This window comes from Cygnus atratus, chromosome 3 (assembly GCF_013377495.2).
Source record: "Cygnus atratus isolate AKBS03 ecotype Queensland, Australia chromosome 3, CAtr_DNAZoo_HiC_assembly, whole genome shotgun sequence".
NCBI classification, from domain to species: domain Eukaryota; kingdom Metazoa; phylum Chordata; class Aves; order Anseriformes; family Anatidae; genus Cygnus; species Cygnus atratus.
Genome location: NC_066364.1, coordinates 64,596,783 through 64,723,679, shown reverse-complemented (window position 1 = coordinate 64,723,679; position 126,897 = coordinate 64,596,783). Strand labels below are relative to the sequence as shown.

The following is a 126,897-nucleotide window of genomic DNA, read 5'->3' as shown; positions in this document are numbered from 1 at the left end:
AAGGAGGTGCCGTGCTGGGAAGTGTAGCTCACAGGATGGGGCAAGCAGCGTTCCTGTTGTACTCTATGCAGTAAGGCATCACAGGGAATACCATGTCTAATTTTAGACATTGTATTTCAAGAATAATCAAGGTTGGAAAAGACCTCCAAGATCATCTAGTCCAACCATCCCCCTACCACCATTGTCACCCACTAAGCCATGTCCCTAAGCACCACATCCAACTTTTCCTTAAGCACCCTCAGGGATGGTGACTCCACCACTTCCCTGGGCAACCCCCTTTCAATGCCCGACTGCTCTTTCTGAGAGGAAATGTCTTCTAATTTCCAACCTAATTTTCCACCTAACACCATTGTGAGTTACAGTCTTGGGGCCCTAAGAGCACACAGATGGGCCCCAGCTGCACCAGTCACCCCACTGCAGCCTCTGCTCCAGGCCCATCTCTGGGGTGCACCTCAGCCCTGTATCCCCACCCCTGTGTCCAGCCCCATCTCCTGACCTGTGTCCCAGGACAGATCCTGCCTGATCACCTCACACTGGGACTGTCGATGGATCCTGCTGGCAGCTCCCACCCTGGTCAGATGCCTTGGGATGGTCCCCGGTTGCTGCGCTTCCTCTCAGCTCCCCCTTACCTCTCTCCTCAGAGCTGCTCCCGCTGGCAGAGAGCTAGCAGTATAGATAACAAACCATGTGAAGTCCTCCTCAATGGAAGTCTACAAGAGTAGATAATTATTTCTGACCTACTCTGGTAGATGTAACAATGTTGGCTCCAGGTATAAAGATGGACTGGACAACTGTGACATTCTTCCCCTAGGCCAGCTTTACAAGCCTGTCACTGAAGGTGATTAGACTCCTTGGTTTATTTGCAGTCTTTCATTTAGTTAAAGCTTAGCCTGAAATGAAGGCCCAAATCATCCATCTTTTCTTTGTTGGGTTTAGTTCTATATATACCCTACTAGCAGTTGCTCTTTCTTTAGTAATACAGTTGAAGAACATGATTAAGTTTGATGAGCACAGGTGGAAGTATTTGAATCTATGGAAAGTAATGGGTTTGTAAGATTGAAGGCTGATCAATTTTTGCTGTGTGAGTAAAATTGCAGGGCTTTATTTTATTTTAAACTAAAAGCAGCGTATCTTGTAACACTCAAAACAGTAATAAGGCTTTCTGTAGTCTATATGGAGTTTATCTGGTAGAACTAGTCTGTAGGAAAGGACCTTCCAGACAAATTTCCAGACTTTGAAATAAATGAATAAAACTTTGAAATTCATTACTCACACTTAGTTCTGTAATAGACTGAACTAGGATATCCCATCCAAATGAAATTTCAACTTTTTATGTGACATCAGGTTTACTACTGGTAGGTAGACTAATTTTCTGCTTTTCACTAGTGCATAAAAATGAATTCTTTTGAATTGTCTGCCGTCCTCTGTTTGTCTATGTTAATTGCTTTTTTATTCAGAGTTGCAAAATTTGTTTTCAAGAAAGAACCATGTGTGATACAGATGGTGTTCTCTGTGCGAGTTCTGGGGACATTGAGGTTAGTAGTATTTTCACATCTATAGTATCAGAAAAAGAAATTATGTAGAACTCAAAGCCACTTCTCTTCCTGTGTGTGGCTTGAAGACTGAGTATATTTTGCTGATATCAGTCAGCTTTTATATTCTGTTGTGCTGAGTCTCTTTTTGATGTTAGAAAAACGAATAACTTCCCATTGATTGTTAGTTGCTGTTGCTGGGAACAAAACCAGAGACTTTGCAGAAGCTGTTGTAACACCAGAGCTGCTCTTTGATTACATTTGCTTTTATCTCTTTTGGGGATGCTCTTCTGTGCATACTTCAGTCTAATTTTGGTGTCAAAGGAAGGAAAGGGGGTGGAGAACTGCCACCGGTTTTCTTTAAGGAAAGATAAACAAATAGTAAGAGTGCAACTCATCTCTTAAAAGCAGTTTACTTCCACGCATCTTTCTTTGATGGCTGCTGAAAAGGTAAGGACGTTTTTTAACTGTCCTATATGATATTACGTAGGGGAATGAATTCTTATTTACTGAAATGGCGTTGGTTAGACTGCAAATATTTTATGGAAAGACCACAACTGCTACTTAAAATAGTGTCTTTAATGCTTATAATTTTCTTAACTAAGATTAAATTTATTTGATTTTCCTCTACAAAATATAAAATAGCCATACATTCCAGTAGCATTTGTGAACATTTTTATTCTGAACCTCCTGAATCTGTGTCCTAGCTACTAATGTATTATATCTGTCTTGTGGGTTAATGGATAGAGTAATCCAATTACCTCAGGTCAGCAAAGGCTCTGTGAATCTTTAGATGATTTGTTTATTTGTACTTATTTATTGGTCATTATTTTGCTAATGCTTAAGGATCTGAAAGGAGGGAGAAAGAAGTTCAATATCACATTACGTGCAAAATTGCTTTGAAAGAAGTTTGTTAAGTCAAGCATTTGTAAGCTTAAAAACTTGTAAAATACGCTGCTTTTTGCACTTTAACTTGTCCTAGGCCTTCTGATTAACCTCCAGTTACATAATTACATACCATCTTAGTTTGATTTAAAAGAAAAGACCATAGTCTTTTCCGATTACACTGTATGCATGCACACCTCCCTCTCCTAAGAAGTGACCATGTTGGTTCTCTCATCTCCTTTACAACAGCTCAGCGTGATATTCTAAGAAAGCTACTCATCTATCTGTCTGACACTAGGGTTATTTTAAAGACATGATTTAAAGTAACGTGTGAACAAAATACTTTAGATGAGCTTTGTGATGAAGAGGAAGAAGGATCGTGGTATTTGCTAACTAGGTTGCTGTTACTTTTGGTTTTACAAAGAAGGTGCTTGGCTTTATGAGGTTAGCGGGCTGTGTAAGGTAGCTAGCTAGCTAGATTGCCTGATTCGATGGGTAAATATGAAGGGAGAACATCTGTAGATATCTTTAAGATTGTTTTTTTCTGTCAAGAAGTGTCATTACTGGAAACACCACTTCTTTAATACTACCAAAACCTAATTTAATGCAGACAACTTCAGTGTTAGAAAAGCTTTTTTTTTTTTTTTTTTTTTTTTTTTTTTTTTTTTTCAGCCATGGTTTGCTTCTCAGTTCACCTTGAATTCTTCCTTGAAATGACTAAGAACTCAAATCTGCTGTGAAGCACAAGGATTATCCTATTTTGGGGAAAGGAGTATTTTATTTGTTCTAGAAGCTACTTCATCATTAAGTTAGATTTTGAGTTATCTTCGAATGTACAAGAAAAAGTGACAGAACACAATGGTTGTGCTTAAATCTTCATAAAAATTAAAAAACTGTAGGGATGTGCAGGTGCAGTAATCATACAGCTGCTGGCTCTGTGATGGATTTTATGCTTTGTTCTGTGCAGTGCATGATGCAGTGAGACTCATGGAGCCTTTTTGTCTCTCTGCATAGTGCAGATGCTGTTGGATGCAGGGCCCCTGGCACTTCTCTCTGCAGTAAATTTGTTCTGCTGTTTGGTGTCAGAAGATGATCCTAGTCTTTCCATCCTAGTCTCTTTTGGCAGTCTACTGCTGGCATTAGATGCAGTGCTTATATGAATTATCACTGTGAATGGAATATGAGGTATTGCAATAAACCAGCTGTTTTGAATGGTGGTGTTTGCAGCATCTCCGATGGGCTGAGGTTAAAAGCCTTTTGGTGGAAAGAGAGTATAGCTGCAAGGAAGACAAAATGGAAACAAGGGAAGGCTCCAAACTGTTCTTTCCCTCACACCATTTAAATTTGTACAAGCTTGAACAGCTGAAAACATAATTTAAAAATATATTTATATATGCATTTCTAAGTAAGATTCTTTATGCCCCCAATATTTTTTTATACTCTAAGAAGTCATCTGAAATCCATTTCCCAAAATAGGCTTGAAACATGGACATGTTGGGGCTTCCCTGTGAAGAAGGAATTTGCAGGAGATAATCAAACGGCAACTATTTCTGTACTTTCTTGAAAGCAGATGTTCCTTTTTGTAGCTGTTGTAGAGGGACGGTAGCTCTATAAGATGTTTGTATGTTTTCTGAAAGATCACTAGAGCAGTTTTCTTTGATTTCCACCCCCCCCTCCCCCCCCCCAATAATGACTATCGTGAATTTGCTAGCTCATTCTGATGCTTCAGCAGGATTTTCTGATAACATTGTACATATACCAGCCCTTGGAAATTCTGGGAGTTTACAGAAAGCCTAACTTTCAAATACTGTAATGGCAGTTGTGGTATCCTGTACGGTGTAGAGGCTGTATTGACTTAAATGGAATTGAAGGCTGAGGCATGTTAATTAATTCTTGGAGATATCCTTGAGATAAAAGATTAAAGCAGGTGGAGGTGGCAGAGGTCTTTGAAAACAACACACATTGTGTTAAAAATTGCTAGGGCTTTTTAGGTTTTAACTGAGTAATATCCTGTGAAATTGCAGTTGTTAAGGAAATAAATTGTGATTATGCCTATCTCTGTGTCTTTTGTTTCCACAGGAAACCGATCTTTTTTTTACTTCTTAACACTTCTGTGAAATGCTTTGTCCTTTTGGTGTCTGTTGAAGAGTTTCATGAAAAAAATATAAAAGAATGGAATGCATACTGTTTATATCAATATCAATTATTGCCTCCTGTTTTGTTTGTTTGGTTTTAACCTTAAAACTCTCGTTAATATTTTAAAATAATGATCCATTTGGTTAGATTCTCAGCTGAGGTACATCAGTGAAATATCTGTAACTGCTTCAGTAAACTTTTATCCTTTTGTCTTAGTGGAAAGTCTAACACTATGTATTTAGTTCATATTAACTTTGAAACACCTAACCTGTTTTCATATAGGTATCTTTAATATTTGGTATAGCGTAACTGGAACACTCGTACACTTCCTGTAGTACATACTAAACCTTAGACAGTAGTAATAAAACTGGATATGGTGTCTTAACTGAATTGGATTCAACGATCACGTTCTTTCTCTACTTCACCGCATTAAAATTATTTTATGTTTTTAGTAAGAGTTTTACAAAAGTGAAGGTTATAAAATATATCCAAAGCATGGTTGTGAATCTGTTTTGATTTTTATACTTCTCCTATATTTGTACATTAATATCATCAGTTTGATACAAAAGTTGTTAGTGCGCTGAGCTAGAAATATTACCCATCTTAACTCTTTAGCGTTGGCGTGCATTAACAAAGATAATGGCATTATTGTGTGATAAATGCTTTATCTAGTCTTAACAGAAATCAGGTTATTATTAGAAACGACTCTCAAAGCGTATTTCTCTTCTTTCTCTTAGGCTTGTGGTATTTTGTCTTTTCAGTAAGATGAGATTAGAAAGGGGCATTTCTGTCTCAACCAGCATGGCTTTTCCTGTCATGGCGCCTCGAGGCCTGTGCTTGAAACTAAGATAATCTTTGTTGGTTGTTTCATGTTGACTACCTGAAAAATACGGAGATATGTGGCTGAGTGTTAAAGGACATTACAGTGAGACTCTCTAAAGAACAGCACTGTCTTGAAACCTCTCCCGTGTCTGAATTCCTGTATGAAAGGACTGAGTATAGCAAAATGTGGTCTACAGAAAGTATTACTCAAATGCTATTTGAAATGTCTTGAAGAAGTGAGGAGAAGGGACAATGATGTGTTATTTTTTTCCCTAGATCATGGAATTCCAAATCTACAAGACCAAGTAAGGCAAACCATTTCCCCAAATCCTTCATGCTGCCTCCTGGTGATAGCTAAAGCCGTACCTGGGACCTTGCTGCATGCTCGCATCCCTTTTGGAACCACTCTCAGCAAAAGAAAAAAAAAAAAAAAAAAAAGAAGAAGAACAAGAAGTTCTTTGATATGAAAAAGTCAAGTGCTGTGACCTTGTAACTGTTCATATTCCCTGGGTAGCAGAGATGCTTAAATGATCACTTGTGTGAAGACAGGCATAGTTATTTTTTCCCTCAAGTGTATGACACAGTGAAACATATCACCAATCAAGGAAGAAGACAGACTCTTGATAAACACTCAGATCTCGAGAGCCACATTATATTCTCTAAAGTAGTATCCATCATTTTGAATATAGTAGAGCAGTGTGTCAGGAGTCTGCAAAATAAGTGGAGTTTGGCAAAAATGGCCTGTGAATTTAATCTAAACTTCCTTAAAGAATTGGAGCGAGAGGCTGTTCTAGAAGTCCTGTACCGTGACCAGATGGTGAGAAAAACAGAGGAAGAAAGAGTAAGGTATCTGACACTCCCCTTTTCATGCATTTCTGATCCTTTTTTTTTTTTTTTTTCCTCAGGAGTACTTTTCTTTCGCTTTGCTGTCCTTCTGGGTGTATTCCTTCTTTTATTTGTTGTTAATACTAAGTTTTTATTCTTTGGGAAAATGAGGGGTTATCCAGAGCCTCTTGGATTTACCATGCTACTGACTACTCTGTATTAAAGATGGTCAAATACTGCTCTGTGAATAATCTACTTAATGATTTTTAGTTCTAGGATTTGTAGAAAGTTCAGTTGCTACCTGTATTTCTTCCTCAGTGAGGGCTTTATGACATCCTCATCGTGCTCCTACATATGCCTATACAGTCCTGATAATGAAGAACACTTTCAGATCTGTGGCTGGCTTATTTAACTTATGTTGTGCCAAGACTGAAGTTAAGAATTGTTGGATACCTCCTCATTGTGCTGAATTCATCTCTGTTCCTTCTCCTATTCGACAGAGAGCAAGAGTACTGTGCTTTCTCAGAGGATGTCAATAGGTGACATTGTCTAGGAAAAGGATTTTATTTAACTATTTCACACTATACAAGTGTCTCAGTAGTGAAGGATAAAGGATAATCCTTCAGCATTTTATTTGCTTTGTATTAGCTCTTGTGTAAGGGTTTCCTTGCAGTTTGAACACTGCTTTGTCACAGTGCATCCCCATACAAAACAAGGTATTTGTATTGCTAAGTTAGAAGTTTGTAGTCGTACTTAAATGTGGAAACTTAACCGTTGTTTACAGCAAATGTTTGTGTATATATAACTGGACTTATAAAATGATTGTGAAAAGTAAGTAAGGGCTTATAAACAAAATCTGAATTAGTTAGAAAGTCACTGACATCTGTTGGTGATGTAGGTAACAAAAACATAGATCTTGACTCTTGGTACTTGTCATGGAAGCAAGGTTAACGAAAGGGAAAGGTTTAGATATTTTGGTCAGATGTATTTTTTATTTGACCTTCAGGTGTTGTTTGTTGTCAAATAATCTTGATAAATATGATAATAAACATCACCAAAAGTGACCACAATTTAGTCTCAATTTTTGTATGTGAATGACATGAACACTCGCATACATAATTTTGGTGCTCTGTCCTGAGTGTACGTGACTGACGTGAACAGGACCCCACTTATGCTAGCCTATTACTCTGTATGCACAGTTGTGGTTGCATATATAGCCATAGTGCAAAAAATGCTGTGTGCAGACGCCTTCAGACAGTGCCCACAATAAGGTCAAACTTGAAGGTATAGTTCCAGCTGGTAGTGACATTGCGCAAACAGGGCATTAGCTTGTGACCTACATGGGTCTTGTTTTGTTCTGTTTTGTCTTATTTTATTTATTTTTACGTGGCTGATTAGGAAATTGAAAATGCAGCTGCAGCAGCTTCGATGGAAAGGGGCAAGAAATGTAAGCCATGAATACCAGGAGAGATCTTGTGCCCGATGTCAGAAATCCCTTGGGTTGTTGATGAACAGAGGTGCAGTATGCAACGGGTGTAGTCATCGAGTGTGCTCTGAATGCCGTGTCTGCCTGAACCCCTGCATTTGGAAATGCACTGTTTGTTATGCTCATGGGTAAGAAATGTTAATGGTTTTGATAAGTTCTTGTTTATGCTGATTTTGTTTACATTGGTTTAAATGCTGGATATGCAGTTTGTGTGTGTATCTGTTGCTTTAAACAGTTAATGAACCAAAACCTCTCGTAGAATGAAAATGTTGGATGAAGTCCTGGCAGCAAAGAAGTTGGTAGGAATTTGGCCTTGCTCTTCATGTAGTCAGGACTTCCCTTCCTGTGTTCAGCAAAATGGAACTTCAGGGTAGGCCAGAGGTGGCGTCACCTCTTTTACAAAGATGTTAATTGCAAAACACAGAACAGTCTTAATAACTGAACTCTAGATGGCACTCGTGCTCCTGAGTCAATATCTGACATGCATCAAAGCTAGTTGTTGAAGGTGCTTTTTCTACATAGTATAGCCAATTGCTTGACAATTTCCTAGTCATTATTATTATTTGCTTCATACTGCAGAGGTGAGAAACCTGGATTAATGAATAGTGTGAAGTCATATTTTGTATATATTTTTTAAAAATATGTTAATAACACTATCAGCAACTTTTAAAATATGGTCAGAACAGAGATCCAAGTTTGTTTACGCTGAATTTGTTGTGTTTTTTTTTTCCTTTACTATGTCACCTTGGTTTTGTTTTCCTGGAAACAGGAAGCAATCTTTCTTTTACTGTATTAGTACAATTTTCATATCAAAACACTCCATCATAGTCCCTTCTATTAATCAGAGTCTTGTTAAACCAAATGGTGATGATATCTTTCCACCTTTGATGAAAAATATTTATTATTCTGTATGCAAAGACAGCAAGTCTTGAAAATGAGTCAATGGTTGTGCTAGATGATATAAATCAGTGTATAAAGGGGGAGAATTTGGGTGGAATTTTACTTTATGCCAACACAAGAGTAATGCACCACTTTATTCCCTCTTAAGATGCCAAAATGACGTTTAAATAATGCCTGGGAAATTTAAGGCAAAGTAGCAGTCTTAAGCTAAATGAATTTCTACTAGTAAATTGAAGTAATTTTCTATGCTTTAGAAGAGACTGTAAACCATCACTGAAAAGAAGCTCTCTGAATCCTCAGTTTATTTTGCAGCTTACACATAAAATAGGCAAATTAGCCTCACCTATATTTAGTACAAAGCAGTTGCTAAATTTTTAATGTGTGTATCAAACTTTATACATCTGTTTATACATCATTTATTTGTCTGTTTATTTATACATCAAAAATTATACTATCTGTACCTCATGCTATAAGCACTAAAAAGAAAGGTTAAAAAGTAAACTTTCTTTCTGTCTAGATCGTTCCCTCCACTTGTTATTCTTTTAAATTAGTTTCAGATCATTTGGAAATCTCTAGAGAGCAGCTAGTTATTAAACTGCCTTGTCATAGTGCTGTGAACCCTTAATTATTTCATAAGTTTGTCCAAATATTTAATGGTGAAAACGGGAAGGTGTTATATAAATGGATTTTAAAAAACATTCTGACTTTGAGGAAGTTGTATTTTCTATCTTGCTGATGCAGAGGAATTTTTCGGTGGAATAGACATTATAGCAAAGAAATGGTACAGGATTCACATTTGATCTTGCTTAGTCCCAGTGCGAAGTCCATTAAACTCGGTCACACTTCTTCAGTTGCCTTCAGTTAGCTTTGCATGAGGGCTGCAAATCTTGGGAAATGCAGCAGTGTGGTAAATACTAGTCAGCACCTTTTGTTTACTCTGGTGAGGGAAAAATAGGGTGACTAAGAAATGTAAGAGCTGATTTTCAGGTCCTGGGCAACCATAATTTTAAGTCTTGGTTACTGCTAGAGTTGTTTATTCTGAACAAAACACTACCATCAGCAGCACTACTGAGAGTCTCTCCTACAGACAAATATTGCAGTCCCACACAGTAAATTATTTGGGGCATCTGACTTTATTTCTCACGCAATTGACACTGAGTGGTAAAAAGCAATAGAGAGGTTTCAGCAGTTTCAAAATTCATGTACCTCATGGAGCTGACAGAAAGCACCGGGTCGGGTGATGCTGACACAGGGCCGAGAGGACTGAAGCTGTGCCATGGATGGGCAGAGGCAGGTTGCCGTCTTCCTGCTCCGTGTGCCGAGAGTGCTGCCATGTCCCCAGACAGCTTGGGGCAGCAGGGAAGGGCAGGCCAGGCAGCACTGGCCTGCAAGCCCATGCCAGAGGGAAGAGGCCTTTGGAGAGGCCTCCTGGTGCCAGAACATGGCCTGTCAGAGGTTTCAGGAGTAGCTGAATATCTCATAGGAAAGCCATCATTCACCTGTCCCTGTGTACGCTTCCACCCAGTTGTTTAAACGTGTTTGTTGTGTTTACAAAATACAAAATTAAAAAAGCCTCATGTACTGACAATGCCTGTGCTTTCACCTAGAAGAGGCATAAATGTGAATGGAGCTGGTATGTCATATTTTCTAAAGGAATCCTATAGTTTGTCTGTTTTAACATAGAATAAAGCAGTGCATGGAACGGCAGGCCCAGGAATTTTGTTTCAGATCTCTGCCTAGAGCAGAATTTGTTGTTTTACATGAGCAGTCCCACACAAAAAAAAGGAGGAGCAAGGGAAAAAAATAATAATAAAAAAAAATAGAAGAGAAGAGTGGAGGGAGCCCTTTGTTTGCAAACTCACAGCAAGATCAGTCAATGTTGTGAGCAGTCACGAAATCTTCGTTTTCTGGTAGGATTAAGGACTGTTGGATGGTTAAGTGGTTACTAAACACTTCAAGAAATGCACTTTATTCATTCAAATATGTTTTGCTTGTTTTTCAGAGATGTGAAAGTAAAGGCTGGTGAATGGTTTTTTGAGGAAAGAGCAAAGAAATATCCAGATGAAGGTAATCACTGGAACAGGCCATAAACTGTTGTGCATTTTGTAGTCCTCATTTAAGTAAAATATAGAATGTAGTCTACTACTATATTTAATGTTTCATACATTTGGTGGGAGACCTCTCAGAAGTTATCTTGCCTTGTCTGCCTGTACAATAAATGAAGCGTAAATGCAAGCTAGCAGAAAGCATTTGAAAGTATAATTTATTTTGTGTGAGTAATCAGAATAAGAAAACTATTGGCCATATCGATTTGGATAAATGAACATGTAAGGCTACTAAGAAATTCAATGACACGTGAAGTAAGTATGGAAATGTCAAAATATATGTGCAGGACGGAAATGATCTTGCATTCATTGTTTGTCAAAGTTAAAACTTAGGTTGTTTTCGCTCAGAAAGTTTCAAAGCTTAAAGAAATGATGGAGTGGAATAGAGAAACATGCATAGTTGTAAATCAACAGAAAGCTAAACACCTACTGTTTCTTTACATTCAGCCAGCTGTGCATTTGCCTTCTGTTCAGTCTTTTCAGTGCAATTAAAAATACAAAGCACTAAAAGAAATTATAGAGGATGTGGATGGATTGCCCTATGGGAATGTGATTCACAAATCAAGGAGCTGTTAGTCTTCATTTTTCACCTGCAGTGACTAATGAGGTGGAGAGGATTTCCTTTATCTTTCTGTTAAAGCTCCACTTCAGATAGGCAGCTATTTCCCTTTTGTACACGACTGTACCTTAATATTACAATTTCACTTGCAATATCTGTATCTGACTTAAATTTAAGAATAGCTGGTAAAAAGGAAAGCACTGGACCTTAAATATATCTTGGGAGACTTGAATAAGAAGTTTATAAATGGAAGAATGTAATCAGGCAAATCTTGAGTAGTAGTTATTTGCCAAAGGTAGCGGCTAACATATTAAGAAACTGAATTGCAGTTTCTGCTAAACAATTCATTTAGAAATAAATAAATAAATCACTTAATTCCGTTCTAGCTAAGACAATTTCTAATTTTAATGTATTAGTTGACCAATCTTTTAAAGTGCAGTTGTATTCCATAACCATTGTTAATAATTTTTTCTCATATTCTTTTAGAGAGTCTAAAGCTGGTAATTTTAACATTCTCTAACAGTTACTAGAAAATATGTTGTTCTCAGATATTGAACCTGATATTGCAAGGCACTGAATGTCCCTCTTTCCAGTGAAAAAGTTCTCACCTTGCATTATCAAAGCTTTGTGGGTACTTTGAAGCATTTTGCTTAGTTAATCTAATAGTAAAGTTGTTGAAGTCACAAAGTTCTAAGGATATACAGAAGGTAAGCCTGTAGGGAGAAATATGTTTTGTTTGGTTCCTTTGATTAGACCAACTGATGTAGTTAAAGGAGTTAAAAAATTGAAAACTTTCAAACAGCATTCATCTTAGCTATGTATCCTTCAAGCCTGGAGAGGCAGTGCCCTCTTCTGGTGTAATAATATAACACAAGCGATGTATTCACTGCAAAATAAGTTAAACTGAAACAGTACATTTTACAGTGAAGTTTTCTCATGTTGCAGAGTCAAAAAATGTTACGTGTGTGTGCTTTTTATTAATTTTCTGTAGCTTCTATCTAAAAATTGTATTCTCATAAAAGTGGTAGATTGCCTTTACTGACTAGTAAGTTAAAAATCTAAGAAATCATTTAATGCTACAGTAGCTCAAGATATCAAATATTACATATTAATAATAGAGCATTAACTCTGGAGTTATGTTTGAAATTTGTAACATCAGTAAGTTGATTATTGTTTCTACCACCACCAGGATATGCTACTTGTATGTAAGTAATATAATTAATGATGTCTCCAGCAATGCATGGGTCTCGTGCTGCTGTCTGTATTGTTATTATTAGGAATGATTAGTGATTAAAACCAGTCCAGCTGGCTGTTTGTTGCATGCATTTGGCCCTTCTTTCTGTTTGTGATTACTCAGGAACAAGCTACATTTTCATGAGCCTTCATTGTTCGTGCCTGATGGAGCGCTTGCTCCTTGCTGTTCTTTACATCATGTGGCTGCTCACCTGAGGAATGTGACATGGTTGCTGTTTCCCTACAGGGACAGCCTTAGCAAAGGTTTTTTGCCTGTGTTTGTGAGCTAGTCCATCACCACAGCTGTTTAGTTCTCTAGTAGATAAAAATGAAAGAATTTTTCATAAGAAGCAAGAAATTACAACGTGCCTACTCTTGCACCATATTTTCAAGCTTTCCATAGTGTTTGAATTTTATGGTTTAATTGCATTTCCATGCACTACCTGCTTCCTAGCCCTCAGGAGGCCTAGGGCACTTAGCAACCTGAAGAAGTAGGCCTATTAGCATCCCTACGTGATCGTCCTCAGGGTTTGTGAAGAGCTAGGCTGAATGTGCCCCCTGAAAAAGGGGAAGGTGAAATCATGACAGAATTTGTGTTGCAGGAGAGACGTGTGTTGCCTGGCGTATATATTGATATGTGAGATGGGGATTGATTTCGCTCCTCATTTGCATGTGCATGAACTTCTGTAAATACAGGGGAGTTCCTGAAAAGGCACTGATTTTAAGAAGTGCTATGCAGGCAAGCATTGGTAACTGCTGTTGTTGCAAAGTGACCTTTTTTTCCCCCCCTCTCCTTCACAGGCAGACATGAAACAGCTGGTGCAAAGCTCTTGAAATCTTATCAGAAACTGAGGTAAGACTCATAAAAGGATAAAAGGACAAAAGGTCCTAGAACACTGAGACTTCATATAGGCAATAGGTTGTATGTTATAAACCAGCCAGGAGTTTGTATTTTTTGATTATAAAGAATACATTTCCTTACCTTTTGAGTACAGATAAAAAAGCATAGAAAAATTGACACTGTTATCTCTTGGCAACACATAGAAAGGATCTCAAGCATGGAAGAGAGTATTATTTTTAGAGTAATAGTTTCTTATTTATTTGAAATGAAGGAATGTGCAATATTTTTGTTATATCTCCTTATATTTTCTGTTTACCTATTTTCATCAGTATCATTCAAATTTACACACTACATTCAAATGATGAGAGGTGAAAATTATCAGGTATAATAATTATTAGGTATAGCAATTATTATGTATAATAGTATTTATATTTGCTCAATGGCAGATTTTGCTGATTCAGTAGTTTCAGAGTAAGTATGAGACAAGAAACTCTGTATGCAGGAAGATGCATCTGTTTACCAAAATTTAATACAAGTAAAAAATCCACTTTATACTGAATAAATATTTTGAAGGTTTGAGGCCTAAGCATAACTATGCCTAAGATATTACCAGTGATATGTAATGCAATAACAGTCTACTTAAACTATGTTGTACAAAAGAAAACCTATTCCTTTAAAAAAAAAAAAAAAGATACAAAGATGGCAACAATTTTCTGATAATTATCTGGCAAAGCATAGCTGCATAAGATAGAAACTTGTAGACAGATAGATAAGATCCTAAACTGGGCTGCATAAGGCCTTGCTTTTACCTAGATACAGTAAAAGTAAAAGCAAATCAAACTTTACTGGCTGCCTTTAGGGTCTGTGATTGTTTTGTGATAACAGACTGTAGTCAGATTTTTTTTTTTTTTTTCTTTAACAGACCAGGGCTATTTACAACAGACGAAATGGCTGGAATGCTGTAAAAGGGCTCTGACAGCCCTGGGCCCAGGCAAGGAAGGGTCTTTACAGTATTGTAAATAAAGATAGCTGTTTTCTGACAACATCTCTGAAACAGAAATGGGGCACGTTACACATGGGTTGTGTTTCAGCACTTGGGACACAAATTGTAATGCTGCCAAACAAAGTCTGTCCTGAATTAGATCTTTCTCACTGTTGTAAGTTAATAATTCTGCCTAGAGAAGATAGAAAGGCAATCTTAATTCTTACAAGCACAGGCAGTAAGCCTGTGCTGCAGCTCTTAAAGACACAAGATCTTAACCCAGATCCTCATATTTCAGGAGAGACAGATAATAAAGATACTGTGCATGTATTTGGCTCATTTATCCATTTATTAGCATAATACATTGATTTTTGCACTGTTTGTTGTCTCTTACATTTCTAGTAAAATTTCTGTTGTACCTCCAACTCCACCTCCTTTCACTGAATGCTCTGCAGGAAGTAACGCGAAGGTAAATGTACATATGTGTGAAATATAAGTACATATTCGTGCACCTCTTAGAGGGCCATCATATGAAAAGACTGTCTGCAGAAATGCAGTAAACGGCAACAGCTGCTCTAACATCATATTGCAATATAAAAACTGTCTTCTGCTTCTGTCACTTTTTTTATGCTGTATTGGTAGTAGGTTGGAGTCTCATGAGACATGTTTTCAATTAGTTCTCAGTTGTTGAGGGAAGTGATTAACCCCTTCTACTTGGCACTTGCATCTAGAGTACTGCCTCTGGTTTTGGATTCCTCACTATAGAATAGGAAAGATATTGGTGAATTGGGAGCACGTTTAGTAGAGAGGCACCAAGAAGGGTGGGGTTCAAGCACTTCTGTAAGGAAAAGCTGGTGGACTGGGGCTTCTTCAACCTGGGGCAAAGATGGCTTTAGTGGATCTGACCTCTTTAGCATTTATGGGGGGGTCAGCAAGATGACAGAGCTGGGCTCTTCCCAACAGTTCATGGCAGGAGGAGGGGACACAACAGGCACAAGTCGAAATAAGAGAGGTTCAGACCATAATCCAGGAATCCCTTCCTCGCCCTGAGGATGGTTAGGCAGCAGATCAGGTTGCCCAGAGATGCTGTGTGGTCTCTATAATCTCTGCCTGGAGAGTTTCAAGGCCCAACAGGAGAGAGCACTGAGCAACCTGGTCTGAGCTCACAGCTGAGCCTGCTGCAACTGGGAGGTTGGATTTAGACCTTTTGAGCTTCCCTCCAGCCTGGGTGATGTTGTGATCCTACGATATTCAGCAGTTATTGATAAAGCGATCATTATTGTGTGTTACTTTGATTGCTGAGAGAAAAAAAAGTGATTTTGATGGTTTGTGTTACAGCTTTTGCATAAGAGTTGCTAGTGGACAGGATAGTAGGGCACACTTACCATTTGCTTGTTATGTGACCATGGAAACTTTAAAACAGCAAATACTATGTTTTCTTACTCATGGACTCTCATCTGCAGGATCTCAGTCAGTCCAAAAGTTTTAATAAATCTGTGGAAAACTTGTTCTTGTCTCTCACAACGCGTATAAAAAGTAAGTAGATTTCACTACTTTGTCATCCTAGGATAACTTAGTCAAATGCTTCATTTTTTTGGGCCAAATTGATGTCCGTAAGATAGTTATAAACAAAGGGTATTGACTAATGGTTGAAATGACTAATGCCAAGACTGAGCCAAGCAGAAAAATAATACAGTAAGTCTAATTCTCCTTCAGTATTCTGCTGTTTATTTAATAAGCTGATGCTACCAACCAAAAATGCCTTTCTTGTAAAGATGTAAAAAGACTGCATAATGTTATTTTAAAGTTTACTGGATGTTCAGATGCAGTGTATTTAACTCAAGTTACTACAGAGTAATACCTACCTTCTCCTGTGGTGATCTTCATGTTAACTATTTAACTGAACTCAACTGATCCCGTGAGTGAACCTATCGTGTAATGGAAGTAGAGTTTAACATTTTATTGTTTAACATTTTATTTCTCTAGCATTTTTCAAGAGGTCTTCTTTCTCAGTCTGTCCAGTGGTATTTTTTTTCCTTTTTTTTTTTTTTTTTCAGTGTGCACTTTTAAGAACCTGCCAGTCCTAACTCTTTGTTCATTCTGATACTTTTGGTTCCTTCCATTCACTTTTGCTGCCTGTTGTTCTTTAGGCTGCAGGCTGTGTATGTACCTCTAAGGCTTACTACACTGGGGACAGCCTGTCTGTGTGAAGAAGAGATTGAAGGCATCAATGACCAGAGGAAAACTACCTCTGAGCTTTATGAAGATTACAGGAGCTTGCAGATTTGCATGCATTTGAACCAACCTTAGCATTTTCTTACTAGCTTCATCTTAGACAACCCCAAATATAAGACTAGACCTGAATAAATATGGCTTTAGTGTTTCCCCCTAACTCTTTTCTTAGCCCTTAATCACAGTTTCCTCTGACTTCTTCCATCAATCCTATTAACTACACAAATTTAATGTTGTGTATATATGAACAAATATTAAAGATATGCAGAGACATAATATCTGCCTCCCCTGAACAGAAGTGTGGTGCAGGGTGCCATAGGATACTTCGTTACTGGAATTGCATAGCCGAAGCAGCACAGAGTTGGATGCAAATTAATTTCCTCTGCTTTCTGTTAGTTTGCAGCCTGGTCATAACCTGCAGTTACTGGACTGCAGTCCAGACCCCATCAGGACTGCAGCAAGCGACTTTAATAGTAAAAGGAAGGTCCTACTCCCCCCGCATCTTTCCTCTGTCATGTTTCTGGTCTCATGCTGCCATTGCTTAACCTGAATTAGCACCAGTGTTTCTAGACCTCTCTGGAAGCTAATTTAGCTAATTAAAAGAGCAGACCAAACAAATGGGTAGTTTTCTGCTGCTTTATTGAGTTAAATAGGCTGAAGGTTGGAGCCTGCACAATAGTGGGTGCTGGGCCATGTGGCCAGGAGCCAGGGAGCACAAAGCAGTGGTTGCAGAGGGGTACGGCAGCAAGTTGTTAGGTCAGCTCTTCTGTATGTGAAACCCCACTCAATTGCTGTCATCCTCAGTTAGGATAAGAACCTTTTAATTTGTGAGAAAATAACAGGCTGCTACAATCACTAAAGTCAATAATTAAAAGGTATAGAAGGTCCTTTAGAGAGAAAGGCTTAGGTTCCTTGACCAAAGAAAACAGCTTTTTCAGACAATGTGGTCTCTTAATAAAACCCGGTACTGTGATGATAAATGCTTTCAGTCACAAGTGTCTAAACTTAGTGCCCTATATCTTATCTCGATAAAAATGTCCTGGTTTGCAGAGGTATGTCATACACCCAGCTCTTGGGTATTGCAGTAAATAAATGTGGAGAACCTCGTTCTGAACCTGACTCTGATTCTATCGCTGCAGCCAGTGTGTGTGCATGTCTGAGAGCAGCAGGAACAAAGGATTAGCGTGTGCAGCACAATGCCTCTGTTGTACAGTCTGTTTTTGATGGTATTACCTCCTGTTCTGGCACAGTTTGGCAGCAATGGGAGATTATAATCCAATGGTTGCTATTTGGGGGGACGTGAAATGAGTTGCTAGTTGTAGTTTTATTTGCAGTGCAAAATTGCTCTTGCAACTAGTGATAGTGCCCATTATACTATCTATCTGTGCAGAGGTGCTGAAGGAGGGAGGAATAGTTCTGAAAAATGAATATGCTTTTTTTTTTTCCCCTCACTATAATCTGTTTTGTAACTTGTTCGTTTTAAGAGAGTATGAGGGAAGCTTTTGTTAAACTACTCAAATTATGTTTACTCCATTAGATATCTCACTCCAGTCTCTTTTATGGTCTCTGACTTCACTGTGTATTTTAAAAATCTGGTTTGATTTACAGTGAGAGATGACTTAATTGAGCTTGCCTATGAATATGTCATGTGATGCCTTAATGGTGCACACAGAGTACAGTAAACATCTGACAATTGATTGCTGCTAAGAACAAAACTAACCCAAAGTGGCTTTAAAAATCACCCTTAAGAGTGCCATTGTTTTTAAGTACCAAATAATGACGTATTGTCTACTGTCTGAGGTTCCTCCACAGAGATTTATGTTATGGGAGAAATATTTATTCTGAATGAATTAAACATGTGATAGCTATTTTGTGTACCACTTAAAAATTATTAATTCTTTGTGAGAGACTGGAGGATTTACAACAAAGTGTCTGCTGCTAAGCCTACTGGTTTTTAACCCCAGAAATCATACATGAATGCTGCCCTTCCCTTTAAATGAAGTTCTGACTGTACCCTAAGGAGTAAGAAACAAAAAGTGATGCACTAAATGTCCAATTGTGCTAATATCTAGTATATTGTCAAATAAATCTATAGGAAAGTGCTAATTCAATCACATACTTAAGGGTGGACATAAGCTTATTTGTATGACTAATGTTAATTGAAGTCAATGAGGGCTACTTCTGTTCTTAAAATTATGTGTGGTTTGGGACCAGAGTACATAATATCTCTACTTTCGTCCATGTTTTGGATTAATTTCTAAATATTTTCCAATATACTCTTTCTAATTTCCACTGGCTGGTCACTATATGTTGTTATAACGATCTTGCTTTTATCCTGAACCAAACCAAACTGCTTTTCAAATCAAACTATATATAAAGACTGTAGAAGCTATTTCTGCGAGAAAACTGTATTTGATAGCATAAAATAATTCCTTACAGTAGCTATAAAGAAAAGAAGTAAAGACTATAATTTCCAGTTAGAACAACAATTTAGGTAAGCAAAATATAATTATACAAAATGGGACAAGTACTTGCCTTCCCCTCTTTCTTACTCTTAGGAGATGAGTACTGAAACTGTAGGATGAAAGTTTGAAAGATGCATTATTTGCCTATAAATCTACAGATTTGCTTGCAATGTTTGTTATAGCTACTTCTCTCTTTGTATTCTCTTCAGAAATCTCTAAGTCCCAGAATGATATGGCTGACAGAAGTCTCCTAACAACAGATTATGGGCAGAATGCGGAAAGAAGGAAGCAAAGGAGGAGCCAGTCTGACACTGCCATCAACATTACAAGCAGGGTATCCAAATCGTTATACACAGTCTCTAACTCTAAGGGCTGTTTCAGGAATGGAATATATTTATAAGAATCATGATTTACACAGTGGGATTTTACTTTTATTTATGAGCTGGGCTTAGCTGATGTTCACTAACTGTCGAGAACTCTGATTCTTGACATGGTTTTTGACTGAGTCTCCACACTTGATCTCAGCCCAGAGCTGAAATATTAGACTGAGATTTTACAAAGACCCTGACATGGGGAGGGAGGGGATGGATTGCTTTGCTCTCAGGTGCTCACAGACTGTGTGTTGGTGCTGGCTGACATCTGCTCTATGTGATCATTAGGCTGTGGGGAGGTTATCTGTCTCTTGTTCTTCTGCTCTTCTTGCTGCTGAACAGAACTAAGCTATGGCCATCCAAAACCCATCCTGACACTCACTAAGCACTTATTTTTTTTATTTTTTTTTTTGGCAAGGATTAAATAGTGACTGCTGCTTGTTGTTGGGCAACTTCCATTTTCCTTTCTGGTTACAGTCTCTAGCTTTCAGTGTCTTCACAGAATCATAGAATATCGAGAGTTGGAAGGGACCCACAAGGATCATTGAGTCCAACTCCTGGCTGCACACAGGACCACCCAAAAATCAGACCCTATGTCTCAGAATTGTCCAAACACTTCTTGAAATCCATCAGGCTCCATGCCCTGACCACTGCCCTGGGGAGCCTGTTCCAGTGCCTGACCACCCTCTTGGTGAAGAACCTTTTCCTAACACCCAGCCTGAAACTGCCCCTGTTGCAGCTCCACACTGTTCTCTGGGGTCCTGTCACTGTCTCCAGAGAGAAGAGATCATGAGGAAGCTGTAGGCCATCATGAGGCCTCCCCTCAGTCTCCTCTTCTCTAGGCCAAATGATCCAAGTGACTTTAGCGGCTTCTCATATATCTTGGTAGCCCTTCTTTTGATGTGCTCTAATAGTTTTATGTCCTTATGTTGTGGTGCCCAAACCTACACACAGTATTTGAGGTGAGGCCATACCACTGCAGAGTAGAGCGGGATAATCCCTTCCCTTGACCAGCTAGCAATGCCATGGCATTGCCATGGGCACACTGCATGGCTGCCAGGGCACACTGCTGGCTCATATTGCTGTCAACCAGAACCCCCAGCTCTCTTTCTGTGGGTATGCTCTCTAGCTTCTTGTCCCCTCGTCTCTACATATATCCAGGGTTGCGTCATCCCCTGTGCAGAATCCGGCACTTGCCCTTGTTAAACTTCACATGGTTGGTGATTGCCCAACCCTCTCGTTTGTCAAGATCGCTCTGCAAGGCCTCTCTGCCCTCGAGGGAGTCAATAGCTCCTCCTAATTTAGTATCATCTGCAAACTTACTTCATGTGCATTCAGATCCTGAGTCCAGATCATTTATAAAAGCATTGAGGAGAAATGACCCCAAAATGGAGCCCCAGGGAACTCCACTAGTAACTGGCCGCCAGCCTGATGTAACCCCATTTACTATAAGGCTTTGAGCCCAACCAACCCATCAGCCATCTGTTCACCCATTGTATGTATGTACTTGTGTAGCTGTGTGCTGGACATTTTGTCCAGAAAGATACTGTGAGAAGTTGCTTGAGAAGTTTGTGAAAAATAGTCTTTTCATAAGGTAGGCAAGGATGAGTACAATGTTATATATCTGCTTTAAAGCTACACTGAAAAATTTGTTTTGAATGCTTTCACCTCTCAAATGACTGAACTTTCTCTAGACTCAGTTTTCCACATTGTGCATACTTACTGAATTGCCTTGCTCAACTTTATGAGGTAAATGCAGTCTGCCAAGTGGCTGAATTTAAGAAGAGCATTCACTTGGGGCCAGACCTCATGGCAGATATTACTCACAGCTACCTTAGTGCACGCGTTTTACTCTCCTCCATAATGTTATGTATTGATAAATGGAAGAGACAGGATGTCAGATAGCATGAGCTAGTGATTTGGATTGGCCCAGCAATGTCTGCAAACTCTTGGAAATTAATTCTGGTAGTTATGCATGCAATTACACATAAAATTAGCAACATTAACTACCCAAGTGGTGTTTTCATTGTGGCAAACTATATACACATTACTGTTACTTTATCTACTATTCCACTGGCAGAGCACTGCTCTCTTAATGCATTGAAAAACATCAGTTTATAAAACATTATTTGTAGATAATATGGACTTTTAACTGTTTCATTGCATGATGATCAAAGGCAGCCTGTCATCTTTAAAAGATAGATGGATTTTTTGGGTTGGCAAATGTATGTAGGAGATAAAAAATTGCTTGTGTCAGATTGTAATTGCCTATTTAAAGGTTTAGGGCTCAATTTATGTCCACCCTTTGCATTATAGGTTTTGAAAGTTAGATTTCAATGTTCTTCGTGTTGTCAGAGCTCTATTTCTATGATTCGGGGACCTTTTGTTTCATTCAAACCAGTTAGACTATATCTAAACTAGAATTTTAGTTTTGCTAGAATTACTGTTGGTCTTTTTTTTTCTTGTGAATATCATCTTTGCCATTTAGGTGTTTTCATATTGAAGGAAACTTTACTTGCCTGTCCCTGCACTTACATGATGGCTTTCTGTATCTTTGCTGTGACTTTAAAAATTATTAATCCCTGTCAATAGCAATATTGCATTATTCTTCCATTTGTATTTCTTCCAGTTGCCCTTTTCATTTAACAAGGGCAGATATTTACATCGTTGCTAGAACCATGTTTACATCATGCTAGAACTAAAACTAGAGAAAAAAAATGTTTTAAATTATGAAACACCTTTGAAAATTAATTACTCAAATTTAGAACAAAATATAATGTAGAAATCTTATTGGTTGTGATTTACACCACAGATAGTACTTACTTTCATTTTCAGAGAATGAATTGAAACAATATTTTTTCCCCTAGAAAGTATGCATGTTTCTCCTAGAAATGACTGGGAAACAATAGCTGTAACTGCCATTTTGAATGTGCAGGATAAAAGACTGGGGCACCACTTCAGTCTCAAGAGCAAGATCCGTTTCTCAAGTAAGTTTTCCATATTTGTCATATGGAAAGTCTGAGCTTGATTCCTTTAGGTTAAAGTTGAAAGAGATTATGTTTAAATTCAGTAATAGTGGGGAAAAAAATTCACCAGCAAGAACTACTAACCCCTGTAAAGTCTGAATTTAGGAAGTTAATTAAGTAGTGTTTTCTAGGGTCTCTCACTATCAGACTCTTTAAGCTCATTAGAGGGACTTAAAGTAGGTGCAATTATACCTACCTCGCTGGGGGAACAAGCAGAAATGTGCTAGCTTTGGAAGCTCTTTGTGGTGTGTCAATACCTGTGGGTTACTGCTCCTGTGACAGTGGATTCATACTGTTGCAGATAATTCTAATGAATTAGGCTTGGTGGCAGTCTTGCTTATGACCTGATGCTAACTTTAGGGCTGGTATTCATGTCGCATTGTCAGTCACTTATTTTCTGTTTAACAAAATTGAGAAGTCTTTCTGAACCAAGTATAGAAGCTAAAATTCAGTGTGTAGCACTTTGTTTTGGTTAGGAAGTGAAATTGGTGGTGTTTCAGATTTTTAAAAGTGAGAAGAAAATTTCTCTACTGAGAAATATTATGTTTTGGGGTTTTCTTTTTAAGTCTATATCCTGAACACATTTTTTTTCTGTCTGTTTCCTTTTCAAAAGGGAACTTAATGAATTCTTACATCTATTTTTAAGGTAGGGCAGTTATTACACATAACAACTTCTGCGTACTATAATAACAGCACACTGCTTTCGATTTTCCACATCCTGTTTTTTTTTTTTTTTTTTTAAGTAATCTCAACATATTATCTCTTCTGCTGTCCTTATTCTTTAGTGCTTTCTGCTGATGGTGCAGAAGAGGTTCTTAGGACTGTTAAATGTTTGTTATCTATTTCTGATGCAAATAAGTTCTGTTCCCTTTGTTGATTCAGTCACACTGTAGTCTTTCTAGTCTTTTGGGTAATCCTTGTTATACAATTATTCTCTTAGATCCTCACTCTGTAAAACTTCTCACCTCACTCTTTTCCTACCCACTGAACTGTGAACATACTTTTTGTAGATTGTATCATACAGGGGTAATGGTGTGTCAGAATGACCCCAAACCCATTTTCAGCATATCTCCAGCCATGTATGTCAGTCTTTTGGCACTTCAGTAACAACAGGGTTCATAGAATGATAACAGAGGTGGCTGAAGGAAAATCTCAAGTTCTGCTACTATACAATTTTCAACAAGTTATCAAGGCTTTCGTGGGAAGATTGGGAAAGTGAATGAACTTAAAGTCAAAGCAAAGTCAAGAAAACATCAGAAGTTTGTTTGTTTGTTTATTTGTAAAATTACTGTTTTGTTAAAGATTAATAAGGCATTTTATTGGTGTATTGCTACATTTGGTGTATTGTTAGTAGACTGTTGTTAGCACTTACTGTGGTAGTAGTGATCCATAGCTTAGGTGGTCGAGTGTTGGTTTTAGAAAGTTATCAATATAATGAATGTACTACTAGCTGGCATGAGAATGTTGTAAATCAAAGTTTAAATTAAGTTACTACACTTTCTTTGAAAGTGTGCCACCTGCATGACATTGATCAGAGTGAGTTGTAGCTATTTACTGAACTTTCTTGTGATAGCATTGCTGAAGGAATAGGAGCTTTTTTCTTAAACAAAACAAAATTAATTGCTGAATTTCTTACAGATGAAAAGTACACCCAGTCTTCAACAGCTCATCACTGGGGCCCAAAATGATAATGAAATCCTTACCAAAAGGAGTTGCAAGCAAGAAGACGACATAACAACCAGTCCCACAAGTGATGCAGTTTTCTGTGATGGCAGGAAGCATGTAAGTTGAAGTGCAAAGCACAACAGAATAGGTACCAAATGAGGACAAATATAAAAGCTAGTATTTTGGATTGTATTACAAAATGAAATAGGGATTTTACTTGAGTTTCTCTCTGATAAAAGGCTGACTGCCTTTGGCATAATCCTTGTGGAAGCAATGTGAGCTTTTTACAGCATAAGCCAAATCAAATTAATAATAGATAATTGATAGATGGATGTATCCATTAATAATGAATAACTGATGTGTCTGGTTCTTCTGAATTTTGCTAATTCAACTAACAGTCTTTCGGTTTTGTATTACTGTTGGGATCCTGAATGTGTTTCTTTCTAGATTAGTAGCTGGCTTTTTTTCTTAAAACATTATTTAACAGAGGGATTTTGTTATTCTGCAAGGGCTGTGGTAATGCAAATGTCAGTGGAAATTCAAATGTCAGCATGTCAGTGAATGAAGAGGAAGCAAAGAGTTACAGAAGTCAGGGGAGCAGTTCATAGGCTCAGAGGATGTCACTGAAACCTCCCCTCATGGATGACATTTTGAATACTGCAAATGACAGAGAGGGAAGCCAGCTGTAAATGAATTCAGTACACGCTTTAAAGTCTTGATGATTAACTGTGGAAGATAATTTTTACATATTAGTGATGAGGTTAAGCAGGGTGAAGTGGCCAAGGAGAATCCACGACTGATATTGTAAAGAAAGGAAATAAAATGGCTTTTAGGGAATCAAAATTAACCAGACTGCTCGCTTTGCAGAGGAGTGAAAACACACACAAGGCCTTTGGCGCTCTCACAGTTTACTGTGCTGTGGAGTCTGAGATGTTGCACAGACAAATGAATAACTATTTTGGATGACATTTGTGATTCTACTGGCAACAATTTGAACTTTACTGTAGACAATCCAGTCTTAAAAGTGAAATATTTTCTACTGTCTTATAGAGGCGGAAAGGTCAAGTTCCATTAAACTTCTCTTTATGGGTGTTTGATATTGATGACCACTTCATGAAAATATGTCTTCCAAAGCATAAGATGCCATTGCTTCCAGTCATGCCAGCAGAAGTACAATACATAAAGTCATTGCTAAATCCCTGTTCACTGAAGCAAGAGTGATTCCTACATTGAACATATTTAATTTCTGATCAGGTGGGAGATGTATGTAGTGTTTTCAGTCCTAACATCATTAATCAGAATAACTCTCCAGTTTCTATGAATAAATAAGAGGTTCTGTGCAAAAAAATTTGGAGCACTTCTGCAGAACTTCTGTTAAGACATATGAGATAACAAAAAGGTCTATTTGCATTCCTTTGTCATGAAGGATTTTTGAAGAAAATAAACTTTTTTTTTTTGTCAGATGAATAAAAATATTCTTTGTCAGGGAGTGAAAGAGCAGAACTGAACAAAGGGAGATCTCCCTGCAAGGGAGATAGATTGCACTGATACACACATCTTGAAGAGGGAGCAAGATTACACGCAACAAGCAGCAGGTCAAAACAGCCCTAACACTACTTGTGACTTCCTTAATAAGCACTCTGACCCTTCTTTCATCAGGTTTCTATGTTGCTTAGAGCTTATAAGATAGCCTAGATAGCTTCTTTAATTTAAGTAAACTGTTCATGTGAATTGTAATGTATTTGGCAAGCTGCACATCTGCAGCATTGGCAAGAGCATCTGCATGGAAGATAGATATGATCTTATAAACACTTCTCTGCACTTTTAGCTGCTGGGTTGTGCAAGCAGAACTCCTTGGTTAAACCAGTCCTGTGTGGGCTGGTATTTTTTTTTTTCAGACAGAGGAGTGATCTAACGCAGATATCTTAACAATCTAGGATGATATTGTTGTGAGATTAATCCCAACAGCAACTGTGTCTTCATGACATATGATATGTAAAAAAATCCTAGAGCCTACCTTAAAGAGTACCATTATAAATGAATGGAGACCAAGCTATTTTGATTGAGTTGATAATTTGTTACAGTGAAGATGGCTAGATAGCACCAGCAAGTTACATGCCTGTGCTGGGCCACAGAAAAGACCATAGTCTCTTCATTCATTTCAGTTTCATGGCTTCTGTAAATGCTAGAAACAAATACTGTTTATATATAACCAGATGGAGAGCATCTAAACCTTTGCCCTGTAGGTGAAAGTAAGTAGATGAAAAGAGGAAAAAAGTGGCTGAGGTGAGCCAGGAAACACCTTCTTAATGCACTAACTTATGACAGCTGGATATCTTTGTATGTTAATTTTTCCTGAACAGTATGGAGTCTGTCATTTTACATGGAATTGGGTGATCTCGTAGCGTATTTGCTGGATGTGCAATGCTGCTTTTGTTACCATTAATACCTAATAGAACCTGGCATCTCAGCAGTGGTGCTATGAGCATCACTATTAACAGCAGTCTAGTTCTGTAGTTCATACATTCCTAGATTTCAGAGCCTTTTCTGAAACCATCACTGGGAGACAGTACTTTCTTCCTGTCAGACACTTTACCCATTTTTCTGATGGGAAGCCACAAAGCAATTTTATTGGGAGACAATTTTTAGATCTAGAAGTTATCTAAGAAAGCACTTTGTTAGCTCAGAGAGTTTGCTGAAAAGGTAAAGCAGTAGAAATGCAATTAGTTATAATTTTCAGGGTTGTTACAGAAGCAATAGAATGATTTTATACAGTTAACATAAAAACCTCATGATTTACAACTGCTCTGCAGTCATGGCACTAAAGATACTGGCATTTGAAGGAAATAAATGTTTTGTCCTATTAGATCTGAAGCTACTTTTCTCAAACATTTGTTTTTTCTTAGGGGAGTTTGTATAGTCTTAACAGCACTTGCACTGAATCTGGCAACTTTGGCAAAGCTGACATCACAGGAGAAATAGAGTTTGCCATAAGATACATCTTCAAGGCTCGCATCTTAGAAATTTGCATCAAGGGGTGCAAGAATCTGGCTTATGGAGAAGAGAAGAAGAAAAAATGTAATCCGTAAGTATTTTGTAGAGAAAGAAAAAGAAATAATAAGCAAAATATTTTGGTTTTAAGATACATAAATATAGAAATGGATTGATATATGATGGTATGCCATGTTAGCACTCTCAGAACGTCCAGTGTATATATCTGCACTTTTTACAGCTACACACTGCAAGGCAAACAGGTTTCATACCAGCACTTTTTGATTTCTGTTCTGACCATTTTCTGCTATTACTTGTCTGTTCCCCTGCCTGTGAGCAGGCAGTTGGTTATCTGTGTTGCTGATGAGCAACTTTGGATCTTGAGAGCAACTGTTTAGATTCTAGCTCGTAAGTTGTGCCTGCAAGATTAATATACACGTGACTAAACCATGAGATGGAAAATTGAAATGTGAGTCATGTTGCTAATTCATCCACTGACTCATTGTGGGTTACTGGGTGATTGCCATACTACTTCTGTGCTTCCATCTGTAATAAGAATGGAAATTTCAGATACTGCAACACATTTTAAAATCTAAAGTTGGTTAATAATTACATATCACAAGAGGAAGAAGTACCTACTCCTGTGGATAAAATAGGTCACAGGAATGATTAGTTGGACAGTTAAGCCTTGGTGGTTTGTTTGTTTGTTTATTACTAATTGATCCTCTCTGACCGTGCAGCAATCACTTGTGGAAAATCACCAAGCAGAATACCTAACAATGTATTCTACCCCTGCTGTCATGTGGTGTTTGAGCACTTGAGTGACCACACTGGAAATTGCAGAGTTGCAATCACCTTCCCCCGGAAGGAATGTGGCTTTGAATATCTTGCAGAGTAAGGTCATAAAGATGAGCTTTGTGTTGAAAAAAGCCCTGCTGGAACAGCAGCTTACGAAGTGGAACAGTTTGGGAGTGTTTTGGGGTGGGTCAAGGTTCTTTAAGTCCCCTGGTAATAAATTTGGGCAAACAGTTGCAGGAAGTCTGAAAGGTGATGTGGGAAGAGCTGTGTACTGGACATTATGTTCTCTGATGGTATATATTTATGTATTCTGTTGGTTCCCAAACCAACAGAAAAAAGTACAGTCAGTGCACTCAGAGCACTTGACAGAAAACAAACTTCTAAGTGATGTTTAAAATGTGTTGAATTGTTTGACTGGTTTGAGATCTGATTGTCTACTTGTTACTCTGTCACCCCAGATCAGTTTAAGAGGCTAAAAATTCTACTACCTGAATATTTTAAGTAGTTCTTCCCTATGGATAGGTTTGGAAAAAATAGGGAAGATGTGTAAGTTCTGATTATATGAAATACAACTGACTGTAAATTAGCCAGGAAGTTAATCAAGAGGCTGTTTTGAAATTGGTTTAAATCATATTATCTGAAATTTATACCAAAAATACAGTTGCTAAGCTGTGAGCCAGCACTCCCTACTGCTAATACTCTTCGGTTTTGAAGCTGTAATATAAATACAGCCCACTGAACTTATACTAAGGGGAAAGTTTAAGTATTAATTTTGACATGACCTACACATGAGAAACTTTGGGTAGTTGTCATTGGTGCTTGATACTTGTTCAACTCAGCTTCCAGAAGAATTTCATTTTTTTTACTGTTATTTCCTTGAATAAGCACTAAAGCAATTTTGAACATTTTACACACTCTTCTACTATCATTCTAGTGGTTATTACAACAATTAGCATTTGTAAGTTATGAATTATTACGCATTAAATGTGTGATTATACCTTTTATTTGCCACGTTACTTAATTCTGTGAACAATCAGCACAAACAGCAATGAACCTAAAGGGTTTTGAGTTGTTTTTTTTTTTCTTTGAGCACATAATACGCTCTGTGCTTTCCTCACAAAGCTGCCACTACAAATGACAAGGTGACATTCTTGGTGGCTATTTTATCGGAGGCCAAGAGTGTGTAAATAGAAGATTCGCATTCAGAGCCTAATTCTTTCCCAATTAGAATAGGATTGAAACCCATTATCTGAATGATATACAGAGACCTTTATAGCCTGACTGTTTATTTTAGTGAAAATGGATACAAATCACAATTTGCCATTTTATTGCTTAGAAAATTACAAACTCAATAAAATTGTTTGAATTAAATAATTCATTGTTCTCTTTTAAATAAATCATTTTTCTTGTTAGTTTGATTTTTTTTTTTCCCTTCTGGTCACATTCCATATATCCACTCTATTTACAAGCTATGTCAAGATTTATTTACTTCCTGATAAATCGCCTCGGAGTAAGCGGAAGACAGCTGTCAGAAAGAACACAGTGGATCCAGAATTTGATGAGACTTTGAAGGTACTGCTTGCAATTGTGTGTCGCTAAAAGCACTCTTCCATCGTAATGTCTCCTTTTATAATGTGCAATCCTGCAAGTTCAGCATTGTCCTGATGGGGCAATTGCAGGAGTCAGTGACAACAGTCATTAAGAAATGGTTGGTTTCAGTTCAGATAACTTTTGGACTGAAAATGCTTTTAAAGTTACAGTAGTGAATTGTGCACCCTCAAAAGAGTCTTCCTTTGTGCATGAAACAGGCTTAAAGGTATTGTTCTGAGTTATCTTGTAGCAAAAGCAAAGTGTCCTTTATAGACATGTTTCTGGTGCGTTCAGGAACTGAGTGTATTGCAGAGCAGAGTGAGTATTTTACACAGGTGTCCCTTTCAAATGATGCCCTTTGTTTTCCGTGTCACTGGGAGTCTGCAGTTAGGATGGGGCGCCCCTGGATTAGTTTTGTTGTTTCCAGTTTTGTGCCCAGGTCACTACAAAACCTCTTTTTGTGCGTTTGTGCATCAGTGAGCTGCAGCAACACCTAATTTTCTGTGAAGTGTAGTCTTGGAAGAGATGTGAAACAAAATTAATGGACAAACTTACATTATTTCTCCTTGAGCTACATGAAAGTTTCAGTGTGTATGAACATCACCAATTTGTAGCAAGTGAAACAGGCAAAATGTTTGAAAAGAACATTGTTAAAAATTGATAACAACAAAAAGATGTATACAATCTATGTAATTCGCATATATCTCAAAGTCTGCAGATAGTGTTTAAGTTGGTAGAAAAAAGCACCTAACACTGAAATAATTGGCTCCTATTCTATAGTCACTTTTCAATGCCAGAGCGATGCAGAACTGGTAGAGTGAGAGCCATGCCTGAGTTGGCTGTGTGAACACTAAGGGTAGATGAATTAGAAATGATTTAAATTGGTTTAAACAAGCAGAAATGGTCAAACGAGCATAGTGCTAGTGCAGCACACTAGCACACTCACAGCACTGAGATCCAACTCAGTGGGATCTGTCTGCAAATGAAGGCGCCTTCACTTGGGTACGTGCATTTGTGAGGAGCACAAGTGCTCTTAAGAGTTGCTGGAAGCTAGGTATGGTGAATCAGGGTCATTCTTCCCAGAGCCTACACCCAGCCTGTGATTCAGCAGCCCAAATGTCGGTAGGGATGCCCGCAGCCATGTCATTTGCCTCGTTTTCAGTCCAGGTGGGTGCAGGTTACCAGACTCGTGTGGGTATCTCGGATACCCAGCGACATCTCAAAGAGCTCTTAACTGTGCTTAGGGAGTAGATCAGGGCTTTAAGGACTGGTCTCCTGAATTACTGCCTTGCTCCTGCTGACTGCATTGAGTAAATTTCCACTGACCAGAATGGAAGTTTTAGCACCTTTGTCAGGTGTCTTAATCTTGACCTGACCTCCAACCAGAGCAGCCAAATTGTACTGGGAGTACAAAACAGAAAAGTAATTTATAAAGAACAATGGTCAAGAATTATTTAAAGTTCTGGATGAATTAAAATCTTTAGCAATGGAAGCCAAGGTATTCCTGGAATGTTGTTTCATATTTGCATGGGCATTATTTTAGCATTTAAGGAGTGAGGTAACATGGAAATTGCAAGGCACGTTCAGACAGCATAGTTCTGTCTGCATCCTGATGCCTTCAGCCATGTTGTGGTCAGGCTGCCTTTGAGCAGGCTGTGAGCATGGCTCTGCGTTCACCCTCTGTGTTGCTTTATAAATGCTGTTTATCTTTCCAGTACAAGATTGAATACTCCCAGCTGGGAAGTCGGCAGCTTCAGATCTCTGTGTGGCACGCAGGAGCTCTAAAGTACAGGGTGTTTTTGGGGGAAGTGGTGATTCCATTGGCCACGTGGAATTTTGAAGATAACTCGATGGAGTCATTCAACTGGTACCAGCTAAAATCCAAGGTGACTGTTAATTCTTGTGCTTGTATCTTAAGAACATGATGTTGTGAAAGTTACGGAAGAGATCACCCTTCTGAGGTCATTGAGGGAAGAATGCTGTCTATCCAGCCCATGAGTAACACCTGTTATAAATATAAACGAGCTGTGAGAATGATGTGGAATAGTATGTAATGCCAATTTCTGTATGTCTCTTCTTTCAGCTTGAAAAGCCTGAACATAGTCTTAGCCAGTACAGTGGAGAACTCCTGGTGTCTGCAAGACTGTCGGTACCAGCCCAGTATAAAAATTTCCAGTTTGAAAGATGGATGAGAGAAGGTATCAAGCATTCCAGAATACACGAATCCGTTGGCTAGTAAAGAATTAGGATCAGTGAAGGACAATGTGCCTACTTCACCTTTTTGTTCTTTTTAATGCCAGCAAAAGTTGATAATTTCAATAGTTACAGTATGATGCATCCAGATGTTTGGCAAGCTTGTACCTGTTATGGTGTTACCAGTAGAACTTAGTCTGGAGGTGGTGTAGTAGTTTCTCTGCTCAAGGTACTAGCAATTTAGGTGAAAGGTGGAAGGGAAATGGCTGCAAGGGTACTGGACCAGCCCCTTGGCTTCCTCCAGTGGTCTCACTTGAGAGAGATTGTTTCACTTGGAAGATGACTGCTTCAAAATGCACAGGATTCAGTTTTTGATAATGGAAGACTTGTACGATACATTAAACATTGAAATAATGCGTCAGAGCAAGCATCTGCTGATGGAGAAATATAAACACATTGAGGGTAGTGGATAGGGCAACCTTACCTTTCTTACCTCCCTAGTTCATAGTAAGGTGCGGAGAGCTCCAGAGCTCTAGTAATGCTGTGTTTGGGAGCACAGAACAGGTAGAGACCACTAGAAAGATCTTAATTTGCTGTTAGCTTTATTTTGTTCCCCCCCTTTTTTTTTTTTCTTCCAAGCAATCCCAAAGTCATCAGCTTGCTTTCTTCCATTTTTCTTCCCTACTCATGCCTGCTGTGCCTCTGCTCTACAAACAGAGCTGTAACAGAGGAGCACTATCACATCACGGGTTGGGCTGTTTCTCCTGCTTCTGGCTTTATATCAGGGAAATGCTCCTGTGGGTACTGCCCTGTGGGTACTTTTTGCAAAACAACTGAAAGCTCTGTGTTTGGAACAGGAGTCACAGAGCAATCTGCTATTCACTGCTTGCTTGCTTTGTGTGAATCGTGACCTGTATAAGCAGGTTCAACTCTTTCAAATGATCTTAATACAGCACTGAGTCCTTATTTCAGTTGTAGCACTTAATAATTTTCCTGCTTAATTACAGGGGCATGTTATGTTATCAGCTGAACGAACTGGTTATTTAATGTGATAAATTCCCCTGTTTCAGGAAAAAAAGACCAAGGAGTTCCCAACTGCCAGCTTCAGGTTATGATATTTGGGGCCAAGAACTTGCCTGTGCTGAGACCTGCTGGAATGCTGAACTCTTTCGTTAAAGGGTATGTATGAGACTTAACACTTCAAATGGGAAGTGTCACAAACATGCTGTGCAAAGGTAAGAATTAACTCGCTTTCATCAGGAGACTGCTGTGTGGAAGTGGCACTGTCCACGCTCTTAGTCAGACTTGCTTGTAATTGTGACAGTTTACATTTGAGTGTCTGCATAACAGCAGCATGCAGCAGGACACTGAAGGGTCCTGAGTGGAACATCACAATTTACTGTTGGCATTAAAGTTTAGAGTTCACTATTTTAAACATCTGCTTTTTAGATATTAGGAGGAAAAAAATGTGTGACACGAGAGGGAGGTGAAAATACTGTATTTTTATTCCTGGTTTCAGCTGTGCCCTTGCACAATTTAATACAGCTTTGGAAAGCAAGAAGAAAATTTTGGTCTACGCATTTTAAAAGAGGAAGGACTGAATTTTTCTTCAGTGTGCTCTGTGCTTAGTATGCGGGGCCATTTTACTTTCTGGATGTCAGACATTACTGTGTTAAAATATCTCCTACAGCCACTTCACCTGCTGTGGTACCTATCTTCAGTGAAGTGGGTGAGCATTTTATCTACTGAACAGGCAGGTTTCGGACAGCATTGGGTAACAGAACTGAGAGTAAGGGCTCCCTCATCAGCCAGTGTCAACAGAGGAAAAACAGAAAGAAGACCAGCACTGAAGGCAGACGGGAGCCAAAGTTCCCAAAAGAAACAAACTAGCATCATGTTCTACCTTGCACTTAGCTGAACTTTTTGCTATTTAAGGCGAAGTGAAGGGTCCTGGTTGAGTAGCGCACATTCTGTTTTCTGATTGAGTAAAACTTGCTTGGCTCAGCAAACTTGCTGAACTCTCATTGTTTTTTTTGGGGGGGAAGCTGCCTTATCCTTCCAGACCAAGCAGAGTTAAAGCAAAAGTCACCTGTCCTGAAGAAAGAAGACTGTCCTCAGTGGAAACATTTGTTTGTCTTTGATGATGTTACCCCAGCACAGCTACAGCAGTCATGTCTGCATTTGACCGTCTGGGACCAGTCAACTTTTGGCTCACAGGATCAGTTCCTAGGGGGAGCCAAGCTTGGTGCAAGTAAGTTCTTCATCACTAAATGTTGAAGATAGATATTTTGGGGGGGAAAAACATTTATTTTACATTCTAAAATTAGTATTTGCACTGTGCTATTATCTGTCATGTTCCTACACATACAACCCCCAGTCCCTGACCTAAGCAACTTGTAGTCTCAGACTTTGATCCTGCAAGTACCAGTGCACGTGTTTTAGTTCAGGCCTGTGCAGAAGCTCCGGGCTGTCAGTGTCAGAATTAACATAACAGTGTCAGAATTGTCAGGCAAAGACATTTGTTAACATGGTAACATTCAGGGACAGAGCCTGGCCATACAGAAGACAGGAACAGAACAGGTGGGTGCATCAACTCATCTGGAGATCCCTATGTATTTTTCAAGACTTGTTCCCTGAGCAGTTTTCTGTGACTTGGCTATTTTTAAAATAATAGCAATCACGTCAGAAGTAAGCATATGAATTTCAACCTTGCAGGTATCTGTGCTTATTGCTTTATATCCACAAATCCTTCCAATGAAACTTGCTCAGAAGCCCTAAAGGGAGGGAGTAACTGCACCTGTGAGCATTAGGTTCTGGTCTAACATCAAAAAGAGCCTTCTTTCTCAAAAGGTTGGAAATGTCTGAGAAATGCTCTAGAATTGAGAGCAGCAGCTTGTTTGTTGTCCAGCCATTTGGGCCAGAAGTAGTACAGAGCTAGACCTATATAAGTCTTTGGGTAAGGCCAAATGAAAAGTAACCCTGTGACCTTCCCTTTTGCTTTCTTGCAGAGGAATCGCTTGGACCTGCAGACCCTGTTTCTCAGTCAGTGCTTCAATGGCAGGAAGTGCTCGGCAGGCCAAACACGTGGATGGACTTTACACTTGTACTGCATTCAAACATGGAAAACTTTAAATCGTGAGAAATTACTGCACAACAACTTTTCCTTCCCCATGTGTGATGCTTTAAATTCAAGTGCCATATACACATGCCAGGTCTGGGGAAAAGGTGCACTACAACAGTACCTACCCCAGCATCTAGGGAGTAGTTATACATACATTTGAAAGGGTGTGACACGGAAGGTTGTATTTCTCCAAAAACTAAGGCTTTGTTATCTGTACCTCTAGGTGGGATGTAAGGTTAGTATTGTTTCTTCAGGACTAACAAACTTTGAAACGGATTATGCTGGCAAGGCCCTAGCAGACAGATGGTATGCAGCTTCCTGTGTCTGGGTATAGAACTGTAGTTACTTGAAGACAGATTAGAATACTTCATAGGGAAAAATTCCTATCCTTTAAGTTACATGATTTCATTCTGGTTTTGATGCTTCATGTGTGACCAGAGAGGAATGGAAACTAGATCACTTTTAACAGTTTGCTGTAAATTAGTGATGCTAACACCTCTATGCTTCAGAATTACCTCTAGTGCCCGTACTACTTCACATAACCCTAAAAAACTTCTGCCTTGGTGGCCCACCTCTCTTTCAAATGTGTGCTGTACTAAGGGGCTTTCAACCAGGTAAATGTATAAATTCTCCTTCAGTAGGGGAGTGCAGGACATCAGCTAGTAAAATAAACGTGGTTACAGAAAGTTCCTTGTTCTTCTCAGCTGCTGGTGTGAACCAGTATTAACAAGCCTGACTGATCCATATGGTGTATGGCCCAGCTAAGCTTATCACTTATTCATGTGAACTACTGGCAATGCAAACCTAACGCCAACGTGCCCTGTCAGCTCCCTTTGCCTCAGATGAAGCAGGGTTACAGGCAGCAGAAGCTTTGTATATACAACTGTAACTAGTACTGCCGTTACCTACCTCTTTTCCCTGTGACTGAAGTGAAGATTCCAGCATGTGCTATCCTTTCTTCCTTTCCAGAACAGGATGGTGGTTAAGGACGCAGAAGTGAGAGACAGGGATTCATATGCTAGCCTCAGAATCTTAGAAACCAGCACACCTTACACAGCATCCACCTTACACAAGAAACACTCGACTCCACATCCTTTGTTACTCTGCAGATCTTTTATTTAGATGTTTGCTGCTGCAAATAAAAAACCACCACACAACAAAACTCAACTGGAGTATAAAGCAGCACAGATGTTGTAAATGGAAGAGAAGAGCTGACAACATACTGTATCTCACTTTCTAACAGATTTTCAAGGAAAGGGGGAGATTAGTGGGGAAGGAATAGTCACAGAAATGCTCTCTAATAGAGAGAATACAACTGTGATATAAACAAGCAGTCCCTTCATGTTTGGAGTCTGAAACTTTAAATCAAACGTTTAAAAAATTAGAAAATTTGTTAGAAAAATAGGTGCAGTAAAATTGTATATATTGGATCATGTGTACATATCAATTTTCATCATTAAGTAAAAAAAGTGATCTTTACAAATAATGCTTTATAGTAAATCAGTTGCACTGCAGACTACAGTGTTTAGACTTCTTTACAGATGCAAGTCTCATTAAATCTGAAAAGTAACAAAATATACAGAGCAAAACTATTTCCCTTTTAAACTAGTACAGCAATCCACGTATTGCATATTTTATATATATATAAATACTACACTATAACTGATCAGTAATGAAGCTGGAATGCAAACACAGTAGTGTATTATTCCAACAGAGTATCTGCCTAGTTGTTATGTAAGGAGGGTGTCAGTGTTCCTACGCCACACTTGTGAGCTGTCACTGCAGAATACCTCCAATTGAGCACAGTAACCAGAAGAAGCCTTATTCCCATGCAAAGTAGTTCTGAGGCGTTGTCAGTTCTTTTGTGTATCGGGGAAGGTGGGCATGAAGACGAAGGAAAAAAAAATAAGGTGCATGCACAAGCACACACATAGGTGTTTGCAGTTCCTGAGTTGTCTTCTCAACTGTTGGACTTTACACTGTGACTGTAACACAGAGACATATGGCACAAAATTCATCCACAGTTGCTTATTTTTAGACCAAGCTGAATCCAGCACCTGCACAGGACCTGCATCTACAACTAGATGTTTGTAGGTTTGCAGGTTTGTGTTGCTTAAAGAGAGATGTGACGTAAGCGTAAGGCCTTTTGGCACTAAGCAAAGGCATGAGCAAGTTACCAGGATCAGTGGTATGATGAATTTTTAACTATACCAAATTTAACACACAGTATGGAATAAAGTGGAGATGCAAACACCTCTGGGTTTAGAGGACATTTGTTAAATATCATAGTAACCCCTCCTCAGGGAAAACAACAACAAACAAAAACACAGCATTAAGATCTGCCTTTCCCACAGTCTTGGTTTCTTGTTATAAGCATCATTACATTGCCTCAAACTCATCAATTCTCTGCTTGGTGTTGCCTTGTCGGATTTGTCGCAGTGTCTTGTACTTGTCACGTCCCTGTCGCACGTTCTCTGAGTGGATAATATCATTTTGGGTCCTCTTATCTTCATCTCTAGCCTGTGCCAGCTCATCTGTCAGTGCCTGCAAAATAAAGAACATTAAAAACAGATTATACCAAGAAGCTTTCAGCTCATGACAGCAGTGATTCTGGTGAGACTTAACAGTCTTTAAATGAGCTTCTGCTTCTCATAAGTAAAGTTATCATGCTTTGTGTATTTAACCAAGTGGTTAAATTATCCATTCTCCAGGAATAATTTCTTCCATTACTCTCCCTCCTCCAAAACATTTTCTTACCCTCAATTGCCTCTGTACACGCTCGTTCTTCTCAGCCTCAGTAATGCGCTTCTCCTCATTGCGGTCATTCCTGATCCCCTCACTGGACAACTCTGCGCTGTAGGCAGAGTACTCGGACCCTTCATCGTGCAAGTTATCGTGGACATGGTAGTTCACGGTCTCATAGACAGGTGGGGGTGGAGGTGGAGCAGTCATTACCAAGTGCAGTTCCTCCTTTGTCTTTACCAGATCCTCCTGGGCTTCCCTTGCCTAGGGAAAAAAAGTAAAGAATATTTTAATACATTTCTTGATTTAAACAAGCTTTATGAACACTTCAATGCTATCTTCCCAGTTTTCTACAATGTCATTCTACAATGTAAAGCAAGAAATAAGGAATTAAAGTCTCCATCTGACAGTACTTTGTGGCTTTCTTAAGCAGATTTTTTTTTTTTTGCTAGTGACAGTATCATTATCCACAGCATAATATGCAGGGTAGCTAAACTAAGAAACCTTCTCCAATAAAATAGTCTAGGAAAATTTGTTTTGTAGAAAGTTACGGTTATCTTCATCCTGTTCTCCATTTGAAGAGGTGCAGGTTGTAAATATGGGTTCCGGAGAGCAAGAACCTAGATTCCTGAGTTGGCACGTGTAACAAGGTTATGCAGTAGGAAGACAGCTTTCTTGCTTCTTCAGTGGTTCTACCCTCCCATTCAGTCTGCAGTGATAGTTACGTGGCGCTGGGAGCACCAGACATTCCCAGCCTTGCGTGGTTTATTCTCAGTTTTACTGTGTCTAGTTATGCAGTTCTCCAGACGCAGGTATTAGGAAGCCACTGACAGCAGCCTCAAGGCTGGTGCCCACTCCATGATGATCACATTTTTAGGTTTTATACAGACTCCCACTTTAAATTTTGACTAAAAGCTCGTTGAAGTAAATGTTTTGGAGGCATACTGCACATTAACCACAAGTCTGCCCTTCTCTGATGGTGCATGGATGTGTGTCTCCACATATGACGGAAGTTATACCAGGCTAAGCACCATGGTATGCTCTGCCCACATGCGGAACTTCAGAGCAGCTTTGACAAGGATACTCACTCTGATTTGCCATTCTTCAACCTCGCTCTCTTTACGCTTCCTTGCCTCTTCAAGAAGTGCAATCTTGGCTGTATACTCTGCGAGCTCTGTAGCCTGTTAAGTAATAGAACTGGGATTATAAGGACTCAAAAAAAAAACCCACAAAAACACACAAGTAAGAAGCCTGTTTGACTGAGAAAACATCCAAGTATTATACTCCACTCTTATAAACACTGAACAGGAAATTAAGAACAAAAAGTAGGTTGCTTGTGATAGAATCATTGTGGCACTAGCTTCTTTCTGTCAGATGGTCTAGTACTTCACTGCACTACCTTTTTATTTTATTCCCCCTTGGAGTCTGAGGCTTTGCCTTATTCAAAGGGCACAGTAACATGCTGCCTTTGTATCTTACCCACAAGTGACTGGGTCTTACCAGCTGTTCCTGGCTCTTTATCTGGTCAATAGTCTGTCTCTCCAGCTCTTCCTTGGCTTGCAGAACAGCCAAACGATCAGCTTCCAAACGTTCTGCTTCCTCCTGGGCTCGTCTCCTTTCCTCCTCCAGCTGAATAGCTCTTTGGATCTGAGCTGAGAGCTCTGGGAAAAGACAGAGCAGTGCTGTTAGTCCACAGGCCTGGCCAAAGCAAAGACAGGCTCTTAGGTAACTGCAGAAGTCACGACAGGCACATGGCTGCAGCCTACAACCTCTTCATTACACCTGTAAGTAGTTATCACACAATACATCAAATAACTGAATTCAGAGGCAGTCAGCTGCACATTATAATTAGATCTTCTACATGGTATTTTTGCCAGAGCCTGTAACACTGACATGATTCTGGTGCCCTTGGTTGACAGTTTATTGTAAGGACCAGATGTTGCTGTCTCCAGTCTGCTCATCTGTGCATTGAAACAGAAGCTTCCATTTCACTGGAAAGACTTGTTCCCAACGTACTTTTTCTGTTAGGTGTTAAGTAAAAAGCACTTGAGAGCTGAGCTCTGTTTCTCTCTGCTGCAAGAGGTTATGCTACTAAAACCCTCTCAGTAACAGTGGAAAAAAAAGTTGGTGTGACCTTAAATTCCCAGTTAAATGAACAGATTTTGTGACTTTTATGCTTTGGACGATCTCAGCAGTGCATGCGTGTGTGTGTATTTATCCACAGAGATAGATATTAGTGTGTGTTGCCAAGAGATCCAGTGTCACCAGCTTTAGGCTGTGGAACCCAACACACGTGATCTGCTCAGACAGTGTAAGTACTTTACCTTTCTCTGCTTTCTGAGTCTTCACTTCATACTCTTGTAGCCTCACCAGCAGCTCTTCCTTCTCCCTCAACATTTGCTCTTTCTCTCTCTCAATCGTCTCCCTCCTCTTCTTTTCATTTTCTAGTTGTTGCCTGTTAGAAACAGATATCATGCTTGAAGCTCACTTACAGACACGAGCTACAGCAAGCTAAGAAAGCTGGCTGGACATCTCTCCAGACAGTTCAATGGGAAGCGACCATATGACTGCCACAAAACAAGAGAGGGAAGACAGAAATGCTTATGGCCTGTTGTCTTGGGTTTGCCTGGGACAGAGTTAATCTCCTTTGTAGAGACTCACACAATTCTGTGTTTTGTATTTTTGATGAAAATAGTGGTGATAATGGCGATAACACACGGATGTTTTAGCTGCTGCAGAGCAGTGCTTACACACAGAGCCAAGGCCTTTTCTGCTCCCTCGCTGCCCAGCCAGGAGGAGGCTGGGGGTGCCCCAGGAGCTGGGAGGGGACACGGCCAGGACAGCTGGCCCGGGCTGACCAGGGAGATATCCCACACCGTGTGGTGTCGTGCTCAGCAGTAACAGCTGGGGTAAAGAAGGAGGAAGGGGGGGCATCCAGAGCAACAGTGTTCGTCTTCCCAGGAAACTGCAGACGTGATGAGCCCTGCCTTCCTAAAAGTGGCTGAGCAGCTGCCTGCAGATGGGAAGAAGTGAATGAACTCCTTGTTTTGCCTTGCTTGCATGCACAGCTTTTGCTTTACCTAGTGAACTGATTTTATCTCAAGCCACAAGTTCTCACACTTTTACCTCTCTGATTCTCTCCCCATCCCACCTGAAGAGACTGAGTAAGCAGCTGCATGGTACTTAGCTGCCTGCCTGGGTTAAATCCCAACATTTGTTAATCACTTCAGAATTAGTTCTCAGTTTTTGGATACCTGCATTTCATTAAAATATTTGTATTTTCTGTTGCCTGCCCCAGAAACTTAGGATACCAAAAAAACACAAAACAGTAAATACAGAGAAAAAACAAAAACAGCGTTCTGTACTACACAGCAGATTTCTTTTGTTCTGTCATAAGGAAAAATCAAGGACGCATAGAAACAAGAGCACTGGGAAATGAAGACTAACAAGTCGCCAATACAGGATGAAAGCAGTATGATTTCTTGAATCATAAGCAACCGGCAGCCGGTCACAGGGAGACCAGTAGAACTACTAATCCTTTTCCCCTGCCTCTAAGAGGTCTCCCACTCCCCCCTTGCCTGCTCACAGCATACACACGTGCTCCCTGTGGAGTTTGCTCCCTCCAATGCACAGATCAGGCCCTAACAGAGAAGGGTCAGGAGAACCCCTCTGTAGGTATATGGCTGTCCACAAGAGCCCAGTGACTTTACTGGCACGAATCCTTGAATGTCCAGCTCTCAAGGCTGCAGACAGGAGAGCCGACCACACCGGCCACAGGTCTGAGCCCGAAGAGTAATTCTTACGTTCCCACTGGGACTTGAGATACCCTGCAACGCTGTGAGCCAGAGCTCTGGGGCCACACACACACACACCTTACTCAAAGTGAGATGGCGGGATGGCTCGTATCTTTGTCTAAAGCTACCCAAGGAACCCTGGCAGTTTTCTACCATTTAACTCTGCCTCCCCATCCCACCGTCTGTACTCAAGCTCACCTTTCCAGCTGTTTCTGGTGCTTCTCCTCCCGGGCCTGGGCTTTCATCTGTTGCACCTCGATGGTGTCAGGCTTCCTGCGCCGCATATACAGTTCATGGTTGCCCATGCAGAGCTGCAGGATCCTCTTGTTAATTCTCAGACGAGGGGCGTAAAACACGAAGTCCTAGAAGAGACACCACACAGTCAATTTTTCAGGTGCATTCTCCCGTCTCCCAGCTGACTGCAGACAGATCATCCTGCCACTACTGTCGCTGCCATCGAGGCATACACACATGCTATTTAAATATCTCAGCAAGGACCACTAAGATTATCTGCAGCCGAAGCAGTTTGTTATTTATACAACCCATCTCAAGTCTATATAGAATTGACAAATTACTCTTCTAGAAAAAGACACTTTTATAGAAAATTAACAGTCTCAAATGTCTGCATGTAGAAGACACTGCTGAGTTGGACCTGTTGCAGAAGACGCTGGGTTAGCAGGTAAACATCTGGGCAACTCACAGACCTCTACTAATTGCTTTATAGTTTTTACGTTTGCATGGTTTTGTGACTGAAAGATAAAGCATGAAACAAAAAACGTGTTGCAGACTTTTACCGTAACATCACAGAATTTCCTGGTCTATTTGTATCAGTATTCAAGACACCATCTATGTGTTGTTTTTTTTTTTTTTCCCTAAGAGAAAGAGAAATGCCACGATGCAAAAATACCCTACAAAAGCATTCTTTCCTCAGCATGGCACTTCTTAGTTAAGCTGACTGAGGCCATTACAACATCAAAAGTTATTTTTTGAACCACCAAACATGGACTACTTTGAATACTGCATTACACACAGTAGGCAAAACCCATTCTGCAATTTCTGGTTCTGCAAAGAGAACGGCCCCAAGTTTCTTATCATCTGTATTATCAAGGCGATCGTCCGTATTATCAAGGCTATTATGGACACTACGCAGCAGGCTAGATCTTCTAAATGTACATCTGCTAAGAAAAAGATATGGAGGACCAACTTCATTACCTGCCTGATAATTTTTATGAGTCCACGTTTTTATACATGCTTAGGATACTGTCTGAACTTAAACAATAAAAAAACCAACATATTTTTCTGCCTCTATTTGCATACTATGTGGATGCTGATATAAGCAATAGGCAAGGTACCAGATTACCACCAAAGCCAGGTACTCACTCCTTAAAATTACTCTTGTATTGGCTGCCTCATTGTTAACAAGAAACTGAACTGAGAAGGAGCAGACAGAAGCTGCGTGCATTTGCATGGCAGCAGCAATCACATTTTTAACTGCCCGAGTTCAGAAACACAATTTGTGGCTATGTCTGGAAAAACTAGAAGTCACACCAGAAGCAATGGAAAATGCTCCAAGTCCTGTTAAGATGAGCATGAATTTGCTGACAAAGAGTCATTTTCTTCAAAGCATTTTTCTTATTCACATATTGACTGCAAAAATGCCATCAGCAAGGTGTGCAGTGCCCAAATCCTGTCAGAGGCATTCTGAGCTGCACACGTCTAATACTGCTAGCTGAGACTGTAAGCTATTCATCTGACCTCCGATTCCTAACAAGTAATTTAAAAAACAAATGGGTTGTGTACATTGTGAGGAACAGATCCTATCTTGAAGCTAGGTTCACTTCCAGTGAAAGCGAATACTGAGGGCACAGACGGTGGCTGCATTCATCATTTAGTGGTATTCATGTAAGAACATAAAAGAATCTCCCTCCCTTCCTCATCATCCCCCGGTCTAGCACAACTGGGAGCACTGCAGCTCAATATATTAAAAATGTGCTAAAGATGCTGGGGTATGTGGGCAGATAGGCCTAAAAATTGAAAAACTGACTCTGGGCAAGATGCCACAGAATGCTACCCGTTGAATTAGCATCCATTTTAACACTGACATGGACAATCTTCCAAGTTAAAGGGGAGCTTCCAACTCACATCTAGGGTACACTGCGCATTTTTGCTTTATTTATAAATACTTGAGTTTTTGAAAAGAGATGCAAGCAGATGAAATGATCTAGACAGCTTCCTGACTGTTCAGAATTAGTGCCCATATAAATTCTTCTTTCAGACAGTTTTAAACATAACACCACCCAGAGGGAAAAGGACAACTGAGACAACAGAGAAAGGAATCATAGTTGATGTTTACAATGTTAACACCTTGCTGTATTGGCCTCTTGTAAGTCTTCCAGTTCAAATTCAGTCAGATTTACTGTTAGGGAGCCGAAGGAATGCTGTGATCCATAAACAGGAGATTAATATTTTGTACTGTATACAACACGTCCAAAATCATAAAGGGGCTCTTTTACTGAGAAATGTATTCCTGGGGAAGACATCTTTCTACCTCTGTGGAGTTTTGCTGGTTCTCACTAATAGCATCAAGAAAAGCCCCTCTCCCCCCCAAACCCCAGGTTATCATCTGAAGGAAAGGATGCCTCACACCAGGAGCCCTGAAGCACGCTCTGTTAGCATCATTCAGATTACTGGGAGGATCTTTTCCTGTCAGAGAAATTTGAGACATCACCCTTTACCAAAGCCAAACTACTTATTATTTCTCAGGGCTGTATTTATCCACCAAGGCCAAGAACTGGGGTGGAGGAAGGGAAAGAGAGGAGGCCTTTCTCAACTATTACTATAGTTTCACAAGGCTGACAGAACGAGAACCACCTACACCAGTTATTCCACTTCAAGTTCTCAGCAGCTCAAAATAAGTCACAAGTTCTTCACTAAAATAACTGAAAACAGGTGGGAAAACATTGAAAAGTAACATTCATGAGTAGCTACATTTAAAATTCTTCACAGAAATCATATTCTTACTACTTATCCTACTATTCAGGTAAGGAAATGAACACCATGGTCCTTAACTTACTTCTAGTATTTCTGTAGGGCCAAAGCGAGCATTAAATGCGAAGCCATATGTATACATGTGGCTTTGCAGTAACATTTGCATGACTTTTTATTTTAAAATTAACAACAAAAAAGTTACCCATCAGCTTCTATGCACAGAAGGAAGTGAGGAGAGTAGTAGTCTCAGAGTATAATCCAGCTATACAAAAGACTCAAGACTAGCAAAGAATCTCAGGTTTAAGCATGTCTACCTAGTTTGTCAGGGAAAAAAACGGGGACTCCGCACCTGTAAATTCCTTGTCTTTCTCCATGTTGGATAAGGCCATAAGCCCTTTACCTAAGCTGCACAGAAAAATGGACATCTCTAAATACATCTTCAATACTGATGCTCAATTTTGCATCTAGAATATCTGCAGCTTTCTTCTCTCCACAGACAACTTTGTTTTGAAATAAAACAGTATTAGTTGCTGATATGCAGTATCCAATCCATTCTCAGTATACTTACAGGTGCCTTCTTGTCAATAGGTTTTATAACAAACTTCTTGTCATTGAAGGAGATGTTTCTGATTTCACTCCAGGGGAAACCAATCTTTGGAGTCAGTCTGGAAAGAAGAGGAATATTTTACGAGACGTTGCAATGAACTCTTTCTCACCACATTACTTCTAAAACACAGACTCAGTGGGATGCAGCACTTGACAGAGCTCGCCCAACAATGAGAGAGAAGTAGACGAAACAAAACCCCATACGGAGCAGCAAAAGATGCCCAATCGCCTCCTTTACAGAATCTCTTCTCATTTTGATCAGCCACCCTACTGACCTATGCATTGGGGCTGGTTTAATTACATGCCCTGTCTTTCAGAAGCAGATGCACTGAAGAACCATCCAAAGATCTTACTTATTCCCCCCCCACATCCCCTCACAGGCCCTCAAACAAAACACACCAGGTTAGCAGAGCCTAGTTTTGAGCACCTATACTAAACAGAATCCTGTTGCCTGAAGTAATTAGGGAGCAACTCAGCAAAAGATCTGTCACAGGAAGGGCAGAGGGAAAAACCCTCCACACAAGTTCAGCATCACAGTACTCTTTTTAAAGCCCTGACTTTTCTAGATTCCCTAGATCCTCAGCAATGCAAACAAGTGACAGAGGCAATGTACTTTAGCACCTACCATTGGGCCTCCTGGCTTCCAGAGTTAAATGATACTCAAAAGTATGATTTTAGCACAGAAATTGGCATCTATTCTGACAGACCACATGATGAATGGGGTCTATGGGGTGTCCAGATTCAACTGCCAGAAGCCACACATGCAACTTTCTGAAACACTTTAAGTTCATTTCTTTGAAATCAGGCCCTAAAACCCCCAGCATGCAGAGTTGAGATGCATGTCCTGTGCTTCCAGAAGGCTTCTGCTACATGATGGGAGGCATAACCCGAAGTAACTCAGACACTATCATCCTCCATCCCCTGCATATAAGTCTACCTGGCTGTTTCTTCACTGCTGTGCTACAGCTAAGCTCCATGAAGCCTTCACTGCTGAAGTGCTGGGCAGGCATAAGCACAGTTAGTAGAAGCAGATTTTTTGTCTTATGTTCCCTGCCACAGATTACAGGCAAGACTAGCAGGAGAGAGAAACCTGCTATTTCCTTCCATGCAAACTGCTCTTTCAGCCCATTCCACTAGTCACAAAGCAGAACTTCACACACTGGTCTTACAACAGTCCATGGCTCTTCTGTTGGAAAAACCATCACAACAATGCAAAGGCCAAGTGTCAGACTCCCACCTTTTCCTCACCGCTTACGAGCTCAGATCTGTTGGTGTACTTAAAATCTCCCATGAAGCTTCTCCAGTGAAGCTTAAAGACGTAATTTTTTTTTTTAATTATTTCTCTAGACTCTTGCATATAAAAAGCATCAAGTTATGAGATCACGTGCTTCTAAGCTATTCTACTACTTTACCTCTACATACCTGCACAGATCCAAAACAAGTTCAAATATTACAAGGGCTTGTGTATTTGAACATAAATTCCTTCAATTCCCCCTGCCCCAAACAAATATTTCATGTATATGTTTAATGTCACATACTTCTTTTATTGTTCCCTTATCAAGGGAAGATAACTGCTATCTCTAGAGAACATAATTATCAAGAATTAGGTCTTACACAAATATTAATACCAACAAACAATCTTCCTGTTATTATCTCTCCCCCCCTCAATGTATGTCTCTTCGGCACACTGAAGTGCTGACAATTATTTCTAGCAAACTGGTTGAATGCATAACGATTTAATGTTTAGTGCTTAAAGAAGCGCATAGCATCATGGTGAATCACTCAAGCTCTGTAAGAATCCTTTCTATAGATTTCATCAGTTAAGGAAAAAAAGCTGGTAATTTTGGAGGAATTTGCCTCATCTTTACAAGGATGGAAAGCTACTATGCATCATGATTTCATTGGGCCCAAGCATAAGATAACCTGGTTAATTTTTATCAGAAGTCAAGAATAAAGTGTACTCTTCAGAATTTACCATTCCCTGACCTTTAACTTAACTGCAAGATTATGCAATAGTGTGTCTGTGTAACATGAAGTAAGAACCGTACCGCAAATGGTTTGATTAGGCTAAGATTAGCAATTACTCCAGCCTCCTTCACAGTACCTTAAGAGTTTCAGCCCTAGACAATACAGTATGAAATTAACCAAACTATTTTAGTTGTCTAAGTTCTATTGCAGATTCTCCTCCTTACTGCAGAGGAAAAGCTTGAAAATACCTCGTAGCAGAAGACTGACGTACACTAAGTACAGAGGCTTGCATGCCTGTAGCACAGTATCATTTTCCTCAGGTTGAACTTCAACAATGAAGTCTTTGCTTTTCCACCTTTGCCCCAAACCCAAGATTTTGCACGTACAAGCCACAGGTGGGGTACACACTATCATTTTTCTAGTCCTTGTATCTGCTCAAAAGACTTAATTACATAGTTAGCAAGAGTTATGGCAGAAACAAGCAATTTACTCCAGCACTATATTTGTTTTGCAAACACTCTTGATAGCTCTTCAGATGAGGGCTGTATTCTGTCTGCTTCTGCAGCTCGAAAAACCTGTTTGTGAGACCATGGTTACCTAGCACAACTAGTCATTCAAGACTGAAGTATTACATGAGCGAAACTACTTTTCTTTCAAGTGACACTCCTTGTTTTCCAGGTGACAGCACATATTAGCATTGCAGGGAAGTCTGCATTTCTCTTTGCCATCTTAACAGAAGCTCCAGAAAGTTCCAATTAGTATTTGCGTTGCATTCAAAGCTTTTTGAAGGCAAACAAACAGAGCAAGTGAAATCCCCTCTGTATTACAATGACAGTCTGTTACAGACTTATTACATGAAACCAAGACCTGGAACACTAAAAAAAAGAAGAGCATACAATCCAGACAGAAACCCTTCCTTTAAAAAAAAAAAAAAAAAAAAGGGTATTTTCAGTCCCCTTCGAACCATGGAGTATTAGAAGTGACTTGTAGGCTTAGATACAGCTGCTCTCATCTTCCTTTTATGTTTATTTATAGATGCAGTCTATTATTTCCCACCTACTATCCAATTACTAATGGATATAACAGAAGGGTTCTGTCTTTAACAGAAGGGTTGACTAAAATTATGCGTACTTCAGCAAGACCTCATTTCATTCTCTGCTTTATGGTCAACTCCTCCCTGGATTCTGGGTATTACCTGGCTTTGGTTTCACGTCCACCCCATTACACCTTACTTTTTCAAGAACAGGCAGTTGTACATGCGTCTATTAACTTCATTAACTTCAGTATAGGAATGGCCTTAATCCTAACACTTTGCAGATACATTTGCCTATCTAGGTTCTCAAATTGTATTCACCACTGGCATACCTGGCAACCTGACTAAAGGAAAAGCTTGGTCAACTCCTTATCTTGGTGTTCAGGTCTATAACTGCACTTGCTTTACTAGATGACATTTTACAACTGACATCTGTTCTTCTATTAGCAGATCAAGCTATGAAGATCAGGAAAGTCATGAAAGCATAAATGAAATGAAGTGCTTGTTTCCTAGCACAGTTTCACCTCCTACTAGAAAACAAGCAAGTTCTAAACTTTGCCCTGATCATGTAAAATGAGAAATGCCCTTTGGCTCCCACACCAGCCCTCGCTCCAGTAGATCAGAGGTGAAAACAAAAGCCTTACTTGTCATCCTTTTCATAGATGTTGAGCCCCAAGGCATCAACTCCCAGCCAGAGGTCAGTTCCTTTCTTATTCTTGATTTCAAAGTAGTTGATTCCATACATCTCCAGGTCTTGAGCAATCTTCAAGTATTCCAGCATGGCATTCTCTCTAGTTGAGGCAGGAAGGAGAGCAGATGTTAGTCAGAAAAATAAAAAGCTATCTCAGAAAGAAAAAGAGTCTTCAGAAAAAAAAAAAAAGCAGCAACTTTTCCTAAACCAACACAAATGCAGAAGTTAAAACTGAACATTCAGCATTGGGGATTCACTTCAGGAGTTATGTTACACCTCTGTTCACACACACATTCACTCTACTTCCATTTGCCAAGCCCTAGTATTTCTAGACAGGAAGTTAGCAACTTTCATCTCTTCAAGCATTTATCCTTGTCTCAAGACACCATCAGTGGGAAAGGTACAGTACCTGAACTTTCCCCATCTGCCAATGCAAATGCTTCAATGAACTTAAGGTTAGAGACACACCTTTACTTTTATCCACTCAGTCATCACTGATGCACTGTACCTAGGTGCCAGCTTTTTCAGAAAGCTATGAGACTGTTCTCAGCACCAGTGTGGAAATCTGACTCAATTTTACCATTTGCTTCAATGTTAGACTAGAAAATACACACCACAAGATCCCCACACAAGGGACTCTTGGAGTCTTACAAAAGCATGTTGTTGAACTGCAAGCTTAAGACAACTAATCAACAAAGTGACCAATATGAAACACTTACTTCAGCATACCACTGTGTTCAGCATGCCAAACCTGGATCCGTTCTTCCCACTGGTCTCTGGAGAGTTTATGCTGATCCATCACCCTAACACATGGCAAGAGATATCGGCAAGATTAGACTGTGTTCTGCTATATCCATCGATGTCTATCTTTGCTATAGACCCACCCATGAAGTCTTACTGAAACTAAGAGAATAGCCTACCCAGCCCAAAGCTGTACTGTGAAGCAGAGCCATTCAGAATGAACAAAAACCACCTTCATTCTCTGTGAAGCCTTTCTGGTTGCTGCCCAGAGACACGAGAGGAGTAATGCAGAACATCGCAAATAGAATCACATGCATGCTGCAGACACGAGGGTTAAAGCAAAGCAAAAGTAGGTGTGGTGTCTAATTCCGGGAATAACAGAGTGCCATCACGAGGTTATGACACTTGTCTTATAACATACACTTCTCCTCTGTGGGGATGGACTACCTATATCTAGCCTCATAACATGCTTTTCAGATATGGGATTTGACTGTACATTTTGACTAAGAACATGCAACCCAAACTTCTCCAGGGGTAACGTTCATAACTGCTGCCTGCTCTTTCCTTCTTAAAGAAGAGACACACACACTGCCAGTTACCAGAACTGCAGCGCTGTTGAGGAAAGAAAAGAAGAATTGTGTGTTTCTTCTCCTGAGCTCACCCAGCTACCTTTCCCTAAGCAACCCCAAACAGGCAGCACAAAAATGTACTTTTAACATAACAGATAGAATTAAAAGGAGGATAAAAACCATGTATATACAGCTCAAAAAAAAAATGTTTTCAGTGAAACTCTGTGTAACTAGAATGCAAACTCTTGACCCCTTTTTTATTATTATTAAAGGGAAACTGAGTCAAACAATTCCTTTACCTCTGGGGGATCAGACGCTCTGAATTGAGGTATCCAGGCTTGTGCACTTCTTTGTTGTAATCTCCAAACTTGGCCTGCACAGCATAAGAGCCAAGAAGAACTGCTGTTTCAGGAGGACAGTAGATCTCATCACTGAGGATCCCTTCCTTCACCTGCAGAAAGAAGAGCTTCTGCGTGATGTCCTGTATCAGCTCTTCAGACACATCTTCTGGGAAGAACTTGGCACGGAACTTGAACTGGAGGGGATTCTCCTTTCTGATTTCTTGAGCAGACACCTGAGGACAGTGGTGACACCACAACTAAGCAGGGTTGTAAACAATAGAATAAACTGCTTCTACACAGAAAAAGGGATTTAGGGCATTTGCCTTAAAAAGGCATCAGTTTTCAAAAATGTGTTTCTGCAGTAATCTGGGCCCATATGCTACAGTGAGAACTCTCAAGCACACACAGGAGCACTTTCACCTTCATTCATCTAGAGGCACGAAGCTCCCTGCAGAGTTTTGGCTAAACACACTCCAGCACTATATTAATCATTTAAGAAGTCAGTCTCTAAAAAGAGAGGTACAGACATACTCCCCACCATCTCTTTTCTTTCACTGAGACAAAGAGGTGCACTTCAGAGTGAAACAGCTACCCTCTGCCCAGCATACCTCCTGCAAGCTGTGCTGGTTGGCATGAGATAAAGAAGGTGCAATGGCCTTCGCACCCTGGGAAAAAGATTCCAAGGGTACAGTCCACAGGCCTCCCACAGCTTCATATCAGCCAAGTGTCTGACAACTAATTGCTGTCATTCCTTAATTCCAGCTGCTCACTTGTATGAGAACCCAGGGAAGATGCATTGCGTTTTCCAATTAAGTCAGCAAAATTTTGCTTGTACACTGAAATTTTGCTCGGTCACTGAAAAACGTAGGATTTGCCAAGTTGCATCAGACGGCAAACCCATTTAGTATTGTATGTGTTTGACAGAACAGCCCCCTTACACTGAACAGGTAAGTCACTGGCTGCCCCATCAGGAAAAACAGTTCGTATCCTCATAAGAATTGGAAGTTCATGAACAAGAGCACATTAGAGGTATCTGAGCTCCATGTTACAACTGCCCAGCCTTGAAGCATCCTATCTGTCTGACCAGTGCAGCAACTAATTCCGCACAAGCAGAGATTAAAACTGTTACTAGTCATGATGTTCCTCCAGACACAGAAAGCTAGCTGTTTCTGCACATTAAGGGACAGCATTAAGCTGCTGCTGCGCATAGGACGAGTACAGTAAAGCTTTCCACCACTCACACAGAGAGAAAAGAGTAAGCCTCCACCATGCCACACCTCACACAAACAGTTCCCACAGAGGTCATGAAATTCTCTCCAGAAATAATCCTTAAATTATGCATATTAAAGAACAATAAACAAGTACAAGGTTTATGAAGTCACAGACAATAACACATCAGGAATCATGTAAGCTTTAACCTTTACTCAGCAATTACCTTTTTATCTAGCTTCAGCCAAGTCTGGAATCCCTTGTTATCCACATACTGAAGACCAAAGTACCACACTTCTCGCAAACCTATTGTTTTAACCACCTATAACAGAAAAGTAAAAAAAAGTTATTGCAGGGAGCAGTTCACCTGTACGTCTTGCCCAGGTATCCTCTCAAGTCCCAGAACCACTGAATCTGCAGGCAACTGCCTAAACATACTCATCTTGCATCAATTAGTTTCATCTTGTCAACAAAAACACACAATTGCCTGAGAAGATAGCAATGTCGTCAGCTATATTCATATATTGTAAATACCAACCAGATAAAAGATCCAGAAACACCCTTGTTGACTGGATTGTACATTTACTAGTGACAATAGCCCTGTTTAGACAAGTTCCTTTTCCTCAGTAGAGATAGCTTAACAGTCCCCAACCTCCTCCTACTCTCGCTTGTTATTATTCCTCAGTAGTTTGCTGCCAGCTCATCTGCCTGCAAAGCCATGCCCTAGACAGAGCTGTGATCTGGGAAGATCCACTACACACATCTGGATTATTTCCTTGATGTTATTTGCAAAGTAGCCCCTCACAGTGATGTGGGCATCACCACAGGGAGCTGAACTGAGTGGAAAGCAAGAGGGTTTTTGTTTGTTTTTTTAAAAAAAAAACAACACTTTGCAACTTAGGGAAGCAAGACAAACTCAAGGATGTAGATACATGGACTAAGATCTCAAACTAGGATCTGTTTCACCCTCCCCATGTGTAGTATTGCTAGTATGTAGTATGAGACACTACAGCCAGAGAGCAGACTTACTGGAACGAACTTTCTGTGCTAACTGCACGCTCTTTGAGCAATGCAAGCATTTTGTTCCACAGCTCAAGACAATGATTTGGGGATACTTAATTAGTTTTTGCTGTAGTTTCCATTAAATTTGCTTACCAGTGAGCTAGAAGCCAGGAGTTTGTACCCAAGGGCTTCCTGGGGTTGGTAAGGGACATGGGGAAAGTGGGGAAAGAAACCATGCTGGCTAGCACCCTGAGAATTACTGTTTATATATGCCATTTTTTAATTAACAGGTAACATACAAGGTTTAGTGATATAAGCAGACCAAGGAAATTGCATAGACATTAATGTGAAAAACATCATTAAGCAAATGCCCCTTTCAAGACTACAAAGATCTGTGCCTACTAGCTGAGGAAATCGAGTATCTTCCTAGCTGAGCACTGGGCTGTTTTCAGCAGGCTATGATTTACACATTCTACTTTCTATAAGCAACTAGCTACAGTGAACTAGAGTTTGTGTTAAAAACAACAAAAACAACCATCCCAAACCCCACAAATCCGTCAAAAAAAAAAAAGAGCTGGGCTCTGAAAAAAATTCAACATTTTTGACTGAAATTCCTTTGCCCTTCTTTCCCAAACTGGCTTGTTTCACCATAGAAGTACCAAGTTTTCTGAAGGCAACATGCATTTTTTTTAAAAGGGTCAGAACCAGGCTTTACTCAACCTAGCAGAAATGCAAGGGTATGTTGAATGCGGTGCACCCCATTGCACAAAAATAGTGTTGCAACATGTTAAAATGAAGAGTTGCACAAATCAAGCAGTTATCAGGTCATTATCTCTGGGCATCTCTTACAAAGAAAAAATACTCCTCTATAAACCAAGACAGCTGGAAAGCTTACAGAAGTTATGACCCCTCAAGTTCTTCCCAAAACATAAAGGCAAGGAAACAAAAAGCATTACACTAGACTTCAAATTTCAGCACTTGGGGTCAAATACCAAGAACAAAGATGAGACTGTTTTAGCCTGTATTCTGGGAAACAGGTTTGCAAAGCTTCCTCCATAGCTAAACAAACAAAAAAACCCTAAGAACCAAAGTGTTTCTTAGATTCAAGATAACTGGGGGGAGGGGAGGAGGTTATCCACAAAAATGCACAGAGGAGCAAATCTTGAACCTGCCCATTCTACCCAAACTGACAAAGAAAATCTCAAAACTGTGGCTGGAGCTTAAGGCACATTCACTCAATAGAGACAGGCAAGTTCTCATTTAATGAGGCCTTTCAATTGTCAGTCATTTGATGCTCTCTTGATCAGATTATCTGCTCAAAAGGAATAGTGCAATTGCTTTAAGAAACTAAATTAGCTCATGGGCCACAGGTCTTGGCATACTCGTGCTGGCACATAAGGCACTGGCTACCTCAGTACACTTCCGAAACTGCTGGTGGCACTCTCCCCTTCACTGGAATTTCTTCCCCTTGTTGCCAGAAAGGTGCAGGACTGCCAGGACTAGCCAAGGGGATGTACTCGAGCCAGCTCCAGAGACCACTCCATGGGTTCCCAGAACACCTCAGATGTAGCTGCGGCTTGAGCAGAGCTGAACTCAACGTTCGGAGGCTTCACTATTTTCCCCTTCTGTTAAAAGGGAGTCATGATCTGTCTTATGTGCAGCATACATTTAAGATAGCAAAGCCAATAAGCACAAGGGCACTGCCTGAGTAATTCTGTTAGCTGACAGCCAGGCCAAGAAATCATCTCGTGGTTTTTAAAGACAGCCCTTCTTCTTCCATACCCTTTCCCCCCCCCTCAGTGGTTCTGCATTTCAAGTTGGGCCACTCCCCATTCCAGGGAAAACCTGTTGCCTCCATAGGCTTTAACTGGGTGTCAACTCCACCTCCAAGATCAGGGTCCAGTAAAAGCCATGCACAGCAGAAGGGAAGAGGGGCTGTCAGAACAGTTGAAATTAAACAGTCTTTAGCTGCTCCAGTCTGTGCTGCCATTATACCAAAGTCTGTCTCCTCTTGATGTGCAGAAGTACAACCCAACAAGGTAAAGGCCACCGGTAATTTTCCGATCACACATTTTAAATCCCAGCTACAGGACGAAAGGACCAAGTCTTCATGAGGTGATTTTCCATCCCAGAGCACACCAAGTACTACAACAAGCACTATTTTCACGAGAACTACCTAGACAGCAGACTAGAAGTATCTTGGATCTGAAGAATCCTGCCTGTTTCCATCTTCTCAGGAGTTTGTGCTTCTCTAGTTTCTCTTCTGACAGAGAAAAGATGCTGACTCTTTACAGATAGAAATGTAACAAATATGTGGGCAAAAAAAAAAAAAAAACTTTTTGAACCTTTGTCATCAGGAATACAGGACGTATTTATACTCTCTGGTCTAGGCATTGCTTTTAAACACCTAGCTTTTAGACACTTGGATTGTTGTACCCTCAGAGATGAAACTTGATGAAGCCATGCTAACGGGGGGGGGGGGGGGGGGGAAGTTACCCAAATGCAATGGTAGTCAGCAGGCTATAGAAGGTCAAACACTAAATGCTGGTTGCATAAAAACACACGTTTCAGATGCAATTCAACAAATTTCCAGTGAATACTTGAAGTTTATCCCACATCAGTGACAATGAAAAGGACTTACTTAGAACTAGTGCTAAACAAAGAACGTGTAGTACTCTATTGCATACCGCAAAGTTTCTCAATGATTATAATTTAGTTTCCTCCTTTCACTCCATGAAATAAAGAAATTTTTTTTTTTCAGTGGGTGGAGAGGAGTACTTCTTACCACAATCTGTACAATTGCCATAACACTTAACAAATTCTAGCTAACTCACTGAAATGAGAAACTACCAAGAAAAACTTGGAAGAAATGAATGTTGTTTAGCCAGCTTCACCTACTTGAGTTAAAGCTCAACCACCCTTTGCTATCAAGGCTACCAGGGGACAAGGGGAGAAGTGCAAAGTAATTGCTGCAGTGCTTCATGAACAATATGCCTAAGTATTCACAAGTCTGCACAGATCAACTTAGTTTTCAGTTTCAGCAGCAATATTTAGAAGCAAGCTCTTAATTTTTTTTTTTCTTTTTTGAATTCCAGATGTTGATTTTTTTCTGCTGAAATCTAGATCTTAAATCAGTTTTATAAGGGCAAGGTACATAGGACTAACGAAGTTCCACAAAGCGCTCTTTGTTTGGTTTAGTTGTCTTTACCTGACCTTTGGTAGGTGTATCTCTAAACAGACCTGTATATTGTTAATGCAGTCACAGGACGAGTAACAGTAAGAGCGGGGAGTCCCTTGAAGGACTCATGTCCTCCGCTTCCTTAGGAATCCCTGGAGGCAGACTGGATAAGCCTCCACTCTGTCCTGCTGCATACGGGCTTCTTAAAAGGCGTGATGCTATAGCTTCTGTATGGTGATCAAACTCTTCTATTTTTCTAATAGTGTGGCAAACTCAAACATCCATGGCAAGTAGCAACCTCCAACTCAGCTTCTTAATGAATCCAGCTGCACCTTCACCAACCCCCTAAAGACTTGATTCCGAAGAGTTTTATGTACAGGGACAACACTCGAACTTGAAAGTTTCAGTAATGAATAAAAGTTAAGCTGTATTTCACACTACCTGTGCTGTCCAGATCTAGACATGTCTAGATGCCTTATGACACTTCATCACCCAACACTGCTAGGAAGACAGGTTTCACTGGAACATAACACCTGCAAGAATCTTCAGTTATTTCTTTCACTGTGATGGAATTTAGAGAACTTAGGAACAGGGCCCTTTGATTAGGAGGTAGAGAAAGGTAGGTTTGGAATTCAGTCTTAAGAAAACATTATACTCTCCAATATACTCTAAATTTAAGCAAAAAGAGCCCATACCAACACTGTACTGACCTGGTCAAACAGCTGTTTGCCTGTAGTGTTCGGCTGGATGGCAAACTCCAGCTCTGCATCCACAGTAACAACTCGAACATTGATCTAGGGAGAAAAACAAAAAGCATTGTTTTAGGTAGATTGAAAGCTATTTCTCAACGTTAACACAGTACTTTGCATACAATACAGTCTCCATGCTTTGAGGTACTACCAAAACCCTTATAATGTACACACTTAAGATTAGATTTTTGTTATCACATCAGCAAATTTAACTGGGGCACTGACTTAGCTGTCTTATCCAAATTGCTCTGCAGGTTCTCCTATTCAATGCAGGATTGGATTTGGCTTTAGGTTAAATGAGGGGGCATCTTAGAGTTGGCTGTCTTCAGGCCTAAAACCCCTTGGACTAAGGGTTTCTTCAAGCACACGGCATAGTTGCCTGCAGGCCATCCCTTGGATTACAGAAGGCCCTAATGACTAAATTAAATTTGAGACTTATAATTTAACTGTCATTATATTAGAGCTGGAATTAATCTGGGGCTTTAAAGGCAAAAGGCTACAGATTATTCTTATGAAGCAATCACCATTAACCTGAAAAACATTCATTCTTCCTGTCATAAAAATCTATTCAGCAAAGTGACAGCGGTTATGGATACTGACTGATACTATAGGGCATGAATTCACTTACAGCTAACGCTGTTAGTGAAGAAGCACCTTGGCCAGACTTGTTGCAATAACAGAAGTAGAGTGCAAGACTGAGGTTAGCATTGTATGCAGAAGACAAGAGTGTTTAACTAATCAGTAGAAAAAGTCTATTAGCAGTTAAATCAGAAGACAAAAGAAACAACCAAGCTTGCAGGGAACAGCATAATGACCAGCAAGGTAATGACAAATCAAGAGAGGATTCTCTCTAACTCTCACAACTATAGAAAACTATACCACTTGCAATATTATACTATATCTCAATAAATAAATAACATCCCCAAACAAATTAAGAGCCCAAAACCAGATGATCATGCAGTATCCTTCTAATAAGTCAGATTTGTAACCTGGTGTCTCAAAAAAAAGAAAAAAGAGTACTTGTAAATACAAGACCAGACAACAGGTAATCTAAACACTGATAAGATTTCAAGACATTTTCCCAACATCTTTATAAATGTCATGTTAAAGACAGCAAGAGCTGACAGACCCGGAGAGCCTGCCCCAGCTGCAGCACTGGCATCCAGTGCAGGGGCACATCTCTGAAGAAACAAGAGGATGTGGTAGAATAGGGACCAAATCACTCGCTACAAAACCTTGACACTGCAGCAGTTTCCAGTCACTTCATTATGTATATTTAAACTCTAGGGTAAGTGTCAGGTGAACTAACATGTTACAGTTAACAGAGAAGCGTGAATAAAACAAGTTGCCTCAGCTTGTTTGAGTCAAATGTAATGCAAAATTGTGATCTTTTTCAGGGAGCAAGGAAGGCATCAACTGTCTTTTAACCTTCATAGAGATGTTTTTCTAATGTTTTCCCAGGTGACAGACTCTCCTAGAGAAAGATGACTCGAAGTAGTTTCCAGGTCACGGAACCCCAGAACTGAACCAGAGAAGGTAACTGCTTAGGTGTCCTGTCACTTTCAAGCTGCATTTTTAAAGCAGCATCCTTAAAAAATAAAATCCTAATTTAAATAAATTGCTTTAAACACAGTAAAAGTAAAATCTTTCCTGATTGCCCGAGGAGCTCCTTTTCACAGCTGTAGCACTTGGGATCTCTAAGGACTCACGGCAGTATGCTTAAGGTTTTCTTCCTGTACCATAGGAACCAAAGGTTTCCCCAAACAGTGTAATGAGTGTAGCAAGGGAAGGGAAGTTCAGATACCAAATTCTCAAGAACAATAAGACTGCAATTTGAAGATGTGACCTTAAAAAGCTCCTGTTGCTTAATCCCTCTCAGCAATAAATCCCTAATCATATTCTAATCCCTTCCTACCCCCCTCAAGGAAACATATGCTCATAATCCGCTGTTTTGTGTGGTACAAGTTACTTGTACTTCTGGATACAACACCACAGTAGGTGTAAAATAAGTATTACCTTACAAATTAAAAGAATTGAAAGGACGTGCTTCTCAAACCTTACCAGAGAAGGTTTGGGCTGTCGGCTGAGCACTGAACTCCAATCAGTACCAGGATGCTCATCTTTTACTTTATCTCCTTAATGGTTATTTATTAGTTCAAAACAAAACATTCTCTATCCTAAAGGAATATCCTACATTACTTCAACTCTAAAAGATCCTTCTGGATACAGTCCCCTTCCTAAAAGATCAGCTACACAGTGAGCTAGTTAGTGCTTAGAATCCACCTGCTACATCTTTCAAAAATGTTTTTAGCATTAAGACCAAAAATGGAAGTCATCCTCTTTACACTTCAATTACGTAGTCGTAAGCATGGAGAACATGACTGCTTGGTCATCGAAAAGCTCCCAAGGACACTTGGGGCATGTGGTAAAGGTTAACTTCTGTGTTCTCCAAAGGGCTGAATGACCAGCAGGATACAGAGGAATTCCCTTGTGTGCCAGCAGACAAGCCCTGAGCCACACGAGAGGCAGACTAAGGAGAGACAGGATATCTAGCAGTTGTCATTTCCATGAGTAGATGGTTGCCTGGAAAAATCCGTTGAGCCTCCTTCCTGCCGTATTACATCCTTTTGCTTCTCATCTCCAAACCCGAGTCTGGATTTCAAGAAGAACATAATGGTTTTAGCAGTATTTCTAAATGTATGTCCTACAACCACTCCACATGAGCTTTTAGCACAGAGAAGCTAGTAATGAAACAGGCAACCTGAGCTTAATTCACTTGAAACCCTGGTTTGGGCACTCTAAAAAAACTTCTATGTCTCTCAAGCAAAGAGGAGATCAATGTGGAATACAGCTCAGACCGTAAGAAACTCGCCGTGGCACCAAGATGATTAAATCAAAGCCCAACATGAAAAACAATTCAAGGTATTGCTGGGGAGGGAACAACTCAGACTAATTCCTACCAGCAACAAAAAGAGCAGGACACAGTTAAGAAAACTTTGACAATTGAAACTCTGCTTATCCCATGTAGGCAAGGCAAAGCAGGTCATTTTTAAGATCCCTACCAAGTCCCAGCAGTATCCCAGGACAAAAACTTAAGCAAGCAGTTTTTAATTGTTTCGTAACAGCGAGAGGGGAGAGATGGCAAAGAAGAATGCATGACTTACACATGAAGTAAGTTTTTAAATGCACATAAGAGGCTAAAAATCCTAGACAGATAGATATAGCTTCCCAATCCACAGGCTCATGCCATAAAACTTTGATTACACTTCTATGCCCAAGACTAACATACTTAAAACAAATCAAAAATAAGGCCTTAGAGGACTTGTGTGTTCTGAAACATTACAGAACACAAGGCTTTCATTTTCCTGTCTTAGGATGCATAAAATTACTAAGAAATTTGATCCAGAGGGGGGAAAAATAAACAAACATGCAGTTGAAAACACAATGCCATTTGCATTAAAAGGAAAATAAGCTCTGTGAGTCATAAAGACAACAGAAACTGAAGAGTTTATTCCACTGAATTACTGAATGCTAATTCCATGAATTCAGGCTGTTCAGGATAGACTTATCTACATTTCCAACTGGGAGAGGAAAGTGGAAGTAAAATTAAAGATGGACTGGAGAGAACTTTAAAATAAACTTTATATAATCTTAAAACAATGGAGAGTTCCTGTACTAGAAGTTGCAGTAGTTAGAATGGGATCTCCCTTTCTTCAGTAGTGCCCTCAGGTCTTGCTTGTTTTTGTTTTCTGCCCCTTGAGCCATCTCCTCTAACACTAAACCAGGAGATCACTCTGTGGGACACTGCAGCCTTTTGGAGATTGTGCACCACACCGTAACCTAGAAAATTAAAAGTGCCATCTGAAAAACAGGTTCAGAAAACTCTCTCTTTAAGGAGGCAACGTGTTGCCAACCAGCTAAGTTGCAACATCTCTGCGCAAGACCTGAGACGTAGATAACAACCCAAGATGACATTGCCTCAGTCCCTCTCTCTCATAAATGCGTTGATTCCCAGGTGTGCTGGGCACTGTATACGCACAGGTAACTTTTTGACTGAAGCCTGACTCTTGGGCTATGGCTTGTTGGTCCAGAATCCATCTCTGGTTGCAGCCAACAAGGTATCTTTGGAGTTGACCATCTACCTCCTGATATTGAGCTACTCTATTGTAAAACATCCCACGCTGAAGGGGAAAAGGAGGGTGGAATGAGGGTGTGGGTGGGTGGGTGGGGAGAACAACACATGTACCCCATACACAGCAAGCCACTGGGGATATTTTACATACTGATGCTTGAAAGAAACCCAATTGCGCAAGTTCATAGTTCACTGAACTATTTTATTATACAAGTGAAGCTTTGCAAGTCATTTAAAATACTATACTATTTATTTCCATACGATAAAGGGCAGTAAATACCAACCTTTACACGTATACATAGGGAAACCAGTACTTTGTATGTTCCATATTGTTATTATGCAGCTCTAAACACCTCTGATAATGCTCAGGAATGCTTTCTTCCTCTTTTCAAGGAGAGGTAAAGACCAGAGTCTCTTAAATAGCAGGTTTGCAGGTACAAATGCTAGTGAAGCATCTTTCCGAGTGGTGGCAACTAGCACTTCATAATGGAGAAACCTAGATAGGAATGCCTTCTTTCTTCAGTCACTGGAAATTCCAGGTAAGCTGCGAGTACACATAGGCAAACCGACCACCTAGCACAGAGGGGACAAGGAGTTGTTGAAGTGCTGCACCTGTACAGCACTCACTGTGAAAAATATGTATGTGGGCCTATTAAGGCTCCTTGAATGCACCCAAAGTGTCTGTATAGCACATGGATGTGCTTGTGCTGAAAAAATACAGCTGTCTTAACAAGAAAGAATTGAAAACAGTAGTAGTAGGAATCAGACCAAGTCAGCCTGGCTTGCATCCTCACCTCTGCAGGTTCGTACGCTATTTCTGCTCCTCCGCCACGCACACAACTACTATTATATTTGTAATAAATAACAGACAGGCTTTTTGCCCTGAGTTGCAATGTGTCTGCATGGATGGAGTAATTACATTTCAACCTTAGCAACCAGACCTGTTTGCAGATGTTTATACCGATTAGGCATCTGGTAACAGGAGAGGCAATTTCACATAGCAGCATCGGGAAGGGCACTGAAACTGCTCCCTGTGCCTCTGCCTTCTATGTATTAACAGCGTTCATTGATTCCAGACCCACCCATAATGAGAGAACATTGCCAGCTCTGTCTGATGACAGCTACTGTGCTGCTAACTGATAGAGTAACTACAGTTCCTGCAGCTGGATAGTATTTTGGAAAAAAAAACAGATTTGTTTAGGTAAAAAACAAAACAAAACCACCACCACAAAAACACACTAGATGCTCCAGAGCTCAGACCCAACCTGCTAACACTTCACTGTCTCCACAAGTCACTGAAGTCAACAGCCAGTGGTTCAGGGACTGTGGAAGGGCAAGCAGAACTCTGGGAGTATAAGTAGCTTGAATAGCCCAAGAAAACAGAGAGAGATTAGTTCAATTTATTATGTTATTCCTTAGTACCTATAGACACTGACATGTCAAGAACACATCACTCAGAGCCAGTTCTACTTCTTCTTTGACCAAATAACGTGCCTAATGGATCAAGCTTCATCTAGTAACGTATGTGATGTGGTCCTATATGACACAGACTAGGTACACAACAAATCTAAGCAACGTGAATATTACAACTGACAAGTCATGCACCTAAATACTCCATAGCTCCTGACAAGGCAGGAGACAATGTTGTATCAGGCCAGCAATCAGTTCTCCCTGCTGCAGGGTTGCCAAAACACGACTTCCAGCCTGACTGGACTCAGTACTTTCATCTTGCTGGAACACGAATTAGGGACATGCACTCTGACCTGGTCATGGCTGGCCAACGTCTTGAAAGTGGAATGTGTGTGTGGGCTGGAGTGCAGTGAGCAAGAAAATGTGGTTAAGTACTCTCACAGTCCCTGAAGATGGAGCACACTCACAAGTCTGCACAGAGCATCCAGTGGAAAACAAGAACTGTTTAGGAGGCCAGGGCTAGAATTCAAAGATCTTGCTAAGTCTTAGAAATAGTTGCAAATGTTTCATGTGGGAAGGTGAGAACAGACAAGAAATAGACAAGGAGATGAACAAATTACAACAATTTACTTTCAAACAACGGGCTGTTTGCCCCAAACCAGCAGGACTGTAGATAAGGATGCGGTCTATTATTAATCCCCCCAAGAACACCGCATTTCCTGGTGTGATGCTATTGCATAGAAAGAAAAATTGCATTCTTGAGTGTATTTGTCAGCGGAAGCATTACTGAAGATGACTACTCTGTTCTGCTTGCCTGGTGACTTGCCAGCTGGAATGCTGTCACCCACATTTGAATGCTTCTTTAGGAAGGAAACAAGTTAATCAAGGAAAGTCTGCACTAAACCATAGGTCAGTTTTTTTCCTAACCTATGAAAAACTGGATTTGATTTGATAGCATGTCACTGATCTCTTTTAAAGGGGAGCCATCTGAAACACAGCAATTTTTAAACCCAAAAGCAGAACAACAAAAAGACTCGAGCAGTTTGGTGACAGGAGAGGAAACAGCCTCATCAGCTCACAAAACATGAGCAGGGAACGGCCTCACCAGCACCCACTTGACTGACCAGGTAAGCTCACTGCGCCGATTCAACCGACCCAGTTTCTCAGCACACCGCATTAAATCAAAAAGACCTGACTGAACCAAAGGCCGTGCTCCATTTCAGGTCTCATTGTGTTAAACGCTGCTTCCTCATGGCAAATAAATGGGAACATTAAGTCACGTTCCCCAGGAATTCCTCCGAGTTTATGAAGCAGAGTTAGATACCGCTGCATTCGTGGCTGGTAAGATTAGAGTTGAACAGGCTGGTCTTCGTTCTTTAAAAACCCGCTCACCTTCCCGTGAGAGGGGAAAATACCACTGAGGGTAAATACAGGGGTATATAATAGTCTAGAAAGCTGGCAGTTTCAGATTGTTCAGCATGGTTCTTAGCCACATCTACTAGTCACCTCTAAAGCAACAGCTTGTACAACTGTAACTTTTTTGTAGTAATCTTCAGTATTTATGGAGCTACACTTAAATTAAGTTTCTTAGGTTTACTTAGGGCAGTGAAAGTCCAGGTACTTGCTGCTTGCATGTAAGGTGAAAAAGCCTTATAACAGGTTACGTGGAAATTCTTCTGAAGACAGAAAAAGTACTTTGACGGGAAGCCAAGAATAATTTTGACATGAAATTGGAAAGCTAAAGACTCTCCTGGATGAAGGCTGGGGGTTGTACACATGGGCAGGAAAACCTTGAACACCCAGATCTGGGGAGTCATCTAGAAATTCCAGTTTTAGCAGAACAGGCTGAATTTTCAGGACAAAGTTACCCCCCACCCCATACACAGATTACAAGAAAGCTGATATATTGAGTTTGATTTTGCTGTCAGGTCACTTGGCTCTTCTTTGTGAGATAGCGTGAAACCTTCCATACAATCAAACATGAAAATAATCCTAGAATGTGATTTCAAACTTATTTAGTTTAGATATGCAGAAGATGAAATGTCACACTAAATTACACGCCTATTTCAGTTTCCTTTACCAAAGCCTGACATATCTTCTATTAGCAAACAATAAAACCGAGTAGCAGACATCTGTGTGAAAAGCTGAGCAGCAGTTATAGATGCACTTTGGTTCTTAATGTAAGGCCAAGCAGTAACACCCTGCATGCCGCAAGATCATGAACACTTCATGCAGCTCTGGAACTGTGTATAACCCTACATCTTTAACCACCCTTGCTCCCAAATGAGTCCATCTCAGCTGCAGGCATCCAACAGTGCCCACCTGTGTTCAAGTAACATTTGCTCCTCAGTGGAGCTGCAAAGACAAAAAATGCTCTTTCCAGGAAGAAAAATAAATAAAACTTTTCTTCACTAACCGAAGTTTCCCCAACTCTTTCCTAACACACAAACTGTATCATTCTGTCTCCAGTTATATAGAAAATTAAAAATTGAGACAGTAGTTTTTATTTTTATTTTTTTAATTTAAGATTACCTAGGGGCATCCCTATGCCCTAACAAGACATAAAGCAACACAATTTAACCCTGAAATGCCCCTAGATATTACCCTTAAACAACCCCCTTTTAAATTAGGGAGATCAGATGTTTTCCACAAAAACCACTTGATCCGACTTTCTCTGAGGGCAGGAGGGATGATTTGCTCTCAACACAGACCAAGTCAGGAACTAGTCTGAGGGCTTAATGTGTTCTGTTGAAAAAAAGTAACACTTGAAGTCTCTCTGATGCTGTGCAATAGGAGTATCTGCATATAAGCAACAGATCTCTTTAAAGAGCAAGCACGCAGCCAGTGACAGCAGACTCGTCGTGGCACTGCTGCTTGGACGAGCCATCTGCCCCCAGTGCGCGTTAGGACAGATTTAAGAACACAGACTGCAGCAACAACAGGTCCTTTGTACCTAAAGGATAAATACAGAGGGAAGCTGGAGGCCTCTAGATCAAACTGCTCCACACACAGACTGTTTTGTCATGACAACCATCACATCCAATTAAACATAATGAAGTTGCAAGCTAAGGCTCTACGCATGAAGTTTAAAGGAAATCCCACAACCAATCCTCAAATAAGCCTCATCTCACCATGTCAGAATTCAGTAGGAACCAGACGGTTTTTGTGGTTTTCCATCAGAAATATTGGCATGAGGCCAAGTGCAGATATTGATGTTCAAGCTCTTAACTTTTATTCTAGTTTCATAATCTTTTAAAGTAACTTTACATCTCTAATACTTATGTTAGTCATCTAAGTAACATGATCCTTCTGCAATCCCCACAAGAGAAAAACAAAATATTTGAGTATCTCATCGTCTTGATCCAGAACAAAAACAACACTTCATATCTATGTTGTTTCCAAACGAAAATGCTGAGCAGGCAGGCACTGATTTATGCAGCAGCTGAATTTCACAGTAGCAGCTAGCAACAAACAGGAACAGTGGCTGAAGGCATGAATTACCTGAACAAAAGCTGCAAGAGCCTCGGAGCTTTCCATGAATACTAGCACTAATATTGGCACCTTTTATTCCAATGCTTATGCAGAGGTGTAGATTCTATAGTGCAGTATGCACAAATAAAGGAAAAAAAATAATAATTCTTAAGAGTCAAAATATACTCACCTTGATACTGTGCAACAAGTAACCTGCGAGCACTCAACACTTTTTCAGTAGACCCTGCATGAGCAGTACTAGCACGAGATACAATGATTGTTCTTCTGCAGTAGAAGAACAGCACATTAGACTGCAGCAGAACGGGCTGTGTGACCACAAGGAGAGGCTGTGACTTATTTTCTTAAGATTATGCTCTGAGAGTCTGAGGAGACCAAGAACCGACTGTTGGAAAGAAGCTTTCAATAGCGGTGCTCTTCCCAGATGTAGACATCACAAGAGGCAGAACTATTTTGCACAAGACATGAACCGGAAAAAGTTTACAAAGAACAACTAAATACTATGCAAGGATCAACCAAGTGCATCAGGACTTCTCAGTTTGGAAGGAAGTTAACACAGGCTAGGACGTAAGAGCACAAAGTCACGACAGACATGGACAGAGTGGACAAGGACCAAGTGTGTTCACTGCCTGTAACAACAGAAAAAGCAGGGCTCATCAAAGCTGGTCAGTTCTGAACAAGAGAAATCAGTTCTTCAAACAGCGCTGCAGCAAGGAGTTTTGTAGGTAACTTCTCAAACATCGTGAAGGTTATCTAGGACAGCCTCACAGATGCTGGAGTTCACATGTTTTCAAGGGGAGACTGGAAAAGTGCACAGAAATCCATTTAGTAACTCATTATGTAGGAACTTCAGGCCTCCAATACCCCAGCAGCTCAGAGGAAAGCAATGGTGCATATCTTTCAAACACTCTTCCTCAGGCATCAGCTTTTGGCCAACAACAGAGGCGCAGCATTAGGCTGGAGGGGCTTTCCGCCTGACCCGGTGGGGCCAGCCACATTCTTACAGAAGTCAAAGTGCAGGAAGAACATGAACTGCATTTGCTTAAGGAGAAATAGCAGTGCAACATGTCACACCAGCCCGGGTAATGATGTGTGTTTGTTCATCATTGTAGTTATGAATCCATTTGTCAGAGAGGGATTTATTGATTTGATACCTCACCCCTCTGTTTTACCTGTTCTATAATCAGGTTCTTTCACTTTATCTCGTGGACTTCGGCGGAACACATCACATGGCATTCGCAAAATTTATGAGTGGGATTATATGATGTGATCGCCTCCAATAGCCCGACAGCCTGATACACGCCCAACTCGCTGCAGTGCTTAAACTTCCCAGCCAGGTACTTTAAACACTATGTGACAGGTACTGTTTGCAGGCCACTGCAAGTCCTGGAACGTCAGCTAATCACAAGAAGGTTGCTCTTGCAACATTATAGGCAATACAGGAAAAGTTGGAAAGATTGGTGAAATACCCGTCTGACTCCTAAAAATGCTTATGGGGTTCTGACATGAAACTTCACAGGCCCTTCGCTACTGAAATGTGATGCCAAACATAGGTCCTAGTGATTCACAAAAGGCATACAGAGCACAGAGGGGGCAGAAAAAGTAGCTCTGGAAACTCTGCCCTGCAAGGCTGCATTGGTTTTAAAGGGGAAAGCTATTTTCCCCGATGCTGAGATCATTATATATCAATTATGCAAACCCACCTGCCAATTTATACCACATACTCTGTGGATCAGGAACATTGTATAATCACTTCTCTCTACAAAGAGAAAAAGTTAAGCCAGCTAAGCTTTCACGATTAAAGTGCATTCAGCAAGATGTTAAAGAATAACTTGAGCTCCCACAAAGAACTCTGAAGTGGCTGCAGTACAGCCTGTGAAGTCCTCTGCTGGCCTTGTCAGGCTAAATACCGGCACCCCAGCACAAGCTTGAGATTCTTCAATCCCTACATCTTCAGGGTGGGCAGCCCACAGATCTGCTCCGTGCGTCTGCTGGTCTCTTGGCAGAGCTGAGCAGCTCTGTTCTGCCCAAGATTCATCAACTGGATGTCCACACACATCCCATGCCGAGGTTAGGACTGCTGCAGTGAACGGGGACATTTCCATGCTATAAATCAAGAGAGGAAGAGACTGTATTGGCAATGTTGCTCGGTTTTTACACTATAGCTAGAGCACTTGCTCATGAAAGTTGGAGGGAGAATCAAGTGCACAGTAATCCTGTAGGGCAATTCCATACTGACATCTCAAAGCTAGCAGAAAGCTATGGAACACGTGTAAGTGGTCCTAAATACAACGGTCATTGGTATTAAGCAACAGTTTGTCCTCCTCACTCAGGAGAGTCCACTATTTTAATTTTGACTCAGGATTTTTATTTTAATTGACAGCTGACAGAGTCAGGTGCTCAGCAGTCCCAGCCGAGCACATGCTACTCATGCTCTCTCAAAGATGAAAGCAGATGATACTTTCCATTGTGAAGCAGGGACTAGAAAGAGAAACAAAATCTGGATCTGAACAAGCGAGCACTGTGGAGGCAGTATCGTTAGCTGTTACACCAGGCTAAGCCTTCCTTCTAGGCTCACACAGTAACAATTTTCTCCCCCTCCTAGAAGGAGAAAATCCTGTGCACTGCTCAGTAAAATCCTGAAACCTCAGCCGCTTCAGCAGAGAGATGTATTTCTCAGCTCACAGACTAAACATTACCTAATGCTGAAACCAGGTTTCAAAAACAAGAACACAACCCAGCCAAGATATATTACTTAACAGTGTGCAGCGTGGTTCAATGATCTCGGGCAGCACTGCCTTCCTTCAAGGTCAATTCAGTGATTATGGGATTTACAGTGCGCTTAAAGCTCTTTGGACACAGAGTGCCAAACAAGAGTGACACTGATGCAGGAGTCTTCAATGGTCATCAAGAAGATTTATTCTCAAGAAGTCCTGGTTTATCACTGTGGTTTGTTTTTTTTTTTTTTTTCTTCATTTTCGTGTGCATGTGTGTGGACAGAGGAAGATGTTCATGTGGGCAGAGGAAGAAGAATGGGAAGGCTCATCTCCCCTCTCTGCCCTTTAAGAAGTCTAAGAAATTCTTTGAGTACTGGCTAACATTAACAGTTCACACCCTTGACTTCTCTGCAGCAGCTAGAGAACAAGCTGACCTCAGAAATGCTTATTCAGCTCATACAATAATTTGAGTTTCTGGCACAATTGTGAGCTCTTTCTCTTACAACTTTATCTGTGAACTACTCCCTACTTTTCCTATTAATAGAATCCTTCACCTTCCTTTTGCAGCCATGACTAGGACTTTGCACATATGATAAATATAAACTTCTTTACTTTTTGCACTAGATTATACACCTCCTGGTACCAAGTACACTAAATACCGTATCATCTGGTGTACTGCAATTTGTGCTTACAAGGAAAGGCAAAAATCTTATTACTGTCTAAATGTAAAGCTATCCATAAGCTAAGAGTATTTTAATTATTTATGAGAACTTATGGTTATGATTTTTTTAATTTCAGTACAATTATAGCAACCTGATTTGAAGAAATTGAAGATAAAACATATGTGCAGTTAGAAGACACACAGTCAAGAACAAATTGGGAAGATCTGGGAAATACCAATAATCACTATTATTTGCATTTTGACTGAATTCCTGTTGCTACACTCACCTCTTGAATTGTAATGCCAAAAGGTGCTCACAGAGACCAAAAGGCTTGGCAAAAGACCTGCACGCAGTCTTCATGTTCATTTTGAGAACGCATGTATATTCAACAGCAAACAGGTATGGAGGACTCGTCTAACCACTTAATACCAAGCACACACTAGCACATTAATAACAACACAGGACTGGGAAAAACCTTTTGAGTCATCAGTTCCAGTTCCGCACTCCTACATACAGCAGCATTAAAACATATCCTTGTCAGACTTTATCTTTAAGGGTGTTAAGTCTTGGAATAGTCTCCTAATAAGACCAAGGCAGAGGGGAGGGGGGTGACAGGGGAAGGAAAAGCAACCAAAAAGTTAACTGCTCTAATGTTTAAGAGTCTCCTAAACAACGAGTCTTGCTTAAAGCATTTCTTCCTTCTCTTTGTCATTTAAACCCTTTATTTTAAAGGGGAGAGAGCAGGTAACTTAATTCTACCAGGCTAAACTAGCCCAGCATTCTTTTTGTGAGGAGGCTTTCTGCCTCCAGTCATCCTCAAAGCCTTTTGTAGGTTCATCTTTGGATTTGTATTTTCTGGACAATGAAATGTCATTGAAAATGGTAACATATCTTCTATGAAAGCTATCACTAGCATCTTCTATTAGTGCTTTCCATTAGAGAAACCCCACAGATTATAGGTCAATGGACAGGAACAGCCATTCTATCAACGACCAATCCACATCCTTTTAGCCCATATAGCGAGGGACCTTCTTCCACCCCTCCAAGTTTAACCACTGAAATGGGGCTTTTACACCCCTTTATATGGTAGCCCTCTGCATCACCAATACCACCACCACAGCATTGACGCATTTCATTAGCATGCTTGGCTTTCTGAACACAGGCCGTTAGTAAATATATTAGAAAAGGGTGCCTCTCCGTATTATTCACCTGTGTTCTCTTTAGCACCACAAGCTGTTAGATTGCATTTACTGCTGTTCTCTCTTTAGCATTATATACGTGCATACAAGTATTAAAGGTTTTTGTGTGACACTACAGAAAATGCTCTGCTGCAAAGCTGACTTCATTTCTTGTAAGGCTTTTTTTCCTAAGAGATTTTCTAAGAAAAAATACACCTTCGAAAACAGTAACAGAGCATGCCAATAGGTCTGATCAAATTAAGAGGTCTATAGAACAGAGATCACATTTCCTTCTCCTTCTGTAAGTAACGTTCAACAGTCCACAGCCCTGCAATTCTATTTATTAGATTGGTTTGGTTTGCAAAAGAACGTAATTCAGCTAAAATACCATCTACATAATGAGTGAAACATAAATGAACTAGATTCATATTGATATAGGAAAAATGCAGTGAGCACAGGCACTCTAGTAACGAACAGATATGAGGCTGATCAATTAAGTTTATTGAGCATTTCACTTGTTTTCAGATAACAAAACAAGATTTGGACAAGGTGATGTCTCTTGCGCTTTTGTACGTAATAATTCACCATTTGCAAAACCTGATGAACTACGGTACAAATTAGATGGAAATTAAGCATCTGAACTGTTGATGAACTCCCAGTTAAAAACCCTTATGAACTGGGAACAAGAAGTTATACATATATAGCTTACCTCAGAGATCTTGTTGTTATGCAACTGCTATACATAGCAGAATGTCTGTGTTAAATTACACATTAACTTGCCTTTATTATAAAAAAGTTACTTTAGAGTTATTTTCTGGAAGGTTTCTAAGATTTATTTTGAGCACTCTAGACATGCATCAGATCCAACTAATTACAACTAAATGCTACCACAGAGTCTGGAATATATTTTGCTTTATAGCATTTCACTGTGGTATACTATTAAAATACAAAATCACTAATGTTCTAGTGTTAGTGGACTTAATAGTTTACTGTGAAAGACTAAATTCCAATCATGATCTGTAAGTGCCTTGGTGCACAATTTGTTAAAATAAAAGATTTACACAGAGGTTTACCTTAGTTTTCTTAGGGGTAGGGAGAAGATGATTGACAAAACTTTGTTTCTTGCTAAGAAATAAAGATTTTAAGATGACAACTGATGACCAGCTTGTCAAACTGTAACCCACATCAACATGAGATCTGCCAAACAACATTGTATTTACTTATGCCAAGCTGACAAGACATGCAAACAGCTGTACGTAGCAAATATTTAGTACCCATATATTCGACCGATCAGAAACTAAAACTGCCTCCCTGTGTTTCCAGAGTTCATGCTATCATTCCTCACAAAGGCTGTTATCATGCTCTCTCTAAGCACAATTTTGCCTTTGGAGTGATATCTTTACATCCTTTCCACCGTACCCTGCAAACGGTCTGAAATCCTTTTTAGCTGTATTAAGAGCAAATGAGGTGGGTTGGAAGGTCACAAATTCACTGTCTCAGTCTGAAGCAGTCACATTAAATTGTTGTATTAAAATAGTCGTGGCAAAATTCCCCTTTTCTGTTTCCAGTACGATGGCAGTTAGCCCCACTGAACAGAGGATTAAATGCAGATTGCAAAAAAAGTGCTTACACTACACAAACTATTGACAGAGTCTTCACCATGAATTCCAGACGGTAGGTCACATCTCAGAAATCATCTGAGTACAGTTGTCCTTCCCCTGTGGAAGGGGGCTTACAATATTCACCTTTGTTATTCACTGGTGAGTCAGCCAACAAACAAAAATATCACCCTCTGTGAAGGAATAAGAGCATACCCAGACCAGATAAAATGGGCTTTTTTTTTTTTTTTTGAGAGATTAAAGATTTTTTCCACTTATCCATGGCTTCCAGTACAACTTAATCCTGAACTAAGTTGTGCTTTTCAAGAAAAGCACCCTGGAATTAGCAAATGACTAATAATACTAAGAGAGATATTATCCACACACAAACACAAAATTTTATGTCCATGCTTTGTAAATTACGTATTTTCTCCCCCACCTGCAGAAGGGCCCTTGCAATACACACTTTTCTATGCTGTAATACGTCATCTCCTATTGTCTAAATACATCCAGGGAGACTGGAGATTTAGCATTTCTTAAAAAGACTGGGTGCATTACTTTTTTTTTTTTTTTTTTGGAAGTTTACAGGAACTACAGTGCAAGATAATTTAAGCACTTCTGTTTCGAAAAAAAGTAAGTTAAACCAAGTTCAATGCTATGGCGGTAGAACGCCCATTGCTTATGACCATGAAGATAAGCTTGCTCATTCCAATTCCACAGGGCGTAGCTAATAATCACATTACTCCTTTACTGCACTGCATTTTAAGAGGCACTGCCTCTGTTGCAAACAGAGGGCCACAGCAATCTGCTCTGATTACGGTCGTCGGGGTTCAGAAGCACGTCTGCCCCAGCGAATACCCACAGCTTTGCATTAGGCAGTTAGCTCCTCAGGAGAATTCGTGTTTCTAACTGGCAGAGCGTAGCAGGCTTTAAAAACAAAACAAAACAAAAAAAACACTAGCAAGCCCTTGGGGGAGGAAGCTCAAAAAAGTAAATGAGGAGTAATTAAAAAAAAAAAAAAAAAAGCTAAGTTTAAGCAAACTTATCTGTCTTCAATAGTAATAAAAAGTTACTTATTTTTACCTTTTTTTTTTTTTTTAATAGTAGAGACTACCTGGCAATAGACCCACCAGTAGCACCGTGGCAAAAGGCATTAATGCCCTGGAATTTAGCTTTTAATCGCGAAGATGAAGCGTTTACCCTACGCTTTCAGATGCGCGTTTCACGTATACAAGCGCACGCCGATACCAAACGGACACCAGGGCAGTTCTGCCATCCCGGACTAGCGGAGAAGCCCCAAACCTCTCCGCCTGAGAACCCCTGGAGGCGGCTGCACACCCCCGAGGAGGCAGGAGGGCGGCGGGGGGCAGCGGCGAAGGGCTCCGTGTCGCTCCGAGGGGACGCTCCCCGCACGCCGTTAAGCCGCCGCGGTGCTCCTGGTGCCTAAAGCTTACCGGCTTGGGCATTTTCAGCGCTTTCGGTGCTTCCCCGGCTCGAGAGGGACACGCTCATGCAGCAGCTGCCGAACGCCCTGTGAGGAGGAGGAGGAGGAGGGGTTGAGGATGAAGAGGAGGAAGGAGCCGCTCCCGGCCACGGCGGCAGCGCAGCCCACGAGTGCGGCGCCAGCCGCCCGGCGGCGGTTAAGTACGCAGGTGGGGCCGCGGCAGTGACTCACCACCGCCGGCCATTACCCGCCGCTCCCCCAGCGCCCTCCGAGCTGCGGAGCCGGCCCCGCTCCGACGCCCCACGGCGGAGAAGGGGGGAGAAGAAGCCGGCTCCTCGAGGGGATCCCGGCCGCCCCCTACCCCCCCCCACCGGGGCGGGGCTGCCCTCGAAGCGACGGGCAACAGGTGCCTGCGGGCGGGGTGGCGACGCCGGGCGGCTGCCTTTGCCCGCCGGGTTGCCGGGGCGGCTCCGTCTCCTCCTCCTCGTTCCCCTCCGTGCCCTTCGCCCGCGGGCGCTGCCTCCCCTCAGCCCCCCGCGGGGAGCCCCCGGCGCCCTGCCCTGTCACAACATGGCCGCCGGGCCGCGCCCCGCCTGCACCTGTGTCCCAACAGTTAGCGTGTTCCCAGAAGTCCAAAATCAAGAGATGGGATTACTTAAGAACATGACAGGTTTGTGTATCGAAGCACGTTTTCAGCAAGAAAGAAAAGTTCGAAAATCCAAGCTCAGTACAAAGCAACAGGACTAATTCAGTTGGCCGTTGAGACCAAAAGATATTGTGCAACCAGCCTAACAATTCATAGACACGCAAAGATGACACACAGTCCGTGTCTCTGCCCCTTGTTCCTTGCCCTCCTTCATCCATAAACACGCTCCTGCAGATAAAGTATCAGTGAGTTCTGCAGGAGCTGCGGGCCTCCTGCAGCATCTCCTCGCTTGGCTGGGCGTAAGAGCAGCTCGTATTTACATAGTCATGGGCAACAGCGTGTAGGACGCAGCTCTTCCGCTGTGCCGGCGATGGCATGTAGTTGAGCTGTGAGGTTAAGGAAATCATGCAGCCTGCACCCAAGCCGCTGCCTGCAACATCCCCATTTCAAGCGGCATGCGGCTGTTTGGTGAGAAAAGGCATGGGACGAGAATGGGGAGCTGCAAAGCAAAGCGAGTAACAACCAGTAAATGGAAAAAATATAAGGCAGGGGAGACCCTGAAAGATATCAAGGGCTGGTAAGAAAAAAGACACCCCTGTGTTTTCTTCAGGTCCCGCATTAGAAAAGATCCAAACGGTGTCCTCCCTCACAGACTGCTCCAGGCAGCAACTGGAAGTGCCACATTCAAATGAAAGACATGTTACTGCATCAGGTCTGTCAGAGAAAGGGGAGGGGAGCAGAGCTGGAGACTGACAGAATTCGCAGCTATGTTCCTTTCCTGTTGCATGGTCCCAAGGGATTAGAAGAAGCTTTATACTGTCAAAACTGAGCCAGCGGCATGACAGCATGTAACAGCAGGCGAGAAGAAATAGTCTAAGCGAAACGGCTTCTAAGAAAGGTTCATTGGATAAAACATCTTTGGGGAACAGACACGGCTTCCATTTTCAGATGGAACAAATGCACTGAGATGTTCTTTCATCATGTTAATTTAATAAAATATGATTTATGAGGATACTTTCTGTACTCTTTTTTTTAAGCAATAAGTTAATGCTGGGATTCAGTAGGATTCAGTGGGTATTGGACACGGGACATGGACCAGACCAGAATACCACTGTTTTGGGTAAACTGCCAAGCACAAGAAACAACTGTTCCAAGTAAGAAATACTTAAACAACCCAGTTTTTGTAGCTTTCACTCAGAAATCCAAGTAGTGTTTTTGGATTATTTTTGGGGGGGGGGGGGGAATACATGGATGCAAAAAATATACAGATGAGATATTTTTATTCCTTAGTGTTAACATCCATATTTTGGCTTTTTTTTGGAAAAAAAGAAAAGCCAAAATATGTTTGTGTCCGCAAACCGTAGAAACAGGGGATTTTGCACAGATTTAAGGGGAAGCCCATTTTGATCCAGGGAGATTTCCATTCTCCAAATCTTTTCCTTTCTGAAGCTCAGCATGGGCTCGGAAACCATCAACCAGGGGCTCCATATTGGAGTGATGCCTCATTTAAGAGATCCTAATCTCTTCAATGACTTGAATCAGTCAGGTAAGCTTGTTTCCATGTTATTTATGTACCCAAGCTTAACCCCCTGAATTTTTATTACGCTTACCATTGCTTCCTAATCACACAGAGGTAGAGGCAAAAGGAATTTAGATGACTAATAATTAAGTGTGGCAACATACAATCTTTAGGTTCCTGTTTGCCACAGCACCTAACCCTGTGCCATTCTCCTACAATCACCTGCAATATATGGGGAAAGATAGATACCTCAATGGTATCCATAACCACCGGCTTACTCAACACCACTCCACCCAAACGCAACCAACAAGAACATGTTGAATGCATACAGGCAGAATTGTCTTCTGTGGAAGGAGCGAGAAACAACTGACAGGTTGGAGCACATGTTAGAGACTCTTAGCTTCCCTCTTGGGCTTTTGCCTTGTGTGAGGTATGTTTTCAAACCACCTTGGCTGCAGAGCACCAGTGACTTACTAAACTCTCAGTTTGGCAGGGTATTCTGTTACAGTAAGAAACTCTCTTCTGTAGCTGATTTTCTCTTCTGTAGCTGATCCCTGATTTTCTTCCTTTACGTTTCACTCCCCACCTCCCCCAAAAATGGATGGAAAGGAATATAATGTTATCCCCTTCTTCTCTTTTATATAGAAGTCTATGCATTCTTTGCAGATGCAGTGCAGCCAGTCTAGCTCCTGTTTCCAGAGAGGGGATGAAAGCCCTCTGTTCTCTTGCTTTCTGGAGAGTGTCCTGACAGTCAGCACACTGAATTTTTGGAGCATGGGCATCACGTATAATACTGATGAGCATTGTCTAAGATTGCTTACGGACTGAATCCCCATTGGAGTCTGGGTGGGGGAACGTCAGAGCAGTCATGCAATCAACTCCCATCAAAAAAGTCTAGGGCAGAAATAGCAATATGAAAAAACATACAAATGTAGAAGCTGGGGGAATTTTCATATGAAAAATCTACGGTTACTTCTAGATGTAGGCATTGGCTAAGCAGGAGAGTGCTTTTATAGCCACCCTAACTACAGCATTTTCTGTCAGATCTCACAGTCAAGCATAAGACCCAAATCAAAATGAAGCCTTTAAGTTACAGGATTAAGAGCCACTCTGATCCAACACTTAACCTTCTTTATTAAGAGGATAGCATTACTAACAATTTACAGGAATTACTAAAGCAGAGGAGGTGATGAAAGGACCTAGATTGCTCAGCAGGTCAGTAGCAGAACCCAGTTTCTGTTTTCTTCCCTGTAACAGCTCTTGTGCCCTACTGCCCTCTAACCAAACTGCATTTTAAGAACCTAATCAAGCCTGCCTTCCCTTTTTTAAAGAAAGACCCATTTAATTTTGCTGTTCTACTTAAACTTATCATTATAAAGTGGCTTTTGCTTAACAGGTTTGGCGCCAGCCAGGTTTTAGTCAAAATAAAACTTCCTAAGCTTGATCATCCTGGAACTGGGAAATATGGAATCTTGTATCCTAAAACCACCATTCTTGGTTGCTCATGCAAAATCAGTGGTCTCAACAAGAGACAGACTTGAACTCCTCCTTTCTACACATATGAAGCTTTATCCAGGTTTAGAGTTTTTGGCAAGGCGTGGTTGGAAGAGTTTTGTAGCATCTCTGGTGATTTCTTTGCATTTTTACTCCAGGGTTTTTTTTTTGTTTGTTAGTTTTTTTAAACTGGAAATTTAGAGTGGCTAACTCTGCCCCCTCGACAACTCGCAGGCATTCAGTATAGCAGGTAAAAGGAAGGGTACCACATTCTGAGCCACTTTATATAGATCTAAAGAGATTTGCTCTCACCTAGGACAGTCAAGAGGATGATTTTCTTTGTCAATTGCAACAGCTGTGGGAGGAAAAGGAATTGTAACATATTGACAATAGCTTCTCTTTCATCGTGCATGACTGTGAATAGGCAATTTATTCCTCATTACAATTCCTGAAATATTGGCATTATAATTCCTGAAATGTCACACTTCAGGAAGTGTGGCCAAGGATCTGGTGAGTTCTAGTTCTGCCTGAACTGAAAGCTGCTTCCTCATTACCCACACTGAGCTTATTGAAAACCCGACAAATTCAGGTCACCGTGGACCAGCATTTTCTGTCAAAGCACTGTTGACATTCTCCAGGTTTCTTTTGAAGGGGATATACAAGGTAAAAGAGCTCAAAGCTTGTTCCTCATTTTAGGTTGTTCCTAATTGAGAAGCTTCTGCCAAGTTCAATCAATGCGTTTTTCCAGTAAGTGTGGATTCCCACAAGTCCATTTTGTACTAAGAAATGGGTAGGTGAATGCAGGCCTGGAAATAAACCCTGTTAAATTATCTAATGGTTACATGCTGGAAGACCCGTATCTTTGCATTCGTTTTATTTTCCAGCTGCACCCACAAGTATTTCTTGAGACTACATTACCCTCTGGCTCACCATCACAGAGCTGTATGGGGACATGCTAAGTAAAGGCAGGTTTAAACTTACATGTGATCAGGTAGGGAAAATCTATGGTAATGGTCTCTGTAACTGAAATCCACAGTGAATTATTGATCTTAACAACAAAGATAAACAAACAGAAAAAGTAATGAGAGTTTTCCAAATCTATTGAAGGAGAACAATCACATCACAAAGCATTGTTTAAAAATGTATAAAGTGACAAACGAAATTCACGATGTGCTGAATTTGTGGAGATTATACCACACATGTAAATCCAGCCATGTTTGTCCAAGACTTGAAGCAAATGGAAACTAGGGGCAACACAGCTTTTACGTCTCAAAATGAAATAATGATCTTAATGCATACGATAAGAAAGGAAAGAGGAAGGGAGTTCCCCTGGATAGGTAATCTCTATTTTACCTTGATATCTTCCTTTGTGCTTTTATATTTGGAGTCTGATTAAAAGCAGAGCTCAGTGCCATATATTGCAAATATTCCCTGCAAGTCTGAACTCCTTCTACAGGGACCAGCTCTTTCACTTTTTTTCTCTCTCTTTTTTTTTTTCTTTCTTTCTTTTTTTTTTTTTTTTTAACATCAAACCAGAGATGTATAAAGACAGTGTTGACAAAAAGAGCAGGTCAGATAATGTTGACTAACTTAGTTCACATGCTTCTATATGCTTACAGCAGGTGTTAGTAGTAAAGGAGGTGGAGGCAAAAAAAGAGTACTCACTAGTTGATATATAGGAAAAAAAATAATCTACATACCAGAGGATTTTTTTTTACTCCAAGTTGTTTTATAATTGTATATACTGCTGGTCTTTATATTGCTCTCACTGTGGGGATGAGTCTGTAAGAGTTCAAAAATACAAACAATAAGCTATTTCAGCTTAACTAAGAGCACCAAAATTCAGAATTTCAGGGCTAAAATAAGCATGCAGAATAAAATGTACAATTAATGGATATCAAGTACATTTTCTTTTCCTGTGATATCGTACTGACTCACAGCTTTTAAGATCAGAAGGACCATGTTGTTTGACTTTCAGCATAAAGTAAGCTGTTGAGTTTCGCCCAGTGATTCTCAAATCAAGCCTATAACATTAGAAGGGCCTTAAATCTCAGACTCAAGACCGAGTGACAGTGATTCTGACACCTTTCCAGTTCTCCACGGCTAAATGCTCTTTCAGTAGAAGTTCTGGAAGTTGTTTGCATTGACTGGTGCTTGTATTTCTCATTCCACTCCAGAACATGCAGTATCAATAATGCAATTTGCAGTTAAATACTGAGCCAGGATAAAACATCTAGCATGGCTCTTGCCTCACCTAAGTCAGTAATATATGTTGTGCATTACTATGCCATTTAATGTCAGCTATGTCAATGAAAGATTGTTTTCCATTATTTTTTCTAATTTAAACTGGAGGAATTGCCTGAGGTAGAGGTTACTAGGTAAAGCTCAGAGAGTCCCAGTTGTCACTCCACCCTATTTTTCCACTCAGGACCATCTCTTTCAGATGTTTTCTCCATATCTTGCCTAGTCTCAAATATTTAAAAGCTGTATACAACAAGACCTTTCCCCTTTGAACATTATATGTTAGGTTTACTTTGTAGCATAAGATTGGTTGGCCTTAAAAAATACATCAAATAACAAGAGAAATAGAAAACAAGTAATATTTGGGTTGCTATTTATTACTGGTATTACATTAACCTCACTACTCTGCATCACTTGCTTCTGCTGTAGAAAAAAGCATGTCAAAGCAACACTTGCCCCTCAGTACAAGAAGGACATCGAGGCCCTGGAGCGTGTCCAGAGGAGGGCTACGAAGCTGGTGAGGGGCCTGGAGCACAAGTCCTGTGAGGAGCAGCTGACGGAACTGGGGTTGTTTGGTCAGAGAAGAGGAGGCTCAGGGGAGACCTCATTGCTCTCTACAACTGCCTGAAAGGAAGGTGTGGGGAGCTGGGGGTCGGCCTCTTCTTGCAGATACCTAGTGATAGGACTAGAGGGAATGGCCTCCAGTTGTGCCAGGGGAGGTTTAGTTTGGAAATTAGGAGACATTTCTTCTCAGGCATTGGAATGGGTTGCCCAGGAAAGTGGTGGAGTCATCGTCCCTGGGGGTGTTTAAGGAAGGGTTGGTCCTGGTGGCTGGGGACATGGTTTAGTGGGTGGCATTGGTAGTAGGGTGATGGTTGGACCAGATGATCTTGAAGGTCTTTTCCAACCTTTATGATTCTACGATTAGGAGCAAAATCTCTTTCTGCTTCACTCAGACTGCAGCTGGCCCAAGGCAATTCAGTCTTCACAGGGAACAACTAGTGCAGAATCAGAAGAGAATATACAGTAGAAGGTTTTCTTGCAGGTAAAGGAAGGCAATTTTGACCTTGGTATATCACGAGTCAGACACTAAGCTGGAGGCTGAAGTACAAGAATCCTTCTGTCTCTTAGGAAATCCTCTGTTTGCTCTATGATAACACAATAATGTTGAAAACAGGCGGGCACTGATAAATACGTAAGACCAAATACAAGGCAGGTATAAGCAGGGTGACATTGCTAAACAAAGCAGAACACTGCTTACTTTCACCAGACCCAAATTCTAACTCTGATATTTTGTACGGACTTACCTGGACTTCAATTAAATATTCATTCATGGGAAAAAGCTATTTGTGTTTCATAGCAAACAGCTCATATACAATTTACAAATGGATACATATATCCTTAATTAGTTTTCAACAAGCCTGCTAAACAGTAAGGGCAAACTAAATTCATTTTATTTAAAGGCTGCAGATACAGTCACCTTATCTAATCAGCTCCAGCTGCCTTAAGGCCAGTAACTCAGAAACAAAGAGGCTACCAAACCCAGTAACTTCTGTGAGGCCTCACTGGAGGAGAAGGGGATCAGGTTGATTATTGCTCACCTGCTGCACTGAGGCATTCAGGTAACCTGAAACAAAGGGAGTTTTCAGTGCTTCCCAATGACACACCTAGTTTGTGAAGTAATTACCTCTGACGCATGACACAAAAGGTAAACACCAGAGTCTTGTAGCGTGTTGGCTAGCAACTCCTTTAAACACTTCGGAAAAATAGTATCATTATGCTACCTTTAAAATAGCAGGTGAATTTCACCTGTCTGCAGTAGGTAACTCAGGACCTAGGTGCTAATTTGGTACCACTTGAACCTTTGAAATAGAATTGGAGTGCTGCCTAAGATGTAACCAGTATTTCACACAAAGATGATTTGCTCCTAGGCAAAACAGAGCTCAGCTCTGTGTTTCACTTACTGATGTGTTGATTATCTTTAAAAGGTTGCATGATGAATTGTTTGGTCTCTTAATAAAAGACAAAAGTAAGATGAGGGGAAAAAAATCTATTTGATTACGCATAACATGTAACCGTATGATCACCTTTTGTGCCATGGTTTCCTCTGCATGACCTCCCAGCAATTGCTAGCAATGCCTTTGGAGTCAGATTTGCTGGTCCATGGCTCTCTTTTGACCTTCAATCACTTATGGTGTGGGAGGAGAAGGGCGAGGTGCTACTGGACTCCAGAAACAGGGTGTTGTGTCCCTCTATCTGGTCTCAGTTGAGACTGAGGATCTGCTGACCCCAGAGCTGATGGTTCATGAGCTAATTGGTATGTTTAATTACCCTGCTGTGGTAAAAACACTGTAGTTGCAGCAATCGAACATGAAGTAGAGTCTCTGTATCCAAGAAGTTTGTCTGTTTTTCCCAACGTCATTTGGCCTTGCAGATTTTACATTGCATGTTTTAGCACAAACATATGGTCATTAGAGACCATCGTAGACTTGCCTTGGATTATCTCCAAAGCCAGCTGCACCTTGATCCTTGATCGGAGGAAGACCAGGAGCTCAAGAGCTGGAACATCTTGTAGACATGCGTGAAACATGTTGGCCCAAAGGCATGCGTACATGGTTATGTGTGGCACTTTCCTATGCGAGAGTGGGTTGCCCTGTGTTATTCTCCCTGACTGTGGTCCCTCTGCCAGGGCAGATGAGGAGTGAGGTCGAAGTACAGTGTTAGCCATGGCCTTTTTTGCAGAGGTCATTTCTAAGGCCAAAGACTGTTCTCATGTAGATGTGGTTAACGTAAGGGCTTTGTAGTAGGCCACACCAGGTAACATGGCCTGGTTTTGACACCGCATGTTGAAACGCAGACACCCTAGGTGTGACCTCACTTCAGAGTGTCTGAGTGCGCTGGGCCTGGGGCTGTGAGCAGCTTCTTGGCTACCGTCTGTGGGAAATTGGTCTCTGAGGCCTGTTGGCAAGAGCCTGCGAGAAGGGCTCAGCCGACTCCAGGCAGACACGGCAGTGCAGGCCTGTGGGGCACTTCTGCTGCCCAGCCCTCCACGGCTGCTCTGCAAGGCAGGGCAGCAGCACTGAGAAGGGTGGAAAGACCAACAGTGACCTAGGTTCACTTCACCTGCCGTATGCTATGAGACAAGAAAACGCCAAACGGCCCTTAGATACGACAACAAAACTGGGTGTGCATGTGCAGCTGATTCACGGGGTGGAGTAAGAGCTGGACGTGCTCGCGAGGAATGCCACTCGTCCTTACGTGGGGACCCCCCTCACAGGAGGTGTGCCTGGGAGGAGTTGGAGGCATCCTGGAGACCTGCAGATAAGGTTCCCCAGGAAAGCAATGTGGACAGGACTAACAAAACCTCCATCCTGGTCATCACTCAGCACCCAAGCTCCTTCTCTCCGAGTGCAACCACCTCCAGCAATGCAGTATTTTTTCCAGTTACGTTCAACGTGATAGCAACTCTCCTGATCCTTTAGGAGACGGTCCCATAAGTGAGCAATGTCCCAGCAAGGAATGCTTTTCTATTGTATTACCCTTGCTGACATCTAAAAGTGCTCTTTCCTTGTGTTGCTCTCCACCCTCCACCCCTATTGCCTGAAATAACTGCTCACTCATCACTGCAGTGGGTTTAGCTGTGCTGTATGGGTCCGTAGAGATAAGGAACAGTGTTCTTTAGATAACAGCACAGACTCTTGCACAAAGTTCTTTCTTGTCTCAGAGTTCAGTCTTCACCCTTATTTTGAAAAAAAAGAACAAAACAAAAAAATCCTTCTGTACAGGAATTATGTTAAAACGCAGTACGCAGTATCATTAGTGCAGTGCTTAGGACTTTTGAAATAGTGCTGTTTCAAGTAAGATTACGCCGACCATTTCCCCACAGTAGCTTATGTGTAGTATTTGAAACGATCTCTTTTTCTATGCTCCAAGCAGCAATTAAGTATTGTGTTTCAAATGCCACTGCACAGCTATGGTAGGTAAATAATGGCTTAAATAAGAAGTAAGAAAAAGTTTTGTTTGCTTTTGCAGGTGTTAAATTTCAGCAGAACAATCTAACTCAAACAAAGCCCTAAACAAAAGTTACTGGCATTGCTGACTGAGTTTCATGTTAGCTGAGGCAAATAATCAAAATTCTCCTGGCTCTAAAATCTCTAAACACTGATTTTTACCAGAGCTGTAAAATTCTGAGGTTGAGGTTTTTAACTTCAGGTATAACATTTTTCTTTAAATTGTTAATGCATAGGAAAAAAATTGCAGCAACTACATGTGCTTAAGCAATGTATTTCTGTAATAGGTATCCTTGAAGAACCCAATAAAACTTGCACTGACAAGCATATTGCAGGATTGAAAAGTGAATTTAGCTTATTTTCATGTTCTTCTAATAACCTGGTTATTCCTCTTTTGCGAAGAAATGCAATGCCATGTATTCAACTCCCAGATGGATTCAAATTCAGCCTGTAAGCAATCTCAGAACATTAGGAAAGAGGTGATTGAATCGTTTTTAGGTCCACTAAATAATTCTGTAGAACCCATTTATGGCAAACTCAGCTGTAGTGAAACTCTGCTTGCAGAAAAGAAAATGAAAGCTCTGGAAGCTGTTTCAATGCAAGTGAGCAATGCTTGTAAGTGAACCCTTTCTCACAGGACTCAGACTTGAAGTCCTGCCTCAATGTCAAAGCCCTTCACAGTCAAGACCAGGACTGTAACCGAGAGGTCTTGTGGAGAAAATTCCATGACTTCAGTACAGGCTCCCATTGTAATTCTTAACTGGTTACTTTAGATTGCTCTCTCAGACAACCCTTGTTAATGTGAAATGATAACCTTGGACTGTGTTCATGGTTTAAGCATTATCCAAAGACCTGCACCCAGCATACAGGGACAAAGTCAGAAATTCTTTTGCACATGCGTGAGGTCAGAATCAGACTGATTCTGTCAGTCTGAGTGTAGGATGACAGCAATCCACCTGTTCATGGGCCTTATCAAATACTAAATTAAGAGTTTGTGCATGACAATCCGAAGGTAGTAAGAGTTTACAGGCCTGATGCTGCTTTTAGTCATGGTGCTATTGCCTGATTTCTTCTGCAGTCTTATTTAAGCACAAGTAGAGGTGGAAGGGCTGAGCTGTCAGTTCTTTGGAAAACTAAGATGACATGAATGGAACATATCAGGGCTTCAGAAATGATAAAGAGCTGCGACAACTAGGGGATTTTGAAGTGATGCTGGTCAGAACTGTTGTCCTGTTAGTTTTAAGCTCAAGCTAAATGCCCATGTGTGTTGTTTGTCCTGGAATGAGAGGGGAGAAATTATTTAAAATAACAGCTTCGTTTCCTTTTAATCTGATCTTCAACATAATGACTTTCAGGTTTCCTTTTTTTTTTTCTTTTTCCCCAGTGTGTTCTGTTGTATATACATTAATTACTTCTGGTATTTATGTGCATAGACTCCTTTTTTGGGAAGGCTCGTTAGATGGTGTTTGGTGGCAGTGCTCATGGGAGGGAGGTCAGCCAGATTTGGCTCACACCTAAGTAAAAACAGGGAGAGAGAAGGTAAATATAAGCCTACTATTTGAATTATTGAAGTTTCTCCTTCTCCCTGCTTCCAGGCTAATTATGTACACAAGATTTCCAGCTTGGAGCTATGCTCCTCAGCACCCACATGCTGCTTCCTGGGGCCCTCAAAAGCCTGGCTGCTCGGCTCTGCTCCACAATTTGTTTTGCAACCTCCAACCCAAAGCTGCTTTTTCTCCACTTGCTTGCCCAGTGCCTGCTCTGTTCCCAGTCACAGCCTGTCAATGGTGCTCTTCAAGCCACCCTGCCGCGCAGCTCTTCTTGCCTCTTCCCATGCCTCCTTGACCCCTCGCTCCTCACCCCAGCTGGGAGCTGCGCCGAGGGCCTCTGTTCACGCCCCAGGCGAGGAGGGGCAGGAGGTGATGGTGCAGCGAGGCATGGAGCAATCCTTGTTCCCAAGAAGGAAGTAGGGTGTTGCTCATCCTGAATTTGCTTTAAACACTCTCTCACTGGAGGATAGACGACAACCAGGAAGGAGGTTTGCCACGTGAGGATTGCTTGGAATTACCCACGAAGGCCCTGCCACAACGGCCCTGTCAGACGAAGAGTTTTGTTCTGTGTAAGCAGTTAATAAAACCCTTGCCATAAACAGGGTGAGTTTGGTGCAGGTGCTCGGGGCTGGGAAGAGACTGCTGCGGGACGCTTGAGGACCTTCACTGTTGCAAGCATATGGGGCAGCATTGGCAAGAGAGAGAAAAAGGGCCTGCTACAGCAACCAGTAAATATTGTATTATCCTAGCAGCATAACAAGTTGGTTTTACTATTCTTCTTGTTTTGTTTTTCATTAATAATTGATACCCAATTAATACAGCAGTGAGCAGAATGTACCCCCCGGTATATCCATAAAGGAAGTAATTTATGGCCTGCTTTACAACAGCACTGTGTAAACACTTGAGTTGTGTTAAGTACTGCATTTCTATGGGAGTACTGGCACAGTCAGGTGAGCAAACACAAGACTTTGGAGAAAACCAAGTGCTTTTGGTCCAGCCCAAGCTCTGCTACCAGCCTACAACCACGTGAGAGTAAATCAACTTTGTCAATGACAAAATCGAGGAACTGGAAATGATCACAACATGCCTTTTAAACTCAATGTTTCTCTTATTTCTACATGAGTTCTGCTTTACATAGCTTGAATGCAGCATATGACAGACCCTGGCCTTACTCCAAGTCTTATGAATTTCAGTCAGTCAGGATCAGGCCCAGGATGGGCAACTGAAAGTGAAGACTGAGAAAGGAAACACAAGGGGTCATGATTACTGCCCAACATTAGACTGATTTCTTACAAGCATCTTAAAATATTCTTCAAAAAATGGAAGTATTTATAAATACGTAATTGCACAAACCCCATATCGTCCTGTCATATTTGCCACTGTGTGAAAGGCAGATTTTCCTCTATTTTTGTTCCCTAAATCACAGAGCAAGTTTCAGATTTCATTATTCTTTTTTGTTTGTTTGTTTGTTTCTCCACAGGAGTAACACTGCTTGACTAATCCAGACTAATCCATATTGGTACAGCAGACAGACAACTTCTAGTGACTATGATCTTCAGTAAAAACTGAAAATTTCTTTATAGTGTCTGCACATCATAAGTCTCTGTGGCATACAAACTGCCCTGTTTTCTTGCAGACATAGGACTTTCTCTGATATTTACTCTCTATCCTCCCACATTCCGGTGCAATTCCTTTCCTTAATGAGCATGCATACAAAATGACCTCTGTGTTCTCTTCTACAAAATTGCGCGCTGTTTCCCCGAACTCTGGAGCTCACATTTTCATGATAAAAGGTGCAATTATTTTCCTATGCAGCAACACTCACAACAAGCAACAAGACTGGCTTTGCAAACAGATTTTCAGACTCTCATTAGGTTGCCAAGAATTGGTTCACTGTGGTAAGAAACCTTTGTGTGTGACAAATTCCCTTAATGTAAGCGCCCCTTACAATAGTCTTTTAAAAGAGCCGCCTTCTGAATGCAAGGACAGAGACTACTACTCAGTCTACCCTTCCTGTGCATTACAAATTGTATATTAATGAGGCAGGTAGAATGTGATTTTATGCATTTGATTATGAATGTGTGAACAATTGTAACCTAAAATAATCACCCTTCATGACTAAAACATCATTCCTTAACTTTCCTCAATTACAAGCTGTTCTTTAACGGTTACAGTTAACTCTCTGCCATTCTGGGGTTTCAGAAAACTAAGCTGTGCACTACACTGGTGGCCAAGGCGCTGGCAAGACAGGAACTGGATCTACGTAATTTTTTCAACACTACTCACAGCCAGATGTAGTAGCTGCAGTAGATGAGTTTCTCAGTGAGTGTAAAACTTCACTGGCATTCTTTGGTGATGCCTTTGTCTTGTGGTGGTGGTAAAACTTAGTTGCAGTAACCTACAATTATGATATTTAAGAGATAAAAAACGAATCAACGCTTCCATTAACAATGCAGTTTCACATTTTTAATGTTGGGGAATTACCTGCATTTTACTTTTGGCACAGGCCCTGATTTAATTCCCAGTAAAGTCAATGAGAGCCTTGAGAATCTAAGTTTGCTTCAGTTATAGGGGATAAGCCCAACAGTCAAGGTTTATTTTCCAAATATCATCAGATGTGCTCAGCTTGAGCAGGCACTTGATATAGTTAGCTTGAAGGCTGGAAAATCTTCATCCAAATAAAAACTTTTTTGAGGTCTTAGTTGACAGATGGTTTTCTAAGCTGATAAGAAAGTCTTGATTTTCTTTTTAAACTGTCGTTAATTGAAGCATTTGGGAGGTGTGGATCATTCCAAAACCACTCCTTGAGGAACAAGACTGAAGTTATGTTGCATACTCAGGAACATTAATGTCAATGAATCTGGACTTTCCAGTCAATGGAAATTGTCTTAAAATTAAGACTATTGTTAATCAGGAACCTACTTTTATTTTTGTTTGGATAGAGCAGCTTAAGACACATGGCATGGGTAGAGCTAACCAGATAAGACGCAGATTATGTGAAAACTGCAAAATTTACTTTCTGCTCCATCTCAAACTTTGTCCAAGTAAAGACAATTTAGCACTGAGCTTTATAAAAAAGTTCACTGAGGGCATGTCCTCAATTATACTAAAATTCTTGAAAGGACTCTCATACGTTTCAATTGACTTTTAATGACGCTTTGAATGTGAGAGGAAAGAGATCCCAAATTTTATTGTCTAGATGTGATTATCAGTGATGGAAGAGCCCAGCTCTGTGAAGTGCTGTGTAAAATTTTACAGTACACTGTTTTATATGGCTTGGTAGTGGTACAGATGTGACAGCCTGGGAAACCCCATGGTATAGACTATGGAAATTTCTGAATGAACTGCCTTCTGAAAGAAGAAAACTTTATTTTAATGAATCAATGGGCAGATGCTCGGAATAATGCATTTCTCTGTCCTTCTTTCAGCAGTACTTCATATGTAAATACAAATAAAGCATGACACAGCTCTAAATGTGTGCATAAAAGACGCATAACCAGGATCGTTCTCTAGAACTATCAAATGACCAGTAGCAAATGTTTTGCTTTAAACAATTAAATACTTTGGAGAATAATTAGTTTTTTTAAGCCATAACAGAAATAGGTTCTGAAATCCTGTGACAGAAGCTGGACAAACAGAAACAGCTTCTGCAAAGTTTATATATTATGTTGTAACTCCACTTGCCAAAAACATGGTCTAAATCAGGAAATGGTGTGAACTGAACCAGTCAAAGTCCAATTAATATTCTACTATAGCTTTTAGTACACAAGACTGTAAAAAGACTTTCTTCCATATCTTTTCTCCCTTTGTTCCCTGCGTGCTAAGCACGTGGTAGGTCTATCCCCTGGCAGATGCCCTCCAGGATTCTTTTGGCTCAGGCTCCAGATTAACACAGATCTTGCCTGCACAGACAAATTCCTCTGGGAGATGAAGGGTTTATACATGTAAGTATCATAAGGCCACACCAGTATGTTGTTGGATTTCGAACCTGTTTGACTACCAGAAGCAGCTCTGGCTGTAGAAATAGGGATTTCCCACAACACCCATCTGCAGCTTGACTGCTGCAACCTCTTGATTACTACGTCCAAGGACTCCAGGGATGATGATTTCCACAAGATTTAAGGGGGGCAATTATCACTGCTTGGTGAGCCTTCTGCTAGGTTTGCCAAGCTAATACTTGCAGTTGGGGCTTTCTGAGTGCTGCCTTAGTTGATAAGAATTTGATCAACTGGAGAATAATCCACACCCACGTAAGAATACCAGGCAATTATATCTCATCTGTCATCCCAGAATGGGGTAGCACACAGCAGTTAGTGTTGAGCTCTGACCGCACAAAATGGCAATCTTAGTCTTTCATCTTTCCTAGGGAAGTTTTCTGACCTTAGTATCAGATGCATACCGATATACTAGCAGACCTGCTGGAGACAAGAGGGACTGCAGCTACTGAAAACATCCCAACCATAATCACAAACTGTTTCTATAAATACAGAGTATGAAAATAACACATCTTTTATCTGCCAGGTGTTCTGGAAGCTATTTTTGAGTGGCGCTGAGTTCTGGTAACACACTTAGTCCATGTGGTAAATGTTCTCAAGAAGGTTGTGCTATATGCCAAAAATAAACCTTTAGTGACCTGAGCCATAAGATGCTGTGCCATCCTGTCCTGGAGGAGTGGGCTAATTGTGAGTGCTCCTATCTGGAAACCAAAATCAGCGAAGCTTCATCAACTTAAGGCTGTGTGTATTTACATCTAGAGATGGACACAGTGGGGACACTTCTGCAGGTTCATTTCAGCAGCGTCAGAGGTCTGCATAAGCACATATGTGTGGCACTTCTGTCATGATGTTCCTGTAAACCTTGGGCACTTGCTCCCTGGGGGTCCCACGGCACACATTCACAGCTAGGTCGACACCCAAAGCAATTGTGGAAGCCGCAGGTCCCCTCACGGTCATGCCCACAGCCCCATTTCTCGGGGGTGGATGCCTTCTACCCCTTCCCCGCTACAAGGGCATCGATAGACAGGTGACAGCAGCATCATGAGGTGTTCTCGCCCTCGGTGGGCGCTGCCCCCTCAGCCCCGCGCCCGCCCTGGCGGGAACCTCCCCTCACCCCCGCCGCCATTTTGAGCGCGGAGCCGAACAGCCCACAGGCGGCAGAGGGTCACGGGGCGACTCCCGCCTGCCCCATGCCCAGCTGGGGAGGACGCCGCAGCATCCCTGCCCTCCGCACCGAGGCCTGCATAGCGCAGCCCACGCCCCGGGAGCCGCTCCCGAGGGGGCCCCGCCGGAGCCGAGCCGGGACTCCCCCACCGGGCTCCCTACCGCCCAGGCACTGCGCACGCGCGCGGCGGCCGCCATTAAGCGCCATACCCCGGCTACCACCCTGAGGAGCGGGGGGGGTGGGGGGGGGAGGGAGCGCAGGGACTTTGCCCCGGGAGAGCCGGCGGCGTCATGCGGACGTCGGCCAATGAGCGGGCGCGATTAAAATAGCGCGCTATAAATAGCGGGCGGCGGGCGGCGGCCGCGCAGTGAGGGGCAGGTGCGGGGGAGGCTGAGGGAGGCTGGCATGCTGCTCCGCTTCGCCTCAGGGGCACGGGGGCTCCGCCGGGCTTAGCTCGTTCGTTGCTTCTTTAGATCACGCTCCCCTTCTCCCTCATGCCTTCCTCATGCGTTGAGGGTGCCACTGTGGAAAAAACTGGCAGTAATTTCTTGTCCGCGCTCTTAAAATGATTATCCGTGTAAGGCTGGCTGTTACTGGTGAAGGAAGCGGAGCGATAAATCTTATCACCTCAGCCTGTGCTCCGCCATCGTTCCACCATCAGTCTGGGCTGTTCTGTGGCAGAGCGTGGTTTCAGGGATACTACAGGGCCAGGCTTTCTTGGGTAAGGTCCTGCTGGCGAGATGCAGGCCTGCCCTAAGTGTTCAGGGCTTGTTGCTTAAGCCTGTCAATCCTACAGATTGTATTTAGGTTTACGCAGTCATCATACACAATGATTGTATAAATCAAGTGTATGGAGAAACATAAGGTCAGGTTTTCTTTTTGTCCCGTTTCCCTCTGTGAAATACCGGTGTGCATCACTAAGGAGTAGAGGAGAGCTCTATTAAACTCTAGAAACGTGACTGACAATGGAAATGGTCTATTTGAGGATTTTTGCATTAGTACAGGCCAGGACGATTTTACCAATACGCTGAGTTCATGACTATATACAAGACTGCAAGTGGTAGAAGTGCTGTGGGTCACTTAAGAGATGTGTTTCTGCTTGCTTACCGTAGCACACCTGTTCTTGGTCTGTGCTATGCACTTGTGTTGCATGTGTTCTCACCTTACAAATTGCAAATACTGCATTGCTACTATTGAATTGGATAAGGTATCTCTGCTAGGATCACCAGTGTTTGCTTTTGGTGAGACCTAGTAAGCTAATAAAGAGCCTATGTTTGCTGTTTAGGAAGATTGGTGGTGCATCTTACATACTCAGAGATGTATGTATGTTTTAGAGAACTGAATTTTCTAAATGTGAAATCCATTTTTTAAAGGAAGTTTCCTACGGGATTCAAGGTGAAGTATTTACTGAAATGGTTAATGAGACAGCGGGGGGGAAGAGGGATCATCAAATGAGATTATGAGGCGACAGGTTCAAAAGAAGATGCCTCTTCACACAAAATGCAATTAAATCTTGGAACACATTGCTACAGGATGTTGGGGATGTGAGAAGTTCAAAATGCAATTAGGTACGATCATAGAAGAAAAATCCATGCGGGGATATCCGACACAAATGCCTCTGATTCAGGACCTCTTTGAGGTGCAAATGCACATCCTGCGGAAGCGTTTTGGGGAGCAGCCTCCCAAGCCCTCACTCTGTCATTAGGTGATTCCTGTCGGCTGCTGTAGGAGATAATCCTGGATGGGGACTAGAAATGCTGCTCCTCTGACCTAACACAGGCATCCCTATGTTTAACCGTCATTTCATTCAAACGTTTTCCCACAATCTTTAATCAATAACAAACAGCAATTCTGGTAATAAACTTTTGCGGTACCTCAGTGGTGTTTTCTTGTGTGTTTGTTCTTCGCCGCCTGCTGCTTTGATTGTGGGCCGGAAGGAGGGTGGGAGGTTGTTTGGCCATTTGTTTGTATAGCACCAGTTTATCAAACCGAGCACTGATCTGTGTCCGCGTTTTCCAGCATCCGTATTCTTTGATATAAATAAATGACTGATCTATGTTTCTGAGGATGGCCACAAGCCAAAAGGCTTGCTGCTGATATAAACATCCACAGTAAGAAAACAGGGAGCTCCACTTGTTGGCTGGCAGAACCAGCCAGGTGGGTGGCTTGAGGTGGCTTGGCCTCTGCCCCAAGGGTCTGCACGCACAAGAGGTCTTCTACTCCACATCCACATGTGACTGCCCTTGTGTTGGGTGCTTTTGGTGGAAAGGACAGGGTGTCCCTGGGAAGGCGTGGATGGTCTTTTGGAGGTTGCATGGGCACTCGCTGAGGACCGTGCACTGACAGGAGGCTCAGAAATTGTGAATTGGGTCAGCTGGGCTTGGTCCTCAGGTTTTCCCTTGTAGCAGGGAGATACAGTTGCCTTGTTGTGCAACGCAGGTTGCTCCTGTTCCAGCCTCGCTGCCAGAGGGAGATGGGTTCACGCACACGTTTTCCATTGAGGAGTCAGTTGTCCATATTCTTTTTTTTTTTTTTTTTTCCGAAAGACAAGCCTAAATTTTAATGCTCAGGAATGGGAGTGCCCTGAGGTCGTATGGGGAACAGGTACACAATCATCTCACTGTATTGAACAGTATTCACAAGAGAACTTCTGAAAAAGCCCTAATTCCTTTCTGTCCAAGGCTGGAGAGCCGCCGTACAGAGTCATGCTGGCTTTAAACATAATGGAAATCCAGTGTATCAATCCTAGGGTGATGGAGGGGAACAGCCCAGGGGGAAGATCCCTTCCCTAAGCAGGACTGAAGAAGGAAGGGCATGGAATTCTGCTGAGGAGTATCCTTGACATATTGATAGGATTTCATACCAATGTAGAGCCCTCAGCCCAAAGGCACAACCATCAGTGTACACGACGATCCAGCTCAGGATGGATATGCGTAACCCAGCAAAAGCCAAACGATAGGCCTTTTTCCTGTTTGTCTCATCTGCTTTCCTGTTGCTCTGTTGGTTTTGCAGGAGATTGGCTCCTGCAAGAGAGAAGAGGCTGCACACATATACATTGAGACTTGGCGTGTGCTTCTGGAGGCTGACAATGAAAGCCAGTCCTGCTGCAAAGCTGCATTTCCTTTATGCAACTGCCATTTGTGCTGCTGGTAGCCACGCGTACCATGGCTTTCACAGCCCCCCAGAAGTAGCAGTTTCGTTAAGGGTGAGAAATTCTTCAACGACTGCTTAAACATGCAAGTGCACCTGGGACTCAGATGTTTTGTACAACGCCTTTCTTCAGGAGAGAGTTAGCGTATGCTGTAACTATGGCAATAAAACTGAATTTATTCTGTAGGTGGAGGGCACAGGACTGGAGGCAAGGAGGCAGGTCACTGAGCTCAGTCTCACGGGACCAGCAGTGGGGATTGGGCTTCAGTCCAGAGAGTGCTGAGAGTGGTTATTCCACCTGCCCCACACTCAGCATACGCTTACACCCCATTGCACCCTGCACACCCGTCGCCGCCTTCTGTACTTCCCATTAACAAGCCTAAAACTGTTAGGAGATGTCCAAAAATCACAAGTATGAGGTACCATGGGAAGAGAGGAGAGATCATAAGCGCTGGCAGTGGCTCCCTGTGGTTGAGGGGTTTTCCAGGCACATCATGCATTGCTGTGGCACTGCATGATTTTTCTTTCAGAGACTCTTGTCGCCAGTCCTGAAGTGCCTATGTCTTAAAAGTTGTTTGAGATGGGGGTTCTTATCATACTAATATGATGAGCCAAATTTTTCCTTTATATATTCTTTTAATTTGTACTTTTTACATTTTAACAATTGATATTTTTGCTTTTCGTTTGGCCTGTCAAGCTACTTTTGGAGAGATATTACAATTTAGTTCAAAATTCAGAACCCTCCGTTTTTAAGTTTTGTTTGAAATAATAATGTTGGAAATAATCTGGGTGAGGTCTGCAGTGTAAGGACCTCGAGGGCTGCTCTGGCAAATCCCAATGTTTGTGGGTTTGGCTTTGCCACATCAGTAAAATGCCCCTTAGAAACAGTGTGTTCATTGGGAAGCTTGAAAACCGCAAACAGAAAATGTGTCATTGTTCTCTGCACTGTCATTATTAATGATGTCCACTCTTGAGTTGATTCACTACTTGTTATTTCAGTCTGTCTTCAGTGTTTTCACAGCTAATAAAAACCCTTACCTGAATAGCATTACAAAGTTGTGAGTGGAAACCAAATAATTATATAATTAATACAATTGTAACTGTAATGTATTTATTATGCGTTATTATCTATTTTACAAATATTTTTATATTATATCATATTGTATTATAGTTTATAAATATAATTTTATCCTGTAATTAGTATTTTATGACCACAGCTTAGAAGACTAAAATGGTTGGCAAGAATACCTATAGGCAGAACTTTGAGAGCAATGTTTTATACATCTTCCAGTGCGGAGCAGCTGTGAAAATGATGCCAAGTGCCTAATGCTTTCAGTGCAGGTCTTTACACAGAGCAACTTGTCCAGAAACGTGACATCATCTCAGTGCCCAAAAGTTTCAACAAAAATGTTGGACCTCTCAGTCCATGGCTTGGATCAGCTGGATTGGAGTACGTATTTTCAGGCAGAGTTGTGATTGGGAGGTCACTTACAGAGAAGGACCGCGAGCTGGGACCATGCTAAAAAAGCAGTCCTTCTGCAGTGCAGTGCGTTTGTACTCTCCATAGGGACCCCTCTAAATTGTCATTTTGCAAGGGGGGATATTTTGCCAGCTCCAGCTGGGGAACTCCTCTGAGTTTTCCAAAGGGACAAAAAGTCCAAATCAAGCTGGAACATGACATAGTTGACAGACAGCAGCAAAAGACAGAGACTGGATTAGGCTTGGGATGCTCCAGCTATGTCAAGAGTGCGTGTGGCTGCCCATTTCCACAAGCTTGTAACAGGCCAGTTTTGAACAGATGTTCATGTGAACACTGGGAAGAGCATCTCAGTCAGAAATGCCTAGCAAACACCAAATCTCTTCCCCTAGCATGGGGTGTGTAGGGGCATAGAATTGACCATTGACCTGAGAAGAAGTTGCCAGTTATTGGTCTATTTTTTGTTTCTTGTAGACAAAATAACATATTTGTCAGAGACATGTCAACCATTTGCCATTTGGGCTCTCTTTTGTTATTCTCGGGGAAGAAGTCAGCCTGTGGCGGCAAGTTTCAGCCCGTGAGGTTAGAGTTTTCCCAAGCTTTGAAGCCATGTGGTGGGAATCATCAGCCAATTTAGTAACATGAGGGAGCTATCTTCTGCCCACAGTACTCATACAAGTCTATCATGGCTTACTGATGTTATACCCCCCAGGCTTCTGGACCTTCTTGGAGTTACTGAGGAGTACAGACCCGGAGTGGCCAGCAGTGGATCCTTGAGTGGGGCCGGTGTGCTTTCCAGGCTGGGATGGTCTCACACGACAAGCCCTGGGTCATGCAGGCACAGACACTGCCAGGTGATCTCAAGCACCAGCTCTGAGAAGAAGTACGTTGGCAGGGGCAGAGCACAGTAATGTTCTTCCACCAGGGAAGCGTCACTTCCAACAGGCAGCTCAAGGATGGCTCTTAGAATATTTTTTCTCTTAAACTCGGGCACACCTTCTCCATGTGAAGAAATTTTTTCATTGAATAAGCATTCCTGGTACCTGTAACTGTGATTATCATTAAGCAAATATTGTATTTAGGGAGGATGGAAACAGGTTTATGAGTCTTTTACCAAACACAGCCATAAGGAGTTGACAAAAGAACACAGATTGCACCGTGCTTTAGGGTTAAAAGAATTGGTTCCTCTATTCTATTACATTCTGCGACTTTGTTGTAAGATAATTATGTTGTAGTAATAACTTCATGCAACATTTCTTAAGGACCGACTTTAAAGTATAAATATGATTTACAGGACTTCATTGTATTCATAAATTCTAATGAAGGACAAATGGCACTCTGTCATATGAATAATGCTGCAGGAAAAATACCTGAAGTTAAGTCCTCACATAACTTTCCAGAAGTGCCCTCTATCCACATAATAGGAGGTGGAGGAGAAAATCACAAGCAGCATTAGCTAAAACACTTCAGGTTGGCCTTACGGTCTCTTGACAATTTTACAACATAACTAAACTTAACTTTCAAAAAACGTTATTGTTATGAAATCAGAGGCATACTTCTCTAGATATGACTAAACTTTCTTTATTTTCTACAGCTGTACATAGTTCACATTACTTCAGGTAAGGTAGGACCAGGGACTTCAAACAGTACTTTTAACATTGTGTGAAAATCAGATATGATGTACATGCTTTGGAATTTCTCTCAAACATGGTCTTGACCTTTCTTAAACCAATATTCCTTAATCATTGCAAAGCATACAATTCTTCTTCTTCTTCTTCTTTTTTTTTTTTTTTTCACAGCAAATTAAGAATAAAAGTAATGCCAGTGACAATTCAAATACCACAATTCAACAGTCTCTACATTTTACAGCTAATAAAGCACAAAGCAGAAGAGGCAGACATGAAAATCTTCCAGCTGACTACTTCCCCCTTGGACAATATCCAAAACAAATATTCAAGGATTTGGTTGCTTGAATCTTTTCACAAATACCTACAGCAACCCTCCTAGTGGTGCTAAGTCTCTTGTAAAGATATGATAAAGAATCTATTCACTAATAAGTAATTCCTAAAACTGACATATAATATTTCACTTAAGAAGCTAAAGCATTCACAGACCACATCTTAATGTCCTTTCTGTCTATTTTATCTAGACAAAGTCAGCCATAATGAGACTGATTTATATGAAGCCATGATAGTCTCCATCATCGTGGGAACAAAACCATTGTGAAATCTTGCCCCCATTGACTTCAATACCTGAAGCAAATTTTCATTGCCAGCCTTTGTTCCCAGTCTTGCGTGTCATCAAAGGAAACTGAGAAATTGTTCTCAAATGCTAACAGACAGGTGTAGTAAGCATGAACTGGGTGCTCCCGTAGTGAGCACATCTGTGGACTGAGTGCATGGATTGTTTTCATTTCAGACAGATGACATGTATTTGGATACACTCAGTAATGGATGATAAATGAAAAATATAGCACAGGTTTTGAATTATTGCTGTTTACAAAGCAGAGGAATTTACAGAGGAATTTTCCATCTTTAGAAAGCATCCATGTTCTACTAGACTGGCTTTGACCTCAAACCATCTGAATACAGACACTCACTTTAACACATTTAGATCTGCTTTTCTCCAATCATGTCATGAAAACAAATTCTTCTTAGAAACTTATAGATAGATGTACTATACGCTGGGTATGCCTTAGAAGCAAGAAGCACAAGTGGTCCAGAGAAGTCTGGACATTCCTTTTCAGAGTATGCTATATGGAGCACGTGCTGTCTCCACAGGTGTCATCGCCAAAATCTCTCTTGGATTTGGGTCTGGCCTGCCGGGTTAGCAAACATCTCCTCTGTACTGCAGGGAAGAGGTAGCACAAAGCAGCCTGGATGAGGTGGGACTTGCTCCACCGGTGCAGCCAGCGAGGAAATGGCGTTGCTGCAGTGGAGCACCGATGCACTTCTGTGAGCGGGGATGCCCCACTTGTAAAGCTGCCCGGGGAGCAGCCAGGTATGTGTGGCAGTGCAGGTGCCTTCTGTCAGTCGTGTCTGGCACCACAGCATGAAGGGTGGTTAGAAAGAAATCCAAGGCTGGGCTTAGCGCGAGGCTCCAGCCCCTCAGCAGTGCTGCGGGAGTCAGGAGGCTGAGGAGGATTTTGCACTGGCACAAGTGCCCAGTGGAGCTTCAGCCTTTGCCCTACTGCCTGCTGAGATGCCCACCTGAGGCTGTCAGGGCAAAGAGGCTAATGTGACAACAGCCCTCCTGTTAGTCATTTCCACGCCAGGGGCTGTGGCTGCCAGCCCCAGGCCCATCCTGGCCTGTCCCTTCCTCCTGCCCAGGGCTGTCCTGTGCCCGAGGGAAGGGGTGAGGGCTGCTGGCATCCCCTCTGTGTCAGCAGCATCAAGCCCCAGGAGGATCTCTGCAGGATGAACCCGATCTTGTCTTTCCCACTACAACCCTTCTGTTAAAAGTCAGAAGGTAGAATTTTATTACTATTTTAGCTTTTACGTTTTTGATTTGGACCCGAAGCTGGGGAAGGCATGTGTTTCGGTATCTCGCTGGGTTGCATCAGTAAGCCAGACACTGGTTTCCCCGTCCCTCCCACAGCCGTGTATTTATGGAAGCCTGGTGCCTGAGCCTATCTCAGTGCAACCGAGGGAGATTACGGTGAAAATATTACACAACTCAGAATGCACGATAAGCAGGAACAATGCTAGGAAGGGCTTTACACTAAATAAGCTCCACATGGCAAACACTAGATTAATGCCTGCAACGTCAACCACCCGTGGCCATGGTGCACACTGTGGACAATGGGTGGGTGTGCAAGCCTGCTTCTAAGGGAGACTTTAACCACAGGTAGGTGGGTTTTGCCTTAGTGTTGTCACTGACATCTAGTGGTTATATGCAGTAAATTCAGCTTAAATATTTTTAAAGTCTATGTATGAGCTTAAATGGCCAATACCAACTGAAGTATGCTACAAGGTTGGACTTCGCCAACTGTAGTTATTTCTGACAACAAAAATGTAATGTCCAATGCGCCATGCCAAGAATAAGGACTAGCCTGTACACAGCATGGTCTTTTTGGTGGTAGGCAACGCTGGACCCAAGGAAACCACCAAAGTATTTTCTGTCTGAAAAGCAGTTGATGAACTTCTTTATTCTTTGTTATTTAGCTACATACAGCCTCTGTAATTTTTCCAAGCTGTATAGCCCTTCCAAATCAATGAAGATAACAACAATTCAACTCCCAATTCAAAATAAATCATTTAAATAATTAATATGACATATTAAATGGGCTACCAGTGAAGGTGGAGAGGATTAATATGGAAAATAGGGCAATATGGAGGTGCTATAGAAAAATCCACTTGTAATTGATGTTTGGGTTTTGCACAAAAAGAAGGAATTGCCATCAACTGGAGTGAGTTTAGCAGTGGGCCACTAAGATACTTGAGGCTGGAGAACTTGTCCTGTGAGGAGAAGCTGGATGGACCAGGTCTGGTTCAGCAAGGGGCAGAGGTGGCTTTGGGGGGGCCATCAGCATCCCCCCAGCATGTATTAGGGACCAGCAAGATGGAAGAGCTGGGCTCTTTACAGCAGTATATGGCAGGAGGATGAGAGACATGATTGAGTTAAACATGTGGTTCATACTACGGTTAAGGAATCCCTTTTTCACCCTCAGGACAGTCAATGCATCCAGCCACCCAGAGATGCTGTGCAGTCCATGTCCTTTGAGTTTTTTAAGACCCAAAAGGAAAACACCCTGAGCAACCTGGTCTGAGCTCACAGCTGAACCTGCTGTGAGCAGGAGGTTGGGGTGAGACCTCCTGAGAAGCCCTCCAGCCCTTTGTGGTTACCAGCTGGGGCAGCAAATGTAGAAGAGCAAAACAGGGCAGGCTGCTGGTGATTATCAGCATGGTCCAACCTCTCTGTGTGTCCCAGACACGGCGTGTCTGTAAAAGTTAGAAGGAAAGAGATTTAACAGGAATATGAAGGATGTTCTCATCAATAGTATATATCCTAGAGCAACATTCTCCTTGGGATGTTGCTCTTCAGTGGTTGCATACAACACTTCTTACTTAAAAGGAGAGAAAATTCCCTCCCTTCTGAAGAGAACTTAAGAAGTGATCCTTGAGCGTACACACAAGCACATATATCGTAGGATAAAATACTGACAGGCCAGATGTAATTATCCAAACTGGACCTTAACAAAGGAAATTCAGGGTCCTGGTTAAACTGAAAACTAACCCAGAGGAAATGAACACTATTGTAATTCAAACCCCAAATCGCAGGCAGAGGTAAAACCACAAGAATGAAGATGGAAGTGTAAGAAGTGGTTTGACCTGGGACCACCAAGGTGGACACACTTTCATAATAATTTTGTGCTCCTACACAAGACAGGGTTTATATTATCCATGTATTTCAATGCAGCCTCTGAAGACTGACTAAGAAACAAACCTGCATACTTAGCTTGAATTAACCCAAAAGAAAGCAGAGAGTGATGTTTTAATCTATTTCAAAAGCAAGAAGTACTTCTGAAGAAGTAGCCCCTTGTTTTGATGAAGTGTCGGTCACCTGGCTTGTCTGTCAGTCATGGCCAAAATCATCCTTCTCTTCTCCTTTCATTTTGGATGAACACATTACTCCGTAGCTCTGCAGCAGAGAGCAATAAATGCAGCATGTCCAACACTTCTATTATTTGCGATGAGAATCAATTACCCAGGTGGCTGCAGTAGTGATTTTCCAACATTAAAAAAGCTCTCAAAATGGTTAAAACACAGACACACACAAAGACATGGGCACTTAGAGTTCTTGTTAAAATGACACCTCCTACCTTAGTTCACACTGACCCTGTAAATGTCATATTTGTTCTGACAGGGAAAAAAACAATCATGAACAAGCAGCCCAGAAAATATTCCAGGATTTCGTAATCTACAGTCAAGCATCATCCTTCCCAGAACCTTCTTCTCTAGTGTTTCTTCCACTTCTGTCATCAGCCATGGAAGGATTTTTTTCTCATTAACAAGCAAGATTTTTCTCAATAAACGGAAGAAAGCAAGAAAAAGTATATTTTTATTAATGATGAGCAAGAGGATCTTGCAGCTGTTTTTCATTTGCTGTGATCATTCAGGGATGAACATCCTTGCCAGAAGATACTTGCTTTGTAAGAGCCAGATGAAATCTCTCAGGCGTTGTTTGATGTCTTATTTCTTGCCTCTTTTACTGGGGTTCCCCACCTTTATGGTTCTGGGCCAGAGTCTCAGTTATTTCACAGCTTGACTTTCAGTACTGGAAGCGGTTTCCTCTTGTCTGATGGGCACCCAGACAGGCCTGTTTTGCTCCTAGCAAGCCTTACCTTCTCCTCCCTGTACCGCCTGTCCTGCTCCTCCAGGCGCTGCACCTCTGCCAGCTCGGCATTGCGCAGTTCAGCGTAGGCACGCTGGTGTGCCCACAGCTGGGCCAGCTCTTCTTCCTCCACGACTTCCAGCAAAGCTTGCTCCATCGTCTTCCCAACCAACACTTCCAGGATTGGCTCAACTTCAACGTCAAAGTCAAACAGCTGGGGATGGGGGTCAGTGGGACAGAGAGAAATGACCCCTGACCGCAGTCCCTCTCAACATCTCAGCAAGGAGAAAAGGAGGATGAACAAAGCACTTGTGCTGAAGGGGGTGCTGAGAAGTGCACGTGGGGGCCCAGTGTCAGTAAGGCAGGAAGCGTGAATGCCACCCGCGACTAAGTGATGAGTGGGCTGGAGTGAGACACCACACACCCCAAACTGCAGCCACACGGGGGACTGCCAGGGAGAAGCAGAGCTCTCACCTGCACCCTACTGCTGCTCCCTTCTGTGCTTCCAACCCCCTCTCGGGCTGGACACTATTTCATTGTAGTTCTTAGAATTGAAGTTCTTAACATTGTAGTTCCTAGCTGAAAGCAGCAGAACCAGTGCACATGGAGAAGTGCCTTCTGTTTTGCACTTAACTTCACAGCAGACTTTGGAGACAGTTTTGTTTTAACACCTTCTATGAGGAGAAATTCCAGTACATTTCTGCCCCAATTTTGCCCTGGTAACTTGTTTCATACTAAACATGTTTTGACCATTCTTGTGGACCTGACTTTTCACTGCACCTCTCCTTTTCCTAGTTGCATGGCCACATCTCCTCCTCTTTTTTCTTGAGTGAAGAACGGAGAGGGTTGTCTGTCCAGAAATGCACGTTTCTGACACTCATGTGTCATCTCTGTTGCTGCTGTTCTGAATCCAGCTCTAGCAAGAAAAAACAGCAGGACTATGTTGTGATTCTTAAACCTGACAATTCAGTAGAGCAAACTACATCCAAGGAATAAACAGTAGAAGCCCAAAACAAAACTCAACCCCCAATTTAAAACATAGACCAGGCATCTGTGCAGTCCCTCTGATGCCACGTTCTCTGTAATGTCTGCTGCTCTTGAAAATGGTTTCTGAGAGGACATTTTACTCCACAGACTTCAGAAACCAGAGTCTGAATATCTTTAAGATTCAGTTCACCTTGAAGAATAAACAGTTCGTGGAGGAGTTAACTTTGATAAGGCAAGTGCAAAAAAAGGACACTGATAGCATATCTGTCAACCAGCTATGCTGAAAGCGTGTCTTGTTTTTCATAGCCGGTTCCTCCTGAGAGGCAGCGGCAAAAGAAAGACCTCTGGATCTGTTAGGTTTGGAGAATGATGCTCGGCTTCTAGCCCTTCCAGAAACGGGCATATCAGTCCATCTGTAACAGAGCATGCTGAACGCCATCAGCCAGAGGGCGTGCAGGTGGCGGTGCCCACAGGGTGCCCCTTGCTCTCTGGGTGTGAGGTGCCCAGGAGCTGTGGTGCAGTGCAGGGACTGCAGGGCAACCTCTGCTTGTGCTCAGAGGAGGGGAAGCCTGGCCTGTCACACTACAGACACCCGGCACATGGGGCACCCCCGCCTCTCAGCGGTGCGGTTTTGTTTTGTGTGGCTTTTGCACTGGCAGTGGGATCCCTGTGCACGGCTCAGATCTGTCCCAACATACCTTGTCGTTCATCTCCTTCTGCACCTCCAGTGGCAGCGTGCTGTCCGTCCCCGGGCCCAGCATGTTTGGGCCAACGCAGATGGCGAGGTTGTTGGAGTCCATCCTGCTGCTGGCGGCGTTTTGGCTGATGCGGTGCAGCACGGAGAGCAAGTGCTTGAGCAAGACGAGGTTTGGTCTGGGCAGTTTGTCGGCCACCCTAAGTGAGTACAAACACAATGCGACATTAATCGGTGGTGCGGGGGCCGCTACTTCTTTATTTGAGCCAGTCTCAATTAAACTCAGGCAGACGACGCTTCCTCCAGAAAGAGGAACGCGTGCGCTTCTTTCACTGCTGAGCAGAAGCACCATTGAGAAATCCCCAACGGCAGCTGCGTGCGGTTAATTACAAGGCCTCGCACTGCAAGATCCCGACTGAAGGGCAGCGTCACAGCGTCCGTGCCGCTGAGCAGCTGAGGTGGCGTCAGGAGGTGTCACCAGAGTCTTCCTGACGGCACGTGAAAGGCCTGTGGTAGTGCCACGGCTCTCACAGCCCTCTGGCCAGCCTCCACCTCAGCTCTGTCTGAGGAGCACAACACAGAGGTGGCCCCATGTGCCCGACCTCACAGCCAGCAGGCCTGCCGGCTCTCCTCAGTGCCCGTCCCCCCACAAGGTGACCATGTTTGCTGCGGCGAATTGGATTCCTTGGAGGGAATATTTTGGAGGAAGCCCTGCAAGGCCAAGAGATACAGATGAGGCTTTGGACACGGGCCCTGTGCACAGGGGCAGCATCACCGCCACTCAGGCTCCGTAGGAGGCAGGCTGGCTGGAGCTGGCTGCTCCCTAAGGTGACCATCACCACTGGGGAGCAGCGGGCTTCACGAGTACATGCTGAGTACACTGGCACCAGTACACTAAGAGGTCCTGGCTCTTTTCTGCTTTTTGTTCACCCCTAAATCTCAGTGTTCCTCGCTGAGGAGGAGGAGGCTGAAGTGAGTTTCCTGTGGCCATGCAGGAAATCAGTGGCAGAAGTGGAGCTGAAAAGCCAGTAGGAAAGGAAAATGCCAAACTTTCAAGTGTCTGAATCATTTGGCTTGATTTTGGTCTGTTTTTCAGTCCCTCCTAGGTCAGTGCTGGGTGGTAGGTGGGTCTGTGCAGGTTGGCCATGCCCTCCCACAGCTGGAAGCCGGAGGAATTTAGCTCCCAGCCCACTGCCAGCAGTGCCCAGATTTGCTTTCCCATCGGTGTGGGGCTCACGCAGGGCTGGGGAGGGCCCTGCAGCCCTGGCACAGGCAGGGTCTGCCCAGGTGCACCTGAAGGCGAGGGGCGAGGGTGGAGAAGTGTCTCCACCACTTCCAAAAAAAAAAGGTTTGCTGTAATAGTGTATGTCTTACGGAGCCAGAGAGCCATGAAACAGAAACTTCACCAAACTCCTCATGACACTGTCCCCTCCAAGTCCCCTCTCCCTGATTCCTGTCCCCAGAAGTTGGCATCCCACAGAGGCTCCAAAAATATGTGAGGAAATTTTCAGAGAAGCTCACATGCTTGGCTGCTCTGAGACCTGAGACTGTGCTCATGGACTCTTTCCATAAGGAAATCTGGTCCCATAGCTCACTGGAAATGACAGGACACCCCCTTCTTGCTACTGCTCCACATCTGAAGTTGGATACACAGACCCAGACCCAAATCTTGTATAGTGTGGATAATATAAAAACAAATGAAAACCACCTGACAAAATGCACTCTGTGCCTTGAGAAGCACAGGTTATTGAGGGCTCATTACGAAATCAGACACAGGGAGCTGCCTTGTTCTGTTTGCATTGCATTAAACCCACTTAGTCTGCAGTCCCAGCACTGCAGCCTGATTATCCATCTTCCCTGCACCTCTGGCCACTTCCCAAGACCAGAGCTGCCAGCACAGACCCTGGCACCACTCCTGCCCCAGTCCCAGCAAAGCAGCCATCAGTGAAGCACTGACATCTCCTCCTCACGGAGACCTGGAGGGACCACTCAGCAAATGTACATGTTATGTCATGTACTTGTAGCAATGTTGCCAGATAGGTCTGGCTGCTGGGTCCCCTTCTCACATGGGGGCAGCTCAAAGCCCTGGCAGTGGCTCCTTTCTGCATTGGGTTTTGGGCTTAACACAGAGATGCACTAGCACATCATGGGCTGAGCTCTGCCAGGGCTAATAAATACAGGATGCTTAGTAAAGGTCAGTCCTGCAAGTCCTTGTTTCCCTCCAGACCACAATCCTGGACTGTTTTGCAAGCAGCTCTTTCCAGTCATGGCTGGAGGCAAGAAAAAGATACAGATGTGCCTCTTTTCTAAGGTATACAAACCCTTGAGGATATCTATTCCTGATACAGCATTTGCAGTGACTGTCACAGCAGCTCAGGATGTGATCCATGATGTACTCCTACCTTGTTAGCTGGCACAAACAGAAGCATCAATGTGGGGATTACATGAACTCCAGGCTTCGAATAAAACCCAAGAGCTGCTCATGAACAGCTGAATGACTGAATCAATAAGCCTAGACCCAGATTAGCCTCACCAATGCTGCACTCTGCTGGCCATCAACACTGAAAGCATCATTTCTCCAAGGCTTTCATGTGCAAGAATCTGGTGCTCTTTGTTGCTAAATCTCTTCTCAGAGACCCACTGGGCTGCATAGGAGCATGCATGCCAACACACACGTTAAGTAAGAGACTCATTCACTCTGGGGTCCCTGCCAAGGGATCAACTGATCACACCTCCCAGCCCTCTGATACAATCCTGAGCTTCACAGAGCAAGCAGCACACAAATGGGAGGGTGCACACATGTGCACCCACGCACCCACCCACCCTCGCCCCGTGGTGGCTGTGGAACTGAAGTGCTGCAGGGTGACCCAGAAAGCCCAAACCCCAGCCCTGGTGGCAGTGCACAGGCGGTGCTCACCCTCAGCAAGCACCTTTGGTGCAAACTGCAGCACCAGGAGGGCGCAGGAGCCTGCACATGGACGAGGATGATAACCGCTGCTCTAAAACCAGAGCTGCTCTCCCCAGAAGGGCAGGTGCTTCTGAGGCCTTTTTCCAGCCCCCTCAGAAACCAGGCACAAGGTTCCTTCTGGCATTCAGCTGTGTCTGGTGGGCCCCCTGCAGCACACAGAAATTGGGTACTGCAGCTTGCAGGAGCTGGTGCCTCCCCCACTCACGTCCACCCTGGGACTCGGTCACAAAAGCCCCAGGCAGCAGCGTGCACAGACTGGCAGGCTTCCCCTCTTTGTGTTTCTAACCAAAAGCACAGAACTTCAGATCTCCTTGTTCACCAGAGAACACCATCAGCCAGCGTTTCTCCTTCCACCACCTCTCTGGTGCTGTGTGGTACAACTTACAAGGCTTCGGTTTGGGGGAAGAAGTGCTGGAGAGAAAGAGAATAATGACTGAAAGGAGGCCTAAGGAGCAGCTTCTGCACTGACCCACGACAGCAATGGACAGCAGGAAATCAGTCCTGACAGATGGCAGAGGAGAGCAAAAGGGTATTCCAGGGTATTCCCATGGAATCAGGGACCATTCATCAGCCCCACTTCAGAAGACACCACTACGGTTTGGTTGATCAAACTGAGATGTTCATGGTTGTAGGATTCTTTTCTAGCACCTAACCAGCTAACCAAAAACCACTCCAAACCTCTGTGATTTTTGTTGAAAAAGAAAGAACAAAAAACCTTTTCAAAGTCAAGCTCCCAAGCCCCTGAGCAGTCATGGTTTTAATGGTCTGTGTTGGTAGGCATTATTCTTGCACACTTTTTTCTCACCCTTACTGAGGCTACCACAAGAGGCACCAAACACTTTCGGGTACTGCACTCTCCCTTGTGCATGCTCACTGGGTCTGCCTGGGATGGAGTTACCTTTCTTCCTAGCAGACCGTATGGTGCTGTGCTTTGCATGTGGGGCTCAGGCAGTGTTCCGGTTACTGCTGAACAGTACTCCTGCAGAGCTCAGACTTTCTCTCTCTTCCCCTTTTCCAAAATCAAGTAGGCAGGGGGTGCCCAGGAGCTTGGGAAGGGGCACGGCCAGGACAGCTGACACCAACTGACCAAAAGGATATTCCCTTCCATATGGCGTTGTGCTCAGCAATAAAATCTTGGGGAAAGAAGGAGGAAGGGGGGGGATTCGTGGCTATGGTGTTTGTGTTCCCATGCAGTCGTAATGCATGCTGAGGCCCTGTTTCCTGGGAAGTGGCTGGACTGATGGGAAGTGGCCTGCTGATGGGAAGTAGTGAATGAATTCCCCTTTTTGCTTTGCTTTGTGCACAGCTTTTGCCTTTCTTATTGAATTGTCTTTATCTCAGCCCATGAGATTTTTTTTCATCGTATTTTCTCCCCCCATATGTCTATATACCTGAACATACATGTATACTCCTCTGAGCTAATTCACTTAGTAAAAATAGACAAAAAGAAAAGAAAAATAATCTTTTCAGATGGTGGAAAAAAAAAATCTTGAGGTTGGAGAATTGCTATCAATTCCTCGAACTTGTTATTATTTTTATCACCACACTGCATAGAGCTCCCAGGGAGATAAGGGCAAGCGTTGTTGACCAAATATCAGTGAAACGCTGTCCCTGCCCCAAGGAGGGCACTGGCCTTGGCACAGGTCCCGCAGCGGTCAGGTGGCCCATGCCGTGCCATTAGGGACACCTGAGGGGAACTGTCAACATAAGTAATGGCAGCAGAGCCCGGAGCTCAGCGTGTACAAGACGTGGCAGATGGAGTAGAAAAGCAAACGGGCTGGCTGGCAGCAGGCACCTTGGTAATGAACCCTCACGCGAGATCCTCTCCCCTTTTACCGGGCTGTGCTCCAGATTGCATTCGCACTTTTTTTTTTTTTTTTCCTTAAGTATCTGCAAATGTAAGCCTGCTAAGCTCTTGGATAAGATAAGCGTCTCTTTAACTTCTCAGTCTCTTCTGAGTTTCGAATAGGGATTTTTTATTATCTTAATTGGTGACTGCCTGTTTTAATTAGGCATCACGTTTAACCTTAGGCATCACGCTACTGACGTGTGAAGTTTGGTGAAGTGCAAAAGATGTTTTATTTTTAGCATTAGCAGCAGAAGAAACATGAACTGTAAGAAACAAGATGACCATGTTTGCAATCCTAATTTTTCATTTTTTTTCCTTTCACCGTAAACATCAGAAATTCTCAGATATTCTATATGCTAATAGGTCCTGGCCAAGACGTTGCATGAGCTTAGAAAAAGTTTCTTCCTTTTGCAGTGATCAGGAAAACATTTCTGATCTAAACACCAACAGGCAGAAAGCGATGGTCTGTACCTCTTCTCTGAAGGTCTCAAGCCTTCACCTGTCAAATTTGAGCTAATATCAAAAAATAACAAATATATAAATGTAGAAATAAATCACCCCTGATCATCTTGTCTAGGAACATATTGCAACTTCCACAGGAGCTAGCCTGCATTCATGCCCCAGGGGGCTCAATGGAGCCTCCAAAAGAGTTGTGTGGCTGATGCCAAAGCTCGTGGAACCTCCCCGCTGAATTTGCTGGCTGCCAGAGGGTGTTGAGGAGGGAACCCAACACCTTGGGAATACGTTTTATTTATATATTAAACAATTGACACACTCAGTGATAAAGCTGAAAAAATACAAAGGGAAAAACAAACAAACAAAACAAAAAGCCCTCAGAACTCCTTGGAGCTAAAAAAAAAAAAAGGGGGGGGGGTAATATTGACAGAGGTGGGGGACTGATTTGTGGTGGACAATGGTGCACAAGCCAGGGCAGAGCTGTTGTGATTAGATGCACATTTTTGCATGCGCCTGTATCTATGTGTCCTTTCAAGGGATCTAAGTGGTTACAAAAAGCATTGTATTTTGCTTTTGCTTTTTAAGGCGTGCACTGTGGACAGTCAGGGACACAATAATTCATCTCTCGCCCTCCGCAAGGTCATGCTGGAGCTCTTATTCACCAGCCCAAATTTGACAGGACCGTCATTTGTCCTCATGGGAAAGAGCAGTTCCCGTGCTTTTCCCTCAGTAAAGTACCATCATTAAGACTGCAAGAGGTAGCGTCCCATCTGGAGGCAATTTATCATTGCCTGAAATAAATCTTCCAGCTCTATCTACAGCTGCCATGCCGCATGGCCCAGGGAGAGCAGGTCACTCATGAAATCTGATGGGTAGATACAGGCAAGCCAGCAGAAGAAAAGCCCACTCTGGGCTGGTAAAGCTCCCCCATGCTTGGGTTCCTCAGGCTTCAGTAAGAAGATGGAGTGTGTTGGGTGGCTGAAAGTCATTCCCAGTTGGTTAAGAGCCCCATGTGATTCCCCAGACCTGCGCCCAGACAGCTGCTGATCAAGGCTGTGTCTTACAGATTGAACCAGACGCCCGTAGGGACAATGGGTGCATTGCAGAGGCTTTACCTCCAGGTGGGCAATGACCCAGACCCCCATCCCTGGCATCCTTTGACCCCCACCCTCGTTCCCCTTTCAGCTCCCCCAATCCAGCTGCCGAGCCTCCAGCCGTCTGCTAGGGCTGGAAGTGTGCAGGTGGCTGGGGAAGAGCAACGCCAGCACCCTGCAGTGCAGACTTGAGGTGTTTATGCTGGGAGAAAGCAGCACCCCAGGCTCCTCTTGCACGGCCCTGGACAGCTGCCTCCTGACGTGCTCAGCTGATGCCATGTGCCTGGCTTGGCAGGTCCGTGCCTCCAGCACCGTCCTGCAAAGTGGTGTTTTTTCTAAGAAAGAGGGCATGGGAGCCAGGCGTTGTCAGAACCATTCTGTGAGAGGCCAGGCAGGCCCGTGGCCCCCTCCTCCTGTGCTGAGTCTGACGGGGCTGCGCAGTGACTTTATGGCATGTCGTGACTGCTAAGGCAACGTGTTAGGGCTGCAGAGTCCCAAAAGCCAGTACGAACAGAACAAAACCCTCAGCCACGAGTAAATGGCTGTTAGTTAAATGAAACCTGAACGGTTTCCTGGGTATATTTATGTGAGGGAACGAGTTGAAGACCTGTTTCTTCTCTTTGTTGTTGTTGTCATTCTTGCTGTGGAGAGGTCTAACAGTTGCAAGAAGCATGTTTCCCGTGAGCACAGGCTGTGAGCTCAGTCCCATAGCACCTGGCAGCCTGGTGTGGGAGCAGGGTGAAAGCCCAAGCCCTGGGTGCCACAGCTGCAGCCAAAACCCAGGCCCTGGGTGCCCCAGCTGCATCGGCCACTGCTGGCAGCGCAAGAGGAGCCCTGGCTGCACCGCAGCCACCGTGAGGCCAGGAGGGCCCCGGTACCCTGTGGCCTGATCCCAGCCCATGGATGCTGCCTGGGAAACAAAAATATGTCGCTGGAGGTTACATCTCTGCATGAAAACACAGGGGTCATCATTATTTAGGGACAGGAGAACAAATTGAGACCATGGGGGACTCGGGACAGTCAAAGAGGCAGGCAGAAGCAATCCCTGCCCTGCCGTGCCTGTGGCTCCAGCACTCACACCCATAGCCCAGGGCTGGATCCGTCCCACTGCATTTTAACTTGCAGTCTTGTGTTCACTTCTAGTGTCACAGGCCTGACCACTGCTGTCTTATTTAAGCTGGGACTTCTTAAGAGTAAAAACAGGCTCTGAAAATGGAGCAAGACACCACTGAAATAAGGCTTCTCAATTTACCCCCTGCTTTTTCCAGAATTTACATAAACCCTCTTGCAATCTCATGGGAATGAAGCATCCCAGGAATGGCCAGGCTGTACTGGGACATGATCCTGAACCTCGAAGGGTGAATTGCTGCCCAGCCCCATGCATGCATCAGTCCGTGCACCATCTGCTGCAGACCCATGGGTCTTCCCATGCAAGGTCTGGCTTGCATGGTGTGGTAGGAGAAGGGAAGACGGTGTTTGTGGATAAACAAGTCTAGTGCAAAGTTGCATCCCACAGTAATTTACTGCCTTGGAAAGCAGGAGTTTGAGGACGAGGAATATGGGGAGGACTAAAAGGAGTATGAGGAGAAGATAAAACAGATGAAATCTGTTTATTGCTGTGTTGTTAGAAGTTCAGAGTAACTGCACTAACTCCAGTGACACTAGCAGCACAAAGTAGCTATGGAAAAGAGTTTTAATATAGATCAGCTCAAGGCAAATTCCAGCCTGATTTATTCCGTATAAGACCAGAGCCACTCCAGTGATCCTGGGACAGCTAACTTAAATTCAGAGTGCTGCCACTTATTTCACGGGAAGCCCTCTCTGCCCACACCCATACAGCTGAGACCAGAAATCTTCCTCTCACATGTGTCTCTAGGCTCCTTCCCAGCCCATGAGACCGACCAAATGAAACCCTGGCCATAGGGGAGCAACTTCAGGGCAGGTGGGGCACAGGTGGTGGGGCAGCAGGGCTTGGGGCAGGTGCCAGAGGGTGCAGAGGTGCACTGGTCCTTGGGGGATGTGGGGGCTTGTGGATGCCACCCACCAGGGAAACACTCTTTGAAGGGGGCCCATCAGAACCATCAGCTGCTGGCACCAGCTGCAGAAATGGCTAGGGCATGGCAGGTCAGTGTTCAGGGCAGGTCAGTAGATTAAACAGCACTTGAGAGCCTCCCCAACACCGTTGCACCATCATTTGTAGTCAGTACATATCATAGCTGACCCTTCCGCAGCCTCTCTGGGCCGCTCATTCACATGTGTACAGGCACAATGTGGTTGGGGAGGAAAGTCCCTGGAAATTTTGGTTCTGCTCCACCTGGAAACCCTGGCAGAGGAAAGCAGCTTCACCCAACAGCACACCTCTCAGAGACCCCCCAGATCTCCCCACCGCTCCTGCCTCTGGTTTTCCCACTTGCCCTTATGGCTTCTGGGGTTTTGTCCTTGTTGGGGCTCAGCAACCACGGCGACTGCTCAATGTGAGCTGTGCATAGTGCCGCTTTCCCACAAGTGGTTCAGTTTTTTTCAAGAGGAGGAGGAAGTGGGTTTGCCATTTTCACAATGACTCTCAGCTGTCACGAAGGAGGGGAGCAAGGAGGCATTAGTTCATCCTAAAGGATTTTAGATGAGGGTCTGCAAATTCTCGGGCATTTCTGAAAGGTCTCAAGAAACAAAGGTCCAAGATTTTTAGAAACTGGTTTAGTTTTCAGATTGTGCTGGCTCTTGCCTGCTGAAAAATCCAGCCATGTGAGTCTCTGCAGATGGCAAAGTCACGTACCTGCATCTCTCTGAGGGATGTAGCACCTTGAAAGGCTTTTCAGATGAGTAAAAACATCATGTGTCATGGCTAGCCCATCCAAGCAAGGGTGACTAAACTCTGTTTTTTCAGTTTTTTGGTGCTGACCACTATTAACTAACAGAAGAGTTTTGACTTCTCTGCTAGTTTTAAACAGAAAATGTTTCTGTGCTGGAGTTGTTCTGCATTCTCAGTGCCCCAGATCCCACTGCAATGTGCACAGAAGTGAGATTTTTCTTCAGGCTTTGCCTCCCATTTTCCTGATTATGGTCCTTCTTGGTCCGTGTAGTCCAGTCTTCATGCAGATCTCCTTGTTTGGATGCCTGGGATTAAGTTCACTTAGGGAATTTTATTAAATAAATGACTCCCAGTTAGTACACCTGAAATTTTGAAATGTGCAGATGTTGCTGGCATTATCTATTGTGTGTATCTGAGTGGGAGCAGGTTACACGTGAGAGTAAAAAGAGCTGGAGTTTAATGGTCTAAATGAGCTTAATGGTTTAAAGGGCTGGAGTTTAATGGTCACCACAATATTTCCCATGAAGCAAGAAGAGATTTCTGTTAAGCAGAGGAAAACTCCTGAAGAGACAAAGTGTGATGTAATCAGTAATCAATACTGGCACAAATGGGTTCAATTCCCAGCTCCTGGACCACAGGGTGAACTTAATTCAGCTCCTCCACACCTGCTGCAGTTAAAAGTTACATGTAAATTTTTTTTTTCCACCAAAGTATCAGCAATAATTGGGAATAAAGCTTTTCTACACAACACAGCACTGTCTGGTTCAATAAAGCAAATGAAGGTAAGCACCCTCTGCATGTAATTTGAAGAGCAAACACGAAATCCCACAGGTATCATTCTGTCCAGGCATTGCACTGCCAACCTGACCTTGCAGTGCCCACCCGTGCTGGCTTTTTAAGGGTTTTCCAGAGAGGGCAGGGAAGTTTTGCTGGGGACCACACAGGAGGCTGGGGAGGTGAAGATGCTCAGTCGCTGTGAAGAAACAGGAGGGCCGGGAAACATTGGTGCAGCAGTCCTGGGGAGCTGCTGGGAATTTCTCAGGGAGCTCTTCTTGCACTGAAGAGGACTCAGGCCAGAAGGAAGACATGTACGCTCCATGTGGGAACACTTTCTGTGCCCCATCCCTGCTGCTGAGCCCGGGGAAAAGATAGAAAGGGTGGGCAAGCGTCCTTCTTGAGCCCTGGAAGCCAGCAGGGGCTTGGTGTCCTGAGATGACATTAGCCCAGGGGATTGCCCACAGCAGGGTGTCTGTCTCTGTCTCTCCTCCCTGCAAGAATGACTTTGGGTTCCTGCCTTAGCTTCTCAAGAGGCCCTCAAGCATCTCAGCACAGAGCCAAGTCTCTCTTGTATTTGGACTGGGAGGAAAAACATCAGGTCTGGTATTTTAACTGGTGCCAAAATGTGTGCGTGCATGCACGCACATGTGTGTGCATATATAACCTGAAACATATTGCTCATTTAATCCTTATTATATGTACTTGGTAGACGAAATTGTGCCAACTCCAGAATAGCAGGAATAACTGCATTTGTACAAGTTCAGAGAGAGGAACAAATCTGTTCTTCCCAACAGCGATGTCTCCCTGGCGATCCACTGTCCCGGGCACCAGAGCGTTGCAGGGAAGGCTGTGACTCCCTCAGCAGCCCCCCACATCTGCTCTGTGCAGAGCATGCCTCTGGGCTTCCCTAGGTGGGTTCAGGAGTGTTTCCCAACCGGTCTCTTGGTACCACTCGCTGGTTGCACTCAAATGAGGATGGCGCGTCTCCCCGTGGGCAGCTGCTATGGCAGACAGCACTGGCACAGACCTGTGATTTCGCTGCATACTGCAAAACCAGTGATGGACAGACCGTGCCCCACACATGTATCATATTTTAAACTGGAGATGCTTTTCAAAGAGCCTGCAGCACCAGTGCACAGCCTCCCTGTGCCGTGCTGTCCTCTGCCACGAAGCTGGTGAAGCCACCCCAGCATGAACTGAGCTTGTCCCCTGCTCTTAGCCCCAGCCCTGGGCTGTGGTCCTGGTGGGCACAAGCAGGAGGACGATGCCCCAGTATATGTTTGGAAAGTAACCTTTCCCCAGAACATGCTTTGCTCTGTGTGCACCACAGTGATGGCTGTGAGAGCAGCACTGGCTGCATCACATACTGACCTTTTGTCGAGCAGGTGACTTCAGAAACACTTATGGTAATAATGAGTCAGTGTTTATCAAAGAAAAACCTCCTGCTCTGATAACAGTAACATGTACGTAATAAACAATTTTAATGTCTGCGTTCATTTCCCTGACTTCTGATTTTGTGTTTTAAGGTGTTTTTCGAAATCAGGCAGCAAAAAAGGCCATGGTAGCGCAAACATGGGTGCAACCACCACGCTCAGAAGCCAGCTCTGCGGGTACGAAGCAGTGTCACACTACTACTGCCATCACACACACAGAAAGGCTGCATGGTCCCCGGGGGTAACAGAGGGGCGAGGACACCAGTGCACACCAGGGTCATCCCTGGTGTCCTCCCACAGACACAGGGACACCACAGCCTGCCTGCTCCTGCCACAGCTTCGTGGCAGCATGCGAAGTGAGGCCACTTCTCCCCCCGCTGCTGTGTTCTGCCCTGCTGGTACCGCAGCCAGGAGCATCCCTCGGCTCCCCTGCGGGACCACGAGGTCACTCCTCCACTTCTCCCGGGGGAGAAGACCTGCAGACACAGAGAGGAGGCCTTGTCTGCCCGTTGTGAAACGAGTGGGGTGGTACACTGCTAACAGCCTTCAGGAGTTAACACGGAGAGGTAGGTGAAAGCTGCTGAAATGCTGATGGATTTGGGACAAAGTTTTGATAAAAAGCAGATGGCACTTTTAGTCATTCTTTTTTCCACTCAGCAAGTGGGGCCAAACATTCAGAAAGTTGTCTGTAAACATATCACCCTGTTTTACAACCACCTCGAAAACTACTGTGAATATGACTTTAATAACACAGGCATCCCCCGCGGGCGATGGCCTGCCCTTTATCGGCCTCATGTCTGTGCTTGGCAGCCCAGCACCATCTCTTGTCTTTGATGCAATTCTGCCGTGCCAGTTGTTCCTGAAATAGCCCTGTTCCCTGGCACTCATGCTCAGTGCACGAACTTTATCCTCTTCCCATGCATGCTTTGTAGCAAAGACTCCTTTCCATGCTCAGAACCCTCACCTTTGTGGGAGCTCTGCTGGATGATGGAAACTGATAACACGTTCATTCTCATTTTCAGCCCCTCAAGACTGTTCCTGCCCGCTGGGGTTCGGCACCATCACTCTTATTCAACAAAGCTTTGAGCAAGCCATGGCTGCCTTCAGCCAGGTATGTACGTTGGGTGCCATACACACAGGTGCTTGATGCATAGGACCGAGGCAATGTACCTCGACCTGCCTGTGCGTACATCATGCAGCAGCATCGTCAGCATCCTGCATTAGTTAATAGTTATTAGCTATTATTAGTTATTAGACTGCAGGCTGGCTGCAGCAGGTGATGCTTGCCCAGCCCCACACTGCGGCTTCCCCCAGGCCAGCCCCACCTGACCACAGGGGTCTGGGGGTTTCCAGCTATCAAAAGTCTGAGCTGTTGAGCATTCCTCATGTGGGGATAGGGTATGCTGAGCTGTAAGAGCACTTGCAGTGAATTATTCTTCGGTTATGCCTGTTTTTGGAGCGAGCACATTTTCTGCATTAATTTCTTGACATGAACATCAGGAGCTGTCAGACTGTGAGAAAGGCTGGGTTTAACACATTTTGCTTTTGCTGGAAACATTCCTGCTTGGAGCCTGCACAGCAGCTCTGCTTGACACCTCCTGGTTTGCCATACAGCTCCATCTCGGAGCCCGGAGTCATCCTGCAGCTAGGAGGGACAGGTGCAGCTCAGACACTGAATAAGTGCACAGGAGACACTCTTCTGTTTTCTTTAATGTTGTAAATTACTATGTGATACAAGCAAAAAATAACTCATTCCCCCCCCAAACCATACAAACTGGGGGAGCAGAATATAGGAGCTATCTGACCCTACAGGGAAAAGGGGCTGATGAAGTCTCTATAGGAAGGAGAGCAGAGCAGCATCCCTGCGTTGGCTGGTGCTGGATGAGTGGCTGGAGGTGCAGTAATCCCCGGCTCCAGTCCCAAGTCCCTGCCTTCCTCGGCCTCCACTGCTGGCTTTCAGACCAGGCTTGAGCAGGAAGGTGGCCGTGGTGCTTCATTTACGTATAGAGCCTTTCTCATTTCTGCATTTCTGCCAAAAGCATGCTGAGAGGGTGACTGCCATCCTCCCTGCCCCATGCCTTGCCTCCACAGCCAGCCTGACTGCCGAAGGAGCTGCTCTAGGCACTGTGGGCAAGAGAGCTGGGATGATTTTTGCACCACCATTGATCTGGATCCACTCCCCTGGGTGGCTGCCTGCTTCGCCTACCCCTAGAGTTAGTGCTAACCCCACCGAATAGCCCAGGCAGAGCCTCAGCTGCTTCCCTGCCACCTGTTCCACAGCGTTAATGGCAACAGAGGCCCCAAAACAGCCCCTCTCACAAGAGGAAGTATCACTGCCACATTTGGGTCAATGAATACACCAAACCTCTGAGGTGCAGAGGAGGCTTGAGTGAAAGTCAGTTAACCCAGCTTCCTCCAAGCCACAAGCACAGTCCCTCCCTGAGACCTCCCAACCTTGTGGCCAAGCTATTGGCGGCTTAACCATGACGTGAAGCAACACAGGAGGCCCACAAGGCCCTAAGGAAAGAAATGTCTTTTGTATTCTGTAAAAGGTTGCCCGTGTGCCATGATGTCCCATCAGTACTGAAATGCTGTGGTCTTGAGGCAGTGTTCCAGAAGTGCTGCCTGCAGACATGTCTCTGAACCTACAGGAGCATGCATAGAAAAGCTTCTGTTACACTTACTAGCAGGAAAATTGCCTCAAGTCAGAGAACAACCCACCTGCAAAAAGCAGTCATCTTTCAAGATTCAGAGCAATCACAGCTAAGAAGGTGGAGTATCTCCCGAATTTTTCTGTGCATAAAGACGTGCTAATACCACAGAGAACTTGGTGGAGCATTACATTTCATAGCTGCTTGTCTGCTGGGATGAATTTCAAGTGGAAGCCAAAAGCTTAGTGATCCAATTGCCAGACCTATGGACTGTCCAGTCCTTAGGGTTCCTGGTCTAAATGACAATTTCCCCGTTTCCCTGCATAGGTTCATAAGCTACTTGACTGGGCAAATGCAGGTGATTACAGCAACTGAACCATAATCCATTTCCAGAAAATTGATGAGTTTATTCACCTTGCAGATTCAGCTACCCAGTTTCCTTCAGCTCTCCAACCAATTCCTGGCTGTAGTAGCAGTTCCAGATTTGAAGAGTGGGTTCTTGGGATAAAATCACTGCAGGTCTGGTTTCTGGACCCACTGAACAATTATCAGAAGCATTAGGAAAATGTAATATAAGCATACTCTAATACTTACCTTATGGTTATTAACCTGCATGCAGACAGAAAATCCTTTGGATTTATCAGTAATAAACTTCAAGAAATAAGTTAGGCAAACCTTTTGATTTAAAGAACATGTCCTCCACAGCAAACTAAGACCCTGAAGGAACTTATTCTTCAGGTTGTTGTCTAGAGGACATTTCAAGACAGTTTATGTCTATCTTTGTACCGGGCCTCTTCTGTGCCTCCAAGGCTGAGTTTGCTTATTGCACTTTAAGTGATAACTTCGTTACTCTTGGCATGGGAAGATGTTCAACAAGGTGTTTCCTTTTCAGACATTTATGGGGATGGGATTACTTACCCAGGGGGTTAGTACAGAAAGATTGAACTGGCGTAGTCCTGGAGAGGTCAGTGGGCCCAGACCAGCTCTGGCTGTGCCTTCAAATGCAATTAGAGAAGATGAGAGGAGCGGCATACTGAAGATCGCACTGAACTGGGCTTTCAGGAGAGCGAGGCAGGTCTGATTCACAGCTTTTTTTGGTGTGACATCGGGAAAGTCACTTAATTAACTGCTGTCAGCATTCACTGAACCTCCCTGCAGAGATGCTGGATCCCATCCCAGCACCGAAGATCTGATTCCTGTCATCGTTCGACCACACTTAGTCGCCTTTTGTTTTTTCTTCTTGGTGGTGGTGGTAGTTTTTGTTGGTGTGACAGACTTGCCACCAAGCTGAGAAAGCTCGGGGAAATAACCACATGGGTGCAGAGAGGGTGAGTCATGGGGAGCCCGGGGGCTGGCGGCAGAGACCCCTGTGTGTAGGGCTGTGGTTGTGGGAGGTGGGAGAGTGGCTTGCTGGCCGCAGGGATGAAGTGGGCAGGTGTGGATGACTCAAGTGAAGGCTGCTGCAAAACAAGAGCTCTGAAGGTGAAATCGGGGGGGTTACTGGTAACACCCAGGAGTTTTATGGGTCAGCTCAAAGCTTCAATTTCCTTTCTATAGCCTCCTCCTACTTGTTCTTGAGAACCACGCTGCTTCTGCCCTTCAGTTTTTTTCTTCATTCACTCTTACTCTCTTCTTCCATGTTTCTTTTCTGTGTTTATTCTAGCTAAATGCTAAATGCTCCTTCTTTAGCCAGCTGATGAGTGTGATGTGAGTTTTCTTTTATAGACAGACTGGTGGGAAAATAACAAGTGAAAAAATAATCCTATTACAGCACCAGCTTTATGGAAGCATAGTGGGCAGGGTGCTGCCTGGCAGGGGAAGTGTGGGCCTCCATCCCCTTCTCTGCTTATTAATAACATAACATTCACCCTGTTTGTTAATAACATAAGTAATAATTACAAGCACTTCATATTAATTGAGAGCACTTTACTTGAGAAGCAGTTTTGTGAAAACAGGACTATTTATAAACATCTCTGCGCAGAGGTAACATACTCAGCTTCTTGTGTTGCTTGATTCAAAACAGTTCATAGAAACTGTTCTGATAAGAAACTCAAAGGCTGGCTGACACTATTACAGAAGCTGTCTTCTTTCTTTGGAAATGTTATGCTTTTGTTGAAAAAAAAAAACACTAAAAATATCACCCAAACTAAAAAGTTTTTCAATAGGAAAAAAAAGTCATCACCGTTACTAGAGACCTTAAAACTTTCGCTCTACCCATTTTCCAACCTTTCCGTGAGCTCCAGGTACCTGGCCTGTGCGACTCTCCTTTGTGCTGTTGATATATTACAGTCTCATGAAAGCTGCAGTCCAAATTTGTTCAAAGAGCACCAAAACTATGTTTTCACATCAGTAAAGCTAGGTACATTTTGAAGCAGCACGGCACTGTCACTGCCACCACACACACTTATGGCTCAAAGACCGGTCACTGGTAGCTGTGATGTGTCCATAGATGCAGGGGACCATCCCATCGGGGCATTCATGAAGCTGCTGGAGGGGCTTAAGGTGTTTCTGCCCATTTCCTACTTGTCGCCATTCCCTTTCTGGAAGTTATAGCCAGTTATAGTGGGTGGGAGCTCACAGCTCTGGCACCAAGTCCGCTAACTCTGTGTGCTGGTGCAGGGGTTTGGTGGCTGAGCTAAGCTGGAGGTTTTCCCCTGCCGAACATCTGGGAGCGCTCATGTGCTCCGCTTCACCTGCGGGCCCAGGGGAGCAGGGCGCTCACCTCGTGGGCAGGATCCAGCTGCTGGGAAGCACCCGTGTCTTCCCCGGTGCAGAACCGCACGTTGAGCCACACCAGGCAGTTTCTGCTTCCACCAACACAGATAGTTTTAAACCAACAGTGATGAACTTTCATTACACACCCAAGCCTCCGTTGTAACCTAGCTTATCCCTAAACAACTATCCTTTCATTTTGTTTCAAATTGAAACTCTCAGGCAAGCCAGAAAAGGTTTTTCAGACCTCTTCTGCAAAAACACAGGCTATTCCTGTGTGTGTACCACAAGAAATGTGCAGGGACAAATGCAACATCCTTGCTTTTGTGGGACACATCTAGGACTCAGCTGAGCCCAGTGGTATTTCAGACATCTGGGGCTATCACATCTGTATCCAAAAGCACTCCGTGGCACTCACACGCTGCTTTTAGAAAACAGGATTCTGTATTCTTTGAAAAGTGACATAACTAGAAAAGAGACATTGTAAAATACTTTAGTAAGGTGGTGTCTTCAGGGCTGTGTCCCTGTCAAAGGACCAGGGTGAGAAGAAATAGCCTCAAACTGAGACATATGCTGACAAAAATCAGGAGCATTGCATCCGAGGTCTTGATAAAAGCTAATTAACACTTGTGACAGCTTACATCCTGTCTGACGGTGGAAAGGAAACACACCGTAGGCGTCCCGATGCTGACATTCATGCCTGGCATTTCCCCAAGCTATCACCACAGCACATGCAGCATCACCGGCAGCATGTCTGCGCACGGGCTGCCCACACCTCCTCCAGGCTGGGACAGCATCTCCTGTATGACGGGGGTCTCAAAGGGATGAGGTGTGAAGAGCCCTGCCAGACCCATCAGGAGTGTCAGTAGCCCTAACCTTTGCTCGGGGTGTGCCAGCAGCCCCTCAGGACCTCCAGCCAAGACATCCCCATGCTCAGCAGCACAAAGCTGCCCGTGGAGGTCTGCTCAGATGTTCCTGGCACGGCTCTGCTTGGGCCAGCAGCTCCCCAGCACCATCTGGAGGTTGGCACAAGCTGGCAGTCCCCAGCAAGCAGCCTGGACAAGGTCTCCCTGCTTGGCAGGGCGATGGCATTGAACAGCAGAGATGTCAACAGGTCACCTCCATGCCAGGTCGCCCCCATGCCAGGTCCATGCAATCTGCCAGTGTTGCCATGGCTGGAGTTTGGCATTTCCCTAGCATGCAGGGGAGGGCACTAGGAAAGACATCCTCTGCCCTGGGCATGGGGAGGACCTGGACGTGCTGCTGGTACATCCCCAATCTCTTTGTCTCCATTCCCCACCCAGCAAATTCACTTTCCCCTGTTCATTACATGTAGTGCCAGACCTGGGCATGAGTCTCATGCTAGGAGAGTGTTTAGGGGACTAGGTCCATGATATCAGCACTGTCTGCTTACTGTCACTGGGGCTGCTGTATGCGGCACTGCAGCCCTTCAGCAGGTCTTGCAAGACTTCTCCTCATGTCCCTGGCACATGGCTGCTTCTGGGGCAGGTAGGGCAACCCTGTCTTCTCCACAGATGCTGGAGACTTTCACCTTGATCACCGGCAATGCTCTCCCCTGTAGGGATGAAAGGTTTGTTACCAAAGGCAAAGACAGAATGGTTTCCTTTCTGAAGACACATCAGAGAGCTGCATGTTTCCTTTGCGCTCACAAAACCAGTGCTCGCCTCCTTCAACGTCACTGGGCACCAACCCCAGGTGAAACTGGAGCCTGGTGGTGGGAGCCAGGCTGGTGGAAAGGCAGGCTCTGCTCTTCTGGCTCTCATGGCAGTGGGCCTGGTCAGCTCGGCTAGGCCTGGTCACCTCAGCTGGGCCATGGGGAAGAGAGCAGGAGACAGCAGTGGATGTTGGACTGAAGACCTGTAGTGAAGAAACCAGGCAGGAGTGGGAGCACTGGGAAGACCTGTCTCCTCCTTGGCCTCGCAGGATGCCCACAGCCACCTCCAGGCCAGCCTGAAGCCAGGTTCATCATGGGCCACGCTGACAGGACAGGGTACGGAGTCCACACCTGCCCCATGGGCATCAGGAGCTGTGCTCAGGAGAGGTGGGGAGATGGCAGACAGGACACCACAGTGATCCTGCAGGTGGTTCTGCAGCCCCTCTGGAGACCCAGACCCAGAGCCAACAGCCCTCCATTCCTGTGTCTCCTCAGCTCCTGGGCTGTGGGGTCACATAGTCAGAAACATGAGGTCTCTTTTCTAAAACATCTTGAGAGTCTGAATCACTTTTGTGCTTGGGATTCAGCAGTGGCAGCCCATAGGCTTTTTTCAGAGGATGTCCCTGGTGCTCCCCCTATTCCCATTCCTGCCCCCAGCCTCATCTCGCACTGGCTCTCATGGACCTGCTCCAGCTCCATGTCCCTGGGTCTAAGAACTGAGTCTAAGCTAAAAACAGAGCTTACTACACTAATGGAAGTGTACTCAGTCATGAAGCCCACTACTCTCCAGTGATGATAGGAGCCTTTGAGAACAGGAAAGATGAGACACGGAGGGCTGCAGAGCCCTCCCAGTGCTATGATAAGCCCTGGGGCTGAGCTGAGCCATATAACTCTTGTCCTCCCCTTGCTCAGGACATGGTCCATCAGGCAAGTGCCCTCTCCTGACAGAGAGCTCCCAGCGCTCACTGAAGCTTGAAGAGCCAGGGAAGTGTCATCTCAGCAGGGTGAGAAGGCTCCAGGCTTGTTTGGGGATCAGACTCAAGCTGTGCCATGGTGTCAGCCCATACAGGCTATTTCAGCCACCAGCATGAATGGAGCCAAAGGATTTTCACCCACCCCACTGCTGTGCTCTCACATCTGGCAAGCTTTTAAGCCCAGTTTTGAGCAGTTATTCACTGCCAGACAATTTCCTGCCAGCTAGAAAAGTACTTAGCATCCAAACTCAGCCAAGCTCGAGTGCCTGCAGCCTCACATGGGTGCAAGGGACCCAGATGGGCTCAGTCTGTAAGAAGATCAAGGTCGAAATGGGTAAGCATGATCAGACTCCTACTGCATGACACCTGCTACTCCTACTCCTTCTCCCATCCACAAATCACCTCCCACAAACAGCATCTTTTACTTCAGTCTCCACAAACTGGCTGATAGTAAATGTCAACCAAAGCAGTGAAACCTTTACAAATTTGCTACAGCCCTGAGCTCCCTGACACCACGCAGCCTGACTGCAAGAGATGCTCCAGGAGGAAGCAGCACGTCCCGTACACGTGGGTGTGCTCCTCTCATTGCGTGAGGGGAGGGTGATACTGGAGTATTGCTTGTGTCTCTCATGCAGCATATGACTCTGTCACCTGTTCTTCAGGGGGAAAGATATGTGGCAAATTGTGGGTGAGGCGGGGAACAACCAAATGAAGCTGCAGTTTTCTGACGTGGGCAAACCTTCATGTGCCTTGAAGGCACAGTTCACGCCATATTGCCCTCACTCTGCTCTCTTTGAGGCCCCTGAAGATTTGAGTGTTACCTGTCAAGGAAACCACAAATAAATGAGGCAGAAAGTCCAGCTGTGCTTCTTAACCTCCTGCAAAACAGACTGGGAGGCGCAGGATCCCAAGGCAGACTTGGCCCAGTTCACAACATGCTGGAGGCTCTCCTTGCCTCTGCTTCCAAGGGTGTGCCATACCTATGGGCTGAATGATGGAAGGCGAAGGGGAACAGAAAAGTGTCTTCAGCTATGAAGCCACATGTGAACTTGCTGGATCAGGTGCCAGAATGGAAAATCTTGTCGTCATTCCCCACCCACCTTTGAGGTAGTAGCTGCTGTTTTCTGCTTTAGTGTAAATATCTATTGACTACCCAAGCCAACTGAGGACCCTGGCATAGTGTGGGTAGGACTGCACTCTTTTTTTTTTTTTTTTTAATGGAAACACAGGATCCTGAGCTCCTCTGCAGTGACCACACAGAGGCGGCCTGGCACTGGAGGGTAATGGAGAGGTGCCTCCTGCTCTTCCCAGAGTCCATCGCTATTGCCAGGTTCAAGTAAGAAGATAAGATCACAGCTGTCCTCCTTCCATGCCACAGCTCATGACCATCCCATAAAGCTTCCCCTGCCTTGCATTCATTCAGACTTTGCAGTGAGGCTTCCCCCAGCTGGGTCTGATTTCTCAGCATCACCAGAGCTGGCCTTTATCTGGTGACTGTGGCAGCGCTATATGTTGAGCAGGTGTCCTGCAGTCACTTGGACCAAGCAAAAGGTCTCACAGTGTAGTCCCAGCATAAATCCAGAGTTATGGCACTGAATCCCTCCAAAGGAACTGGCAGAATAAGGATAGGAATGCAGAAATTAGCCCTATAAAGCTGCAGCCTGAGGCAACGCTGCTGTTTTTGCACAGGAAAGAAATTGCAGTCACCAAGATTTCAAGCACTTGGTGAAAAGCAGGGGATTTGGGGAGCTCCCACTGCAGGATAAAGTACCTCCTGGGTGCTTCCTGCACAGTGTCTGTCCCTCAGTGGATGGCTATTTCATTTTAAATCAGTTACAGGCATAAAGGCAAACTATTCAAATAGTTAAAAAGCAATAGCTTAAACTATTGTTTTTCTAAGCCTCTTGTACCCACCATGATCCCAGAAAACTCATCCAAAAAGACTGCTTATCCCTGTCCTTGCTGTGTATCAACAGCATGCCGGTCCTTTCATTCTTAGAAATGCTCTTGATCAACATTGCTCATCTCTATGAGTGCTCATCTCTCTGCACTGTGCCTTCATATAGGGGAAATTTATCAACAGCTGTAGAAGTTCAGTTTAGGTTTCCTTGAGACTGCAGGCGTGAAGCTGCACAGAGGTCCCCAGAGCCTATGGGTCTGTCCATAACACAAAACGAGCTTTGCCAGGGGGTGGCACAGAGCTTTGACCCTCCTCATGTTGGCTGTCCACAGTTTTGCTTTAATTTGCATAGATAAGGGAAGCAAGGAGAGGCTACTTGTTTTAAAGTCTCTTGCAGCTGTTTATTAGCAAGAAAAACGCTTAAAATGAAGCCTCATTTGATATTACCACAGTCCGTGGATGGTCAGCCTGTAAATATTAGCTGTTTTCACTGCCTACTGCTCCTTAGTGAACTCATGGGGCTGTCAATGGTACATGGTCCCTCTCCCCTCAAAAAGACTTCCCCCCCCCCCTCACTGTGTGAACCTATCCAAAATAAGGATGTGCAAAAGGGATTTGTGAGCCATGACACACAAACTGAATTATTGTGATGTCCTGTAGTGTCAAAACCCTGATGTTCAGGTGTAAAAAAACAATTAGCATAAGTATGGAGACTAATTTTAGCTCATAAATGTGTTTGAAGCATTGGATCTGAAAGACTGTGGACACTCTGGTGTCTGCACTTTTTAAAGGGCTTGGAAACTTGGCAAAACTGTAGGAATATCCCACAAAAACTGCTGCAGGCTTTGAAAAAGCTCTGTAGTGAGAATATGAAGGATATCAGCCCAGGTAGATAAAACAAGGAAGGTTAGGAGATGACTCAGGGTATGTGTGTGAATTTACAAGGCGAAAACATCTGCCACAAGGACCTCTTGAATTTAGCAGAGGCAGGCATTAGGAGAAGTGGCAGCTGTCTGAGCTGGGAAAAGTAAAATATGGAAATAACCACATAGGTAGTAAGAGTTGTTGAAAGCTTGAACCACAGGGAAAAATATTACGAAGGTAAATGGTGGTCTGTCTGCTGAGATCTCCTGGTGGGAAGGAAGAGCCTCTTGGGGGTATGTGTGGGAACCAGAAGCAGAAGTGTTTTAGTCAGACGCACGCTGCTGGGATTGCTCTGGGACTAACTGGCCGAAATTCCACGATGGACACGCAACCAGACTAGATGGTTTCATGGACTCTTTCCTGGTTGTGTGGATGAACCTAAGTTTCCATGTTACCTGGTTTTTTTGTTTGTTTGTTTGTTTTTAAGGGAAAAAAGAGAAACATCTCTCTTCAGCCTGATACTGCCTTATCCTACAAGCCACACCTGAGCACAGTTTCCATCAGCTTCAACAAAGTGCTGTTAGCATAATCCTGAAAGGCCAAGGCCAGAGCTCTGTCTTCGCCGTTCTCCTGGCTCAGACCCTGATTTTAAAGTGCCACTTTCATTTCTTCATTGCAAAAATTAGGGCCCATTTGCAAGACAGGAAAAGAATAAGCATCCAAAAGGCACCAAGCACATCCAGAGGCACCTTAAAGGAGAGCTCCCCACTTTCTTGGGCAAGCAGAAGTATGTAACTACAGACAATGACACTATTTTCTTGTATGCAATTGTAAAGTTGGTACCTGAAAAGGCTCTGGATCTCAGGTCCAGAAACCCAGTGATGAGCACCCATCTGTCCTTGGCTAACACCAATAACCCTACTTCCATGAAACAACATATATACACTGATTATTTCTCAAAAATATCAAGTCAAATCGCAGAATGTTTTTTCTTACTTCTTATACTTCTCTATTTTTATCTCTAAAAATAGTCCCTGAAACCCCCTACCTTAAGTGCTTTTTCAAAAAATAACAAAAAAAACAAGAAACTCTCCAGTCGGTTATAAACAGAGGATGGGAAAATCCTGCACTTGACTAATTGTAGTACCGCGACCTGACTTTGTTCTTTGGGGATTTCTCAAAGTTCAGCTTCTTCATTAGTTAAGAGCCAAACCGAAAGCGAAAATCTGGCTCTATTTGGAGCTGTGCTACGCGAACCGCAGGTGAGCTGGGCAAATCTGCCACTCCGCTTTTACTGCCATGAACCAAGCAAAACAAACAGGTCTTTTTGGAGCTGGTTTGAGGAAGAAACTTGAAAAGAGTCCAATTTCTTAAGAACAGCTGGCTCAGAATCTCTTTTTTTGGAAGGCTGCTGGGGACTTTCTTGGTGAAAATGGAAGCGGTGCAGGAAGTTGACTTACATGTTGGTTTTCAGCTGAGGAAACCTTATTTTTTTCAGTGAAAGGATTTTTTATTTGGTTAAACTTCTCACAATGCAAAAGTCATTTCCAAAACAGCTTTAGTCTTCCCTTCATTTCGTAAAGAGACAAAACATATGAATTTTTCCTCAACACTTGTGTCCCTTTGACCTGGCTGGGGCTCAGCACGAACCTGTCCTGGGGAAGCACCTGCAGCATCACTACTGTGCTCAGGAACCCAGACCATGCAAATGGACACATCACTGCCTCCATCCCCACCCCACCGAACTTCAGAAAGCCTAATGCAAGCTTCTCTAGGCTGTTTTGGTTAGGTTATGAAGATATTTCCCAGGAAAGCAGTAGCAAAATCCTTGTTTCAGAAGGATTACTGATATCACTCAAAGCTGTAATCTTGCACCCACTGTGCTGGGGCTATAACCTGCCTACGCAGAGACCTGGTCGCCACTTAGTTGTGGTGCCCTGGTTTGGCTGAGCCCCAGGCACTGTGCTATAATAAGCAATGTTTATAATAATTATAGTAATGACTAGATCAACATGAGCGTCAGTCAAGCATACCCACCCTCAGACCCCCAGAGCAGTCTCTCTATATTTAACATACTGACACAGACACCTTTCATTAGCAAAACAGTCGATTGACTCTTTATCTAGCATTTAAGCATCTGTCACTGGCTTTCATATCAGCCATCTGATGTTGCCCATTTTATTTGTGAAAGGCAAGCATTCATTTCTGAAGGGTGACTTGTACAAAGCCTGTGCTCACTTGAGGAAGTCATTCACTGATAGCCACAGCTCTTGCACTGAACATTCAGTCACGGGCAGCTCTCTTCCTCCCACTCCACTTTTATATTGGGACTTGTCTCCATTCAGACCCCCATAACACTCTCTAGTCCAGATGCTACCTAGGGAGCAGGCCCTTCCAAACAAATGGGTGTGTGGAAGAAACAGCAACTCTGCTTATTTTACAGACTTTGAAGCATAATCATTCAAGAATATACTT

At 43.0% G+C, this 126,897-nt stretch overlaps 2 protein-coding genes across 5 annotated transcripts; one reads left to right on the top strand and one right to left on the bottom strand.

Moving 5' to 3' along the window:
- Positions 1-6,111: 6,111 nt before the first annotated feature.
- Positions 6,112-37,911, top strand: SYTL3 (synaptotagmin like 3). Its single transcript, XM_035538511.2, has 15 exons — positions 6,112-6,221; positions 7,599-7,814; positions 10,589-10,653; positions 13,285-13,336; positions 14,709-14,775; positions 15,770-15,842; positions 19,213-19,337; positions 24,039-24,182; positions 26,972-27,150; positions 29,324-29,426; positions 31,160-31,330; positions 31,528-31,642; positions 32,708-32,816; positions 33,683-33,888; positions 34,646-37,911. Exons 1-15 carry the CDS (start codon positions 6,112-6,114, stop codon positions 34,774-34,776), a joined length of 1,866 nt encoding a protein of 621 aa, XP_035394404.1. The 3' UTR covers positions 34,777-37,911.
- Positions 35,853-73,760, bottom strand: EZR (ezrin). 4 transcript variants are annotated; one of them, XM_035538508.2, is made up of 14 exons: positions 73,599-73,760; positions 73,010-73,086; positions 56,331-56,414; positions 51,667-51,762; positions 50,190-50,464; positions 49,300-49,383; positions 48,534-48,680; positions 44,851-44,947; positions 41,493-41,656; positions 39,825-39,955; positions 39,001-39,161; positions 38,589-38,681; positions 37,516-37,764; positions 35,853-37,302 (listed from the first exon to the last, which is right to left on the bottom strand). In XM_035538508.2, the coding sequence occupies exons 2-14, from the start codon at positions 73,019-73,021 to the stop codon at positions 37,138-37,140; spliced, it is 1,758 nt and encodes a 585-aa protein (XP_035394401.1). In that variant the 5' UTR covers positions 73,022-73,086; positions 73,599-73,760; the 3' UTR covers positions 35,853-37,137. The 4 variants fall into 4 exon arrangements, with proteins under 4 accessions (XP_035394401.1, XP_035394399.1, XP_035394400.1 ...); XM_035538506.2 differs by lacking the exon at positions 73,599-73,760 and adding an exon at positions 73,231-73,435; XM_035538507.2 differs by lacking the exon at positions 73,599-73,760 and adding an exon at positions 73,247-73,293.
- Positions 73,761-126,897: the final 53,137 nt, after the last annotated feature.

Coding starts and splice junctions, on each gene's coding strand:
- SYTL3 (XM_035538511.2), top strand. CDS start 6,112: ATGGCCTGTGAATTTAATCTAAACTTCCTTAAAGAATTGGAGCGAGAG. Junction 6,222..7,598: donor ACAGAGGAAGAAAGAGTAAG/GTATCTGACACT, acceptor GTGGCTGATTAG/GAAATTGAAAATGCAGCTGC. Junction 29,427..31,159: donor AATTTGATGAGACTTTGAAG/GTACTGCTTGCA, acceptor TTATCTTTCCAG/TACAAGATTGAATACTCCCA.
- EZR (XM_035538508.2), bottom strand. Junction 39,956..41,492: donor CACCAGAAACAGCTGGAAAG/GTGAGCTTGAGT, acceptor TGTTTCTAACAG/GCAACAACTAGAAAATGAAA. Junction 39,162..39,824: donor GACTCAGAAAGCAGAGAAAG/GTAAAGTACTTA, acceptor GTCTTTTCCCAG/AGCTCTCAGCTCAGATCCAA.